The following is a 136,517-nucleotide window of genomic DNA, read 5'->3' as shown; positions in this document are numbered from 1 at the left end:
AATGCACAAAACTTCCTGATAAGTTTCCTGTCACCAATGAGATGGTTGCTATCAGCCTGGAGAGAGATTTGACTCTGGAAGAGGAAGTAGAGGTAAACTAACTGCGATCATATGCCGACTGTGCTCATGCTGATTATTTTGGCTGGATTAACACTGCGGGTCCAAGTGCCTACTTCTGATTTAGTGCCTATTTACAACATTTATTGATTAGTCTATTTACATGCACAGTAGATGCTTGCTTTTTGTGAGCGTTACGTTACAGCACCACCGGCGAGTAACTAAAACGGCCATGAAAATGTCTATTTTTGACACACGGCTTACTCCCACCCCTCCAAAAGATCAACATTTGCATTAAAAGTGACTGTTGTAATTATTAGATTAGATTAAGTTTTAACGTGTCTTAATGTTGCTAGAAATGGAAGTGGAGCCACCAAACTAAGTTTCGTTGTATAGTGTGTGCAATGACAATAAACATCAATCCACTAGAAACATAACAATGAAAAAACATGTCTTCACCCTCAGTCCGATTAATAATACACAATAAATAAATAATGCAAAGCCCCTTCAATAATAACACGTCTCTTCCAAGCACAGATACTGTAAGTAAATAGAAGTATTTGTCACATGAGTGCAATGAAAATGCTGTTTTAGCCTGGAAAAGTAAGCAATCCCATACTCAAATCGTACAACATTTCAGACTGAGCTTAGTGCTGTCAAGACTCCAGGAGCAACATAACATTTCAAAGTAATCAAGTTAGAAAGCATAAAAGTTACCATACTCGCCTGTTGATCTGGCTGCTCAAGCATGGATTCCGATTGCAACAACACATGATCGATCGGGTAAAACGAACCTCATGACGGTCTACACCCAGATCACGTTCCCAATTAGTGGGTAAACAACCCAACGCTCGTCAACTCTGCTTGCACCCTTCTTGAAATTAATCCAAAAGATGTTCCAAATGCCGGCTAGCCAGCTAGCATACTCGCCTCTGTTGGTCTGGTAAATTCTGCACCCTTCTTGAAATTAATCCAAACACGTTCCAAAATTTCGCTGTTCAAACGCCGGCCAACCATCCGGCTAGCGAGCTAGCTAGCGCCGGCTAGCTTGATCAACCATCTATCCCTCTACTCTATTTTTCTATGTCAACACAACCAGTTGTGTTCACACCGGCTCAGCGCAGGTGTGATTTTTGTTGGGTCCTTGATTTTTGTGTTCCATAATGCTCAGGATCTTTAAAAAAATGTAGAATGACTGATTTACTGCACCCAACCTCAGCAGCAATGGCACGCTGCGAGAGGCCTTGCTTATGCAGCTCCACAATCCGACCACGTTCAAAAAGAGAAAGCTTCTTAGCTTTAGCCATCAGGAGGGCATGACAGTGTGAATGCCTGACAGAAAATGAACAGTTTGAGCAGATTTTGGCTTTTATAGCCTGTGGTCTTAAACTTTTGATCAGCTGATAAACAACCTATTTTAGTTTTTTTTGTTTTTGTTTAAAGTTCCAAATGTTTTTTGTCTCACTCACCCTTCCTGCTTTAGCATATTGTAGCTCTACTTAAAACCTCATTAACATCCAAATGTGCAAAATGCAAATTCTAGCAATTTTGCAACTGGTCTTAAGATTTTGATCAGGAGTGTATTTATAGATAAACTTTTATTTATTTATTTATTTATTTTTTTTTTACACATTTACATTGGCTGAACACGTCACTGAAAAAATGGTCAATGGTGAAACACACCCTAATCAAATATTGCATGTTATTACATCACAATACGTATTCCAGTGTCTTTTCTACACTGCCAACATTAAATCCCGTGCCCAAACCTAATGGCAGTGTTTTGGCAGCATAGATTTGAGAGGTGCGACAAAAAACAGACCATTTGGCTAATGTCTACTGGATTTTATGCGTATACGAGACAGATGCAAGAAGCCAATGCTGAGATTTGCCTCGCTCGGCTACACCAGTTCAGTCTCGTAATCGTTTCAGTGGTGCCCCCTACTGGCGGTAGCCTATACATTTAATAAGAATTAAAGCTATTGTTGTGAAAATGTGGTTCCAGGCAGGTAACATCTACATAGCGGACTATGAAGTGCTGGATGGCATCAAACCCAACTGTACAGATCCATGCACCCTGCAGTACCTGGCGGCCCCCATCTGTCTTCTTTACAAGAACACGCAGAAGAAAATCCTTCCCATCGCCATACAGGTACGTCACTCAACCACACCAGCAAGCTTTTTATGAAAATCTTACCTCCTCTCCTTCCAGTTGGGTCAGACTCCAGGTGAGGACAACCCCATCTTCCTGCCCACAGATGCTCAGCACGACTGGCTGCTGGCGAAGATCTGGGTGCGCTCGGCCGACTTCCAGCACCACCAGACGGTCACGCACCTGCTCAGGACGCATCTGATCTCAGAGATGTTTGCCATCGCCATGTTCAGGCAGCTCCCCGCCGTCCACCCGGTGTTTAAGGTAGCACTACTATTGGTTCATTCATCAGCAAACTGACTGGCACCTGACTTAAGTGGCGGTCCTTCACAGCTCCTCATTCCACACGTGCGTTTCACCATCGCTATCAACACCAAGGCCAGAGAACAGCTCATCTGTGAGTGCGGCATCTTTGACAAGGTGAGGGAAGAAGTGGAGTCTCGGAATAATCAACTTAACCAAAGTCTCCTCCATCTCATACGAGGTCCAAACATTTCCCAGCGAGGACCACAGAGTGAAAAATGAAAGGATGCGAGGGCTACTTGGATAGTTTGTAAAGCGACACATATGATATGCTAAGAATTTTATTCCCCTAATATTTTGACTTTAATCCCACAATTTTATAACATTTTCCCCCCACCCAATTATTATTTTTTTAACTTTATACTTCATTTTGTTTAGTTTCTTTCTCATAATTATACAACATAAAAAATGACATATTTTTCCTCTAATATTTCAACTCTATGCTACTAAAATGACAATTTTCCCCTCACAATATTGTGAGTTTATTCTCATAAAACTGACTATTTTTCCTGTTACACTGCAACTTTATTTTTACTTTATTCTTTTTTTCCCCTCACAATTATGACTTTCCTCCCATAGTATTTTGACTTTGTTTGTAACATTGTAATTTTTTTCGCAACCTAATTTTCCAAAAATGACTATTTTATTCATTGTTTTGTTTGCCTTTCATAATATTACGACTTTTAAAAAATAGCGTCTTCATTCAATATTTCAACTCTATGCTACTAAATGTTCTATTTCCTCTTAATACTACGATGTTATGCTAAAATACTTTTTCTCATTAGATTGCAACTTCTTTTCTCTTAATATTTTGACTGTATTCTTGTAAAATGACTGCTGATTTTTCCATTTTTGCTGTTATTTTTTTTGTTTTCTTGTTAAATGATATTTTGAGAATGTGCCACGAGCCAATAACAAACAGCCGTGGGCTGCAACTGGCCCCCGGGCCACATTTTGGGCACCACACAGACGATGCGTGTATCGAAACGAATGCTAACATACTACATACTACACTGATGTAAATGCAAACGTATACAGTTTTAAACTTATTTGTGTTGCGCACGGCATGCTGGGAAGCCCTCACACACACTCCCTAACAGGAATTTACCCAGCATGCCTTTCGGGAGATAAGTCAGTATAAAATCGTACCCTTTTGCATGTATATTAGTGTCTAGGCCAGGGGTGTCCAAACTTTTTGGCACCAGGGCCGCATACTGAAAAATCAAAGGAAGCGGGGCATTTTTACATTTTTTTAAACCAACATATGAACATATGCTGAGACGTTTTTTATATTTAAAGAAAAAAACATCCTGCATCTCAGGATCTTTGTGTTATCGGTGACAAGCATATTATTAGTACGATTGAACTTTTTCTCCTTATGTTACGCTTTCTTGCTCATTTTTCTATTATTGCTGTTTTTATTAGATTTTTTTACAAATATTTTAAACTTTTTAAAATTTTAACTTTGTTATCATAATATCATAACTTACCTAGGGATGTCCAATAATATCGGCCAACGATATCGGGCCGATAATGGCATAAAAATCTGATATCGGACAACAGTGGTATCGTTTTTTTTTCCCTACAATGAAAGCCGATACAAAGCTTTTAGCGCCAACGTTGCAAATTTGGAAGAATGCTGAACTTGCGACATCATGTAGTTCATACTGTACTGCTCACAAGTCTGTGAGGGTGAAGTAATTATTTATTTAGCAAGCAGAGTAACATTGAACTTACCAACAGCATAGAAATCGTGGGGGCGTTAGCATTCCACGTACGAGTCTTACTCGCTGTTTTTACAAACAGAGCTAAAAAAAACAAATCACGGAGCAACGTAATAGGAAGATAACAGACAAAACACTACCAAGGAATAATGCTGAATAACCAACAAGTATGTGAGCCCTAAACATGTAACTTAGTAGCCATTTACAGCTATAGCAAAGCATGCTGGGAAACAGGAAGCGCTGTTGTCAAAACCATATACATAGACGCCGCATCAGGCGCTGAGCCGTACGTGACTGTCGCTGCCATATTGGATGTGGCAAGGCTGCACTGTAATTGAATACAAATAAATGTACTTACTTCATAAAGCGCCTTTCTACAAAGAAATTTAAGTTAATGTACACACACACACACATATATATATATATATATATTTATATATATATATATATATATATATATATATATATATACAGTATATATATATATATATATATATATATTTATATATATATATATATATATATATTTATATATATATACATACATACACACACACGCACACACACACACACACACATATATCCACTATATACTGTATATATAGTAGCTTTAATGCAATAAAATAAAAATATAAAATAAGAACATGAAATTTATCATCAAAATAATAACCAGCTAAATTCATGTATTTTAAGCAATTTTAACAAAAAATAAATGAAATCTTTCCAAAAATACCATAAACCAAGGCACAAGAAAACAAATGTGTTCTTATATAAAATATGTAACACATGAATGAGCTACTCAGAGTTGGGTGGACGAGCCAACAAAACAACTGTACTCATTTAAGAGTACTGTTGCTTTACAGCAATTTTACTAAAAAAAAATGATATGTGATGTTAGACATAGCGTTACCGGTTGATATCGGAATTGGAAATTGAGAGTTGGACAATATCGGTTATCGGCAAAAAGGGACATCCTTACTTTTACCTAAACTAAATGTCCTAAAATTGCAACTTTATTCTTTGCTTTGTTTCTCAAAATATTTCAATGGTTAAAAAAAATGTAGTTTTTAGTCTTTAATATTTCAGCTTTGTTATTTTTTTCTTTTTATATTATGACTTTATTCTCCTAATATGTTGTCTTTATTCTTCTAAAATTACTGCTTTTTTCCATTTTTGCTGTTGTTTTGTAGGCCGCGTGATGCGGTTACACTGTGCGTCCTGATGTGTTACTTGTGTTATTTTTGCTTGCACCGTGCGTGAAGGAGTGGTCTGGTTTGATGAGCTCCTGTTGGTTTGTGCTAGAGTGTGTTTTCTCCCGTCGTCAAGGCAAACGCCACGGGTGGAGGAGGTCATGTTCAGCTGGTTCAGAAGGCCATGAAGTCTCTGACCTTCAGGTCTCTCTGCTTCCCTGATATGATCAAAGCTCGTGGCGTGGACAACAGGCAGGAGCTGCCCACCTACTTTTACAGGGACGATGGCTCCAAAGTGTGGGAGGCCACCAAGAGGTGAGGACAGTACTGATCCACGCTACAAGTGTACTCGACGAGTACTTGACTTGTGTCTTCCGACAGCTTTGTCTCCGACGTGGTCACCATTTACTACACCAGTGATGAGAAGGTGCAAGGAGACGAGGAAATCCAGGCTTTTGTGAAAGATGTTTTCAACTTCGGCATGCAGGGCTTTGATTCCTGTGGTAAGAATCCAAGCATGCAAGCGTCGATGTGAGGAAACAAGCTTCCTGTGTTTCATCACGCTGTCTGGAAGCGTTACACAAGCTAACACGGCGTGTTTGTCAATTCTATCTGTTGACAAACTGCACAGAGTTCCCCAAGACGCTGAAATCGCGCAACGAGCTGACAGAGTTCTTGACCGTCATCGTGTTCACGGCTTCAGCCCAACATGCCGCCGTCAACTTTGGACAAGTACGTAACAACACAAGAAAAAAAAACAACTGCAAAACATCTCCTCTTAATCACTTCATTTTCTAATCGTCATAATAAGGAAGTTAACCACATTTAAATTGCCTAATGACAGTTGTTTCTGTAAAAGGAGAAATTAAGACAGAAGTATAAATACACAGACAGCTTTGTCATTGTAGAAATTACAACAAAATAAATCCTAAATAATAATTAAAAAATAATAATAATCATTAATAATAATAATAATAATAATAACAATAATTATTATTATTGCATCATTACAAGTGGTTTATCAAATACTGGACAATTTGTTTTTAATTAATTGAAAAATATGATATCCATGAAATAATATGTAATGATAATACATTATTTAAAAAATCACTTTTCATTAAAACATCTCTAATAAATAAATAATCAAATAGGCTTTAATTATAATAATCACATGTTTATCATTATTATTATATTATTATCATTATCACTACAGTAATTCATCAAATACTGGACTATTTAAAAAAAATAAAGTTTATTATTATATTATTGAAAAGCGATGTAATGATCATACACCATTTTTTAATTGATTTTTCATTTAAAAAAAACCTAATAATAATAATAATAATAATAATAATAATAATGTTATTACAAGTGGTTTATCAAATACTGGACAATTAAAAAAAATATTTTCATTGATTATTATATTAATGAAATGATATGTAATAATAATAATAATAATACATTATTTTTTAATTCATTTTCCATTTAAAAAAATCTCAAATAATAGATAGCCATTAATAGTAATCATCATCATCATCATCATCATCACCATCATCATCACATGATTACCATTATTATTATTACAAGTAGTTTTTATTACAAAACTAGAAAATGTTTGAAAAATTCATTTTCATTGACAAATAATTGATTATTTATTATGTTAATAAAAATATGTAATCATCCATTTTTAATGTACTTTTTATTTTTTTAAAATTGTGCTACAGAAAAAAAAAATCATACTTATAAGTGGGTGATGTATTAGTAACAAAATGATGCCACATCATTTGATAGAAATGAAAATGATCACCCTATAGAGGGGGGAAATCAAAGACACCCCAAAAATGAAAGTGAAAAAATGATGCAGCACACTGGTCCATTTTGCTAAAGTGTCATTGTAGCAACTCAAAATGATTCTCTATAGTTTGTGTGGCCCCCACGTGCTTGTACGCATGCCTGACAACGTCGGGGCATGCTCCTAATGAGACCACGGATGGTGTCCTGGGGGATCTCCTCCCAGATCTGGACCAGGGCATCCATGAGCTCCTGGACAGTCTAAGGAGCAACCTGGCGGCGCCGGATGGACCTAAACATAATGTCCCAGAGGCGTTCTATTGGGTTTAGGTCAGGTGAACGTGGGGGCCAGTCAATGGTATCAATTCCTTCATCCTCCAGGAACTACCTGCATACACTAGCCACATGAGGTCGGGCATTGTCGTGGACCAGGAGGAACCCAGGTCCCACTGCACCAGCGTAGGTTCTGACAATGGGTCCAAGGATTTCATCCCGATACCTAATAGCAGTCAGGGTGCCGTTATCTAACCTGTAGAGGTCTGTGCGTCCTTCCAGGGATATGCCTCCCCAGACCATCACTGACCCACCACCAAAGCGGTCATGCTGAATGATGTTGCAGGCAGCATAACGTTCTCCACGGCATCTCCAGACCCTTTCACGTCTGTCGCATGTGCTCAGGTTGAACTTGCTCTCATCAGTGAGGAGCACAGGGCACCAGTGGTGTAGTTGCCAATTCTGGTGGTCTCTGGCAAATGCCAATCGAGCTCTACGGTGCTGGGCAGTGAGCACAGGGCCCACTACAGGACGTCGGGCCCTCAGGCCACCCTAATGGAGCCTGTTTCTGATTGTTTGGTCAGAAACATTCACACCAGTGGCCTGCTGGAGGTCATTTTGTAGGGCTCTGGCAGTGCTCATCCTGTTCCTCCTTGCACAAAGGAGCAGATACCGATCCTGCTGAGGGTTGAAGGACCTTCCAGGTCCAGGTACTGCAGTGATGCCCTGGTCCAGATCTGGGAGGAGATCCCCCAGGACACCATCCGTAGTCTCATTAGGAGCATGCCGCGACGTTGTCAGGCATGCGTACAAGCACGTGGGGGCCACACAAACTATAGAGAATCATTTTGAGTTGCTACAATGACATTTTAGCAAAATGGACCAGTCTGCTGCATCATTTTTTCACTTTCATTTTTGGGGTGTCTTTGATTTCCCCCCTCTATAGGGTGATCATTTTCATTTCTATCAAATGATGTGGCATCATTTTGTTACTAATACATCACCCACTTATTGTCAGGAAAGATATTCAAGATCATTTTTCCCCCAGTTTAGATCTGATGTGTTTTTGAAGTGTTCCTCTAATTTTTTGAGCAGTGTATATTTACTGTATTTCAAACCAAAGCTTTGTATTATTGTTAATATGAAAATCATTTTTTTTTTTTTACATTGTGTCTGTTTACTCAATTTTTCCCATTTTTGCAGTATGCTAGTGCTTAATTTTATTTTTACAAACGTGCCGCGGGCGAATAATAAACGAGTCACGGGAGGCAGTTTGGACACCCCCTGGTGTATATTGTACACAGTAGCAGTCAAAAGTTTGGACACACTGGCTCATTCAGTTGCATGAGAAAGTGTCTCCAAACTTTTCACTGCTGCTGCGTAGTAAACGTGTTGTCTTTGACATTACGTGAAAGTTATGATGAAGTGCCAGAAAGAGGACATTTTTGCTACGTTATACGAATACTCATTCATTTATCCTGCATGCTCAAGTACGACTGGTGTTCCTGGATTCCCAACGCTCCGTCCACCATGCGGAGGCCTCCCCCACACAAGAAGGGCTTGGCAAACGTGACCCTAATCATCGACAGCCTCCCTGACCGAGGACGCTCCAGCTGGCACCTGGGGGCCGTGTGGGCCCTCAGTCAGTACCAAGAGAATGAGGTGAGGTTAAAAAGTTACCTTTAAACTAGGGGTGCACGGTTAATTATCGGTCGAATAATTATCGGGCCTGTATGAGGGATATGATGTCATACCGATAAATCTGATAACATTAAAAATAGCTCAGATAACCGATAAGTAAAAAAAACAAAACACTCCAATGAGGCGAAATTACCCGAGCAAATCAAACACTCCTTTTTTCTCCTGCCTGTGATGTTAACGGCCTGTCATAACTTCCCCTTACCTCACTTGTAAATTAAACATTCACTTTCCGAGGAAGGAAGTTGTACCGAATGGCCCGCGATTAGGGGGAAAAAAAACCATTGAGCACACAAAAAACCTTATTAGCTACCTGAAACGCCAGCGCTGCAGTGTTTGAAAAGTGAAAATGTTTGCCAGAGGCCTCCATGCTGTCACACCGGCTGCTCGGAGTGTGTGCCTGAATACAGTGCACCTTGCTGGGCCACAACAGGTGGCTCCCGCCGCTCTATACTCTGGTTCTCCTGATAGTAGTGATGTGGTAGTAATGTCATGATATTTAGGACAAATCAACAGGTGCAGTCGGTTAAATCCTAATTTGTTCAAGCCCTTCTTACCATATATATATAAATAATGTATTATTACTTATATCATTTATTATAATATATTTAATCTAAAAAAGTTATCAGTTATCGGTACCATGAGAAACAGAAATTTCTCGATATCGGCTTGGAAAAAAAGATGCATCTCTACTTTAAATGTTCCTCCATACTTCAACATGTTCTCCTCCGCTGATAGTTGTACTTGGGAATGTACCCTGATGAGCACTTCATCGAGAAGCCAGTGAAGGCGGCCATGGAGAAGTTTAGGAAGACTCTGGCAGAGATCAGCAGCGCCATCAAGAGGAGGAACGAGGGAAAGAAACTGCCGTATTATAACATGTCCCCTGACAAAATCCCCAACAGTGTTGCTGTTTGAGAGACTCCATGGTCATTGGACTGTGGCTTTTTTTTCATGAATAAAGACTCCGTTTCTTGTCCTTTGGCATCTTTTTCCTAAATTTGACCCTGGAAGTTGTTCAGTTTTAGTAGTACAAAAGAAAAAGAAAAAGTCATGTTTCTTGAGGTTTGCTTTTTAATCGTCTGTGAATAAAGTTTAAATGTCAGTGCATGTAGTTGTTCTTTTACAAGAACAGACACAATCGTATTAAACTCTTCATACTTACTATGTTGGTGTGTGAAAAAAATAAAATCATTAGCCTATACTGTACAGGGTACATGTATGCTTGCATTTTATAAATGCATTTTTGTAGACTTTTTCCTTGTAAATGTATTATTTTTTTGCTCATAACTTTACTTTTTTGTCTTGTTTTTCTTGCAATATTAAAACACTCAAGTTTATTTGTATTTTTTTTCCCCCAGCTAATAATACATCTTTTATCTCATAATAATCTGACTTTGCTGATGGGAAAAAGTATTTTTTCATGTAATAGTGTGACTTTTTTTGTACTAATACAACTTTCATCTCTTATTTAAATGAATCCAGTGACAAGGAAGAAAGTACCGTCTCAATTTTATGATGTTGGTCTCCAAAAATGACACTGTATGTCTCTTTATATTACGACTTTTTGTGTACCATTAGGACTCTGAAATTTTTGTCTGAATACTTTTTTCTAAAATGCTCTGGTACTATCCATCCATCCTCTATGCCGCTTGTCCTCACTACGGTTGCGGGGGTATGCTGGAGCCTATCCTAGCTGACTTTGTGAGAGAGAGGGTACAGGCTCTGGTACTAATATTCTTTCATTTCAAATGAGTCATTTTTTGTGTTTTGTGTTTTGTGTTGCACCTCTGCAAACACGTACACTTAGCACAGTGCGTCATATATGTTCAGTCGTTGCCATTAATAAATGAGGATTTGATGAGATAACTTCATCATTCATCACACTTCCAAGCACGGCATCAATAGAAGTGGCATCACATGGATGACGTGTGTGCAAGAATTGCAAGCTGAGCCCACATGCTTGCCAGCATCATGACTCAGATTGTCATCATGAGTCATAATTTGACTTCAGTGAAGCCATGCGTCACAACACGGTCAGCCTGCAAAATGTCACTCACACAAAAGACGCAAACAGCCGTGGCGGCTCCATCATAGCAAACACTGGCACTTGTTACTCTTAAAAACGCTCAAACTACAAAGAAGCTTGTCTCTTGCTTTCTCTCCTTTCATACTTTTTCTCAAATTATACTGTACTTTTTTTCTGAATTTCTATATACAATATATTCTCTTAATTCCTTTAAAGTTTTCCATTTCTGCGACAGTTTGTTCTGCAATAGGGCCGCACTGTGGCCAAGTGGTTAGCATGTTGGCCACACAGCCAGGTGATCGGGAAGACCTCGGTTTGAATCTCCGCTTGGGCATCTCTGAGTGGAGTTTGCTTGTTCTCTGGTTCTTGTACTCTGGTTTCCTCCCACATTCCAAAAACATGCATGTTCGGTTCATTGGGGACTCCAAATTGTTCATAGGTATGAATGTGAGTGTGAAAGATTGTTTGTCTATATGTGATATTGGCTTGCAGGGTGTACCCTGCCTCTCGCCCAAAGTCAGCTGGGATAGGCTCCAGCATACCCCCGTGAGCATAATGGGGATTAAGTGATATAGAAAATGGATGAATGGATGATTGTTCTGCAATAATACACTTTTATGGCTTGGACGGGGGAAATAAAATAACATTTTTCATGTCCCAATACAACTTATTTTCAAGGGAAAATCCACTCCTTTGCGAGGTACAATTTAATAAAACTTGCATGCAAGGAGACAAATCAATTTATGAGAAAATGTCTATCTTCTACAGAAAGTGATGTTATTATATAGGATGCACATGCAGTATGAGCGTGCAGGGGTGATCTAAAATGACAGGCTTAAGCGTTCTCTCGTGCCCAAATGCCCACAGCAATTTGAATCAGGTGATAAGCATGTGGGGGACTTGCTTTGGAGACAAGAGGCCTCTATCCTCAAGCAGATAATCATAGCAAGTCAGTGTGACCTTAACGTGTATCTTAGCAGAAATACATTCAGGTATGTATGTTAGAGCATAATTAGAACTCATATTAGTCAAATCAAATGGAATAATAAACCATATTTTCCGGGCACTTATCTATGAAAGAAATAGTTCAGATTTTTTTTACATGAAGTTGCATGGCATCCCCATCAGCAGTGTAGTACATAAACAGAGACTTACAACCCCGAACAATCCCAAACAATATGTGTTCAAAAGAGTAATACGTTTGCATCACAAACATGCCCAAACTCACAAATCGCTCAGCGTTACATTTGTCTCCCGCCATGTCCCTGTGGACTGTCACCTCTCTAGTTGTGTATATGTGATGAAGATGCTCGCATCTTCCTGCGTGACAAAGGCCATCTTGTTTTAATGTGTGTTCAACAGCGGAATACACAGGCGCAGGGATACGGCGGGAGACAAATATGACGCAGAGTGATTTGTGAGGTCTGATTTTTTCCAGGAGGCACTTTTGTGATGCAAATGTATTACTCTTTTGAACACGTATTGTTTTGAGAAGCCAAACTATTTACTTAAGTGGCCCCAGCAACGAAGCGGAACTACGTTCCCTGTGACGGAAATCCGGCCAGAACTAGACTCATGGCACCAAGTGGGGGGGGACGTCACAGTTGATGTAGTACACTGCTGATGGGGATGTCATAAATCTCACATTAAAAATATACAACATAAAGTGGCGATAAATACCTCAATATTGAATGATCGCGCGATCAAAAAAATCACTATAAACTTTCTATTGCTCTCTGGTATTACCATATCTAACTTACTGTGTGGAGATATGGGGAAATAACTATAAAAGTACACTTCACTCTCTAAAGGTATTAAAAAAAAAAGATCAGTTAGGGTAATCCATAACGCTTCATATGGAAAACATACAAATCCTCTATTTCTAAAATCACAATGATTAAAATTTGATGATCTAGTTATCCATCCATCCATCCATTTTCTATGCCGCTTCTCCTCACCAGGGGCGCGGGGGTATGCTGGAGCCCATCTCCGCTGACTTGGGGCGAGAGGCGGGGTACACCCTGGGCTGGTCGCCAGCCAATCGTAAATGATCTAGTTAATTTGCTAAAATTATGCACAAAGCAAACAATAATCTACTACCCAAAAATGTCATACAATACTTCTCAACAAGAGAGAAGAAATATGACCTTAGAGAAAAATTAAACTTCAAACATTTTCACGCGAGAACAACGCTAAAAACCTTCAGCATCTCAGTATGTGGAATCAAAATATGGAACGGATCGAGCAAGGAAGTCAAACAGAGCACCAACATGAGCGATTTCAAGAAACAATACAAGCAGTTGATGTACAACAGTTGATGCCCCACATTCCAAAAACATGCATGTTAGGTTAATTGGAGACTCTAAATTGTCCATAGGTATGAATGTGAGTGTGAATGCTTGTTTGTCTATATGTGCCCTGCCATTGGAGAACAGTCCAGGGTGTACCCCGCCTGTCGCCCGAAGTCAGCTGGGATAGGCTCCAGCATACCCCCGCGACCCTAATTAGGATAAGCGGCACAGAAAATGACTTATCTTATCTTAGTTAACCATCTTTTTAGTATAGTCATTTCATCTGTGACTATTAGTTAGTATTAGCATAGCATATATGGAAAAAGAGTGTTGGAACACTGCGTACATACGTTATGTCTAATCACTACTACACTTATCACTAACTCTTCATTCTTGTCACTTATTACTCTTTATCCTTTCGTGAGTGCATTTCCACTACTCACCCATTATCCAACTATGTTCTGTTCTATTTTATTTGTCAATGCTATGTTTAAGCTTTGCTTCTTCCTACTCCTTTTGGACATGCGGATCTGTGAATTGTAATGTGTGATGTATTCCAATGTAACCTGTATGCATGTTCAAATAAATTAAAATATTACCATTACCATATATTTGGATAAAATCAAGTGTAAAATTACTACTTTTTCTGTTAGGACATTTTCTCTCTGTCTATATTACATCAAATATTATATTACATATTCTATTAATATTACAACTTTTTCTTTTTTCTTCTCTTTTGTAGTTATAACTTTATCCTCTTAATTCTTGCAAAATTTCAACTCTTTTATGACATTTTTTTTTGGTCATACCACAGCTTTCATATCGTAATAGGACTTCACTGACAGGAAAAGTAATTTTTTTCCCATATTTTTTTCCTCATTTATCGTGGTTAATTGGTTCCAGACTCAACTGTTGAAATAGGATTCGTTATTTATAAGCGGAATATTTTCATAGTTTCATAGTAGAAAAGCTGTTTACAACCTTTTAAATATGGTTTTTAACATTATTAGAGCCCTCTAGAAACAAAATAACACCCCTATAGTCACCTTTACACTCCCATTACGCAATAAAGTAGACATAATAAGACATAACAGACTCACGTCACTGGGAGAGTTGTTCTTGCAGTGGCTATTGTTTCGTCAATGTAAGATTACTGACGCCTAGTGACCAGTGTAGAATACTACATATCACACCGTTGAATGTGTCTTCTGAATGGCATATATTTGTATTTAAATTAATTTAGCCAATTTTAGCCTTGAAAATGCTTAATTTAGGCAAAGAATACGCAAAATTTGCTTAAATATGCATATTTTTTTACTAATAGGCCGTAGTCAAGCACAAAACAGCCAGAATTTCAATCATTTATTTTGAAAAACTGTGATGAAGAGATGATAGATGAGATTTGTTCTTGTATCAATGACTTTTTATAAAAATGCTCATCAAAGCGACACAAATGTCGACTTGTCATCTTTGAAAAGGCCATGTTCTGCCGACACTGACCAACAGTGATCACCCTGAAGACCATAACAACAGGAAAAAAGTTCTTACCTGCACGGAACGGTAGGGAAGAGTGGTTGGAGTCCATGTGCCTCACAGCCAGGAGGTTTGGGTTTGAATCTGCACTGGAATGCCTGCATGTTTGTGCTTGTGTGGGTTCTCTGCAGGCGACCTCCTACAGCCCAAACACATGCATGTTAGGTTCACTGAATGACGCTAAATGGTCCAAATGCTTGTTTACTGTGTGTGCCAGTCTGCCGGGGTAGGCTCCAGCTCACCCACCTGTGACCTTTAACAGGATAAGCAGTAAGAAAATGAATAAATTCTTAACTTTTAGGTCACATTGAACATTGAAGCATACAAAGAAGCCAAGTGAAGTAAAAAAACAAACAAACAAAGATGCATTCAAATTCAACTCTTTTATTTGCTAGAGTTGAAGATGGACACTTTAACTTTTTTTTATGTTCTGATGTCAGATTCATTAAAAATGAAAAAAAAAAAAAAACAGCTCACAGGTTTCATATTTGTGTTGCCAGTGTTTTAAAAACCAGTAATGCTGAATGGCTTTCTGGTTCTTTCACGTTAAATCCAATATGAAGACTATTGTATTCTTCCTTGGACGTTTAGGACAGGAGCAAAACCACAAAAAAAAAGAAAAAAGAAAAGGAGGAAGTCACAACAGTCATTGGAAATATGGCCCAGAAAGTGTGAGGACATGCATCACAATAATCCCCAAGTGCATTCTGGGAGCTTGTGGAGTGCCCAATACTGGACTGGACACATTGGGGGGAGTCCAATAAAATGGGAAAGGAAGCAACATGGCAGCCTGACATGGTTGGTTAACTCCCATACATACATCTACACTACAATGTACACCTCATTTTGTTGACTACTCTAAATCTAACAATCTATATTGCACAATGCAATCAAACATAGAAAATAAAATGCAAGAAAAACAGTACTTTCTGAGCTACATGTACAGTTTACATACAACAAATGCATTTGCAGTTGAAATAAATAGATAAATAAATAAATAATATGTACAAGGAGGAAGAAAAAAAAAAAAAAGGACATATTCCTTCAACACTTTGTGTGATATGCATACCACAGCTTTAATAGTGTGTGTGTGTGTGGGGTGTGTGTGTGTGTGTGGGGTGTGTGCGTGTGAGGTAGAACTCAACTTTGAGGAGTTAAAAATCACTAGAAAACAAGTAAGGGCACTTAAATAAAAGATCATATATACCAGACATCTATGAACGTCTGAAAGCATCAAATCCTAATAATTACACAGCAAAAGCTCAAACACCTGAAATCAAGGTCAAAAATACTTTGTTTTGACTAAAATGGTATTTTTTCCTTACAATTTGCTTATGTTACGTTAGGCTAATACTGTACATGGTGTGACTAACTACAATAGATCAGTAAATCGTGAATAATTCTTACGGCCATTAAAATGTTGCGGCTCGGCTTGCTCCCCTCCTGACCCCCGCCCCCCACAACACAATCAATGCTTAAGCCATGAATGTGCCTCACATGTTTAATAAGCACATTTAAAGTATCAAATGTACAGGAACTCACCGCTAATAAATGACGCTGTACAATGATCCATGAACTGATGGCTTTAGTCGGAGAAAGTTGTACACACAAGTTTCACTTTCGCTCCGCACCGCGCAACTATGGTGCGTTCAAAGACAGCTGAACAAAGGGCGACGTCTCAACACTTGGTGAAAGACGTATCAGTGAAGCATAAAAATGCTGTACATTTTACCGGTGTTATTATGAGGGCTGTCAAAAATAGCGTGTTAACGGCAGAAAATCATATATTTAATTATGTAAAAAAACTTGCATAATTAACACATGCGCACCATGTCAAGCCATCTCTCTCTGTTATGATGGCAGACGGAGGCACAATAATGTCCCCACATTTAAGTATGCTCTGAAATCCCAGAAAATACATCTACACACAAAACAGTAAATTCAACTTTAAAAAAAAATCGCATAGTGACAACACGGATGAAGTGTGCTCCAAAAGTTATGCTACTATTAGTGCTATCAGTACTACTATTAGTACTACTAGTGTTCGGCATATGGATTTACAGTACATTTATCCTGATTTTAATTATCAGTTCATTTGGAGCTGTTAATACATACCAATAGATACAATTGTGCCATGTCATTTATTTTTTTGTTCATAAAATACAGTAAAAAGGGCATATTTCACACAGTTGTAATTTGCGATTAATCAAGAATATTTAATTTGAAAACTGTGATAAATTTGATTAAAATGTTTCATTTGACAGCCCTGATTATTACGTATTTATAAATGCTCCTGACTTAGGGTGTTTATCTGTGGAAAAAAATGACTATTTTCAAAGAAAAAAAAATTGTAATGTATTTTTTGACCAAAAATCAGCAAATCTGCATGGTCACAAATACTGAATTGTGAATGTGTGGGGATCCGCTGTATTTGTTTGTGTAAGCCAACTCTTCTACTTGCTCGAAACACTTTCCATCCCAATCATAAGACCACTACACTGCCATGTCATTACGGTCACGTTAAGACAAACAGAAACCTGCCAGTTATATGTGTTGTAGAGTCATGTGATGTCCGACACACTGTGAAGCTGAGAACGTACCATGAGTCCTGACTGGGTGTGTGCGTGTGTGTGTGTGTGTGTGGCTGCATGCAGAGAGGACAGTTGAGTTTGCTGATGTTGTTTTGGAACAGTTGCAGCTAACAGTAGCATGTTTTTTTCCAATAAAGAGATTGGCGATCAACCACCTCCTTGTCATCCTCACATGCGTGTAGACGTTACGTCTCCTGTTTACAGACCAAAATGATGTATTTAATGAATTTGTGGGAGACCATAAGTAACCACAAAATGATGTAACATAGAACGCCGTAAACTGATATAACCGTAAACCGTAAGATAAAAAAAAATATTGTAAAAGTGTAGAAGTTAGTCAAAATGTGGTATTTCTGACCTGGATTACAGGTATTTAACCTTGCTTAGACATCATTCTTTGCAGTGTTCTTACTTTTGGAGCCAGTGTGTTGGCGTCTTTTTGACTTTTTGCTTACATTCACCCTGTTCTTTAAGTGAGAAATGACAGTTGAATACAAAGCAGTGAGTTGTACAGGATGCCGACGTAATAAAGTCCAATGCGTGAGGAAAAACAGGCTGAAGGATGCATCTCGACAGATGAAGGAAAAAAAGCAGGTATTTTGCACATAAAAATGTCCAAAGTCACCGACTGAATAGTGGATTCATTCAAACGTCCCAAATGCTGGATCAGCATTTTAAGAAAGTATTTTAAAAAACAACAGTGCGGTGCAACCAGCGTGCCACTGTGCAGCTGCAGCTTAAAAACATTGATGCACAAATTCCCTCTAATGCCTCCCCCTCATTACAAACATCAGGTTCACATCAAAACATACTCTTTGCAGCAAAAATACAATCATAATAATAATAATAATGATACCTTTTCAAAGCACAGTCATTTACAATAGTTTTGGGGGCAATAACAACAAACTGTACATTGAAAGCGCAGCTCTACAAACTAATACGAGAACTATCCCATCTCTAACACTGTATAAGGTGCACTGATGAGGATAGATTACAGTGGAGTAAATGTGTGTTAGTGCGTGTGTGTGTGTGTGTGTGTTATCTGCAACAGGCCAGAGCCCCGAGAGAAGTGTGGCTGTCCAAACTGCTGTCTGTTTCAGAGGTCACGGTGGGCTCTGTGGACATGGACGACACGTCATTGGCTGAAGAAGAAGAGGAGGAGGAGGAGGCGGCAGAAGGTTGAGGGGGGCTGTCGATCACTGCTGCACCTGTGCTGCGAAAAACACACATGAAGGCATAGGTTTCATCCAAAATACTGGCGAGATGCTGCGTCCGCTGGGTCACCGCTCCGCCACAAATGGCAAACAGTAGAAAAGTGGATGAAAAGTGAGAAGAAAGGAACAAGCCTGAGCGTCACATTTAGTGATGCACCCCCCCCCGACACCATATTTAGCATATTAGTCATATTTTTCCCTTGAAAATTCCATTTATTGACATACACCTCCTCGGGGGTTACATTTTGGGTGCAAACAGATTAGGCCAACACTTAACATTTAATGAAAAGTGTTTTCAAGGGGAAAAACTGCCTATTTCCAGAGTAAAAAAAAACAACAAACATTACAATTTTTTTCACCAAAAACCTGTAAATTTGCAGGGTCATGAATGCTCATTCGCGAATGTGTGAGGAGCCATGACAGTTAAAATTAGAGATGCATGATATCTTTTTTTCAAAATGATACAGATGCCGATAACTTTCTGCTTCTCAAGTCTGATGTGGTACTGATAACTTTTTTATATCTACTTTTTTATTTACATTTAAGTGTAGTTTGTGCACACCTGGAAGTAAGAAGGAGTTAAACAGATTTGGATTTGACCAAATGTACCTGTTGATTTGTCCTAATCAAATATCATGATGTTTGGTGGTTCTTGCTATGGTCCACTTGGGCAACTGCCCAGGGCGGCATTTTCTAGGGGGCGCCGCTATAGGGAAAGATTTAAAAAATCCTCAGAGCTCATTTACTCATCAAGTAAGGATATGCATGGCAGATCTCTACAGGCCTTCTACAGGCAGGATACTCGCACCCCCATGCTGCCATAGAGGAAAACCTTTTGCACATTTCAAACAGAGAGGCTGATAAGGTTTTTTGTGTGCTCAATGTTTGTTTTTATTTTGCCCCTCATCAAGCACTTGGTACAACTAGCACGCAAAATGTCTTCCTCGGAAAGTGAATGTTCAGCTCAGCGGAAGTTACGACAGGCCGTTAAACGTCACAGGCAGGATTTGCTCACCCACGCAGTACGGGTAATCTTGCCTCATTGGAGTGTTTTTGGTTTCATCGGTATGATGTCAGAATTCTCTCATATCAGTCTGGTAATTATCATGCACCCCTAATTTTTTTAAATCTCATTTCATGTCTCTAACTTACAGTACTTACCTGTACCTGTACCTGAGTTTCTCTCAGGATAAATAAAGTTTACACTCCAGATCAAAATTTTAAGACCAGCTGAAAAATTTTACATTTATAAAAAAAATTAAATTTTGCACTGTTGAATCTTAAGGAGGTTCGAAGTAGATCTTCAAACTGCAAAAAAATGGAAGTGTGACAAAAAAAAATTTGAGCAAGCAATTTATAACAAGCATTAAAGTGAAATAGGCTGTTCATCAGCTGATCAAACGTTTAACACCATAGCTCACAAAAAAAGAAAGAAAACTCCTCCTAAAATAGAAATAAAATTCTGAAAAAAGGAGTGATTAAAGCAGGGGTGGCCATTACGTCGATCGCGAGCTACCGGTAGATCGCCAAGGTCGTTTGGGTCCATCGCGTAAACGTCACTTTGTAGTTGTCATCTGACATCAGTCAGCTGACATTAAGCTCCCCTCCTGAGTCGCACTTGCTCCCCCGCAGCGTTTCAAGCTACACACGAAGATGCAACTTTCATCTTTATTATTGTGATTATGGATGAACTAACTCTGTGGTAAGATATCTATATCTATAACAAAAGTTATCTGTTCACTTGTAGCGGCTAGTTACGTAGAAAAAAGTGTATTGTTGACTGGCTTTGCTTGGCGTCATGAACTCTACTACAGAAATCAGTGTTTTCTACACGTTCGCTTCTTAAACTATTATTTCATGATGAAATTAAAAATGTGCCCATTGGTGAAACCTTTTCAATATGTTGCCTTGACTTGGGCTGCATTGACGTTTGCATAATCATTTCAAATTCTTGTATATGGGTAATGTTTGATAGCAAATGCTAACTGAATGTAATACATGAACTGTGTGCCCTAATGAACGTTACATAGCTAATTTGACTGACATATTACCAGTACTCAGGTTATGTACACAACTATTTAGGAGTTATGTGGAATTATCTTTATTTCCATATTGAAGTGAATTATGATAGCAACTACTTTGAGTACCTGTAAACTTTGAAAATGTGAATGTGAAATACTGATCATTCATATTTACAATAGAATTTAAGAGTTTACTGGTTACATTTTGTATATGTTACATGTTTTATAGAAAGAAGTAGATCATTTTGACTTGTACTTGCATGCTGAGAAAGTGCGTGCACTCCTGATATACATGTATAACGTACATAAATATGTACTCATATTTAAAAAAAATAAATATAGTAAATACATATACTTTCTATATTTATAGTAGTAGGTAGATCTTTGGGACTTGGTCATTTTAAAAGTAGTTTGCAGGCTAAAAAAGTGTGAGCACCCCTGGAGTAATGAGTAGCTGTGCCATTCTTGTTAATCAGCTGATGGCTTTGGGCATGCTTGATGCCAGTGTTTACAGGAGGCTAGTGGGAATGTTGCTCGAGGTGGTGAAGATGGCTTCACGGAGGGCATCCACTGTCTGGAACTGACGTCTATTTTTGTAAACTTCCCTTGCCATCCAACCCCAAATGTCTCAATTGGATTTAGATCAGGGGAACACGCAGAATGGTCCAAAAGAGTGAGCTAATTCCTCCGGAAGAAGTCCCAGGCGGGCATTGTGAAGTGCAGTTTTGTCCTGTTGAAAAAGCCATCAAAGTCATGACCATACAGACGAGGGCCTTCAGTCACAAGGGATGCTCCCTGCAAAATCTTCACATATCCAGCTGCCGTTTGACGCCCCTGCACAACCTGAAGCTCCATTGTTCCATTGAAGGATCATGATGGCGCCCTCTCTACTGTGCCGTGGGGAAAACATCTCAGGTGGGATCTCCTTGTCATGCCAGTAACGTTGGAAGCCATCACGACCGTCAAGGTTACATTTTTTCACATCAGAGAACAAAACTTTCTTCCACCTTTCAATGTCCTATGTTTGGTGCTCTCATGCAAATTCCAAACGGGCAATTGTGTGGAGACAAGGCCTTTAAAGACGTTTTTTTTTTTTTTAAAGCCTTGTCTGGCAGATGGTGTCTGATGGTTATTGGACTGCACTCGGCACCAGTTACAACCTTCTTTGGGGCCGATGATGGTCCAAGGCGAGAGGCCTTGCTTACGCAGCGCAACAATCCCACCGCGTTCAAAGAGAGAAAGCTTTTTTGCCTTTGCCATCAACAGAAAATGACAGTGTGAATACCTAACACTAAAATCAGATTCAATCCATATTTTTGCCAAGATTTTGGCTTTTAAAAAGATGATGTCTAAAACTTTTGATCAGCTCATGAACAGCCCGTTTCACTTGAAGGCTTGTTTGCAATAAATTGCTTACTCAATTTTTTTTTATCCCACTCCCATTTTTTTTGTTTGCATTTTGAAGCTCTACTTAGAACCTCCTTAAGACCCAACAGTGCAAAAGGTAAATTTTTGCAATTCTTCAACTGGTCTTAAAATTTTGAGCAGGAGTGTATATCCATTCATCTGTATATCCACAGTGTATTAGTATGCCTCACATCAAACATGCAAAAAAAATTCAATCTGAATGAAATTTTATGTTGAAAAAAATTGAATTTCGTAAAACTTTGAATTTCAAGCATTTTACCAAACATTTTCTAGAATTCCCACCCTTAGGAACCCTGCCCAAAGCACCATCTGAAAACAACACTTCATGTAAAAGTCACTGATTGACAGCAGATCACTGCTAAAGTTCCAATGACGACTCACCGAGAGGAGACGGCTGTCCTCTGATCACTCCATTTTTTGTCCATTCCTCCCAGTCGCTGACTTCCTTATAGATCAGCCCTACAACACCACAGGGAAGGAAGAAGTGATGAGTACTTGATAGCATGTAGGCCACTGCTTTCTCTTTCCAGTGTGTTTGCATTCTGTTCGCTCCAAAACAGAATCATGTTTCTAATTTGGACGCGCTGGTGCTGGAGTGACCTTTCTAAAAATGAGCGCGGGGTCATTATCACCAACTAGAGCTTAGTATGAGCTCATCTGCGCTCACACAGGAGGGAAATACACATTGAAAACCTTCAAGGGATTTCACGCCCGTTTAAAAGTGAAGACTTGCTGTCGAACCTTTCCACTCTTCCACAGTATGCTCCCTCTCATCCAGCTGCTTGTCAAGAATCTTGGGCGGAGGCTGAAGAAGACAAAATAATGAAACAATAAGACCACCAACGTAGAATACAAAAATACATTTAAAAAAAGACAAACTCTTATGCAGTCAACATACCGCCTCCACTTCCGCTGGGTCATACCAAACGTTGATATAGGGGTGCTGCAGGGCCTCGTCTACAGATATGCGCTTGGAGGCATCAATCACTAACATCTTGGATAAGAGGTCTCTTGCCTGGCTTGCTGAGAGACAAATAGCCAAGTTAGATTTTGCTTTTGAGGAATCGCTTCTGACAACAGCAGCTGAAAGAAAACACTACCTTTCAGTTTGTTGTGATCGGAATCAGCCGGGAAGAGAACATCCGGGAAGAGTTTCTCAAAGCTGTATCCCGCGTAGCGTGGCCGGTTTTCCACGTACGTTCTTACCGACTGGTTGAGTTTCATGAGAAAGTCCTGAGACGGAGTGCCGAGCTGCTCGATGACTTTGTTCCACTGGTCAATGTCTGAGAGGCGCGCAGATTAAGGAAACTCCCGCACACGGAATACATAAAAAGGGCAGCGTGACATTTCACTTGGTGTACACGGCCTCCTCCTCCTCCTATTGCAGCCTTTTGATGAGGTGATGCGTATTTAGTGGAATACTGTCCAACACCATTAAGTGCATTCATGTATTTCATTTAACCATTGCACACAGAAGGGTGAAAATTTGTGCTACACCACATGATGGCGCTGCCATGAGTCAGGGCACTTTAGTGCTACTGAAAGTCAACAATGCTAACTTCCTTAGCACATTTTCGCTGCACAGAATTACATTTATTATAATTTAAGGCTGTCAAAAATAGCGCATTCACAGCGGTAACTATATTTTTCCATTAATTAACACTTTTAGTGTAATTAAGACATGTGCATCATGTCAAGCCACATCTCTTTGTTATGACGGCAGACAAGGCACAATAGCGTCCTCACACAATCACGCACTGAGTCTGCCGCTCTTTAATAACTTTATTCTGTCCTGAACACACCAACAGCAGTGAAATTCCAACACCATACATGTATCTCCTACTCACAAACGCATCTTTAGTCTCGCTGTCCCAGAAAGACGCTTCCTCATTGTCACTAGACGACCGCGAGGTGCATTCAAGGACACTTCAAACATCACCAAAACGTCTTTATTATGAGTGTATGTGTGGCCTAAATAAACAGAAAGACCACAAAAAAAAGTAATTGGATATTCTTATCTCTCACCAACGTAATCCCTACTGCCCTTACAATTTTCTGCATTTAAGTATGCTCGGAAATCCCAGAAAATACACTTACACTTAAAAGGTGAAATTACATGGTGTCTTTGAACGCAACCCCTCATGGCTCATAATAATGTGATTAAAGTGTGAGTTAAATGTTCGGCTACTATTAAAAGAGACTAGAGACTAGCGTTAGTAATAGATTGTCAGATGCGTGGTTGATTTAAAGCTGATTTAGCTTGATTAAAACTTTCAGTTCATTTGGAGCTGTTGATACATATAAATATATACTGTTCTGTCATTGAACTTTCTGTTCATAAAATACAGCAAAAATGGGCATATTTCACACATAGTGGAAAATGGTGATGAATCATGGTTAATTACCTTGAAAACTGATTAATCACCAAGTACAATTACATTCATTTCATTTTCCTCGTTTTAAGATTGGCAAATGCAATAATACTATCTTTCTTAGCCTACCACACACCAATATACTATTGCTGAGGAGTAAAATAGCCTCATGTTAAAACTATGCTAACATGTTGACTCGGCATTTAAAATGGCTTCCACTTAGCCTGGGGAGCGAGCTTGTTTGCTTCCAACTCTGCTTCCTCTTTTAACATCCTCCAACCGGTGTGTTTTCCTTCTCCTGTGCACCACCTCCTTTCTACAGGCGGACTAACTTATCGCTGTTGTTGAACGGCCTCCATTGTGTACACTTCCTTGTTGGATGACAGCAACTCACTGCTGCCTCTATAGGAACTGCATGAAACTACACGATTAATTACCAGTAACTGTGCAAGACACGGGTCTCAAACTCATATTTTGAGGACTGCTACATGACATCAAAGTATAGTGTTTAGTGTTGTGACCCACATGTCCTGGGCTTTTCATGTTAATATTATATGTATTAAGGCTGCAACTCGTGATTGTTTTCTTAGTAGATTCATCTGAAGCTTGTTTTGAATAACTGAATAATTCCTAGACCAGGGGTGCTCACACTTTTTAAGCCTGCGAGTTACTTTTAAAATGACCCAAAGATCTACCTACGACTATAAATATAGAAAGTATATATATTTACGATATTTATTTAAAAAAAAAAAAAAAGAGTATTTATGTACGTTATACATATATACATATATATATACACATATATCAGGACTGCACGCACTTTCTCAGTATGCAAGTACAAGTCAAAATGATCTACCTCACAGGTGTCAAACACAAGGCCCGGGGGCCAGATGTGGCCCGCCACATCATTTTATGTGGTCCGCGAAACCCTGGGAATAATGCATGTCAATAATGTACTTCATCTTTGTCCTTCTGAATGTATTTTATCTGTCATTTTGACAGAAAAATTGTACTGCATGCAGTTCTTCTGAACGTCAGTATTATCTAATCATGCAGTGTATAGCAATAACCTGTCCAACGCGGCCAGCGGCCACCCATTTTGTCTCCCGTGGTCAATATCTGACCGCATATAGCGGCCAAATTACCGACTCAAGTAGAAGCTTCATGCACGAAAAAGTTTTGTTTTTCAATCAATGAAGCCATTGTGTGTAGACTTTAATTACTGAGTCCTAGCTCAGTCACAATCATTCACAAGATCCACACAAACTGTCAGTTGTTCCACATAAAAAAGCCGTCTTCTTTTGAGCTTGCTATTTCCTGGTCAAACATGTAACTTTAAGAGCATTTGCACCAAAACATTACCGCAAAGTAGGCTGGGAACAGGATGTGCTCCCAGCGACGCTACAATACAATATAATGCCTGCACGCTAAAACCATGCTAGCATATGTTTTTAAAAAGCAGCGGGAGCAAAACTGAGTTTGGTTGTACTTAATTGAAGTATTTTAGAATGTACTAACGTTATTTTTGATCAATCCTCATCCACAAATCCATCAAAGTCCTCATCTTCTGTATTCGACACAAAAAAAGCCGTCTTCTTTTCCGTTCGCTACTAGTCTGTTAACTTGTCAGTGTTATTCAGCTCCGAAGCAAAGAAGAAAACTTCTCCTGTTGCTTCTGTCAACTTTATTTATTGAACGCGGCCACCAGACAGCAGTTCAGAACACACACACATCTCTCAGCATCATCTCTCCTTCCTGCTTGCCCACAAGGCAAAGGTTAAACAAGCCCCACTACATAGCTGTCCAGCCAATGCCTGTAACAAGTGACACCGTTTATTTCCTGTGTGAGACAATGTGCACTGGTCAATACTGTAATGCCGCTTGTTGTGGGGAAGGAGAGACTCACGTCGCCGATGCATTTTAATGGCTTTATTAACAGTGGAGTTTACATCCACGCCAACATAAACACACTTCCCAACTCTCTCGAAACTCACAGCTAGCACTGAGCCTAGCTCTCCTGCTCGGGACGCCCACGTCACTTCCCGTCACTTCCTGATGAACTAAAGCTGTAATGACACTCTGCCGTATAAAAAGTAAAATATTAAAAACAAGCGTAAGACATTACTAGCACAGCTTTGTTCTGTGGGTCGTGGATAATAACAAGCCTAGTAGTGCTGTACAACTTTTATCCGCAGTCCCACAGTGCTCTCTACTGGTCAACATAATTTTTTTTCCCTTTTTTTTTCCTCTACTGGTCAACATTCAAACTGGATGCCAACCTGTCTAGAGAGGCCACCTGTCTATAGCGGCCACTTTTGAAGTCTCCCTCTAGTGGCCGCTATAGACAAGTTTGACAGTACTTCAATGTCTGCTTGTCACCATGACATTCTCACTTCACTTCTCATTTCAAAGCAAGTTATCCATCAATTTGTTAGTAAAATTATAATAACCAAATGCACAAGCAATTGTGTAATAATATCATGAGGTTATATTCATATTTCTATTCATATATACTGACAGTTACAAGTGGCCCTCCGTGGGCAGCCGTAACTGCGATGTGAAAATGAGTTTGACATCCCTGATCTACTTCTTTCTATAAAACATGTAACATATACAAAAAGTAACCAGTAAACTCTGAAATTCTATTGTAAATATGAATGATTAGTATTTCACATTCACATTTCCAAAGTTTACAGGTAATCAAAGTAGTTGCTATCATAATTCACTTCAATATGGAAATAAAGATAATTCCACATAACTCCTAAATAGTTGTGTACATAACCTGAGTACTGGTAATATGTCAGTCAAATTAGCTACAGTATGTAACGTTCATTAGGGCACACAGTTCATGTATTACACCCAGTTAGCATTTGCTATCAAACATTACCCATATACAAGAACTTAAAATGATTATGCAAACGTCAATGCAGCCCAAGTCAAGGCAACATATTGAAAAGGTTTCACCAATGGGCACATTTTTAATTTCATCATGAAATAATAATTTAAGAAGTGAACGTGTAGAAAACACTGATTTCTGTAGTAGAGTTCATGACGCCAACAATACATTTTTTTGTACGTAACTAGCCGCTACAAGTGAACAGATAACTTTTGTTATAGATATAGATATCTTACCGCAGAGTTAGTTCATCCATAATCACAATAATAAAGATGAAAGTTGCATCTTCGTGTGTAGCTTGAAACGCTGCGGGGGAGCAAGTGCGACTCAGGAGGGGAGCTTAATGTCAGCTGACTGATGTCAGATGACAACTACAAAGTGACGTTTACGCGATCGACCCAAACTACCTTGGCGATCTAACGGTAGCTCGCGATCGACGTAATGGCCACCCCCGGCCTAGGTGGAGTAAATCAATATGAAGAAAACACAAACAGTTAGTAGTTTGGTCTGCCTTATATCACAAAAGACAGAAAAATGTCCATAAGTATTTTCAAAGCTGATGTGTGTGAAAATCTTGTTTTGCCTAAAACACAAAAGATAATAGATCTGCTTTCATGGACAACTAAGGAAAGAAAAAATATTTACATTTGAAAGGCTGAAATCAGAGGATATTTACATTTTTAAAATCAAAACACATTGATTAATTGGAGAATCGACTAACGACCACATACACATGCAGTATGTTTGTGCAATCAATATTGTGGAGATGAAAGCGAATAATGGTGCATGTTGAAATGATTTGCCCCAATTGCGTGAGTGTACATGGTGTGATGCATAAAACATAAAAGAGTCACACACAAGAATGGACAGGCGACAGTGCACAGGGACATGGCGGCAGACAAATATAACGCCAAGCAATTTGAGAGGTCTGATTTTTTTGAGGAGGCATTTTTTGATGCAAATGTATTACTCTTTTGAATGCATATACTGCAGTTTTGAACTCTTTACTTAAATGGCCTCAGCAACTAAGCCGAACTACGTTCCTTGTCACGGATCTCCGACCAGAACTGAGCTCACGGGACCAAACTGCAGATGGGGATGTCATACAACTTCATGTCAAAAAATCAGAACTATCCCTTTAATAAAGCTTGAGAAGACTGGATCGGTTATGTTTTTTGCAGAATACTTGCCCAGCCTCACACAAACTCTTCAGCGGCCCCCCAGGTTGAGTTTGAGACCCGCGGTCAAAGACATTTGCCAACAAAAACCCAACTTCACAAACAAAAACGGTCGTAAAAATCAAAATGGAATGACATGGAGGGAAGGGTGTATGACGTCTTCACGCCGAATGATGCGATGACACGTTGGAGAACACAAATGATGGGAAGGATACGATCAGTGCCGGGGAACAGCACACTTCCCCTGATCATCTCGGCCACTATGCAGCCCACTGACCACACATCCACTGGGCATGGACGTTTAGATGATGCGGACGTGCACATGCAAACAAAGGAGTGATAGTCAAACAAAAAATGATGGCAACATGATGGCATGAGTTTGGAAATGAAAAGCATGCAGTTGCTGCATGATATATTAGTATTGAGTCAAATGCTTGACAAAGATGGTTAAGAATAATATCGCAAGCCACAAGGATACAATCCCGTCCTGGGAAAAGGATTTTATGGCGAACCATTTCAGCCAGTATGCAGCCCACAGACCAAATGTCCACTAGTGGTTAGCATCACCAGTAAGAAGTGAGAGGAACACACGTTAGACCAATGCTGGTTACTGAACTCACAGCAGATGGAGTAGCGATAACTGGTGTGTGCAATTCACTTTCAATCCCAAGAAACCCGTTTCAACATAAACACTGACCATTAGCTTGGTAGCCCATGCCCAAGATGACCTCTGGTGCTCTGTAGTAGCGCGTCACCACGTACGGAGTCATCAGGAGGCCTGTGGCAGCCGTTCGAGCCAAGCCAAAGTCCAAAATCTTCAGCGTGCAATCTGACTTGACGACAATGTTGCTAGGTTTGAGGTCCTGAAGAGAGGGAGAGGCGTCATTTTGTTACCAATAACATGGTACCGGCTGAGTATCGGTAATGTGTCAGTCAAAATAGCTACGTAGTGTTCATTAGACACACAGTTCATGTATTACGTCTAGTTAGCATTTGCTATCAAACATTACATACAGTAAACATACAAGAAATGATAATGATAATGCAAACGACAATGCAGCCGAAGTCAAGGCAACATATTAAAAAGGTTTCAGCAATGGGCACATTTTCCAATTAATCATGAAATAATAGTTTAACAGACGGATGTGTAGAAAACACGCATTTCTACGGTGGAGTTCAGGGCGTGAAGCAAAGCCATCAAACAACTCACTTTTTTTCTACATAAACAGCCGCTCCAAACGGATAACTTTTGTTATAGATATAGGCATCTTACCGCTGACTTAGTTTTTCTGTAATCAGAATAATAAAGTTGCACCTCCGTGTGTACAGTAGCTTGAGACGTCTGTTCACCACTTAATCTTAATCTTAGCAACAGCAAATTAGGAGGGGAGCTTCATGTATACTGACTCATATGACATCTCCAAACTGATGTTTATGCGATCAACCCACACTACAGTAGCTTGTGATCGACGTAATGGGCACCTCTAGTTTACAAATGGTACTTTACAAATGGTAAACATACAATTTTTTTCCAAAAACAATACCTTTTAAATTTTACAGAAGTTTGTCACATGCAAGTTGAACAGAATAGTCATTGAAATATGAAATGACATTGATATCATTACTATTTATCTACTTTCTCATCTACAGTATATACTATATCATTAGTAGAAGTATTAGTATCAGTATTATTATTATCATCATCATCATCAACTAATTACTTTCCATCAATCCATTTATATCACTGAACAAATTATCCACAAGCTCAACAACTGGATTATTTTAATTTAATACAATATTAATTACCTTTTTGTCATAAAAAAAAAAAAATACCAGATACTGATTACTATTTTGGCCATTTTTTTCTGTATAGCTACTAATTAACGTTTTTTTGGCATTTTTTCCCCCAATACTTATTCGGATTCTTTTTCCTTTTCTGATATCAAACATCAGAATCAGCTTTATTGACCATGTGTGCTACCACACGAGGAATTTGACCTTCAGTGGTCTCGTGACATTAACGGATCAGTTCAATTCGACACAATCAAGGGAGTGTCGAAGTACAAAAGCCTGTATGTAGTAATTCAAGTAAAATGGATGGCACTGCAATGCTGCCTCTGTCCAGCAGAGGGAGCCATAGGAGCCCAGCACCCAGAGGGAGGCTGACGTCATTGCAGCACCCCAAAGAATGTGTTGCTCAGATGCAATGCATTATGGGAAAACTTTAAGAGTTGTTTACTTCATTTGCACATATTTGTATATTTAGCAGGTATTAAGTCAGAGTGTTAAGTTACTGTGTGATGAGTTTAGTGTTGTTATGAAGATGACACAGTGAGTCAGACAGTTTTATTGTTTATATTGTTACACTGTTCTATTAATGACTTCCTGCAATTTCCAGTGGGTTGACAAGCTTGTTGTGAGTGTGCTGATAGCTCGTGATTGGCTCCTGCCAAGGAAAGAGCTACAGCTTCCTCACTGACTCGTGAGCGACACAGTATTGAAACAATTAGTGGTAGTTCTGAAGTAAAGGAGATGTCATGATATTAGAATTTAGCCACAGATTAGCCGCACAGCTGTATAAGCTGCAGGGTTCAAAGTTTAAGAAAAAGGTAGCGGCTTATACACAGGAATTTACGGTATGTTGAAGTCACACATGCTCTTTTTTCATGTATTCATATCCATACTTGAGAGTCATCGATACCCACTGGATACTCTATCGCATTGAATATATGGCACATCCAGGTGGGACGCCTGTCCGTGTACTCGTGCATGAGCCCAAGCAACTCTTCCAACCAATAGCAAGCGTGTCAAAGAGCAGTAAGTTCTGATTAGCAAACATTTACCCTGTGAATAATGCCGGCGGCATGGAGGTGTTTGATACCGCACAACATCTGATAGAGCAGATAAGATAGCCTCTCGTGGTCGAGCTCCATCTGAATGACCTGACAAAGGTTGGCATCCATCAGCTCCATCACCAAGTATCTGAAAACAAGAGGGAAAATACTGCAATAGCTTCCATGACGTAAACATTAGGGGAAAAAAATGAGCCACTTACACATCCTGGAACTCTTCGAGGGATTTTTGGGGTGTGAAAACATTTAAGAGGCCGATGATCTGTGTGGTGGAAAGGCATGAATGAGACGGATGGGAGTCATTAAGATGAGACTGCATACGTACATTTTTGTGATTGACACATTTCATGAGGACCAGCTCTCTGTACGCCCTCTTGGCATGGGTCTGGTTCTGAAATGGCCGGCTCAGCTTCTTGATGGCGACGTTTTTCTCAAGGACTTGGTCATAGGCAGAGCTGAATGACAAAAAGGACACACACAAAAAAAATACAAATAGTTACGATTCAGAACCAGTCGCTTGGGGAAATATGAATGAGGTTGAAACACTCACCAGACGATTCCCTGCGCTCCCGATCCGATGGGTCTTAAGTTCTGGTATCGTTTTAATACTGTAAACGTCGAGTCTCCCACATCGAGGCTGTAGAACTCTCTCTCTTTCTTGTTTTTGTTCATGGCGAAATCTTCGATCGCTGCTCTTTGTGCATCCAAAAAGGTCCTCTGTGTGCACAAAGGGAGAGCCAGACTTAGATGATTGGCAGTACGAGAAAGAAAAGAAAGGTCTGTGCTGCAAAGCAAGCAGAACGACTGGAGCAGAGCACAGCATTTATGTCTCGGCAGGTCAGCAAGCAAACACCAAAATGGAAGTTTTGATATCATCAGCAGTGACGGCCCAAGGACAAAGGGCAAAGTGCCGTGAAGGTGGACTCCATCATGCCATCTAACAATGTGACCCAGTTTCCCAAGGCAGGAGATCATGCTCTGCTTCACTATATCACAGTACATGTACAGCACATACTCTATTTCCTCAAAGGCCGCAGCTCCCCAGTGCTGGCAGCACTCATGCAGCCCCAGAGCAGACAATGCCGGCTATTTAGACAATAAGGGCTGTTTGTCGACTCACTTTCTGTGGATAGTAAATCTATAATGCTATATAAGCTGTACACTGTCTACGCTAGTAGTATTCCACCTGATGCGTTCACGGCCACTCAAAACAGTCGGACATCTTCACAACACAAAACTTCCAGCTCGCTACAATATCATACTTGCCTGTATAGAAAAGTTTATTACAGCCTCATAGCAATATCAACAAAAATGACAATGTAACAACAGGGAAGTTATGTGCGACGACGAAGGACCTGAGAACGTGTCAGGCGTGAGCGCTTGTGTGTGTGTGCGACACTGCATGTGTGGAGACAGTTACGTTTGCTGATATTCTTCGAGCTGACATTCTTTCGGTGTAGTATGGCATATTAAAGCAAACAGAGCTCTGGTATCGGAATTGTATTGGTATCGGGATCGGATAGTGGCTAAAAAATTTTGATTTTCTAAATATTAATTTCATCATATTTCCTACGTCATGAGAAGGTGTGCATAAACTTTTGACTGGTAATGCATATAAATAAATAAAAAATAATACGTTTACTAATAATTAAAAATATCAATTTAATATATGATTTTAATGTAATACAAATAACAAAAATATTAAATATAATAATATATTAATATGAAATCAATACTATATATATATATATATATATATATATATTTCTTATGAATTTCTAAAATATTTTTTTACATAAATAGAAATGATTAATATGTATTTCTTATAAAATAAATAGTAATATAGAAATATATATTTGTTATGAATATTTTTATTATATTTAAATAATGAAAAATAAATCTTAATTTAATTAATACAAATACACTAGGTCCCCAACTTACGAACATCCGACTTGCAAACATTCGCGGAGACGAACACAAACAGACTGGTCTATATTTTATTTTATTTTGCCTTGTAGTCGTTCCATCAGTATTTATACTGCTACATGCTTGACCAGTAGAGGGCACTGTGACACTGTTAATGGGACCAACAGACGCTGGGGAGCGAAAGCTAAATGGAAAGTTACATTGTAGCTGTATGATACAACCCGGACAGAGCGTGTGATTAAAGTTTATGAAGAGTTAATAGGCCTGCTTAATTCTACACCACCCACAGAACACTACCTCTTTTAGAAGAGTCTAACGACGACGACCATTTGTCCTTTTTCAATAACTCCTCCTTCTCCACCACAACGATGTATGCTCGACCACTCCTCTTCAGAGGTAAATAACATTTATCATTACGTATTATTATATCACTTTTATTATTGTTTTTTTCATTAATTATCCTTGTTTAATATTACTACTGCATCCAAACTCATATTTACATACATACACATATACTGTGTATGTATACACGTACATGTAGTATCTATATCATTGGTAATATTACCTTTTCCCCGACTTAATAACAATCCGACTTAAGAACGGTCATCTGGAACTAATTGTGTTCGTAAGTTGGGGTCCTAGTGTATACATGTAATCTAATACAAATAGTGATTTACCATATTAAACATAATTAACATTTTCATCAATAATAAATAAAAATATATATTTATTTCTTATGAACATTTTTAATATATATTTTTAGGGATGCTCCGATCAGGGTTTTTATGCTGCCGATTTGTACATAGATTAATTATATATTTTTCAATGTATTTATAATGAGTGCTATTGGCCAGGGGTGCCGTATAAAGGGGAAAAGACAGGACAATTGCAAGGCCCCTTGACTGCCAGGGGGCCCAAAAAAATTGGTAATTTTTAATAAAATTAGTAATTAACTCCCAGCCATTTTCAAAATTCAACGCCTTCAGTACTGGCCATTTTTGACAATTTTGACTGATTTTCCAATGCACACAGAATATTGTCTTCTACGGCTATATTAACATGGAACTTACCAAAGGAAAGATTAGACTCTCGTCTTTCATCATAAAAAAAAGTTTGTTTCTGCCTTTTTCCGTTCTTTTGTCATCAGCAGTACATCATAGCTAAGTTTCAGGAAAATATCAGCTCCCAACAATAAAAGGGAGAAAAGCTTTTTGTGAAGAGATACATTTCATGCCTAACCTTCACTTTGACACCATTTTTTTCCTTTTGTGACAGCTCAAATATCTAAACAACTATACCAACATGAACAACATCATTGTTTGTTGTTTTTTTTACATCAAAATAGGGCTGGGCGATATGACCTCAAATCAATATTGCAATAAATTGGGCAGTTTCATCTTGATAGCGATAAATGCAAGATAAATCCCCGACCACTATATATATCTTTGCCATTTGAAAATAATTGCAGGAAATGGAAATTAACTGCTTTTCGTTAATTTATTGACCAACCGGCACACATTACTTTTAATGAAATATAATGCACATAATGGGACGCACCTATTCCGCCTATAAAGCCTTCTGAAAAAACCTCCAAAAAGTGCCAACAACGCTCCATTTACATAATGTGCTTTGGGTGGTTATGACTGACTTTGCATTTCATGTTCTTTTGCTAAACATCATCTTTGTGGAACCCAAAATAAATCTCCCTGGGACTGCGGTCCACCAATATGAATGTATGGTACATACCCAAGAAGAACGGCGTTCATATCAACTCAACCTACCACAACCATGCCAGGTAATATTTTCCAATAATAATAATACCATTTATAAAGATAGTGACTTTCTCATTTTTCTAACAATTCTATTCAGTTCCAGACATTCCATTGTCATGTTATTTGCCTGTATGTGTGTGCCATGTTGGCTTTAGAAACTGGATAGATAAATATCTACTGTATCCACCTATCAAACCATCTAGCCATCTGCTATGGCTATATGATATGGAAAAAAGGAACCATAAAATCACCTTAATTTAGACAAAAACATATTTTACTTACTAGACAACTCCTGAAACCAGAGGATGAGACGCCTTCTTTAAGAAGACTTTGGCGAACTTCCACTGCTGAGAAAGGCTGCTTTCGTCCGTTCAATTATTTTTCGGGTTATTAGCTTAATCGTCTCACTGTCACACACAAACGGGTGAGTGGCTGCGTTACCTGTCACTTGACATGAGCTGCCGTGAGCCTCCAAAACTCACCATACTCCATCAAGTGTTGTTCTTTAAATGCCGTGTTAAAGCTCATTACCCTCGCAAGACAGTGTTCGTGGCAGTTAGGTTCCACACGGCAGACCTCAATGCTTTTGTTTTGAGGGAAAGTGGGAGGACGACACTGCCCAAGATATTAGTTAGGGCAAGACACGAAAGGATTGCTGCGGACTGCAAAGTGCAAGCCACAGGTGATCGGCTATTGTTAAAGGCATTTATCGGTGTATGCCGACCATGCAATTTTTTACGGAAATCGTCCGATACAGATTGGTGGGCAAACTCTAATTTGTTTACTAAATTGAAATATATTTCTTTCTTATTAATTCTTCTCATTCTACAGCATGGGTAAATGTCTCCAAACTTTTGACCGCAAATGTACATTTCTATGTTTTTTTCTTTCTATTTTTATTGACCATAACGCTTGTCCTCATTAGGACCACGGGTAAGTTGAAGCATATGGCAGCTGACTTCAGGAAAGAGGTGGGGTACACCCTAGACTGGTCACCAGCCAATCATTGGGCACATACAGTACATACAAACAAGCATTCACAGCAATGTGGGAGGAAGCGGGAGAAAACCAGTGAGAAGATAGAGTCATAAAAATGGTACTCACTTTTGTGAGATACTGTACTTACAATCTCAAGCATTTTTCCCAAAATGTCAGCACTTTTCAGATAAGGCTCCATTAGAATTCAAGCAATTTTAAGACTTTAAAGCCCTCGTGGGAACCTCCCCACCCACCCCGTCCCCGGTTCCTCCTTTCCTCCACTGAACCGACACTCAGTCCATATTAGCGATATAATTGCCAGAGGAAAAAAAATATGACTCAGCTCTCCGTCTGTTTGCCCGACGTCACGAAGACGTCTGCAGCATCCGCCTCGCTCATCACATGAAAATAGACATGCTTGTGTAACACAGACACACACACACACGCAGGAAGACACTTGGCTCGGAGCAGCGCTGCAGCGTCTACTATTGAGTAGTCATCATCTTCAGCAATAACGCAATCTATCACAATGATTAAAAGGTCAGGTGTGCGCGGGGAGACGACCCTTCTGTTGATATGAATGCCTCCGCAGTCCAGCAACTTCTAACTGCATGTCGCATCGTCTGATTTCCTGTCAAATCAATTAAGATTATGTGTCAGCAATGCAGCAGCCAATGGTCCGGGCACGGACATATCATAAATCCACGTGCTTGGGCTACTTCCTGCGCACTGCCAAGCACATACATCTTCCTATAATCGTCAAATTCATGACCTCCAGCTTATGAATAGGACAAACTGTACTGTTTGTCTATCTTCAGTGGAACTTCAGGTTTCAAACACCCCAGATTCGGTTTTCGAGGGAAAATTTTTGTACACTGTCCAGATTATCATGCAATATTGCACTTAACTAGTCCATCTTTCCTGTACTGTATCATTCCACGGAATGTGGTGCCCAAACAAAGCACCCTGCATGTTGCTGACTCACAGTCCGTGCATTTTTTATTGAGTACGACTGCTAAATAACCCACCATGGGGGGAAAGAAAGTTGCGAGTGCCAGAACTTTGATAAAGAATGTGAGAAACGCTATTGAATTTGTTAGATATGATTATTTGATTCAGTCTACTAGTTTAGTGCATTGTCAATCTCATTTCTTATTAAAGAGGCCTTCACAATACACACACACAGCACAATCATAATTGCACAACACTTACATATGACTGATTGGAATAATACTGGGAGACACACAACAGATGCATTGTTCTCACTCACTCACACAAGCTTCACATTCACTTTCTAGGAGGGGCGCTGCGACTGCTATATAAACTCTGTGTACTTTCATTCTGGGCTCTTCATTATTCTTCCTCGTCAATATATTGCTCCTATTTTTAATACACTTTGAAAGCCTTTCAAATTGTGTGATCCACTGACTACTCCGATATCAAGGCAGTACTAACAATCAGGACAAAAAGCTAAAGACAAGGAATAGCCTTTACAAATTAGAGAGAAAAAATCATCTAAAAGTTTGAGAAGGTGGCGTCCCCTTCCCCTTCTCCCTCTACACGCATCACCGTCTTTGCCAACAAGAGTTAAAATTATGTTTATATTATTAATGTTGATATAATTAATCTTTTATAATTATTTTGCATTGTTTTCGACATTTAAAACTGTAATTATTCACTATAAAATTTAATTTTGGTTCATATTTTTGAGTGTCTGGAATGTATTAACTGAATTTACATTATTTCCTCCAGGAAAAATTGCTTTGAGTTTCATACATTTCTGTTGGTGTGTTTTGAAAGAAATTATTTACAAAAAACAAGGTACCACTGTAACAAAATAACAAAAAGCATATTTGACATAGAAATCCAACAAAATTGCCATAAACGTACACCATTAATTTGTCTGTGCCTTTTATAGACAACCCGGCAAGCAGGATAATGCTGCAACTGTGTGTGCTTTGGCACAGCAGCAAGGCATCCCACAATCAAATCATTTACATGATTGGATATAAAATAGTTGTTATATTTCGTACTAATTGCTTTGAACACACAGAGTGCAGCAAAAACGAGTGTCAGGTGTTAAACATCATACCCTTGTCCTTTCACACAGGCAGCATCCTGCTTCTGTTACAGCTCAGATACTCTATGTCGTTAGTTCTCTGAAGGTGGAGAACTGTCCCCATGCCCTCATTCTGCATTGGTTCAACAGGCACAAGGAAAAAATGGGCTTGTAGATGACCACAGCCCTCCAGACAGCCATGATATAAGAAAATGCAGCTTAAAATAAAAAAAGAGCGTACCATTTTGGTACCATTTTAGGATAAAAGGCACTGTTATAAAACAGAAAAGTGTTAAATAAAAGCTATTTTAGGATTTACACAGTCAGAAATGTGTTCCAAGTGTAAATGATCATTAAAATCAATGCAGACAACCACCAAATCGACCTAAACTTCTTTTATAATCATTAGACAAATGGTCAAGAACTTACAGCCAAATAGTTGCTAAGTTTGGATGTTTTGATGGATGGTGGCCGTGTTATTCAACCAATCTTCCTCAAATTTTACACACGTGCTTGGCAGTCCCCTAAGGGTGCGTACCAAATTTTGGAGTCATTTGGCAAAACACCCTAAAGTTACAGTGGGTGATTTGTTGAGATCAGGAAGATGTGTGAGGGATTTCAAGTCTTACGGGGTCAAATTTGGTGTGTAACGTGGTGTATTTGTCAGAAAAATAATAGCACAGGCAATACAGTAGGGGTGCATGTTTTGACAAGTTTTCACCCTTTTGTGTGCAGCGCTTCAGGAGTAGAAGCGTTACATAGCTTACACAAATAAATATACATATGACGCAGTGCCAACTAATAACAATTGTTTTGTTATACAAATTATTAAGGATGCATGATAATTATCCCGATATGAGGGAATTCTGACATCATACTGATCAATCCGATAACATTAAAAATGCTCCAATGAGGCGAAATTACCCGTGTGCAAGTGAGCAAATCTGTGCTCCTTTTTTCTCCTGCCTGTGATGGTAACGGCCTGTCATAACTTCTCCTGAGCTCGCTTGTAAACAATCACTTTCCGAGGAAGACATTTCGTGTGCTCGTTGTACCAAATGCCCCGCGATGAGGGGAAAAAAAAAAAAAAATCCATCGAGCACACAAAAAACTTTATCAGCCACCTGAAATGCCAGCGTTTGAAAAGTGCAAAAGGTTTTCCAGAGACCTCTGTGGCGTCACACCGGCTGCTCGAAGCGTGTGCCTGAATACAGTGCACCTTGCTGGGCCACAGCAGGTGGCTCCCTCTGCTCTATACTCTGCTTCTCCTGATAGTAGTGATGTGGTCGTAGTAATCACGACAAACCAACAGGTACAGTTGGTCAAATCCAAATTTGTTCGAGTCCTTCTTACCTCCAGGTGTGCACAAACTAGAGTTAAATCAAAATTTTAAGAGTAGATATTCTCGGTACTATATCTATATCGGTCTTGAGAAGCAGAAAGTTATCGGTATCGGTTTAAAAAAAGCAAAACATAGTTCATCTCTACTAATTATAACCCTAAAACAAAAGAACAGCATTTTTTTCTACACTACACAACAGCAAACTATAACCAAAATAATACACATAGTGTTAATATAATAACTTGCTGACAATATTCAAAACTGACTATTATTATCCATGTAAAAGGGAGATTTCTTGCATTGGATGACATTAGATTGTGTAGGTTTGCCAAATATTGAGGCTAATGTATGCAACACTAAACGCTACGCAATGCAACGCTATATACAAGTGAATTTCCCTGCTGTGGGATTAATAAAGTACTATACATACATACATACATATAAATAAGTTAATGAGCTATAATGTCAGGAGCGAAATGCACCAGCCACAATCCTGTCACTCCACTGCCATGTCCTGTCACACAGCTACAGTATGAAGATGATGAGAGGCAATCATCTCATTTTGACATCACCAGACACAGCAATAGAGACATATCGACCGGATCTTTTCTACAGTATTTCCATTGAATGCCAGTGAGTTCACCTTGGCCACATGACCCCTGGCAGCCACACACACAGGAAGCTGCGGACAACCCACAGCACGGAACCATGCGTGATAATAACATCAGACATACACAGGAAAAACATTACCCCCCCCCCATAATGACCCCCATGTCACCATATGACGGGGACTGCTTGTTTAACAGCGCGTCTGACTGCATATGGGCCAATGCTGCCTTCACGGGTTCACGTAAAAAGGAGACAATAAAAGAGGATATGTCGCTTAAACAACAGCATGCACGTTAAATGACACACGTACGACCCTCCCCCCACGGCTAAACAATGAGCACGTCCGAGGAACAGGAGCGTACGGATCCTCATCTTACCTCCGGCATGAAATGTGGATCCCCCCCCTCCCAACGTTCGATGAAACGCTGCTCCGCGTCTATGCCGCCGGTGCACAGTGCTTTTATTCCGTTGTGCGCCTTAAAAATACATGACCTCACCCCGATCCTCTTGCCTACGTTTCCATCTGCCTGCTCTTGACAGGCCGGGACCAGCGGGGGAGCGCACTGCGCATGCGTGGACCAGTAAGACGTCACTCCTCCACAGAGACACACCCACCACCATTCGCCCTTCCTTCCGCCTCATCCAGCTATCCTAATATAAAAATATACTTTCTAATCTATTGCATAAAATATAATATAACACAAACAGGCAGTTTTATCGTGCAAATTCTATTCAATTCTAATAAAGATATACTCAACATTAGCTTCAAACACTGTCATTATGACTATTATTGTTGCGGTTTGCAGAGGTCAAAGACACGTTCTCATTTTTGCGATTGCTAAACCCAAAAATCTTTTGGGAATGGATGATGATGATTTTTCTCCCCTACAAACTGTCCATGTTACAAAAACAGAGTAAAGTGGAAGGACTGCTGTCACAGCACAGCATTGTTTCACGCAAAGTCAAAGATACATACAGTGTGTTGAAATATCAATATTTATTTAAATGTTTATATGTTTTCATATTTTCACACAAATTAAAAAAACACAAATTTCCAAATTTAAAAAATATATATATATTTTTTATTACATAAAATAAAAAGATATATTTTTTTATTTGATAAAAATATATATTTTTTATTTGCATTTTTCCCCTCAGAAAACACATCTCATTCACCCTGCGTGAGTAATAATTTATAAATTGGTGATAATACAGGTAAAATGTACAGCATACTGTATACTGTATGTACCACTGTCAAAAAAACAAAGTTATGCTGTGTATGTATGCTATGAGAATGAGACGAGATTTTAACATTACTCTTTAGAAACGTACAATGAAAAAATATAAAATAGCTATTAATTTTATGCGCTGCTTATCCTAATTAGGGTTGCAGGGGTATGCTTGAGCCTATCCCAGCTGACTTCGGGCGAGACCCCTGGGCACGCATAGACAAACAATCATTCACACTCACATTCATACCTATGGACAATTTAGAGTCTCCAATTAACCTAACATGCATGTTTTTGGAATGTGGGAGGAAACCAAAGTACCTGGAGAAAACCCACGCATGCACGGGGAGAACATGCAAACTCCACATAGAGATGCCTAACAGAGATTCGAAACCTGGTCTTCCTGATTTCCTGACTGTGTGGCCAATATGCTAACCACTCAGCCACCGTGCGGCCCAATATAAAATATCAATATATTGCAATCTACTAGTTTAATTTCTACTATGTTACACTCTTCTGCACTCGGTGTGTATGCTAGTGGCCCCGCCTCCACCCACCGAGACAAAGATACTGTATGACTGACAAAAGGGCTCACTCCGTTCATGGTGTTGTTCTATGGAACAAACGCACCAAGGTGCTGAAACCAATGCACAGAGTGAACTCTCTTCCTGCCTGTTTGGCGGCGAGAGATGCGGAAAACAGACATGCACGCACATGGCAACATATTGAGGCAGGCAAAATTATTGAGTTCATTTTCATTTATTGTGTGATTAATTTATTTATTTATTAGGGTCCCAGGCCTAGTGCCCACGAGACAGTATTTTTCTGAAGGAGAAATCTTGTCACGTTTTAATCTCGTGCCATCTTGTGACACAAGTGTTGAAATGTTGCACTTTGTTCGGTGGTACTTGAACTCACATAGTTGTGTGCTGTGACTGCGATTCCATCTGTTCATTTATCATCTTCCATAACCATTCATTAGTGGTGAGCAGCTATACATTTTATACGTGTTTAATAAGTGTGTGAGGCATATGTAGAGCTCAATCCGGGTTTGTGCATTTAGCATGTAGCTTGTTAGCGTTTGTCGCTTGTCCATCAAAATGCATAATCTTTCATAAGTGTTTCGATTGCTGCCCCTACCTTCTAATGCAATGGACTATTCCATGTTCCTGTGCTTGTCCGGAAGACGGGAGTGAAACAAGCAAACTTGTTGGCACGGAGTTACCCCAGTAGAGCGGAGAAGAGTTGGTGGCGCGTGGAAAACTTAAAAAAAAAATTGAAACTACCAAAGGTGTCAACCTTTTTCACAGTCACAACAAATGTAGACACGAGTACAACAGCACCGCTACTGTCAGTGTCAACCGAGGATGCAAAGAGATGACGCTGATAGTGGTGCTTTTCATCACACAGATGTGAGTATTAAAGTGCTAAATTATGTTAAATGTTGCTTAATGTTATTAGCAATTACAGTAAAAGCGTTGAGACGATTGACTTGTTAGGTAATAATAATGCCTCAGGAGGATTTTAAGGACTTTATCTAGTTCAGAAAATAGGAGAATTTTGTCATTATCAGACTTGTTAGAAGATGAACATTAATATTTCAAATCGTTTTGGGGGGTGGTATATAAACATGACTATGTAACTAGCAACTTAAGCTGACAGACAACTGTAACAGATTTCAAAAGCAGGAAAAAAAAGTGGTCTAAATTACAGTCACATTTTGTAAAAATAAAAAAATAAAAAAAAAAGATGTGGACTGACCAGGTTTGCCTTGGGCCTCCAAATGACTACATATGGCCCTGATTTTCACCAATGGAATTTGTCCTTGAGCAGCAATCAAACACGCACGTCAACTGTCTAATCAATCATGACGTTAGCATTCTCCTCCAATTTTGGGTCAACATTTGCAATCAGAGCGATTCTTGTAATTATTTAAAATTAAATTCAGCTCCAGAACCCTCCCCTTCTCTCTTCAATTGCCATTGATGTATATTATATTAAAATAAATATATGTATTTATTTATTGACCAAATTTATTTGTTGACCAAAAATCTGCCAATGTGCAGGGGGCCACTGCATAAAAAAGCACAAAAATATGAAAACATATATCCACCCATCCATCCATCTTCTACCGCTTATCCGAGATCAGGTCGTGGGGGCAGCTGCCTGAGAACAAAAAAGTGTTTGACCCCTTCCTGATTTCTTCTTTTTTTAATATTTGTCACATTTAAATGTTTCAGATCATCAAACAAATGCATATATTAGTCATTGACAACACAACTGAACACCAAAGGCAGTTTTTAAGTGAAACCTTTTATTATTAAGAGAGGAAAAAAATCCAAACCTACATGGCCCTGTGTGAAAAAGGGATCCCCCCACCCACAGTTAAAATATAACTTAACTGAGATTAATTGAAATCTATCAGTCTGGAAAAATGTATAAAGCCATTTCTAAAGCTTTGCGACTCCAGCAAACCACAGTGAGAGCCATTATCCACAAATGGTGAAAACATAGAAAGTGGTGAACAGTGGTTGGTCGGCCAACCAAATACAACCCCAAGAGCGCAGCAACAACTCATCCAAAAGGTCACAAAAGGCCCCACAACAACATCCTAAGAACTGCAGGCCTCACTTGCCTCAGTTAAGGTGAGTGTTCATGACTCCACCATAGGAAAGACAAAAACGGCCTGTATGGCACAGTTCCAAGACCAAAACCACTGCTGAACAGTTTTGCCATATTTTGCCAATTTTGCCAGAAAACATCTTGATGTTCCCCAAGACCTTTGGGAAAATACTCTGGTCTGACAAGACAAAAGTTGAACTTTTTGGAAGGTGTGTGTCCCATTACATCTGGTGTAAAAGTAATGCCGCATTTCAGAAAAAGAATATCATACCAATAGTGAAATATGGTGGTGGTAGTGTGGTGGTCTAGGGCTGTTTTGCTGCTTCAGGACCTGGAAGACTTGCTGTAACAAATGGAACCATGAATTCTGCTGTATATAAAAAAAAACTGAATGAGAATGTCCGGCCATCTGTTGGCGACCTCAAGCTGAAACCAACTTGGGTTTTGCAGCAGGACAATGATCCAAAACACAACAGCAAGTCCACCTCTGGATGGCTGAAGAAAAACAAAATGAAGACTTTGGAGTGGCCTCGTCAAAGTCCTGACCTGAATCCTATTGATATGCTGTGGCATGACCTTTGGCATGACCTTAAAAAGGCGCTTCATGCTGGAAAACCCTCCAATGTGGCTGGATAACAACAATTCTGCAAAGATGAGTGGGCCAAAATTCCTCCACAGCGCTGTAAGACACTCATTGCAAGTTATCAAAAACGCTTGATTGCAGTTGTTGGTGCTAAGGGTGGCCCAACCAGTTATTAGGTTCAGGCAGCAATCGCTTTTTCACACAGGGCCTTGTAGGTTTGCATTTTTTTCTCCCTTAATAATAAAATGTTTCATTTAAAAATTGCATTTTGTGTTCAGTTGTGTTGTGATTGACTAACATTTACATTTGTTTGACGATCTGAAACATTTAAGTGTGACAAGCATGCAAAAAAATTAGAAATCGGGAACGGGTGAACACTTTTTCCTCTTCCTGATTTCTTATATACAGTATATACACACACATATGTATATACTGTATATATGAATAAATGGATATATTAACATAATAAAACCTTCATGTTTTTGTCAGTTTTTTAAACTTTTATTTTAATAAAAAAGTTTTTAAAATATTCGTTATTTTTTTATTTGTACAAAATATTTTTTAATAAAAAATTAATTCTTTTTTTTAACACAAATCCGCGAATGTGGGGTGATCCATGTATGACATTCTGCAGAACTCCAGCGGAGTTCATAAATCAGTTCCCATACTGCAGCACTGTGCTACTAGCATAAGCATACCGTATATTTTAGTAGGACACTACAGCACAGTACAGTAAAGTAGAGTAAATGATCCTGAGTGAAGCCATCTGGATCTCCGGTGCCCCATGCGCAGATGCCCCTGCAGGGCCTGCAGAGGAGCGCAAAGGAGCGCCACCTGGACGTCCCGGTGCAGACTCCTGCAGTAAGGAGCATGCTAGCACGCTAACTTACCCCTTGTTCCATCAGAGCCCGCAGTGTTATGATCATTGTGCTGGCTGGAGCACCCCAACCGCAACCGGGTTGCCTGCCCGAGCTGCTTGCTCCTTTCCGGGCGTGAGTGGAGCACACCTCCGGAGCGGTCGGACGGATTAGTTGAATCGGCGTGGCTGATCTCTCGCCTCCCGCTATTGGGTGCTTCTGACTTGTCGCTGTCAAGCCGCGAGGATGATCCAATTATGTGTTTAGCGGCGAGGTGCTAAGAATAGAGCAAATTACAACAAGGGGCGGTGAAAAAAAGTTCGTCAAATGAACGATGCCAACCTGCAGATCCACGCCGAAGACGAGCTGCTCTTCCCGGGGAGTCGTCGAAGCCGCGATGCGATGATCAAGATGATTCTTTTCAATCCTTGTGGGGAGCATTGAAAACAACACAAAAGGACAGGACTCGGTACATATGTGACCAGGTAAGACATCATAGCTCCATCTTTATTAATACACACATTCTCAGGATGATGAGACTATCGGGCCCCTGTCATACTGTAATGCTATAGTACCTGTCATACTGTTGTACTACCTGTCCTACTTGGGTGCAATGTTCGTTGAGGAGACCTACATACCGATTGTCCCAATTTCCTTCATCCCTGCTGTGTCGAGGCTCTGCTATATGCTTGTAAGGTAGATTAAGGATGCCATTAACAGGGTGCAGTCCCAAATCAATCCATCAGCGTGGAAGCATCTTCAATAAGAGGATAAAGCCCCTAAAAAGTGCAGGAAAAGGCTACAAATAATGTCATACAAGACAGTGAACACACACAACTACTGCAAGAGCTCTTTGTGACTCCAAATGATAAAACATGACTTTTTAATGACTTTAGTGATGTTAGGAAGCATAATGTGAGGCTATCATATAGCAAAAAACCACACACAATCATAAAATATTGGTAATGGAAATGATTGAACCTATATAATAATATTTAGGTAAGCTAGGTGACCAGGTTGTTGCGTTTGTTTACAGATAACACCTTGTGTCATGAGCTGTGGATAAGTTCAGTTCAAGTGAGCGTTTAATCAGGTCTAAAGTAATCGGGTTGCTGTGATATTGATTACAGTGGAACTTCGGTTTTCGTCATTAATTCGTTAGACAAAAACTGAAACGTACGAAAACCAAGGCAATTTTTCACCGATGTCTCTTCCAGACATCCAAAAATATGAACAAAAAAATAATGGTATTGGTAATAAGTATAGTTTTTCATGCAGAAAACAATGCAAAAATAATTATAAAATAAAAAATTGCCGCCACTTGCAACTTTCTTTGGCCTCAAGCTGAGCTATTTCGTAGTCACACTCAATAAAAAGTGAGTCAGCAACGTGTAACGGTGCTTTGTGTGGGCACTTGATTTTGCGGAACGATACAGCACAGGGCGAATGGACTTGTTTGTCAAGTGCAATGTTGTACAAAAACAGAGACAAAAATTGGGTGAAAAGTTTTGAGCCCTCTAGAGATGAAATAACACCCCCATAGTCACCTTTACACTCTTATTACCTAATTTAGTAAACATAACAACAAAACAATAAAACATTTTAGACATAAATAAGACTTGTGCTCATTTGTGTTGCTGTAAATTTGTTCTGGTGCTTGGGGAACTGAGAGGGGGGCGGACAGGAAGTGATGTTGGGCGTTCAGAGTTCAATGCCTTCTATTTTTTATTTTTATGCTTGAAAATGCTTAATTTAGGCAAACACATGTAAAATGTGCTTACTGTAAATACGTTAATTTCTTTTTTTTACTAATAATAGGTTGTTCAACCACAAAACAACATAATTTATTCATAAACATATTTTTGAAAAACCGTGATAGAGCTGCGAAATTCAAAGTGCCAAGTGGGGAGGGATTACCGTATAGTTTTACTGTCGCTGAAAACACACACAGCCAATATTGTCCAAATTATTGTCCAAATGTAAAAGGTAAAAATGTAATAAATGTTTAAAAAGTGAAAAAATAGGCAATATATTGTTCATAATAATTAGAGATAAATAAGTTAGAATAAGTGGTTACATTAAATAAGACAAGTAAATAAAACAGAGGATAAATACTGTATCAAAAAGAGTGAAAATTTGGAGTGAATCGCACAATTTATAAGTAATTATGGTATATAAATATAACAAAAACTCGGTAGGGGATTTCACGAGACGCTCAGGTCATGAGTCGAGATGATACACGAGATTGGGTCTACGAGAATGAGATGTGATGGGAAGAGATTTTAACATTACTTTTAAGAAAAGTACAATGAAAAATGTTAAAAATATATTAAATATGTTAAAAATATATCTACTAATTTCATTTCTACTACGTTACACCCTTCTGCACCCTGTGTGTATGCTAGCGGCCCCGCCTCCACCCACCGAGACAAAGAGACTGTATGACTGACAAAAGGGCTCACTCTGTTCATGCTGTTGTTCTGTGGAACAAACACGCCAAGGTGTTGAAACCAGTGCGTAGAGTGAACTCTCTTCCTGCCTGTTTAGAGGCGAGAGACGAGGAAAACAGACACGCATGCACATGGCAATATATGGAAGCCGGTAAAATTATACAGTTCATTTTCATTTCCTGATTTGAGAGATAGTAATCCGATACCGATACTTTGTGCAAATTCACCTCATGTTATTATAATGTTAATAAATTTCAAAACATAGTGTATTTTATTATTTTAAATAAATAATTACTTTAAATGATGTAATAAGTAATTTATTTATTTATTTTAAACCCTGAAATATATTGCGGTGGCGGTGTGATTTACAATATAGCCCAGCTAATTAACAACAACAGAAAAAACAGAGGACAAAATCATAGAAAATATGTGAAAATGGTATTTGAAACACTAAAAAAAGAAAACTAGTATAATAATTAAACCATTAAAATAAATGATAAACTAGAGAAGTGATCTGACCATTTTTTGTGGAGTTATATGCACAAATGCCGAAAATTGTCCTATCTTGCAACGTTATGGAATCCTTGAAAAAATTCCTGGATCCAGACGATGATCCGGATCACCCCCAAAATTTAATCAGTTCTTCCATAGCCCATTTCCGACAATTTCTGAAAATGTCATCCAAATCCATTCAGAACTTTCAAAGTTATTTTGAACACAAACAAACAAACAGACCAGAAAAGCACTCAGAGAGCACAGACCTCCACCAAGCACCATAGTTCCCTCCATATTGTGAATTACACCATAAATATTAGTACTCCATTTATTTTATTTACATATTCAGATTGCTAATGTTAGCATGCTAGCAGGGCTAACATGCTAACTTTACCATGCTAACAACTAGCATGATAATGCCAAGTCTTTATTAAGTGTCTACCTATGAAAATGGCTAAAAATGCTACTATGTTAATGTTAACATGCTAGCAATGCTAACATGTTAACGTTAGCATGCTAACACCTAGCATGATAGCACTAAGTGTTTATATATGTCTACCCATGAAAATAGCTAAAAATGCTGGTATGCTAACATTAGCATGCTAGCAATGCGAATATTGCGCAATGTAATGAATGAGTTGAAAATTTTGACTTTGTAACGGTCTGAATCGGTTGAGAAATGTGGAAGTAGCTAGAACTCTTTAGATCAAAGGCATTTTGCGGTCCGGAAGAAAAAATGTGGGAATTTTTGTGCTGTGTAGCACAAATGCACAATAGCATGAATGTCCTGACTTTGTTGAATGAGTTGATGTTGGAATGAGGTGAATCGGTTGAGAAATGTGGAAGTAGTAGGTAGGTAATAGCAGTTTTAAAGAAAACTGTGAATTTTTGGAAAATGTAGATTTTTGTCAGCATAAGCAGGTAGCCTGAATGTCCTGAACATGTTGAACAGTTTGATGTTGGAATGGCTTGAATCGGTTGAGAAATGTGGCAGTTGTAGCAGGTAATAATTAGTTGTAGGAAATGGGATGAATTTTGGGAAAATTTAGAATCTTGGATCACCCCCAAAATTTAATCAGTTCTTCCGTATCCCATTTCCGACAATTCCTGAAAATTTCATCCAAATCCATTCTAAACTTTTCAAGTTGAAGACAAACAGACAAACAAACAGATCAACACTGGCAAAAACGTAACCTCTGCGCTGCGTTTGGCGGAGGACATTATTAAGAACTACTATAAGAATGAAAGCTTTATCCCCAATTCACGTTGCAGACAAACATTACCTCAAATGACAAAAGTATTGATATTTTGATTTGAGAATCGATTTGAGAGCATGAAGAGCTGGTATCGGAAGTGTCAATATTTCCGTATCGATCTGCACATCACTATTACAGTATTATGTCATGATGCAAAGCAGAAAGCGCTGAGTATTTCTTCTTAAACGATAATTCTGCACAGTTTGAGCTCGCTGTACAAGGCATGAGACAGCAAGCTAACATGAGATCTTGTCACAGCGACAGCTACACCTCAGAAGCAGCCAGAGGTCAAAAGAAAGCCTATTAGGACTCGGGACAAGCAGTGAAACTAATGGATTAAGACAATCCAGATTCCAGACACAGCAGTGCAAAGAATCACCTATCATTTACCTTTGTTGTATCTGAAGACAAGATATTGTCTAGACTGTAATAGTCATTGTGTATCAGTGCTGTGTGTGTGTGTGTGTATTTCCAGGTGCATGCTTGGAATGTGTGCAGGATGAGCAGCACATTCGTCACGTTAGCAGAAGTGCTGGAGGCCCGAGGGGGGCCTCTGCTGGAAGAGGAGGTCTGGTCCCTGCTGATGGCTGCTGCAGAGTGTTTAGTGGATGCGTCCGATAAAGGTAACTTAGCATCGAAATTGATATTAATTATTCATGATGGCGCACATGCACCCGTATCTCCTTGTGAATAAGCAGTCGTTGTCTTTCAACATTGCTTTCCAGGTCAGAAGAATATGTGCAATATCATAAGCCCCGCCTCCTTGCTGCTATCAGCTCCGGGTACCTTAGCGTTTAAGAACTGTGGCCTATTGGAGGAGGCTTCGACCTTCACCGCTCCAGAGATGCTGCAGGGCCGCGCCAGCTCCACCAAACCTGCCGTAGAGAGGGTGAGTGCGTATGATGACGCATCACGTGACCGTTGGCATGCATGTTACTTCTTGAGGATGGGAACCTTTGTCAGGCCACACAAGTTGCTGCAGTCAAGGAGTGGACGGATGTGTTAGCACGCCATCTAGTGGATGACATGGATGTGGCCGCAAGAAATGTGTTTTCCGCTTAAAATCACACAGGAAAGTTCACAAAATGAATTGCTATGTTCATTGCTTTCTTTGAAAATATTATTATCACTGATCTTAACAGACCGTGTTGAATTCAACTATAAAAATAGATTGTGGAATATGACAGTATTGAGAAAGAATTGGAATCATTTTAGCACAAAACATTTAGAGTAAATACAATTTAATTAATCATTATATTTAACATTATATTTATTAAACACTAAATTAGTCTTTTTACACTTTCCAGCTAAAAGATAACCATTCACCCAATAAAAACCCACTTCTCATAAAAATGTATGAATAAAAGCACACTGTAAGGTCAGTGAAGAAAAGTAACAAAAATAGAAAAATAAAGTAGGTAAAACACATCTCATTCACCATACATGGGTAGTAATTTATAAACAGGTGATAATACAGCTCAAATGTATGGCATACATTTACCACTGTTAAAACCTCCCCCAGGGTTTTTACATCTTTATGTTTTTATGCTTCACTCATATATAAATTTTTTCAATCGTGAGATTTCGCAATTTGTTCGGCTGTCTTTGAATGCACCATCGTTGCTGTGAGACGCCAAAGTGCAAATTATAAATACTATAACTCTGTAGGTATTTAATATAACTCCAATTATGATGTGAAATTACATTGTTCAAAAAACATTTTATCTTTATGTTCTCCAAAAATAGGCCATACTTCACTGATATTTTTTGATTTTGAAACGTGAGATTTTGCACTTTGTTCAGCGGTCCTTGAACACCGTGGTTGCTATGAGGCTCAAAAGTGGAACTTTTATAGAAAATAGAAAATTGTTGTTATAGAAAGCTGTTGGATCTTAAGCAGGTTGTAAGTAGAGTTTCAAAATCTAAAAAGAAGAAATGGGAGTGAGACAAAAAACATTTTGAGCAAGCAATTTATTGCAAACAAGCATTAAAGTGAAATAGGCTGTTCATCATCTGAAAAATCTCAAAAGTTTTAGATTATAGCTAAAAAAAAAAAACCCAGAACCCAGAAGAAAATAAAAATAAAATGTTCGAAAACCGACTCAGTATTGACTATCTGCGTCATTCTCGTTAATCAGCTGAAAAATGGCTTTGGGCATGCTTGATGCCAGTGTTTCCAGGAGGCTAGTGGGAATGTTGCTCCAGGTGGTGAAGATGGCTTCATGGAGGGCATCCACTGTCTGGAACTGATGTCTATTTTTGTAAACTTCCCTTGCCATCCATCCTCAAATGTTCTAAATTGGATTTAGATCAGTGGAACACGCAGGATGGTCCAAAAGAGTGAGCTAATTCCTCCGGAAGAAGTCCTTTGTCAGGCGGGCATTGTGAAGTGCAGCGTTGTCCTGTTGAAAAAGCCAGTCATTACCACACAGACGAAGGTCTTCGGTCATGAGGGATGCCCCCTGCAACATCTCCACATAGCCAGCTGCCGTTTGACGCCCCTGCGCAACCTGAAGCTCCAATAAAACTTTCTTCCACCTTTCAATGTCCCGTGTTTGATGCTCTCATGCAAATTCCGAACTGGCAATTTTGTGGCGTTGAAGGAGACAAGGCCTTTAAAGACCTTTTTCTTTTTAAAAGACTTTTCTGGCAGATGGTGTCTGATGGTTATTGGACTGCACTCGGCACCAGTAACAACCTTCATTTGGGTCGAGGATGGTCCCGTGTCTTGACGGCCAATGGGATCCTCCGGCTCAGGTGCCAGTGATATTTTTTAGTGTCTACCACTTGACTTTTGTGTTCCATAACCCTCAGGATGTTTGAAGAAGTTTCAAATGAATGTCTTACTGCGTCCAACCTCAGCAGCAATGGCGCGCTGCGAGAGGCCTTGCTTATGCAGCTCAACAATCCCACCGTGTTCAAAGACAGAAAGCTTTTTTGCCTTTGCTATCAAGAGATTGAATACCTGACACTAAATCACATTCAATCCATATTTCTGCCAAGATTTTGGCTTTAAAGGCTGTGGTCTTAAAGTTTTGATCAGTTGATGAACAGCCTATTTCACTTTAATGCTTGTTTGCAATAAATTGCTTTCTCAAAAAATGTCTCACTCCCATTTCTTCTTTTTGCATTTTGAAGCTCTACTTTGAACCTCCTTAAGATCCAACAGTGCAAAATGTAAAGTCTCTCCATTTTCCAACTGGTCTTAAAATTTGGATCAGCAGTGTATGTAACTTAATAGAGTAAAGTGATGTTGACTGTTGTTGCTGCACAGATGCTGGTGTATTCACTGGGTATGACTCTCTACTGGTCAGTTGATTTTCACCTACCTCAAAATCAGGTGCGCTCTTCTCTTCATTCCAAGCAAATATTCTCACACTAACATTTCATATTTAACGTTGCCTGCTGTGGTCTCTCACTCAGCCGGTCCAGTTGAGCGACCATCTAAACGGCCTCCTGCTCAGCATGTGCGAGGACGTGCCCCACCGCAGGCTGAGTCTCGCCTCCATCCTGGAAGCCTGCGAGTCTCGGCAGAAAGCCTCCAACCCCCCGCCCTCCTCCGACGTCATCAGACAGCTGGTGGAGGAGGTCTTCAGTGGATCGGTCAGTCCATAGAGCCGTCTGTCCCGGCCTTCTGAAGGGTCACTGAAGGTTGTCTTGTCTCCTCAGATGGACCCCGACGGCGGCGTGCCTCTGAGTGGGCGGAGCCAGATGATCAGAGAAAGGCTTCATGGTGAGAGTGCAGACATATTGGATACATTTTGTAGAGATGCACAATGCACACCTGGAGGTAAGAAGGACTTGAACAAATTAGGATTTGACCGACTGTACCTGTTGATTTGTCCTAAATATCATGACATTACTACCACATCACTACTATCAGGAGAACCACAGTATAGAGCGGAGGGAGCCACCTGGCATGGTCCAGCAAGGTGCACTGTATTCAGGCACACGCTCTGAGCAGCTGGTTTGACACCACGGAGGTCTCTGGCAAACCTTTAGCACTGTTCAAACGCTGCGGCGCTGACGTTTCAGGTGGCTGATAAGATTTTTTTGTGTGCTCGAATGGGTTTTTTCTCCTCATCGCTGAGCATTTGGCACAATGAGCATGCAAAATGTCTTCCTTGGAAAGTGAATGTTGGTTTCCAAGTGAGCTCAGGGGAAGATACGGCAGGCAGGAGAAAAAAGGAGCGCTCCAATCTCACCTCATTGGAGCATTTTTTATCTAAGATATTTTTAATGTTATCAGATTTATTGATATGATGTCATAATTCCCCGATAATTATCGCACACCCCTAATATTTTGTCTACAGTGAAGGTGTCCAGAGCAACAAGATAATCATCTTAACTTAAAGCAAGTCTGGGATTAGATTCTTCCTAAGCGGATGCTGAGCACTGGATGCTAAACAACGTATTTCATTTATCATCATCATCACAATCACAGTTTCCAACCTGCTTGACAGGAAGACGAGGGCCGTTTGCAGACTTCACTGAAGCTTGTTCGGAAAGGAGAAGATACTCCACGGACTCTGACTCCAAGTCAGGTACCTTCCTTTAGGCTTTTACTGGAAGTGAATTGAATCTGTTCCAGGCTTAAACTATCACCATCGTAATGGTAAAAGCAATGTTGTTTCATCCAAGTGTAAAAAAGAAGGGAACCACTCTGTCATCGTATGGCACTGTATGCCTGTGAGGTGACTCGCTTCGCATAAAGACTCAAGACAGCTGACTTCGTGATGCACATTCCTTTTTTTTTATTATGAATGTTGACTTTTTCTCGCTTCAGCCACTGAGCAGCCAGGACACTACCGATGTCTGACTTCTATGGGATTCAAGACATTTTTACTTCCATAAAAACTGCACAACACTCATGTCTTGACATATTTTGAAGTAGCTCCTGTTATATAGAGGATCTTTGATTGGGGTTATTTTAGTTATTCCTTAAAAAGAGCGGAACAATCTTTGACTACGGTCCTTAAAAACAACAGAGTGCTCCTATCATACTGTCAACACAAATATAAACGCAACACTTTTGTTTTTGCTCCCATTTTTTATGAGATGAACTCAAACATCTAAAACTTTTTCCACATACACGATATCACCATTTCTCTCAAATATTGTTCACAAATCTGTCTAAATGTGTGATAGTGAGCACTTCTCCTTTGCTGAGATAATCCATCCCACCTCACAGGTGTGCCATATCAAGATGCTGATTAGACACCATGATAGGTGCAAAGGTGTGCCTTAGACTGCCCACAATAAAAGGCCACTCTGAAATGTGCAGTTTTATCACACAGCACAATGCAATTGGCATGCTGACAGCAGGCCAGAGCTGTTTCTCGTGTATTGAATGTTCATTTCTCTACCATAAGCCGTCTACAAAGGCGTTTCAGAGAATTTGGCAGTACATCCCACCAGTTTTTGCAATAGGTCTTTACAAACAGCAGATTGCTCCTGTCATATACTAGAGCATCTTTGACGAGTGTCACTTATTCCTTAAAAGAGCTGAGCGCTCCGGTTTAATAGAGAATCTTTGACTAGTATATTTGCAGTAGGTCCTTAAAAACCGCAGCGTGGTCCTGACTTAACATATAGAGAATCTTTGATTAGCATCTTCACAGTAGGTCTTTAAAAACCGCAGAGTGCGCCTGTCTTGACTTATAGAGGATCATCAAAGAATGGGGACACATTTTACACCCTCACTGAAAAGCTCAAGTATTTTCAAGTCATCAGACAAAAGTCTGAGTCAGGTCCGAAGTCATTGATGTCAAAGTTAAATCCAGTTGCAAGTCTTTGACGATAATGTCAAGTCGAATCCAAAATCATCAAAATTGTGGCCACACCTCTGAGAACAGCAGAGCGCTCCTGTCATATCTTTGACTAGCGTTGACGCAGTAGAGCTATAAAAAACACAAATTGCTCCTGTCTTGAACTATAGAGGATCTTTGACTCATGTTTTTGCAGTAGATGCTGAAAAAGAGCTGTCATGTAGAATATGGTTGTTGTAACAGACTGCTCATTGCATATAGAGGAACTTTGACTGGGGTTATTGCAGTTATTACTTCAAAAGAGCTGAGCACTCCTGTCATGTTGAGGATCTCTGACTTGTGTAACTGCAGTAGATGTTTAAAAGCAGCAAACCACTTCTGTCCTACAGATGATCTTTGACTCAAGTTTTTGCAGTAAGTCCTTAAAAACAGCAAAGCACTTCTACCATATAGACGGTCTTTGACTAGCACTGATGCAGTTGATCCTTAAAAAACTCAAAGCTCTCCTTTCATGACATATAGAGGATCTCTGACTAGTGTTTTTGCCGTAAGTATTGAAAAATAGCCGTCATTTAGTGTAGGGCGTATACAGTGCCTCTTTAAAAACAGCTGAGTGCTCCTATTACATAGAGGATCTTTGATAGGGCTATTGCAGTTATTCCTTAAACAAAGCTAAGCACTCTTGCTGTGTAGAAAATTTTTGACTTACAGTAGATGCTTAAAAACAGCTCCTGTCTAGAAATGTAGAGGATCTTTGCCTTGAGTGTTTGCAGGCACTCCTGTCATATAGAGGATCTTTGACTTACATTTATGCAGTAGGTCCTTAAAAAGACCAGAGTGCTCCAATTATAGACGATCTTTGACTGGTAACACCCTGCTTTATATGATATTATATAAAAACATAAGAATAATAGTGAAGGGAGAGATGAGGCTGCCTGAAGATATTCTTCTTCTTCCTGTGGGTTTGTCTTCCAGGGAGTTTACCTCAGAGATCTTGGAGACACAGACCAAGAAGCTCACCGACACCTTTGTACCAGTCCTCTTTAGAAAGGTATGTACTACAGCATAAGTACTCATAAAGGCAGTACACACAGTATAGCATTGTACCCTGCCTCCTCCCGTTTTTGCTGACCTTGCATCAGTTTTTCAAACTTGTTTTCCACGCACCCACCTCATCCCTTCTCCAACATCAGGCTCCCTCGAGGGGCTCGTCACAGGGACAGCACCTGCAGCTGGCTGGGTCGAAGCCCCCACCACGACGTGTCTCCAAAGGCGTCGGGCAGGTCTCACAGTCCTTCCATCACCTTCAGCGAGTCCTCCATCAGCCTGAGCCAGAGGAAAGCTAAGGTAAGAAGAGATTAGCTGGGAAAAGACATTCATTGGCTGACATGCAAGGATACATGGATAGAGGACGTTGCACATCTGGCCATGTGACGAGTGCGCTTATGTGTGATGCATTTATTAATATTCTTCTTTGCTCACCAGGCTTTGGGTCCAGAGTTTATCCGGATGGCTGACGAACAGCAAATTGTTCTGGAGCTTCCAGGATCTATTGTGGTACAGTAAATCCCGTTCCTGTCTTTTCTTGCATGCTGAACTATATTTGTTATATATTTTTTCTTGCATGACAGACAGCCAAGCCCCAAATTAACCAAATCTACTGGCTACATTTAGAATTATGGTGGATTTCTGTTTGTGGAATCTGGCTGGAAATGACGAGAAGAAACAAAACACAGCAAGAGTTTGTGTTTTAGAGATAAAATCTTATCATTTTCATTGCTGTTTACATTTTCTAAAGCAGGGGAAACAAGTGTTCAAAATGTGGCCTGGGGGCCATTAGCGGCCTTCGGCACATTTTAAAAATACAATTAAACAAGGAAATAATAAATAAAATCCTAAAAATAACTAAAAATGGAAAAAGCAAGTCATTTTATGAGACTAAACTGTAGAAATATTGGAATAAAGTCATAATATTGAACTAAAAAATGATAACATTACGACAAAAGCATGTTATGAGCATAACATTGTAATACTATGAGAATTTTTAAAAATAATAATTTCCGCAATAATTTTGGCAATATTAGTAAAAAAAACAAAGAATAAAGTTGCAATTTTTGCAAAAAGTTGTGGCAATTACGAGAATAAAGTCAAAATATTATGGGAATAAAGTCACAAGTGTAATGAAAAAAATACGTACAAGAAGATGAAGTATGAAATATTTGTAAAATTGAAAAACAAAAGCAAAAAAACCAAACCAACAGCAAAAATGGAAAAACGAACAGTGGAGAAAAAGTAATAATACACTTCGTCACCTTTAACACAAAGCTGAAACATTTTATTCTTTGTAAAATATCAACGTGACCCCCGTATCCTTTGAATTTACCGTATGCGGCCCTCGCTGGGAAAAGTTTAGACACCCGTGTTCTAATTTCTCTCATTTTTGACTGAACGCAATCTTTTGCAACATTTTGAACGGTGTGGGTAACTTCTAGCATCATCTGTCGCAAGAAGCACACGAAAGTTCAAAATGATAATATTCAAAATATTCATGAAATGAATTGCCATTCTCATTATTATTTACATTTTGAAAGTTGTTAATCAGTGTTGTTGGATGCTGTCAAGTTGAAGAAGGCGTCCTATCGGGCCTTTTTGGCCAATGGGACTCCTCAGGCAGCTGATAGGTACCGGCGGGCCAAGTGGTTTGTAGCTCTGGCAGTTGTCGAGGCAAAAACTTGGACATGGGAGTGGTTCAGGGAAGCCATGGAGAACGGCTTTCGGGCGGCTTCAAAGGGATTCTGGACCACCAAACCCCGTCTCAGGACGGGGAAGAAGTACACTGTCGAACACTGTGTATGGTGGGGATGGTGTGCTGCTGACCTTGACTCGAGATGTTGTGGACCGGTGGAAGGAAGGAAGACCCCCTCAGTCTCACCGACACGTCTTCCAGTGAGGAAGCAGTGCCTGGAGACTCTAAATATGACAGAAATGTGAACTGTAAACAAAAAAAGAAAATCCATCCATCCATCTTCTATACCGCTTCTCCTCATTAGGGTTACGGGTGCATGCTGGAGGCTATCCCAGCTGACTTTGGGCGACAGGCGGGGTACACCGCTGGTGTAGAGAGTACAAGGTCACTTCCTGAATCAACATAAAGCTCACTGGGATACAGTGTTGATTTTGGTCTTCCAGCCAGAGCACAGGCAACCTCTCCATCTCACTAAAAGAGCACTACGTTGCATAGTTATCACTGTCGCTTTCATAGGAGCAGGTCCTTTTACATGGTCCATCTTAATACTTTATCCAGACGTGACAGTTGAATCCTAGGACCAAAAGTGCGGCCAATATTGCAGAGCTTCTGATGATGTCCATTCTCACTTCCATGGGGATGGCTTTTTTTTCCCATGAGACCACTGTACCTTAGAAAGTGAATTTTGTGTGTCTGCAGTCCCGAAAAGGGCGCTTGTGCTCGTCTCAGAGAGAAGTGACGGTGGTGCTACCGAGTGGGCAGTATGTGGTGGTCCGCTGTGACGTGAAGTCTCAAGCTAGAGACGTGTTTGACATGGTGGTGGCTCACGCTAATCTTGTGGAGCACTTCTACTTCGGTCTTGCCTTCCTGGACGGTGAGAACACAAAGTCAGCAAGCTTTCACAAAAATTGCAGAATGTGCTGTGGTGTGGACATTTTCCACAATATTCGGTTAGTTTTTTCAAGTTTTGTAGTACATGTAGTACATCTTTATCTTTGCCATTCTGCAGATGATGAATATTTTTTTCTGGATCACGAAACCAAAATCTCCAAAGTTGCGCCCGACAGTTGGAAGAAAGGGCAGATACTTTCCTTTTTGGTGTTCCTTCGAGTCAAATTTTTCGTTGACGATATCGCCTTCATTTTGTAAGTAGCGGGTGTATTGCAGCGTATCGTTTTCTGCCTCGTGCATGCAGCAGTTTCATCAGTTATGTCCCTCTCCAGGCACAGACTGACTCGCCACCAGTACTACTTGCAGATGCGCAAGGATATCCTGGAGGACCGTACTTACTGCAACGAGGAAACGGGCTTGTTCCTGGCTGCTCTTGCTCTGCAGGCTGAATTTGGGGATTACATGCCAGAGGTACCACAAGAAAACCTTGCTGGTGTTCTCCTGCAGAGTTTGTGGAATTATTGCGTATGTTTGTTTTAGTTGTATGGGAAGAGCTACTACCAACCAGAGCATTACGTCTCCAAGAGGATGCTCGAGAAGCTGGCTTTGCCCAATGTGAAGGAAGAGCTGCCGAGGCTACATGCCAGTCACGCTCCCATGGTGCCCGAAGAGGCCGAAACAGAGTATCTGAAGGTGCATTTCAGTTATTTTTCATTCAATCATTTATAGGAGTTGAGCTGAAATCACTGTTGGTTTAATCTGATGATGCTCCTGTCACACTTCAGCCTTGAGGCCCCTTCAAAATGAAGTTACCCTTAGGTCCCTGTCAGGAAAATATGATTTGTTATTGCACTTGAAAAATGCAATCCATTATTCCATTTTTTTTGTACACATTAATGTCCTCTACATGCCTATCACCTGATTCGAATAGCCTTGGGTTTTTAGGAGTCTGCCCTTCATCGTCTCTGTCCCTCACAGGAGGAGAAGATCACCCCTTCCGTCGCATATGCAGTTTCCTATATTAACTAACATTTTAGCATGAACAGTCAGACATTTTCTGAATACCTTTCTGGATACCTCTCCCAGGCATGATGTATTCGCTTGCATTCAGTTTCATACAATTAGTCTTAAAACTGACTGATCAAATAAGCAAAATGTTGACGTTTGGTCCCCTAAGGTAACTTGAGGATACCTGTATATGTAGGACTCGTAACTGAATCCAATCAATGTTTCTTGTCAGATTGCCCAGCAACTACCAGAGTACGGAGTTATGTTCCACCGTGTTGGCAGAGAAAAAAGGCCTGTGATTGGAGAATTGGTTTTGGGAATCTGTGCCAAAGGAATCATCGTGTACGAGATGAAGAACCAGGTCCGGACTGTCACCAGACGCTTCCTCTGGAGGGAAACAGACTCAATTTCCACTGGGGTAAAGACAAGGCATCAAACGACTTCTCCCCAAACTTAAAGTCGCTTCCTGCGCTTGCTGATTCATCCAGGTCATTGTATTCACTTCAATTGGACTTTCTAAGACAACCTTAACAGTTCAGTTGCGATCGACCGAATGCCCTGAGAAGACAAATATAATGTATAAACTACTCAGTGCGCTTGACTGTCTCATCAGCGAAGGGCACAGTGCTTATTAGGAAGAAGAAAGGAGACAAAAATGGAGTTGTTCAAGGTTTTGTGTGCATTATATGAACAAATAAACCACCCAACACATACACACACACACACACACACACACACATAATAAAGATGATTGAAGGATTCCCTGTAGCGTAGAATCTGTAGCGTCACAACTCTAAAAGAACCACTGTGCACTCTTCACAGAGACGATATAGTAAATCACCATTTTATTGCTTAGAATTGATTCAAAAATTGAGTCAAAAACATGACACATAATAAATACATATGTAAAGGATGCCAGCCTGTGAGGCTGTGCGAGTGTACGTTGGTAAACCTCACTCCCTCTCCCTCAAGAGCTGCGCTGAACACAAGGCCGACAGTTCGGGCTTTGTGTGAAACAGGGAGGGTTACACATATACAGTTGTCCGTCGTTTATCGCGCTGAATTGGCTCCAGACCCTCCATCCATCCATCCATTTTCTTCTGCTTAGCCGGGTCCGGGTCGCGGGGGCAGCAGTCTCGGTTGGGAAGTCCCTTTACACTCCTATTTTTCATTGTTTACAACACATTCTGCAACTCTTACGTTGCAGGGACTCGAGACGCTTGAATTTATTTCTTCTAAACTTGAGAAGCCAAAAACTTACCACTTCCACACGGAATGGGAGGACAACTTTTTTTCACGCTATCATATCGGACATGCTGACTTCATGCAGTGTTAAAGTAATGTAATGTAAGGTAATGTCAATATCAATTGTATTTCGATATGTTTTGACTAGGGATGCTCCAATCAGGGTTTTATGCTGCCGATTCCAATACCGATCATCCAGAACGGAAACCGGCCGATACTGACCACATAGCTTAATTATACATTTTTCAGTTCATTTATAATGAGTGCTATTGGCCAGGGGTGCCGTATAAAGGGGAAAAGTCAGGACAATTCCAAGGTCCCTTGACTGCCAGGGGACCCAAAAAAATAGGTAATTACTAATAAAATTAGTAATTCATTAATTGGGAGGGGCAACGTGATTTTTTTCATGGGACCCAGAATTCCTGGCTGCACCCCTGCTACTGGCTATATGATATGAAAAAAGGAACCATAAAATCACCTTAATTTAGACAAAACCATATTTGACTTACTTTTTCAAGAGAACATATATCACTGGTGAAACATCCAGAGGAAGACACGCCGTCTTTAAGGAGACTTTGGATGTGAGACTACATTGGTGGAACGTCCAGATATGTGAGAGAGCACTCGGCGAACTCTGTGTCTTCCACTGCTCTGAAAGGCTGCTCATCTCGTCCAATCCAAATTATTGTTTGGATTATTAGCTTAGCCTTCTAGCTGTCACACACATACCTGAGAGTGTTAGCCACATGGCTGTGTTACCTGCCGTTTGACTGACAATCACACCGTGAGCTTCAAAAACTCACCATACTCTGTCAATTGTTTGTTCTTCAAATGCCGTATTAAAGCTTTTTAACATGCTACGCACGCAAGATACAGTAGTTTTCGTGGCATGTGCTGGCAATTAAGTTCCACACGGCAGACATGATTGTTATTGTTTTGAAGGAAAGTGAGAGGCCGATGCTGCCAATCAGGGCAAGACACCGCACCGCACGAATGGATCACTGCGGACTGCGGAGTGTTGAAAGGCATTTATCGGCATATGCCGATCACATAATTTTAGAGCGGCCGATACTGATCGGTGGCTGATCGATCAGAGCACCCCTAGTTTTGACTAATAATAGACTATAGTCTACCATAATAGACCATAATCTACCACAAAACAGCCATCTATCCATCCATTTTCTATACCGCTTATCCTCATTAGGGTCTCGGGGGTATGCTGGAGCCTATCCCAGCTGACTTCGGGCGAGAGGTGGGGTACCCCCTGCACTGGTCGCCAGCCAATGGCAGGGCACATATAGACAAACAACCATTCACACTCACATTCATACCTATGGACAATTTAGAGTCTCCAATTAACCTAACATGCATGAAACCGGATTACCCGGAGAAAACCCACACACGCACGGGGAGAACATGCAAACTCCACACAGAGATGCCCAAGCGGAGATTTGAACCCAGATCTTCCCTATCTCCAGACTGTGACTGTGTTGGCCAACATGCTAACCACTAGACCACCGTGCAGCAAAACAGCCATGATTGATTAATTCATTTCTGGAAAAAATATATGTAGTGAGGGAGCGATATTCAAACCGCGATATTGCGAGTGACGACTGACTGTATTGCCAATCATTTTCATCCAAATTTTTATCGAAAAACCGAAACTTATAAAAAACGAGTACGTGTACAATAAAACTGAGGTTCCACTATGTCTCAAATTTAGCAGGTTAGCAAAGAACAGAGGCGTTGTTATGCTAATTTTAAGATAATGATGCTCAATAACTGTGCAGCAGCTGCGCATTCTTGTTTATTGCAGTCCACCAGCTCATACTTCTCTTCAATGAAAAATTGCCTGATTGTGTCCTTAAAAATGTTTTCTAAAAACTGGTCTTGAAAAAGAGGTTTAGTCTTATATTTGGGAGAATATAGTGCACTTAGTTTTGTTGTTTCATTATTAAAATGCAGCATAGCATTATTAAGAATGCTTATTGGCTACTTTGTGATTGTGAAGTGATGCTTACTGTGTGATGTCCCTTTCCCCAGAGACGAAAGCTCATCATCGAATGTGGTGGACCGAGCGGTAAAAAGCACAGTTTTATAACGGAGAGCTCCAAAATAGCACAATACCTCCTCAACCTCTGCTCCGCACAGCACAAGTTCCACAGTGAGATGACGTCACGACAACTGAATCACAGCATGATGCCAGGTGATGCAAGAGAGACACTCGGACCAGCAGACACAGCTGGTCTCTCAAATTGACACCGCCATGTTCTTTATCTGCCAGATGAAAACATGTCCGTCTATCCTGGCTGTAACCTGAACCTGAAGCGGATCTCGTGCTCTGAAGGCATGTTGAACCATGTCGGTTTAGCACCAGGTCAAGCCGACTCATTGTCTAAATCCTGCGAGGATCTGACTGCCAAGCTGGAGGCTCGACTCCGGCAGCAGAGACAGATGAGGCGGGAAATGAGGGAGATGAACAAAGAGGGGACGGGAGAACTAAGAGATTTGAAGGAGCGTCCCTACTGGAGGTAATACTAATAACATGATAATATTAGAGATGCATGATACCTTTTTTCAAATGGATACCAATAACTTTCTGCTTTTCAAGCCCGATATGATACCAATAACTGATAATAAGATCTACTTTTTAAAATTTTGATTTAACTGTAGATTGTGCACACCTGGAGGTAGAACAATTTTGGATTTGACCAACTGTACCTGTTGATTTGTCCTAATCGAATACCATGGCATTACCACCCGCTTTGGCCCAGCAAAGCACATCATATTCGGACTCATGCTCTGAGCAGCCGGTGTGCTGCTATGGAGGTCAGGAGAGCGGGAGGAAAAAACCTGGTGTGGACCGGCAAGGTGCACTGTATTTGGTCACACACTCTGAGCAGCCGGTGTGGTGGTCTCTGGCAAACCTTTTGCACATTTCAAATGCCGCAGTGCTGGCGTTTCAGGTGGCTGATAGGGGTTTTTTGTGTGCTCGATGTTTTTTTTTTCCCTCCTCACGGTGGAGCATTTGGTATAATGTTCTTTGTCTTCAAGTGAATGTTTGTTTACAAGTGAACTCAGGGGAAGTTACGATAGGCCATTAACGTCACAGGCAGGAGAAAAAAGGAGCGCTTGATTTGCTCACCTGCACAATATGGGTAATCTCGCCTCATTGAAGTTTTTTTAAATAATCAGTTATCTGAGCAATTTTTTAATGTTATTGGATTTATCGTTATAACGTCATAATTCCCTCATATCGGCCTGATAATTATCGGTTTGATAATTATTGTGCACCCCTAGATAATATCATTCAAAGTCTCATTGCATAATGACAGCTTATTATCATTATGTTTATGTAAAAGCACGCCTGAGTCCATCCCGAGAATGATGTCCAGTGTCTCGCTGCAGAAACAAGACTTGGATGCGTTTTCTTCCATACGAGGTAAAGATATTTTATTTACAAAAATGGTGTCTTGCTCTTGGGCTGAGGGTACAATTTGTCAACCATTGATCACTGTTTTATTTCTAACATTGAATGAAACGTTCACACTGTCTATACCGTATTATCATCTAAATGCGCCATTTAACGCCTCTATTCAATGAATAGACAAGTCTCCTATGGTCACCAGCTAAGTCGGGTAAAAAAGCAAATAAAGTTTGGGGTCTGTAGGCAACCTCCTGATGTAGTTTGTTATCAACTCTATGAGATGGCAGTAGCTGCATTTGAAGTGTTATTAGTGGTCAGCAGTTTTATTGAGCTCTGCATGCACTTTAAAATGTTGGTTGGTTGCACAAGTCGTACTGTCGTTTACAATCAACTCATCAGATTAATGCTGGCTCAGCTGTTTTCTGTGTTATGCAATGAACTTGTTTTTCGCAGCCTCTCGCAAATTCATCTTCCAATTTTAATTAAATAAATACGTTATATATAAATAATACGTTATTTAATACGAATACATGAATATGTTAAATAAATAAATACAAAAATAAATAAAATATATACAGAAAAAATATTGTTGATATTGTTGATATCACATTTATGATGTCACATTTATGTACAATATTTACAGTCGACACACCGACGAGGTCTCCCCCAGAGAGAGAAATCATCTGTGTCACCCTCAAGAAAGATCCCAAACTAGGCTTTGGTGCGTTTTCCGTGGTGCACATTGTCGTGAGCCTTGATGAAAAATTCATGAGAACAATTGCCACTTAGCTAATTCTTTAACGGTGGACTTTTGTCTGTGCCTCCACGCTGGTCCTGTTTCAGGCTTTGTGATCGTAGGCGAGGACAATACGGCTAAACTCGACCTTGGGATCTTCATTGCTTCCATTGTGCCTGATGGACCTGCGGACAAAGATGGACGCATCAAACCGGGTACGACTTCAAAGTCCCTGCAACAGAAACCTGACGAGGCTCTGCAATCATTTGTGTTCTTGTTCCAGGCGGACGTCTCATCTCCCTGAATAAGACCAGCTTGGAAGGCGTTACCTTCAGCGACGCTGCTGCCATCTTACAGAGCAGTCCTGAGGAAGTGGAGCTGATTGTGTCCCAGCCAAAACGTAAGTTATACAGTCAAACCTAAGTACAGTATACGTACTCTCCACTTTGTGTATGATTTCTGGCTGACCTTTTGGAACGAATATATGACAAAACCCGAGGTTGCACTGTACATCGTCGTATCAGGTGTCAACTTGTTTGTTTTCCTGATCAGAGAGTCTAAAAGACAGTAAGAACTCCTTGTGCCAAAGCACGCTGGGGTTGGCTTTGGAGAGGAGCTTTGGCTCTCAGACTACCCTGAGTGGCACGGAGTATCGACACGCCATGGATGAACTGGAGGAGGCCATCAACATGTCCAGCATGGCGACCCCTAAGCAGAACCGGAAACTTCACATCCCGGTGGTGCGGATACACGATGCCCAGGTTAGTAAAGTCAAGTTGATCAAGGTATACTGTCCTTTTGCAAATGACTCGTCTATCCTTGTTTCTGTTATTTTAGGACATGTGCTCCAGATCTCCATCAACCTTAAGTCTGAAAGCGGGAGAGAAGTTTATAGTGGAGCTAAAGAAGAGCGGTGGGAGTCTTGGCATCAGTGTTGCTGTGAGTGAAATTCAACGCTTTGTTATGTATTAAAGTGTGTATTTGTACATCAAAGGAAAACTGCACTTTTTTTGGAATTTTGCCCATCATCCACAATTTTTATGAGAGACATGAACACATATGTATTTGTCTTTTCTGTGGGCGTTCTAAAGATATACAAACACATAAAAAGACGGAGCTTAGATTGCATGTAACGTGAAACCCTTATTCCGCCTATAAAGCCTTCTGAAAAAGCCTCCAAAAAGCTCCAACAACGCTCCAGTTCAATATAATGTGAAGTGCATGTTAACCAAGCTACAGCGACATTATTATTATTACTATTAACATTGTTATGCCGATCGAACTACATTACTGGCATATTGACACCACACCAGCTACCTGCAGAGCGTCACAACACACTCACAACGCCTCGGGCGAATACCGATGGGTAAAGATATTGGAGCTGCTGCTGTGTTTTTATTTTTGAGTTTGGAAAAGTTAACGCTAGGTGTAGCGTTTGTTATATGTGAAATCAATGCGCCCAGGAAGGAAGTTCCAAATGACCAAATTACGACAAAATACTGTAAGTATTGCATGTTACCATGAATGTGCCTGTTACTACATGCTCACAGCATGGATAGAAAACCATAAAACCTTGTTGGAGGTTTTTGGAGGTGTTTTAATAGCGGGCTTTGTAGGCGCCATAGGTGTATCCCATTACTTGCAGTAATGAGCTGTTTTTATATCTTTAGAACGCACAGAAAAGAGAAAGACGTGTATTCATGTCTCACATAAGGATTGTGGATGATGGGCAAAATTCCCCCAAAAATTGCAGTTTTCCTTTATAGGGAAGGAGCCCAAGGGTGTGAGTGCTGATACATTATGTATTTTATTCACTTGTATGCGGGCAGTTGTCTTGTTCCAACTCAGTGTGTGCTCAATGCAAAGATACAAGTGAAATATCTAATTGAATATGCCTATTAATTAATTTTAGAATTTTACATTATTCATTTAAAAATATGTTTACATTAAAAATATGATAAAATAATATTAAATAATAAATATTATGAAAATATGAATTGTATTTTGTTATTTTCAAATATAATAAGAATAATAATATGAATATAAGTGAAATTCTGTTCTTGCAATCTGCAGCATATGCTGGAACAAAAACAAGGCAGAGGATGCTGTATTCAAAATGCTATCTTTTATTGTGTGTTAAGTAGGGATGCTCTGATCAGGGTTTTATGCTGCTGATTCTGATACCGATCATCCATGAGTGAGATCAGATACCAATCATATGGATGAACTGTACATTTTCCAATGTATTTATGATGTGTGCTATTGGCCAGGGCCGCCATTGGACAATTCCAAGGGCCCTGGCAAATAGGTAATTATAAAAAAAAATAACCTTTTGGGCAGATCGTTTTTTGGGGGTTTTCTTTTGCCTTTTTTATTTTTTACCTATTTGACTCAAACCTGAATTTAATTTCATGCATGTTTTGGAGTAATAAAAATGCAAGGGAAGTAAGTATTCAGTAATTTCTTTCTTAGTTCAAGATAACAAAATGAACAGAATAAAACAATACAAATAAATATCTTTATTGAATATAAATATAAATATGTCCTTCTTAACTTCCATCCATCCACTTATCCTCATTAGGGTTGCGGGGGTATGCTGGAGCCTATCCCCGCTGACTTTGGGCGACAGGCGGGGTACAGCCTGGACTGGTCGCCAGCCAATGGCAGGGCACATATAGACAAACAACCATTCACACTCACATTCATACCTATGGACAATTTAGAGTCTCCAATTAACCTAACATGCATGTTTTTGAAATGTGGGAGGAAACCGCAGTACCCGGAGAAAACCCACACACGCACGGGGAGAACATGCAAACTCCACACAGAAATGCCCAATGGAGATTCGAACCCATGTCTTTTACGAAATCAGCAAATTTTAATATTTGTAATTTTAGAAATACAGGATTTACACTGTATACGTTCTCTATACGTGACGTTATGGATTATCCTAACTGACTTTTTTTGCAGTACCTTTAGCAGGTGAAGTGTACTTTTAGAGTTATTTCCCCATATCTCCACACAATAAGTTAGATATGGTAATACCAGAGAACAGTAAAGAGTGTGGACTGATTTTTGGTCAAGGACAAATTTTGCTTTATTTAGTATTGAGGTATTTCTCACCAATTTATGTTGTATATTTTAATGTGATTTTTCCAGCTCATTTTTTAATCTATTATGATTTCCAGAAATGTATTTCCGCTCACCCTTTCAATATCCACACCGTCAATTTGTTTTTGCACGTGCGTATTCTTTCTGCTATTTCCAAATAGCATTCTTTCAGTTTTACTTAGTTTCAAGGATAATCTATTTTATCAAACCAACTTTTTAGTAGAGTCATTTCATTGCATGCAGTATTTGCCTAATTTTGCACACAGTGTTTATTTGTGAAATGCATCCAGTGGAAGATGCATTGTGTTCGTAGCTTGAGGGAAAAGCTGCTGACGATAACGGTATCGGTTGATGTCAGTAGGGGTATGAAAGGACTATATCAGATAATATGGGATATACTGTAACTGAGTTTGTGTGTGACATTGACTAATAACTTTGATGTCGTCTACTATAAAGGGAGGAATAAACACAAACGTGAGATATGGAGGCATCTATATCAAAAGTCTGGTGGCTGGAGGTGCTGCAGACCAGGATGGACGCATTCAAATTGGTAATTTTCGCTTACATCAGGGGTGTCCAAACTGCGGCCAGGGGGCCATTTGCAGCCTGCTGCTGTTTTTTAATAGGCCCACAGCACATTGTAAGAATGTAATTTTTCAAAAAAAAACCCAACAGCAACAAAAATTGACAAATCACCACTAATTTACATTCCATTACAAGAATAAAGTGAAAATATTAGAAAAAAGTTGTATTCTAACCAGAAAAAAGTCATAATTTGACGAGAATAAAGTAATATTACGAAGAAAACGAATGTCATTTTCGGAGCACGAAGTTGAAATATTATGGAAAAGTATTTTTTTTTCAGTCGTGATATTATGAGAAACAAAAGAAAGAATGAAGTTGTAATTTCTTTTTTAATTAGTAAAAGTTACAATAATGCGAATACAATCAACATTTTACGGGAATAAATTGCTAATTACAAGAGGAAAGTTAAAATGTTGAAATGTAAAGAACAGCTGTAATTTTGTCAGAATAAAGTCAAAATATTAAGATAAAAAAGTGGTAATCGGATGATAAAAAGGTTGCAATTTTACGAGAATAAGCTTGTAATATTATGTGGAAAAATAATGTAATTTTAGTAGCATTTCACCTACATCACAAAGCTGAAATGCAGATTTTTTTTGAACTACCGTATATATGACTTCTTAGAATGTCTACATGGGTTGGTTTACAAAATATTAAAGTGGCCCTTGCATCCTTTCCTTTTTCAGTATGTGGCCCTTGCTGGAAAAAGTTTGGACACCCCTGACTTATATTATAACAGTCATGATATTGTATTGTAACGCTTAAAGGTAAACTGCACTTTTTTGGGAATTTTGCCCATCATCCACAATCCTTATGCGAGACATGAACACACGCCTTTCTTTTTTCTGTGCGTTCGAAAGATATAAAAATATATAAAAAGATGGAGCTAAGGATGCACGTAATGGGAAACGGTAAAAATACAGTATAGTAGTCTGTCTGTGCAGCGTGGGAGAAGGTTAGCACAAGCACAATGATGCATTCCTGGACCGTGGAACAAAGTGGGACTGGTCACTGCTAGCAATAAACAACATAAACATGCAAACACTTTAGGATAACGGTCCATGGGTCCACTTATTCTGCCAATAAAGCCTTCTGAAAAAGACTCCAAAAAGTGCCAACAACGCTACATTTACATATAAAGTGACGTGCATATTAACCAAGCTACAGCGACATTGTTATTATTATTACTTCCGCCAAGGAGGTTATGTTTTTTCTGACATTTATTTGTTTGTTTGTGTTCAAAATAACTTGAAAAGTTCTGAATGGATTTGGATAAAATAGTCACAAATTGTCGGAAATGTTGTATCGAACAACTGATTACATTTTGGGGGTGATCCGGGTCGCTGTCTAGATCCAGGAATTTTTTGAAGGATTCTTTAACATTGCGTGATAGGACCATTTTCGGCATTTGTGCAAATAAATCCACAACAAAATGGTCAGAGCACTTGGAAAAATAATACAGGACAATTTTCCAACAGGTTCTGCAAAATATCAAAGACTGATCCAGATAATGGAATAATTCCGAATACTATGATCCAGAATATGAAAAAAAATTGGGGACCTGTGGAAATAGGGGAAAAGTTCAGAAAATGCTTAAAATGACCAAAAGATTGTAAGTATTACACGTTATCATGAATGTACCTGCCATATGGTCACAGCGTGGATATAAAACCATAAAACCTTGCTGAGGATTTCTGGAGGAGTTTTAATAGCGGTCCTTGTAGGCAGCATAGGTGTGTCTCATTACGTGCAGTACTGAACTGCCTCTTTTTTTGCTGTTTTTATATCTTTAGAATGCACAGAAAAGAGAAAGACATGTGTGTTCATGTCACATATAAGGATTGTGGATGAAGTGCAAAATTCCAAAAAAAAGTGCAGTTTTCCTTTAAACCCTGAGCAAAAGTTGTGGCTTGTTTGCAATTTATTGCTAATGCGTTGTTTTCTTAACATGAAATTCCTTTTTTTGTCTTTGTCTCTTATTTGAATGTAGGGGACCTCGCACATTCACATATTTTTTTAATACAATACAAAATATTTTTAGTTGTTTTTTTTGTCATTGTAAAAAATATTTTAAAACTAATTTGTAAATATGTGATAATACATGTAAAATCTACAGCATAGCTGTACGACTGTTAAAAAAAGCCCATCATTTTTACATGCTTATGTCATTATGCTTCACTGATAATGTTTTTTCACCAAGCGTTGAGATTTCACACTTTTTTTTAGCTGTCCTTGAACACACTTGAACAGATCTGTGAGGATAATTCATAATGCCAAGTATAGAGAACATACAAACCCTTTATTTTTAAAATCACAGATATTAAAATTCGCAGATTTAGTACACTTTCAAACCGCTAGAATAATGTATAAAGTTAATAATAACTCGTTACCCAAAAATCTAATCAAGTATTTCTCAATTAGAGAGGAGAAATATGATCTTAGAGGAAAATTAAACCTAAAACATTTATATGCGAGAACAACGCTGAAAACCCACAGCATTTCCGTGTGTGGAATTAAATTATGGAACGGATTGAGTAAAGAACTCAAACAATGTACAGAGATGAGCAAATTCAAAAAACAATACAAGCAGTTGATGTTTGCTAAATACAAGGCAGAAGAGTCCTGATTGTTCTGTCAGGTTTGTTATTTTATTTTATTTTATTTTATTTTATTTTTTTTCTATTTTATTTTATTTTATTTTATTTTATTTTTTATTTATTTAATTAAATTTTATTTTTTATTTATTTATTTTTATTTATTTATTTATTTATTTATTTATTTTTATAATTTTCTTTGTTGTGCTTAAAAAAAAAAAAAAAAAAAAAAAGGTCATTATTATTATTATTATTATTAATGTTCTTTCTTTTTTTGGGGGGAGGGCTATCTCACCGTTATCTATTATGTGTTATCCTGACTATCACTGAAAACATGACATGGAATCCAGGAAGTGAACTACATGTACTGTACTAGATGTAGAATGGATGGGGGGTAGGATTAAATAAGCTTTGCTTCTTCCTACTCCTTTTGGACATGTGGAACTGTCAAAGAATGATTCACGAGATGTATTCCATTGTAACCTTCATGTTCAAATAAACTAAACCAAACCAAACCAAACCAAACACTACAGTAGCTGTGAGACGCAAAAGTGACATTTTCTATATCGTGATTCCATCTGTTCATGGATCATCTTACACATACATATCGTTCATTAGTGGTGAGTAGCGATACATGTTATGCTTTAAATGTGTGTGAGGCATATTTAGGGCTTAAACCTGGATTGTGTCATGAGTGAACAATGGCAAGTGAAGAGAGAAGGCCAGGGTTTGGCACCTGAATCTAATATAATAATTACAACAGTCACTTTTATTGCAAATTTTGATCCGAAATCGGAGAACGTCCATGTCAAGCTAGCAGGAGAGTTTGGAGGGGGAGGAGCGAGCCGTGTCATTTTTATTTTTATGGGTGTCTCAAGATTTTTGCCATTCGCTGGTGGTTCCGGAACGCAACCTCTGCGAAAAGCGGGGATCCTGTATATGTTTACGCTTCGCAACATTGTTTTTGCTTGTTCATGCTTCACTGAAGAGGATTGACTCTGATTTGATGGCATGTCTGTCAAACACAACACACACACGATGATGTATTAATGCTGCTAATGATGACAATGATGAGATTGGTGTGTTTGCATATGACAGGTGACAGACTGCTGGAGGTTGACGGCTCCAACCTGAGGGCCGTGACTCACCAACAAGCTGTCGAATGCCTGAAGCGGACTGAGGAGGTCAGTGCACGCACGCGGACACACACACACACACACACACACACACACACACTGTAATAGCATGCACACGGAGAGGCACACGTACAGCACATGCACCCAAATACAAACACACTTTAGGGAATCTTTCTGACCCCTTTGTCGCTAACTACATGTTGTTTTTGAACAGCTTTATGGTCCACCATGGAAAATGTTGTAAGCTATCAGATTTATGTCCCCCCAAAGGATGTGGCACACTCACATACTTGTACTTACCTTTTCAGAAGTCTTTTACCCCTCTGAAAATTCTGGGTGACGTAAATGACTGTTTTTTTGACGCCTTATGAGTCACAATCTTTTTGGCCCCCCATGAAAATGATGGTTTTCCTACACATGTATCACTGACAACAAAAGGTTACAGTAGAAAAAGTGTTAAATATTGAACCGTTGTTGCTGATAGGTGGTGAACCTGCTGCTGGAAAGAGAACCAACAGTCATCTTGGAGCCCAGGACTGACTACCCCCTCCCTGCCTCCATCCACAGTACATCACACACTCAGCCCCCCAGGACTGAGGTCTCCTTGGAAACAACCTTGAGTGGCCGAGCCAAGGACTACAGCTTTGTGACTAATGGTGAGTGTGGAGTGGAGGGGGTCGGGGGATAGAAGGAAGTAGCACATGTGTCCATTAAAGACATACCAAGAAGAGAGTTTTACACACACACACACACACGCACACACACGCACACACATGCACACACACACAGCCTTGAGGTGTGCGAGTCATCTGACAGTTACATTGTGGTGGCTGTCAGAGTCATCAAGCACTGACACTGCCTTGTTACCCCCGAGACACTTCACAGGCCAAGTGTAAAGGGACAGTTTGCCGCCCATATATAACTACTCTAACGAAAAATATGAGAGGGAAAAAAATGTCACAAATACTGTAGATTTGTTGTTGAGGGTTCTAAAGAAATTGCATGTGAATACTGAAAAGCTGACGCTGAGCTGAAATGGAAGTTATAAAGGGTTTGTGTGAAATGCTAGTAACAGTTTTCCATTTCGATGGATATTTTTGTCACAGAACATGTCACTCCCTCACTCATGCCCGTTAAGCCGTCTGGCATGTAGGGCGGCAACCAAGGTATTCCACTCCCGCCTGTTTTAGGACAGATTTTGAATGGTCTTCCAGGTATGTTGGAGGATTTTGAGATCGCTTTCTACTGTTCGACGCCAGGTGTTCCTGGGTCGCCCACACTTCCCAGGGAAGGGTTATGTGGGAAATGTTGCCTGGTTATCTTCTCAACACGTGTCCAATCCATGTCCACCATCTTTGCATAATGTCTTGTTCACACCAGGCTAGAAGATGGTGATTAGAGGGCCAGAATATTCACAGAAAGTGTGGAAGGTGGACAGTTTGTTAAGGTCTCTTTCAGTCATCCTCCAGTATTCCAAACGATTCAGCGGGTGGACACGCGCCTCTACGCTGTATAGCCACCGGGTGGTGACTAGGGGGAGCCTTCCTTTAGGGGTTTGGACCTCAATAATAAACTCCCATCTCAAACCAACTGGCCCTCTAGGTTGGGGGTTGCGCATAGGGCTAACAACCCTATTCTGGAAAAACACCATATTACGGAAACAAAGAAATTAACACTAATAGGCGCGAAGGGCACGGAACATGTGAAATTATGGAAAAAGTGGTGCATTATGGAATGTGTTAAATAGATGCGGATGTCCTGAATCAGATGAATAGTTTGATGTTTGTGACGTGACGACTACATATAATAATCATTTTTATCGCTGTTTTTGAAAGAGAACCAGAAAATACAAAAAAATAACTTTCTATCATTTTAAAATGTTTCTCATTTTAAATTTTATTTCATAACATTACATTTTGATGTCAGTCATCGTTTGTTGTATTGTTATTAAAACAGTGCCCCGTATTTGGTGTGAATTCTTACTTATTTGACAGCAGGAACCAACTTTTGGACCAACACTTATATCTTTCCGATTATTTACTGTTTTACGATATCAAAAGACTTTTATGACATTATTATTAAGGCAACCTTGGGGTGTGCCATGGCTCAGCTGATAGAGTGGTCGTCTCCCAACCTGAAGGTTGCTAGTTCGATCTTCCATCATCCTGTGACTATGTTGACGTATCCATGGGCAAGATACTGAAACTGCAGTTGCTCCTGATGCTGCGTCATCAGTAGGCAAATGTGCCAGTACTGTACTGAATGTAATGAATTATCTCAAATTCTACTCTTATGCTAGAAAACACACATGAGGTGATACTGAAGAAGAGTTTGTCGGGGTTGGGCTTCAGTTTCAACATATCCCAGCTGCAGTCAGGGCCTGATCGAGGCAGCGTGGTCCGCATCAAGCGGCTGTTCCAGGGTCAGCCAGCCATGGAGAGTGGTCTCTTACGAGAAGGGGACGTTATCCTGTCTGTCAACAAAGAGCCTCTCAAGGACCTTTCCTACCAGGTATGTTCAACTTATTCCCAATGTTATTTCGCACAAAATGATGTTGTCAAGTTGCTCATTTAAAAAAAGAAGTGAATGGGTAACACCATGGAGTGCAGGTCAGCCACATTAGTGGTTCACTAATCCTTTAATCTAGTGCGACCCAAAATAGCAAGCTGCTTGTCTCACAGCGTTTTGGTGTGTTCTGCCGAGGAGTTACCGTCACAGAAATGCAGGCAACCCTGGGGTACATTTTGGGTCATGACAACTGTCCTGGATCAACACACACTTTGTTTATGCTACCTTAGAGGGTTTTGTTCCTGCTTCGTGGCGCCCCTTCTGAGGTTCATCTCTTGATCTGTCGACCCGGTCCAGGACTGTTGTACGACGCGGATGACAACACACTGGTGAGTAAACACATCACTTAAATAAATTAGGTTACCTAAACCACAGCTGTACTATTCTACCCTTTCTGGCTATGTCAGAGTCCTGCACCCGCCAGGCAGGCTCGATCCCGCTCTCTGGACATCCGACTAGGAGACGACTACAGCCAGTTTCTCAAGTTTCAATTTGATGTCAACATAGCTGCTCAGAGGCCGGCATCCACACTCAAGGAAGAGCTTATCGAGACCCCCGAGAAAAGTCAAGAGCCTCCTGCAGCTCCACAATTCTTTGAACGCCAAGAGAGGGAAGTCCAAGGTGAACAGAGTCCTCCATCTTCATCTCGGGAAGGGTCACCTCCCGTACCCACCTCTCCAACAACACCAATCTCGCCAGTCTCACCTGCATCACCTACTTCACCCACCTTGCCTCAAGTCTGCTTTCGAACAGCTCAACAAGAGTTGGCACAGACTGCCCAGAACCCAGAGGAACAACAGGAGGTGGAGACAAAGAAGCCAAGCGAGGATGGGGAGGTGGCTGTTGCAGCAAGTTCATCTGCCATATTTAATGACATCTGTCCTAAGACTGTTTCAAACTCCATGTATGCCAGGTAAGAAAATGATATAAGACCACTGGATTTCTTTTCAACTCCTTCCCTTATATGTGGGACACCCAACATATTTTTCCTAAAAGGTCTGACTGATTGGTTGTCTATGATTCACTGGTGATCAGTCCAGAGCTTCAGTCAGCTGGAAATTGGCTCCAACTTTCCTGTGACTCTGAAGAGGATAGGTAGCCTAGAAAGCAGATGGCTCGCATGATTAAAACAATGTATTTGGCCACTTGTAGAGATGGTGAAATGTCATATTCAGTCTGATACTATCCATCTCATTTTCAAAGGGTTATGTGTTAGAAAAGGGACAGGAACGGGAGTCTGCTTGGGTATAGTAGAACACTGAAGGATAGAATTTTGAGATAGAAGTTATGATTGCTTCTGTTTCTTTTCAGTGGTGTTCGAGAAGAGGCAGACGGAAGTGTGACATATTGCTTGGTGGGAAATGGACTGACCATAATGACAGATGAGGAGTATTTGACCATCAGTTCCACCCTGGAACCTCAACAGAGTTTTCAGTCCAATCAAGCCACACAAACGCCACTATCTAACCTCACAGGCCTCAACTCTCAGACCCCGGCCACTTCCTCTAGTTTCTCTCAGACCTCCAACATACCATCTAGTTTTTCACAGACCCCTAACACAGTATCTGATCTCGCTCAGACCTCTAATACGTCTTCAAGTTTTTCTCAGACCTCCAACACCACTTCCTCTCAGACCTCCAATATACTGTCAAGTTTCTCTCAAACCTCAAATACTTTGTCTAGTCTCAGCTCTCAGAAGCCAGTGACTACCATGTCACTGCTGAACCTCTCCTCTGACTCCCTGACCACTTGTGCCTTAGCACACCCGTCTCAGCCGCTCACGACCCAGCCGTCCAAGGCCAAGCACCACCACCTGCTCCTTCCACAGCAATGCAAATCCCTTCCCACAAACAGCCAGCCGACTACGCCACTCTCTCAAAATCTCATTCCGCCAGGGAACCCCATCACAACCCAGATCGTTTCTTCAACGGCTCCTTGCATCAGCACACCTGCTTCCACCGTAGCACCACCTGTCCAGAGCCACGCACAGTGGAGAGAAGAGCTGGAGAAGAACGAAAGGGAATGTAAGGATGATGAGGAGGAGGATGAGGATGAAGAAGAGAGTAGAAGAAGGGTAAGGATCTTCTTTTGCCTTTTCTAAAACCCTTTCATGTGTTTGTTGAATCCATGACAGAACTCAATGTGCAATACACAAGGGGTATTGTTTGGTGCTTTGCAGGGATCCGTGAAAGAATTCGAGTTGACGGTACTTCTGACCAAGTCCAGGAGTGGAAGCTTTGGGTTCACCATCACCCGAAGCAAACTGGACAACTGCTACTACATACAGGAAATACTGGACAACCCCGCAAAGTCAGACGGACGCCTCCGAGCAGGAGATAGGCTTATTACGGTAGACCCTTGTGTTTTTTATGCCGTGCTTGTTGTTATTGTTGACGGCAAAATATTTTCAAATGCAGGTAAACGGGCATGATGTTACCAGTGTGGCAGATGAAGTTGCCATGACGATTCTCAGGTCCTCTTCCAGGAGACTCAGTATGACGCTGGGGAGGGCTGTTACCAACTTGGTGGCACCCCCTTCCTGTGACAGCCTGCCTGATATTGTCCTCTATAAGACACCTTCGGGACAGCTAGGTAGGGCTTTCCTGGTACTTGTTACTTGTAGTATAAACACATTATACACAGCAAGACGTTTCCAGGGTCAAAACTGCTTGCAAGGGCTTTCTCCAGGTATTCCAGAACACATGCTAAGATTAGCTTAGCGCTGGATGCTGTCGTATTATACTCCACAGTCTCCACTTTGATGCAGCGGTCAAGAGCCAGACACCCAGAAGTTAATACAGGAGTTCCATGTTGTCCTGCATTGTTGTTTAATACAGTGTCTTGTTCTAACTGATGTGTTCAATGAAGCAAGACCTTTACATATTTCCTCCATCCATTTTCTTCCACCTGTCCGGTTCAAAGGGACAGTTTCCAGGCCAACTGTACAACATAGTCCTTAGCGTCTCCAAAGTCTATCAGCCACTCTATGAGAAAAGCTCATTTCAGCTGCTTGTATCCGCAATCTTGGCCTTTCAATCACTACCCAAAGCTTGTGACCATAGGTGAGTCTAGAAACAACTGGTAAATTGACCACCCCATTCTGATACAGCGACAAGCATTACGGCCGACGCTGTGCTGATCTGTCTGTGGATATAATGATCCGTCTTTTCCTCACCCTGGAACAAGATCCTGAGAGACTCCTTCACCTGAGGCAAGACTTCACTCCCACCCAAGTGGTCACAATCCATTCTTTTCCGAATGAGGACCATAGCCACAGATTTGGACCTGTCGCTCTGTATTATATGCCACGAGGATGGATAAGCGATATAAAAAATGGACTGCTTACATTGTCTACACTTCCTCCAGGTATAAAACTGACTGGCGGCATTGGCAGCAAATGGCAGGGCATTTACTGTTTGGAAGTCGTGCCGGGCTCCCCGGCCAGCGAGGAGGGCAGTGTTCAACCCAATGACAAGATCCTCTACATCTGCGGAAGATGCACTCTGGGGATGACCCTGGAGGACGCCGTCAAAGCTTGTGAGATTGCCTCGCGTAAAGTCAAGCTCAAAATTATGAGGTATGTGCCAAAAGAGCGGCCATATCACCAAGAAGATGAAAGTCTCTGTCACTCATAGACTGTTTTTGTCTCTCCAATGTTCCAGAGATGACCAACCAGTGACTCCCAAGGCCAAGTGGAACGGTGAGGACACTTGTGAAAGATTTATGAGATGTTTTCATCTCCTTCAGAGGACAAACACGAGAGTGTGTATGGTCGTTAGCTATGCCGATGCTTAGAAACCACATGCGTTAATCATTTAAGTTCATTCACTACCTTTAATGGTAATTCATTATCCGTCTGCCCTGTACTCTTTAATAAAGCCTTCTTTTATAGGTCTGTTTGACTGGAAAAAGGATAAGAAGTTTTTTGCTCGTTTTGAAGAGCCTGTCTCTTCAGACAAAGAATCACCTCCTGAAGATGGTGAGATACTCTTGCATCATCTATCTCCATCAACACATGCTTGTTGCCCATTTGCTAGGTGTGTGTGAGATGCCTATGACTATGCAGTCCAATACCCCAGTGGAGGCCACAGGCTTGCTAATTATTAATCCTGCAGCGAGAGCCCAAGTTTCCTGCAGCGAGAGCCCAAGTTTTGTCTGTCAGCATTCAGAACACACACACGCACACACACACACACACACACACACACACACACACACACACACAGCCCTGGTCTATGGTGGTCTACAGCATAGGTAGTTCAGTTGCTTGGTGACGGAGGCAGCAGCTGGTAAGGGGACAGTGGACAAAGCCTCTTGTCTTGTTCATCTGTCATGGAAGAGACACATAACAATCAACACGCTGTGGCTGAGGGAGGTTGGTACTGTGCGTCTTGTTTTGGTTGTTTGTGGCTTTGAAAATGTAATTGGTAAGAAGTTAATAAATGGATACCAACAGAATTTGCTTGGAAGCCTCAGGGGTCGAACTCAGGATGTTAATTAGCTTTCGTATCAAACCAACGGAATCGACATTTGTGTGCAATTACTTTTCTCGATTCTTGTTGGTGATTCATACCCAATCTATACTGTATGTCCTTTTTCTCCCAGTTGAAATTGTTTGTAGAACTGCTGGCAACTTCAGCCGCCTGTCTGTGGCTGAACACCAAGATGTAAGTGTTCATCCTGTTCTAATCCATAAGTTCTTGCCCGACATTCTTGTGTTACTGTAACATGAGACAACCATGTGTCTGCTGGAGGTCAATACTTGCATAGAACATGTAGCACTGTACTGTCAATATGTTCAAATTTGATGCTTACCTCTCTCCCCTGACAACCAGAGTTGCATCATGCAAGTGGAGTTTACCAAACCAGAAGGAGGAGGTCTTGGATTTGCTTTGATTGGGGGGACCAATGGCAGCATGCTCAGGGTAAAAGAAATTTGCTCTGGTGGCGTAGCTGAGCAAGACGGCCGTCTAAGAGTGGGAGATATTCTTTTAGAGGTAAAAATGTACACTTTGTAGATAGAAACATGCCGAGCCAGCAATTGGATCTTATAAAAAGGCAATAGTGTCAGATTTTGTCTGATTCGGTTTTCAACTGAAATTTTCACCGAGATTTAGGCTCGGTTTTCAACGTAACATAATATTGATGCATAATAAATGCCATATATCAGTGGTTCTCAACTGCTTTGGCTAACCCAAATTGCAGCAATTTTTCATCTCAAAATTCTCACATATCTTATATTTAAAGGGACTGTTTGCAACAAAATGTGAGCTGCAGTGGTGAGATGCCTCCTCTCTCTTTAGGACACGCTCTTGTCCAGCAGATATCTGCAGTTGTGTGTCAGACAGAAGGCACGTTAAAGGAAAACTGCACTTTTTTGGTATTTTGCTCATCATCCACAATTCTTATATGAGACATGGACACATGTCTCTCTTTTCTGTACGTTCTTAAGATATAAAAACAGCTAAAAAGAGGCAGCTAAGAATGCATGTCAAGGAACGCACAAATTCCGCCGATAAAGCCTTCTGAAAAAAACTCCACAAAGCATCAAAATGCTCCATTTACATAACGTGACCTGCATATTAACCAAGCTCCAGCGACATTGTTCTTATTATTGTTATTAACATTGTTACGCCCAAGAACTACATTACTGGTGTAGTGACACCTCGCCACACCACGCCGGCTAGCGACTCGCTTTCACCACACACTCGCTCACAATGCCTCAGGCCACTGCAAAGGTAACGTTACATATTGGAGCTGCCGCCACTGCTGCTGTGTGTTTTGTTTTTGAGTTTGGAAAAGTCAATGCCTCGTGTAGCTGTCACGATGGTGCATGGTCATGACCCCAGGTTGCAGAGACAGAGTCTAAGGGCAGGTAAAAGTCTTTAGCTACGAGCAGGTGCAGGTACTCACAGTTTTGTAGCCAGAATGGAAACACAAGACAACAGAGGAAAAAGGCTCTGTGAGAAATGAAACAGGTAAATACTAGGGGGATTAGAAAACTATGACTGAGGAGCAGGAAATAATGACATAATGCAATACATGCAGCATTGACAATAAACTTAAGCCCAGCAAAGTGTCAGGACTTAAGTGTAACACTGATTGATGATTGCAGCCAGCTCTACCACACTGCCAAACAACCCGCAGGAAGTGCACACCAAAATAACAGCACAAAACAGGAACTAATTAAATAACAAAGGAAAACACAGACAACAGAGTCATGGCGAGCGTGACAGTAGAATTCCTTTCTATTGTGCTAAATGACCAAAATATGGCAAAATACTGTAAGTATGACATGTTATGTTGAATGTACCTGCTACTACATGGACACAGCATGGATATAAAACCATAAAATCTTGTTGGAGGTTTTGGGTGGTGTCTTAAGAGCATGCTTTCTAGGCGGAATAGGTGTGTCCCATTATGTACATGGGACATTATGCCTCATTTTAGCTGTTTTTATATCTTTAGAACACAGAAAAGAGAAAGACGTGCGTTCATGTCTCAAGTGTCCACTCAGTGTCCTTCCCCTCCTGCTCAAGCCTGACAAAGTCGCCTATAAACATGGCACGCACCTCGTAGCAGCATAGCAAGCGAATAGCACAGACAAGAATGCAACGTTTTTGCCCAGGCAAAGACCTGCAACGGTTCCGCAACCCACCAGTTGAGAATCACTGCCATATATCACAATGCACCGTGTGCACAATTAGGCAAGTTGCGTTATTGATGATTAGTTTTATTATTTAACAACAACAATGCTCTTGGTCAATCGAAAATGTTAATAAACCACAAACTTGAATATTTAAGGAAGTGAAAGTGAAGTTTTGGCTTTTCTTAGGCAACTGAAAGAAAATATTGAGTACAAAAAAATATTCCCATCTCACTACTTTATTTTCATTTTTTATAAAGTCAGAATGATAAACAAACAACACAAAGTTTACAAATAAATATTTCTGACATTTCCAAAAATAAATCAGGGACGAATATAACCACCCTTCGTTTGGAAAAGCCATCCATCCATGGAGTCTGTCAGTTTCTTGATCATTTGACCAGCAACATTTTGTGCAGCAGCAACCAAAGCCTCCCAGACACTCAGAGAGGTGTACCTTTTTTCTTCTCTGTAAAACTTACGTTTAAGGGCCTACAAGTACTCAATAGGGCAAGGAGGTCATGTCATTATTTTTTAAGACCAGATGGCCACGCAGTGGAGTTCTTAGATGTATGAGATGTAGCATTCTCCTGCATAAAAATCATGGTCTTCTTGAAAGATGCACACTTTTTCCTGTACCACTGTGTGAAAACAGTGGCAATAGGTTTGGGAGTTGAGTTTGAGTCCATCTTCAACCTGAAAAGGCCCAACAAGTGTCACGTTCTGGTTTGAGCTGTCGAAAGCTTGACCCCCGGTGTGCAGAGAAGAGGCGATGGCTTGCAAAAAATAAAAGTTATTTAATGGTGCACAAAAGGAGTGACAAAAAGCGACAGAGGGAGAAGCTCTGTGGTAGAAAAACATGAACTAAGAAGTACAGGTAAGTCCAGTTTTTAGGTAACAGCTCCCGTGTGGAGACGAGGAGCAATGGCATGAAGTGTAACGACAAAATCAATAATGAATGCCTTTTATCCGCCATAAATGTTAATTGGCCGCAGGTGCGCGGCCACCAGGCGAGAAGCCGCTGCCTCTTCCTCCCCGGAGAAGGCACAGATCGCCAAAATAAGAGCGCAGGACAGGGAACACTTGTTCCCGTCCTACAGAACGTCACAACAAGCTCATCTTTTAATAATTCCAGACCTTACCAGTAACCCACCTCCACCTCCACCAAAAATGTTTTACAAAGCTGCCCTTCATCAAGTTGTGGGCATGTATATTATGTATATTATGTCATGTGAGGAAGGACTAATGATGGTATTTCCTTCATGATGTCATGAAAACCCAGAACTTCAAAAGCAACCGTTCTTCTCTAAAAAGTGATGGAGATGATAGATTTTCTCAAATTTGGTGACATAAAAATTAGTGTTGTAGCCTCATGAAAGTCTATTTTGCCTAATTAATCTTGTTTTGTGTGCTGGACTGTGCTATCATATAATCATATCAACATTGATCCTGCATGTTTTCACGAGGTGAATGGTGTCATTGTGTCTGGACTGAGCCACACTAAAGTGGTGGATATTCTACGTAAAGCGGAGGGCACGGTGCAGCTCACCATCTGCAGAGACATCCTGCCGCTGACCTATTCCGAATCCCCGACACCACCCAACATGGCTGCGGAGGCCGACGCTATCATGGCAGAACAGCCGGCTCCGGTTACCACCTCTGACGCCTCTACCTCACCTGACGCTACGCTGAATAAGCCAGTGGAGCGCCCCCCTGGTATGATGTGTGTGTTCTTAACTGCATGAATGGAAGACACGATTACTCATATCTGTTTTATTTATTTACTTATGTATTTATTTTATTATTGTCTTTATATTTTTATTTTTATTATTGTATTTTTTTATTTTTAATTTTTATTTCAATTTATTCATTTATTCAGTCATTGATTTTTTATGCTGCTTGTCCTCACTATGGTCCCAGGGGTATGCTGGAGCCTATCCCAGCTGACTTTGGGCGAGAAGCAGGGTACACCCTGGACTGGTCGCCACAAAATTGTAATTTATTTATTTTTTATTACTTTTGACTGGTAAGGTAGATAAAATGAGTTTTCACATTTCAGTAATAACAGCCCCTCTCCATTTATCACCTGCTGCTTGCAATTAACATATGAGTCATAAAAACAAATGACAGTTGGCTGCTGACCAGTCCGGGGTGTACCCTTCCTCTCGCCCAAAGTTTAGAGACATTTTCTCATACAACAACATAATAAAATGTCTCTAAACTTTTGACTGGATGTGCATATGTAACAACTTAATTTTTTGAACTCTAAGGATTGGAGTGCATGAGAAAGTGTACAGGAAAATGTAGCTGTCTTTGACCACATGGTCATTTACAAACAAGTATATTGCACAAAACAGCAGCAACAGAACCCAATGTTGTAATAGCAGTAAATATCCAACTGCCACACAGCCGGCATTAATATTTCTGATTGTAAACACGCACCAACAGCTGATTAGCGCAACCAATATTTTGATACTTTAAATGCAGCTGTCATTACAGAAACAAACATTCCTCTGGAGGTTGCCTACAGCCACAGCTTTTATGACAATGTTTTTTGCAAATTAGAGACCTCAGCGGTGATTTGCTTTAGCCGACCACGCACCCTGCTACTATCGGAGACTTGGTGGTTAATTGAAGAGAATTAATTGGAGCATTTGTGGTCATTTATGCACTGTGGTCGTTTCAGAGGCGACTGCGGAGTGTGTGTTTCACGAATCTGGAATTTTAGTCACCACGCCGCCTCCTCCTCCACGACAACTGACTGTGGTGACGGATGAAAGTGCACTTCATCAGGTGTGAACACACACAGAATACATGTGCTGCCTATACTTTGTGACTAATTGTTGCATCCTGGTTGTTAGGAGAGCTGCGACAGCACTCCTTCTCATCAAGCTTGCTGCCCTTCGCTGAACGTCACTGAAATGTTGCATGGAGCTTCTGACAGGTAGTAGCTTCCAAAAACTTATTTAACAGTTAATCCTGTAAATACAAGAGCTGATGGGAATTGGTAAGGACAAGCAGTTTTGCCACCTCTCCTATAGTGTCGCGCTGTATTGTAGTTCCCCATTTTAACACTGGGAGGCAACAGAGAGCAATGAATAAAAGAGCAACCTTGCGAGGGGGAAATTGATGCTTGAATTGTTGGATGATTGTTGGATGATGATGATCGCCTATTGGATAAAAGTACAGAACTTGTGAAACGTGATGTGAAAAACTCTAATGTAGCTGCTTGACCCATAAAAAAAAATGTTTTCACCAGTGTCATAGAATTATAACATATTTTAACACTCCCTGGCCACAACATTAGGTAACCCTGTCATCTGGGGGTGGTGCAAACCACCAGGCCCTTTAAACGCAAATAAGCTCATCCTTCCTCCTATCCTGGCCCCTCTGGCGTGATGGGATGCTCCGATCAGGGTTTTTATGCTGCGGATTCCGATACAACTCATCCATGAGTGAGATTGGCTGATACAGATGCCGATCACGTGGCTTAACTGTACATTTTTCAATTTATTTATGATGAGGGCTATTAGACAAATCCAAGGGCCCCTGGGTGGATCGTTTTTTTGGGGGGGGTTTTTGCCTTTATTTTTCCATCCAGCCATCCTTTTTATATGCTGCTTATCCTAATTAGGGTCATGGGGGTATGCTGGAGCCTATCCCAGCTGACTTTGGGCGACAGGTGGGGTACACCCTGGACTGGTCGCCAGCCAATGGCAGGGCACATATAGACCAACAATCATTCACACTCACATTCATACCTATGGACAATTTAGAGTCTCCAATTACCTTAACATGCATGTTTTTGGAATGTGGGAGGAAACTGAAGTACCCGGAGAAAACCCACGCACGCACGGGGAGAACATGCAAACTCCACACAGAGATGCCCATATAAGAGATTCGAACCCACGTTTTCCCGATCTCCTGACTGTGTGGCCAACAGGTTAACCACTTGGCCACCGTTTATTTTTTTACTATTTGACACAAACCTGAATTTAATTTAATTTAATTTAATTTAATTTAATTTAATTTAATTTAATTTAATTTAATTTAATTTAACACAGCACAAATGTAGGGTTTGCCACGGTCTGTATTTGTGAATGGCTTAGAAAGGCATTTATCGGCATATGCCGATCACATGTTTTTTGCTGAAAATCGGCTCATAGTAATGGATGGGCGATCAATCAGAGCATCCCTAGTTGTCACAGTACAGTATAATGCAGCGAACCACAGTAATAAACAAATAGTTTCCATCAGTTTCCATCAAAACGAAACACTACTGTCTTTGTAAAGGCAGATTTTTCTCATTAGATTACGCAGCCGTTACCTAATAAAGTGGCCTGAGAGTATATTTATTGTGTCGATTGAAAGAAATGAGTTTAAAATTGACTTTGTAGTCCAAATAGTCACAAAGAATGAAGGCTTGCATAGATATCTTAGCATTATTTTGTATACTGCATTTTAGGTGGAAAAGTCGCAGGGAAAGGAAGCTCAGCCTTGCATGATTTCACCTCCTCCTACCAGAAGAGTAAAAAAATGGTCTGGTCTCACCCCTGCCCCCTGACTCCCCCAGGAAACAAATTGTGACCAAACTGTTGGACCGGTCCTGCAAAGGCACCCGGAAACCCCAATCAGACGGCTGGAGCAGCGAAGAGGAAGAAGAAGATGATGTGTTTGACACTGCTGGTCACCAAACGACCTCATCCCAGACAGGCATGAGAATGACTTTACCGACATCTCTTTGGTCTATATTTCATCTTATTCCCCTTCCTCCCAGGACCTCCGATCGTATCAGAGGAGGAGCTGGCCAGTTTGGCCCTCATGAGCCCGTCTAGAAGTAGCCAGTATTCGGGCTCCAGGGTCAAAGCCCTCATCCAGATTCTGCAGCATCAACTAGACCAGCAGGAACTGATCAAAGAATTCATGGTGGGTTTTAAAGTGAGTGTTTCCCAGCATGAATGGTACAGTAAATGAGATCCACACTAACCTCGTTTCAGGCTCTGGAGCACCTGAAGCCTTCTGATGACTGCCTGGTTGGAAAAGCCCCTGAGAACAGAGACAAGAACCGCTACAGAGACATCCTACCCTGTGAGTCACCCACTGTTTAATCCAATTGCCTGAAACCCTCATATTTCACAGTCAAATTCAATTAATTATCCTCTCGAGGTCATCCAAGTACAAGAGCAAAGAAATTAATTATTATAAGGGATATAGGTCAATGTCTTATAAATGGAGCAGCCTCAAGGACAGACAGGATCGCGTGCTGTCATTTCATTATGTGCGGCTATTTGGCAGGGTATATTATGCCTTTTAAAAACACCTTGTTAGCTATACCTTTGCAGGACTTAGTGGTCATAAAACCAGGGATTTCCATTGGCATAAAAATGAGATATCGGTTCATGTAATGGTATCGGTGTTTCTGCCGATTATGATCGCACAGCAACAAGCTTCCTAGCCTCAGTATGTCCACCGTCTGGAATTATTTCCAGGTTTTGCCTTCGGATTGTAAATAACCTCAGAACTTTAGTTAGTGTCAACACCGGTTACTGTGTTGTTTGGTTAAAGTCGAAAATTCACAGCAAAATTTTGCTTTAGCTTGCGTACATTTGCGGATGTTCATAAAGTGTGCCTGTCACGGTAATCAATGAATCGATTAACCACACAATAAACAAAAACAAACTCGATCATTTTGCCGGCCTCGATATATTGACACGTTCATGCGCGTTTGTTTTCCTCCTCTCTCTACCAAACTTTTACAACTTTCTTTTGGCTCCATTTTGACTTATTTTGCAGCCGAGATCAAAAGAAAACAGAAACTTGAATTCAAGAAATAATAATAGCAAAACACCAAAGCGGTGTCCATGTTGATCTCGCTGTATATACAGCATTACATGAGATGTGACCCGACATTAGTTTTAGGGAAGAGCTGCTGCCTATGTCAGTATTTGTTGATACTGATGCTGGACAAGTACAGTTTTCTCTCGTTTATTGTGGTTAATTGGTTACAGACCCGGCCGTGATAAGGGAATTTTTGCAAAGTAGGATTCAATATTAATAAATTGCAAATTTTTGTAGTTCGAGCATAGAAAACCTGTTTATGAGTTTCTAAATGCAGGTTTGAACATCATTAGGGCCCTGTAGACATGAAGTAACACCCCAATAGTCACTTTTGCATTCCTATTATTTGTTTATTGCGCATTGCTCAGGTTACGGGATCCCTGCACTGAGCTACCGAGCTAACTAGTTAGCCTCTCCAATTTAATTATTCTAAACTTAAGAAAGGACAAAGAAGCCAAAATTGTACCACTTCCACACGGAATGAGAGGAGAACCTTTGTTTCACTCGATCTTAGCCATGGCACGCCGTCTCAGCCATGGCATGTTGGCTCGGATCTGTCTCCATGCAGTGTGAAAGGTAATGTAATATAATGTCACGTTGATGCCTAGTCACCACAATACAACATATAACTTGTCTTTCAATATTTTTTTTTACTAATAGGCCATAGTGAAACACGAAACAGACATTATTATTATTAATGAATTGTTTTTTGAAAAAATGTGTAAGAAAGCCAATATTGAGGATCTCTACATAAAACACGATAATAATAACAAAAAAGACATGTTCCCAGAACCCAAACAATATCTCCGAATACAAAACATGACATTATCCAGTGAATCCCATGACACTGTCACAACACTGACGTATGTGTAAGTGTGTTTTTGCACAACAATGAAAGTCAGGGGCACAGAAAAATAAACAAGTCAATGTCTTAACACTGCAAATCAGACTTGTCCATCCATTCAAACACAGAGCACATTCATTTTGCTGCCTCCAGAGGTCTGTTTTTTGGGTGGGTGAAGGGGTCAGAGATGAATGAGCATGCTGACAAAGATAGTGAGCCTCAGTGGAATACTGCTGCCCCCACCCCCACCGTACACCCTCTCATATGCTGCCTATTTTACAGAGAGTGATTTTTCCAGTTTATTTCGAGTAGTTGGGGGACTTTCTTGGTCAACACTCTCGACCCATTAGACCTTTCATCACTATGTTTGCAGAACTCAGGCCTGTTTGCTCAGTTTTATTTAGTTTACAGCATAGGTTTGGGCAAAACAAGATCAAAAATCTGAGGAAAGTATCAAGGTGATTTTTTTTTTCAATTAAAGCCAAGGTCACAACTGGATGTACGATTTTTTGGACAATTTTGGTTTTTTTTGCTTGTGGAGAACGTAGTTGTGGTGACCATGAAGGAGTAAAATCACCGCGTACCCAACGTACAACCTGTAAGTCGAACATGCGTACTATGTACAAAATCTGAGGCTGCTCGGACGGCTGTCGCTTCATTCGTACAGCCAACACATGTAAGTTGTAAAAAGTAATGACCTTGCGTTTCATGCGGGCTTTGTGTGAAGGTTGCATGAAGTACGCACAGTCTGTACGTTGTGCGTAGCAATGACGTAAGATCCGTACCACAAACACGATCAGTTCTGCACATGTGATCGCTTCCTCCACTCACATTTTTTTACGACAGAGCTTCCGCGACGTCACGTGCCGTTATATATTTATATTTTTCAATTTATGACATAAATAGTCAATAACCATACTTACCATACTGTGCAAATTTATTTACCTTAATGATGCTTATTAAAAGACTTCGCCAGCATGTAGATCGTTTTTATTCACCAAACGTGACCTCATGCAGGACATGCGCAGATGCACCACAGCCACATACTGTAGGTCATATCTGGTCACATAAGTAACAATAAGCATTGCATAAGGATTCAAATTTAAATATATATTTACATATAGACTGTATTACAATAGAGACATACACTATAGACAATTATTAGTGTAAACATATGCACATTTACGCAAATTTTACATATGTTTTCCCTAAATAAAGCATTTTCAACCATAAAAATGACAACAATCCCTAACACGGGCTACTGTTGCATCGCTTCCTGTCCTCCCCCAGTCAGCTCCCTTAGCACCGCAACAAATTTACAGCAACACACACAAGCATCTTTTTTATGTCTTAATTGGCTTATTTTCTGTTATTATGTCTACTATATTGGGTAATGAAAGTGTAAAGGTGATTATAGGGATGTTATTTCATGTCTAGAGGGCTCTGATAATGTTAAAAACCGAATTTAGAACGTCATAAACAAGTTTTCAATGCTCTAACTATGAAAATGCGTGATTTATAAATAAGGACTCCTACTTCACTTATCACGTTAGGGCCTGGAACCAATTAACTCAATTAACCAATAAACGAGAGATTACTGCCTAGGTTCCCAAAGTGGGGTACAGCAATTGTAATGGGGGTTTGTAAATAAAAAATAAACACAATTAGCACCTACAAAAAAGTGTGTGCTTGAACGCCTCACAACACAAGGAGAACAGAGCAGAAAGGAGACAGAGCGTGAAGTTCATTGCTCTGTGTGCATCATATGAACAAATAAGTAAGGCTGATGACTATTTTGTGCATTATGAGTGTTTAATCTTGAAGATTTCGTTTATGTTGGTGTTCCAATCCTCGCATGCTGCAGCTGTGAAAACCTGTGAGTGGGGATTCCCCCTAAAACGAGGCTTTATCGCTGGTTGTATCTTTTTTTTCATTTTTATTTTTTTACTTTGGTTACTGCTTTATCGGGATTGTTAAACGTCCCCCATCAAATTGGTATTAACTTAATATGCAGGCGTAAACCATAGCCATCGTGAGTGGACAAAAAAAGTGATGCACAAGTTCAACCCATTCAAACGGAAGGATGCCAACATCAGACTGGAATAAAAGAGATGTAGGATGATTACTTATCTATTTATCACTGCGAAATGTGAAACTTTATCAAAATGTGACCGTGCGAAATACATGTTATTGACCTGGAATTACTATGAAATGAATTACCAATTCATTATGTTCAATATTTCAAGTGAATTAAGATGAAAAGGTGTTTCAGGAGTACATGGCTTCAGGTCAAATGTCTGAAGGGGTATGCAACTTTAAGAGTTTGGGAACCACTGGATGACTGTATTGTCCCATGAGAGGATATCATAAAATGCTTGCTGAAATGTGAGAGGTGTTAGTGTTTGTGGCCCCATGTCGGTCTTGAATATTACTCGGTTTGATTTTATAAGTTGCTAATGAAATTGAACCCTACAAGGCTCCAAATGTCACTAGTTATTGAAAATATAAACAATGTGCATCTAAATGGACGTGACCATGGTCAGAGCCTTTCTGATCATGTGACCCCGAGTGGGGCATAGTGTTTATACCAGGACCCTGGGGGTGTACTTACTTTTATGAGATAGAATCGTTTTGAGGTTGTTTGTCTTCTCTTCCATTTCCCATCCATAGATGACAAAACTCGTGTCGGCCTCGGAGAGAGCGGCGACTACATCAACGCCAGCTATATCCGTATGCAAGTAGGAAGCGAAGAGGTCTCCTACATCTCCTGCCAAGGTCCGCTGCCCTCCACGGTGTCAACATTCTGGCAGATGATCTGGGAAAACAAATCAGACGTGATTGCCATGATGACGCAGGAAGTAGAAAGGGGAAGGGTCAAATGTCACAAGTACTGGCCAGAGAAGATGAAGGAACCCCTGGACACGGGCAAGTATCATGTCCACCTGGAGAACCAACAGTACTTGGAGTATTTCCACATCAAGGTCATCCGAATGGTGGAAAAAGAGGTGAGCGACATTCCAGCGTCTAAAGACGTTTTATTCCGACTTTCTCCTTGACTGGATCCTTTCTTGGATGACTCCAGACAGCCAAGACCCATGTTGTCCATCACCTGAAGTTCACACACTGGCCCGATCACGGTGTTCCGCACGACTCCGAGCAACTGGTGCGCTTCATCTGCTACCTGCGCTCCGTGCACTGCCAGGGACCCGTCACAGTCCACTGCAGTGCTGGCATCGGACGCTCGGGAGTCCTCATCTGCACTGACATTATCCTCAGCCTCATTGAGAGGGATTTGCCTGTGAGTGACCACCACTTCATTCACTGTGGTTTTATTGTCATCATTAATCCCAAGCCTCTTTCACAATCTTTTACACAGAACCCTGCAAAACGGAATCACTGCCATATCTCTGTGTTTTCACACAGCATCCATGCATCCATCATGTATTGTAGATAATAGGATGTATGGCAACATCTGAATATCCAAAATATACATTTACAAACTGTAGACAGCAGGGGTGTAACGGTACAGGTATCCCACGGTATGGCCCGTACCTCGGCCCGGTTTAGGTACATTTTTGGGAGTAAAGAGAACAAATTTTCTCCCAAAATTCTTCCTTATTATTTATTATTATTATTAAATGATTTTCAAAATGAAGCTTGGAAATGAAATTGCAATCAACCGGCAGGTAATTCTTCAGCTATCCATCCATCTTCTATGGCCGCTTATCCTCATCAGGGTCGCGGGGGTATGCTGGAGCCTATCCCAGCTGACTTTGGGCGAGAGGCGGTACACCCTGGACTGGTCGCCAGCCAATGGCAGGGCACATATAGACAAACAACCATTCACACTCACATTCATACCTATGGACAATGTAGAATCAGAATGAGTTTATTCCACTGATCTGTATTATATATCTGGATAGCTCATTGGCGATGACTTGTGAAGCCACACGGCCGCCATATTGCCACTCGCAAGAAACACTTCTCGGACAAGCTTTTGCATTCGTGGTGAATTTTTTTTATTAATTCGGATTGGACACAAATTTTGCCTTAAGATGCCTGCATGTGCAGCTATTAACTGCACAAATCGCCAGTTCAAAGGCTGTGGACGAACATTTCACCTGTAAGTATGATTGAAATGTAGATTTATGATTGATAGTTTAAGGGTTTTGCACTGTCCATCTCTCAGATATTTTCGATCGTGTAAAATTCCTCTGACTAAATGTATGTCCAGAATTGATACGTTTATATAGCTCTATAATAGCTAAGAGGAAATTTACGTACTTTTTTGTTACATCATGATATATGTATTTCTTCAAGGGACGAAGGTTGCGTTACTGGAAGGAATGGGAGAATCTCAGTGCTTCCATGATGCTAACCAGGCATTGTATTCAGTGCAGTTAGCAAGCCAGTTTGCATACAATGACCCTTCATTTGGATAAACAACCATTTTTTTTTTTTTTTGCTGCTGAATGACTGACGTAAAAGGATTCATTCATGTGATCTGTTCTGGAAAATAATAATACTGAACATGCATACCGGTATGTTTGAGATTGCAAACAACGTATTGTCTTACCCAAAGCATTTGGTTTTGGTTCAGTGTTGTTGTTTTTTTCTGTGTGTGTGTGTGTGTGTGTGTGTGTGTGTGTTTATGGTTATTACACATTATGGTTATCACATATTATTGCTGTGGTTTTTGTTCAAATATATTTCTACATCAGAAAAGAGGTTATTTCTATTTCATAACACAAACAAAAAAAATCAGCAAAATGTTAAATGATTTAAAAACTTGTCCAAAGTCACTCTCTTTTATGATTCATATTTTGTACAGATGAGAGCATAGTGAATTGTATGAAAGTAAGAATAAAAGTAAAGGATCATGACCATGGATTTTAGTGTAAAAAAGGGATGGGATATGCAGTTCAAATTAAAATCTCTTTCTAGAGGAGTAAAAGTATGCATTGCTATAGGGGAGTGCTGAGCCAGGGGGCAGAGTAGAATTTTGTCCCAGGGGCAATGAAAATTGGAAGGGGGAAAAGTACATTTAATATAGCCAAAAGATAGAGAACAGCGTATGAAATCGTTTTTAAGGGACGATGGTTGCGTTACTTGAAGGAATGGGAGAATCTCCCCGCTTTTTAATGTAAAATATACAGTAGATGTTTGCTTTGTACGCTATGTACACTGTGCCAATGTAGTCGAGATGTGAGTGGTAAGATGGCGTCTCTTTGGCTTCAGCGGCTTGCACGGCGGCGTGCGACGTATGAGCTATCCAGATATATAATACAGATCAGTGGTTTATTCTCATTCTGAGTCTGATTCTTCTTTGTGAAGGAAGAAGTCCGGTACTATAGTGTTGAAGGCAGAACTAAAGTCCACAAAGGGGATCCTGGCATATGTCCCTGCAGAGTCAAGGTGTTTCAGGATGTAGTGCAGCCCCATGTTCACTGCATCCTCGACACACCTGTTTGGCCGGTAAGCAAACTGCAGGGGATCCAGCATTGGGCCTGTAATGCCTTTCAGGTGGACCAACACCAGTCGCCTAACATGCATGTTTTTGGAATGTGGGCGGAAACCGGAGTACCCGGAGAAAACCCACACACGCACGGGGAGAACATGCAAACTCCACACTGAGATGCTCAAATGGAGATTGAACCCAACTCTTCCCGATCTCCTGATTGTGTGGCCAACATGCTAACCACTCGGGCACCGTGCGGCCAACAGCAGAACATTTACGAGAATTAATATAAATAAATATATTAAAAGAAAAAAGTTGTATTCTTTAAAAAAAAAAGTCACAATTTTCTAAGAATAAATTTGTAAAATTATGAGCAAAAATTATGTAATTTTAGTAGTCGTAATATGAGGAACAACAAAACAAAGAATAAGAATAAAGTTGTAATTTTTGGAAAATTTTATCTGCTAGTTCTCTGTGAAGAAGTTAGAATCTTACAAGAATAATCACAAAAATATTATGGAATTAAGTCATAACATTATGAGAACAAAATGTACAGTTACAGTTGAAATAGTTGGAATTTTTTATTTTTTTTTAAACAACAACAGAAAGAACAGCCTTAATTTTCAGAGAATAAAGCCAAAATATTAAGATAAAAATTTGTAACTGAATGAGAAAAAAGGCTGCAACATTATGACAAGAAACTTGTGATATTTTGGGGAAAAATCATGTCCTTTTAGTGGCGTTTCACCCAGCAATCACAAAGCCGAAATGCAGATTTTTCTTGAAATATTCTGATACTGTCTACATGGGTTGGTTTACAAAATGACAAAGCGGCACTTGCATCGTTTCATTTCTCACCTCGCTGGAAAAGGTTTGGACACCCCTGGCCTCACTGATTACACGATTAATCGAAACAACAAGCGTCGACTAATAGACTGAGAAAATAATTATTTGCAGCCCTCCAACAAAGTTACCTGTAAATCGGTGGAGTCTTTTTTTACCAACAGACAAACCGACCAAGCAAGATGCAGCAACCGAAACAACACAGATGCCAATGAATGCTATGTTAACTCCCTTGGTGGAGGTAATAAACCATAGGCGTGATGATGAGCTAACTGAACAGCCGTCTGTCTCCTCGTCTCTGTCCTCAGATTAACGTCAGCGACATCGTAAAGGAGATGAGACTTCAGCGGCACGGGATGATTCAGACCAAGGTCAGTGCCGACAGGGGAGGGGTCGAAGTTGTCAAAGTTGAAGCTTTAAATCAAGCCAGCTTCCAGACCTTTGTCTCTGTCTTGCTTCCAGGAACAGTACCTCTTCTGCTACAAAGTCTGGTTGGAGGTTTTACAGGGCATTTTACAACTCCACGGCACCCAGTGGCAACCGGAAAGTCCCCAAGACCACAAAGTAGTTTGAATGTTTGGGTTTGTGCGACGGCGAGCAAGCACACGACGGCGACACTTTCCTGCTGGACGCTTGACTTTTTACAGCATGTGGAGAATTCCATACACATCCTTCTTGTGTGTACCCTCAATCTCGGAGGGATTTCTTGCATTTTTCAGGCTTAGTGATCTGCCTTATATACAGTAGTTCATTGGAGTCATGTCATTCACTGGCATTTCATTTGCAAACTGCCATCATTTGTCATTAATAGTCCAACAGTGACGCTAGGAACGCCATTCATCTCACAAGTGCACAAGGATAGGATGATTTTACCAAAGTTTATTATCTGATAACGCGATGAATGTGAGTTGTATTTTGATTTCTTAAGTGCATTTGTAGCCTGGACGGAAAAAAATGAACATTATTCATTGTGTAAATCATGGAAAGGAATGAAAAGAATCAAGTGCCTTGGAATGACTCATGCGCCGCTTCCACCCTGAGCTGCTCGTCACAAGCGGATAGAATGAATAAGCAGCTCACGCTTATATGACTGAATGCGCAGTTTTAGGTTTTGCTGCTCCAAAGCATAGGCAAGTTAATGCTCACAGTATTTTTTGTTTGTTTGTTTGTTTGGGGAGCCCATTTTGTATGAAAAACTACTCTAAACAGCTCACAGGTGAGTCAACGTAACACATTTCTACATTTTCAATTCCTTGTTTTGCTGAAAAGCTTAAGCACTCATTGTTGCAAAGGCAATATTTGGGCTTTTTGCTTGAATTTGTTATAACTATCAGTACTCACTGGCTATTTTAATACACGCAAAAGTAACAAATGAGGTTTACACAATGTACAGAGACTGACTGATTTGTACCTCTACTTGTACGCTTGTAGCTGCTATCACGTACTCATGAGCCCCTTTTACACAGCAGGTGTTTTGCTGCCTTTGCTACTCTCCTGGCAATTTTTCCGGCTTTGGAGGTAGCATCAGAGCTGACAGACGACTGTGTGGTAGGAGACTCGTCCCTCTCTGTTGTGTTGAAAGCAATTCATGCTGTATGACAAGTAGTTCATATGTCGCGCATGTATGATACGTTCTCTGAACTTGCAGAGATTTTACAAGGATCGTCTTTTGTTTGTGTGGTTAGTGGTAGGTGAAATGGAAATTCCATGGTTGTTATTCTTACATTATTGAGATACAGTGATGATAAAAATGAATCTCGGACAAGGTTTGGTCTTTTCTTAATTGATTTTTTAAAAAAGTACACAAAAACCTGACAGGAATATCATGGCTTGATGAAGTGACTCTGATATGAAGCATAATTGCATCCTGTAAAACCATTTGCAGTGCAACTCAGTCTTGATTTGCAAAATAGCATGCAACACAGATAACATTGACCAAGCACAGGAACTCAGGAAATCCAATAACAATTGGTGGGTGTCCGACATCACACTAATAATTAGCATGGGAAGCATCTTGAACACCTGTTTTGCTTCTGTATGTGAATAAAATGTTTAATAATTATGGAGAGGTGTCACGAAACGCGCACTTCACGAGACAACATTTAAATATTACTTTTAAGAAAAGTACAATGAAAAAATATGACAATATACTGCAATCTGCTGATTTAATTTCTACTACGTTACACACTGTTCTGTTCTGCACTGTGTGTATGCCCGCGGCCTTCCCTCCACCCACCGAGACAAAGAAACTTTACGACAGACAAAAGGGCTCACTCTGGTCATGCCGTTGTTCTACAATATATATTGAGGCCCGCAAAATTATCCAGTTCATTTTCATTTATTGTGTGATTAATTTATTATCATCCCAGGCCTACTGCCCACAAGACATTTGAGAAATCTTGTCACGTTTCAATTTTGTAACAGCCTTATAATTATGTAATGACATCTAAAAATCATGTGGTGTCCAATCATCACGACTGTTATCACTGTCTTTTGTGAGCGCATCTTTTTACTTCTTTTTTGTGTGATGTGAACACCTACAGTAGTTGTGAGTGCACCTCAACTTTGAAGTTTGACTGCCTTGTGAGGTTTTTAGTCAGCAGGTTCGGAGAACGTGTCATGTACGCTTATATATACGCTGGCCGTGATGTTGCACAGCACATTTTGCAATTGTGTCTGAAAGCACACTTCAAGCAAAATCCTGTGTAAAAGGCACAGGTGGATAAATGCCAGATCTACTGCAGGATCCGTGTGTGAAAGGGGCTATGCACATACACCAGCCCCTGTACTGCATGCACACTCTTGAAGGACTTGACATGAACATGAATGTAACAAAGTAAAGCAATAGTGGGTTGGGGGGGGTGGGTGCGGGGCTTCTTAAGAATGTCTTTCTCTTGTTCCAGAGTGAGAGACATCACTCTGTGTCATGTGACTGCTTTTCTCTCAACACGTGGTCTCCCTTGTTAGGACGTGAGAAAGCACAAAGTGGTTTGATGTGCGACTGTGGAGAAGGTGCTTGAGCCACAGCATCGTGAAATGTAATAATGCTTAATTGCACTGCTGCATATCTACGCTAGAAATGCATATCTTGTCACCGCACCAGCTGCTATGTAACCCCCTAGTGGAACCGCCTCTCTTATTAAAAACTATTCTGAGACTTGCTGGTGTGTTTTTTAGCAGACCCCGACGCGCCGTAACTCAACTTGAACGGCACAGGCGCTGGGTTTTGGGAGGAGGAGGCAGCCTTAAATCTAATTCCACTGAGCACCTCTCCACTTTTATTGCCGGCTGTACTCCCTCTCGGGTTTTACTGCAGGGTAAATAAGCCGCGCTCACAGAGGGCTTTGTGACAGCATGGAAACACGCTCTGCACACACATGAACCTGACTTTGAGGGAAGGGGGGCGTCTCAAAGGAGCAAGATGGACTCCCCCGCTTCCTGTCTGTGCTTGCAACCGATGTGCTATCATTCACATTGACGTCAATAAACATGCTATGATTATAAATCTTTAATAAACAGTCATAAATTGCATAAATGCAGGCTCAATGCTTATCATGTTTAAAGACGTGGAAGTCAAACATTATAAATGATTACAAATACGGAAATTCAGTAAACTAAACGTGGACTTATTGTTTGCCGAGCAATTACTCTATTGCAGGGGTGTCCAAACTTTTTCCACCGAGGGCCGCATACAAAATGCAAAAATACGGGGGGGGGCAAGTGTGATATTTTTACATTTTGTAAAAAAGCTAATAAATGTTTTATATTAGGGCTGTTATGAGACATGTTATGAGTTCATGAGAAGAGACGATACATGAGATTGGGTCTAGATGAGATGTTAACATTACTTTTAACCAAAACTACAATGAAAAAATATAAAATACATGACAATAAACAATATTGCAATCTAATTTCATTTCTACGTTACACTCTTCTACACTGTGTATGTGTATGCTAGCAGCCGCGCCTCCACCCACCGAGACAAGACATGTGTCTCATTTTGCGGTCTGCATCCTTCAAAGGACCCAGCCTATGCGGTCGACGAAGGCCGGATCCTTTTGAGTCCTCCAGCCACAGATAGAGCGATGTGAAATGGGACGGTCAAGCATTTCGGAACACTTTCTGGTTGTGTCACGTGTTCACAACCACTCGCTTCTGGCGATGCGCCATCAAGTCCGCAGAGTACAGAAAAAGCATAGACACACCTAACAAAAAAAGAAATAAAGGAGCCAAAGTTGTTTTTAGATTTATTTTAGGATTACGTGTCGCTGAGCAAATGATTCTTTTGTTAATAGTTCTGCATTAGTTTACAGAGGACTTCGTCTGTACTTAGAAGTTTGTGAATGACTGCTTTGCTAGTTTGTGTTTCCATAAAAGGCTTAGGAGCAGATTGACAGTTAATCAGCTTTGCAAACTTACTTGATGGAGGATGTGCTGGACATAAACGCTCACAAACACGCTGGTTACACTCAAGATGATGTCCCAGAAAGACAGAAGTCATCCTGGTCATTGCTGTTGGAGTCCATACAGCAAATATTTATGCATATATTGCATTTTTTATTATTGTTTTTGCATGACCAGACTTGTCCCTACAATATAGCACTTGATATAGTTTTCTAAACCCGGTATATACGACTCCCAAAAAGCTAGGGATATGGATATAAGTCTTACGTTAGAGAACAGCAAGTTGTGTGTTAAGCATTGAACATGTTGGACATGTGCGTTCAAAATTAGAGAAACTCAAATGAAGTTCACCTGTAAAGGTTATATGGTAGTACATTTTCGGTTCATCCTGAAATATCCCCAACTTCCTGTGAGTAGTACAATGGTCGTACTTTAAAATGTACATGAAATATACAGGAAATTCATGTCATCAACAGTATTTATTTTCAGTACATTATTAACAAGCATGGATTAAAAAAAATAATCAACAACTCTGCTTACAAATGATCCTCAAAGCTGTAGAGTATATACTGTATGTTTTAATCAGGACTGTCAAAAATAGCGCGTTAACAGTGGTGACTAATATATTTCATTAATTACATTACATTACATTTTTTAGCGTAATTAACACATACATGGCAAGCCACGGCTCCCTGTTATGATGACAGACGGCACAGTGTAGCCCCCCCCAGAGTCACATACAGTGTCTGGCGCTGTTTTATAAATGTATTCTTACCTGAACACACCAACAACAGTGCAATTCCAACACCGTGGATGTGTCTCCTACTCCAAACAAACACGTCTCTCGTCCATTCATTGCAACAACACTTCCTCATTGTCGAGACAGAGCGCGAGATGTATTCACGGACACTCTGAACATCACAACAATGTCTTTATTATGCTCGTATGGGTGCTCTAAAAAAACAAATGCAATGAAAATCAGTAAGTGGATATTCTTGTCACTCACTTTGTAACTCTTAATGCAGAAGTGTAATTTGGTGAATGCTCGGAAATCCCAGAAAATCCACTCAAAATGTGAATTCATCTTATGTGACGTGGTGTCTTTGAAAGCAACTCCTCATTGCTCATAACAAACAGTTAAAGTTTGATTCAAATATTTTGCTATTAAAGAAACCCGGGTTAGGTAAATAGATGTTCAGATGTGTGCCATCTCTTAACTTGATTTAAATTTTAAGTTCATTTGGCGCTTAATACATACAAATATAATCCTGCCCTGTCATTGATCTTTCTTTGAATAAAATACAGTACAAACGAGCATATTTCAGACATGATAAAAGTAATAGTTTAATTTATTTTGAACATGCTTACAAGTTACATTGGAATACATCACATAGTACAATTTACTGTTCTACATGTCCAAAAAGGAGTAGGAAGAAGCAAAGCTTATTTAATCCTACCCCCCCCCCCCCCCCCCCCCCCCCCCCCATCCATTTCACATTAACTGCAATGCATTTGCTCACTTCCTGTATTCCAAATGTACTCTTTGCTAGTTTATGCATGCATGGAAAAATGATAAGGTAATATCAGAAATGATAAGGTAATATACGGTAACATAGTGTGACATGGTGATTAATCATGATTAATTCATTTGAAAACTGTGATTAATCTGATTACATTTTTTTATTTTTTATTATACATTTCTTTGTGGTCTGTCATCCTTCAGTTAGTCTGGTGAGTCAATTTACTCCTCAAGTGTTCTGAACAGAAAACACAAGACTACAGGAGCAACAGTGACGTAAACATTCACAAAAGTTATTAACATTTGTCAATAAAATAAATTGTACATGATACAATGATACATGAACAATACCACGTAACTCAATCCTGTCCATTTACATACGTAATAATGTATAGTGCATAAGTAGTTTAGAAATGATAAACTATTCCAGTTACAAATCTCAGTTCGACATAAATCTAATTCACAAAGTCTAACGACTGAAGTAAAAGAGTTAGGATTTTACTTCCAAACAAAGTCTGCACACACTAAGCTTTGCATAAACGGCGTTACATGTTCTAATGAGAAGATAAAGCTATCCTATACTTACGTTACAAGTCGTTCTTTTTTCCTCCATGTAGCGCTGCCATGTTGAAAAAATGTTTCAGAGCTGTGGGTGCAAGGGATCTTGGCATATGGAAGACTCTTAAGGATGGTCGCGATTGTCTGGCTGTGGAATTGGACAGTCTTTGCGCACCGCGATGATATCGCGCACCCTGCAAACGCACACTTGAAGGATGCAGACCCCGAAATGAGACAGTCAAAGACACTGTATGACTGACATGTCTCACTCCATTCATGCCGTTGTTCTATGGAACAAACGCCCAAAGGTGCTTATATATATATATATATATATATATATATATATATATATATATATATATATATATAATGTATATATACCTACACACATATGTAACACGCTGGAGGGATTACGTCTCACAGCTGGCCTGGAAGCACCTTGAGGTCATCCCAGAGGAACTGGAAGAGGTGGCCGGGGACCGGGAATTCTGGACTTCCCTACTGCCCCCCCGACCCAGACGCGGATCAGCGGAAGAAAATGGAATGGAACGGCATGGGCAATGCTTTCTGTTATTGTTAGTTATTAGTATCAACATTTCACTTCTTTTCTTTACATTTTGCCCTTTTGCCCTATTTTTCAAATTTTTGCTGTATTTTTTGTTTTTTTTGTATTTTTTGAAAAAGGTTTCGCTTGTAATAGCCCTGTCCAACCGAAATGTACTCTAATTAGGGATGCTCCGATCGGGGTTTTATGCTGCTAATTCTGATACAGAACATCCAGGAGTGAAATCGTCCGATACCAATCAGTTGGATTAATTATACATTTTTAAATGTATTTATAATGAGTGCTATTGACCAGAGGTGCTGTATAAAGGGGACAAGTCAGGACAATTCCAAGGTCCTTTGACTGCCACAGGGCCCAAATATAGGTAACTACTAATAAAATTAGTAATTAATTAATGGGGGGGGGACAACACCTGCTACTGGCTATATTATTTGAAAAAAGAACCATAAGATCACCTTAATTTAGACAAAAACATATTTGACTTACTTTCTGAAGACAACATATATAACACTGCAAAGGCTGCTCATCTCGTCCAATGAATTCAATTATTTTTCGGGTTATTAGCTTAGCTGTCTGACTGTCACACATACACGGGCAAGCGTTAGTCACATCGTTCACTGCTGTGACCGTGAGCCTCCAAAACTCACCAAGTGTTGTTCTTCAATTGCCGTGTTAGAGCTTTTTAGCCTGCTTCCCTCGATAGTTTTCGTGGCATGTCTAAGCAGTTAGGATGATTGCTTTAGTTTTGAAGGAAGTGGGAGGACGACACTGCCAAAGACGTTAGTTAGTTAGGTCAAGACACTACACGAAAGGATCGCTGCAATAGCGCTAGCCACATGTGATCGGCTTTTGTGATCAGCCTTGCCGGCGTCACATCGGCATATGCCGATCACGCGATTTTTCACGGAAATTGGCCGACCCTGATCTGTGGCTGATCGATCAAAGCATCCCTAATCTAACCAAATCAATTTTTTCCAATCCTATTAATCTGTTCTAGAAAGCCAAAAATGTTAACACAAAACACGTTTATAGTTACTGTTGTACAATTACAGTTTTACATCAAGAAAACAATCCAAAATGCAAATAAATGATTCTTATTAATTATGAATGAAAACGATAAAGGAACATTTAAGTTTACTTTTACTTTGATTGAAAACATGATTGCTGCCAAAGACACTGCGAGAACAGTGTGGACACCGCCTTCCTGTTTTGCCATGAGTTATGTCTTGAATGTCAGTAGTGTTTTTCACCGCAAGTCTCAGCTTTTATTTTGATCACGGCTGCAAAATAACCCAAAATGGAGCCAAAAAAACTTGCAAGTGCCAGGATTGATTAAGAAGGTGAGAAACACTATTGAATTCAAGAAATAACTCATAGTATAACACAAAGGTGGTATCCGTATTGATCTCGCTGCCACACTGTGTCTTTGTCAACAATCACATCTTCAGTCAAGGTAAACGTAACCTTAAATGTTCATTTATCCTTTTCATTCCTGATTTATGTGAATTTAATTGTTTTATGCATGCAAAACTATAATTGTAAAGCTATACAAACATGTTCTGTGTTAACTGTGTTAGTTAGCAAAGAATTACAGAGTCAACCCCGATGACATCATAGACGAGCGACTGATGAAGCAGAAGAGCTGTCTTCTGCTTCCTGTTTCCATGTCTTAGCAAGCTAATAGGCTGCTAACAGGGACGTTTTGTGATAAGATTACGAGTACGGTTGGACTCATGCAGTGTATTAATAACACAACAAGACACACGCACATTGTACGCAAACCGGAAGATGTACGCAAACTGACGTTTTGGTGTAAATTTTCAACGTTAACCGAAAACATTTAACAGATGAACACAACCATAACTGGGATGTGACAACCTTGCTTTGCATGTGAGCTTTTTCTGACTTTAGAGGCATATTTTTACATTTTTTACTTTGGGGGTTGAGGAAAACTGCCCTTTTTTGGAATTTTGCCAATCATCCACAATCCTTACGTGAGACCCGAACACACATCTGTCTCTTTTCTGTGCGTTCTAAAGATATAAAAACAGCAAAAAAAGAGGCAACTCATTAATGCATGTATTGGGACACACCTATTTTAAGACTTCTTTTTTTAAGACTTCTGAAAACCTCTAAAAAGCGCCAGTGTAACGGATGCCAGCCTGTGAGGCTGCGCAAGTGTACGTGGGTAAAGCTCACACGCTTTTGGCCGTGTGGTCAGCGCTCTCGTCTCCCATTGCGAAGATCCTGTGTTGGAGCCCCGGTGCGGGCAAGGTGAAGCAGGGCGGGTTACCTTGGTGCCGTGACCCGGATGGGAGTGAGGTTTGAGGGGGTGAGTGGAACGGATGCCAGCCTGTGAGGCTGCGCAAGTGTACGTTGGTAAACCTCACTCCTTCTGCCTTGAGAGCTGCGCTGAACACGTCAGTCCGGGCTTTTGGCCGTGTGGTCAGCGCTCTCGTCTCCCATTGCGAAGATCCTGGTTGGAGCCCCGGTGCGGGCAAGGTGAAGCAGGGCGGGTTACACCAACAACGCTACATTTACATAATGTGAACTGCATATGAATGTCGCTGTGGTTTGCCACAGCGACATCGTTATTAATATTGTTATGCCCAATAACTACTTTACTAGCGTAGTGACACGTCGCCACGCCACACTGGCTAGCTATTAGCCTGCTAGCGACAAGCTTCACCACACACTCGCTTGCAATGCCTCGGGCCTTTCCCGAAAGGTAACGCTACATGTTGGAGCTGCCGCCACCGCTGCTGGTTTTTTTGGAGTTTGGAAAAGTTAACGCTAGGTGTAGCCTTCCTTTCTATGTTGCTATGTGAAATCAATGCGCCCAGGAAGGAAGTTCCACTAATGCTTAAAATGACCAAAATACGGTAAAATACTGTAAGTATGACATGTTATCATGAATGTGCCTGTTATGGATATTAAACTATAAAACCTTGTTGGAGGTTTTTGGAGGTATTTTAATAGCAGGCTTTCTAGGCAGAATAGGTATGTCTCATTACATGCATTAATGAGATGCCTCTTTTTAGCTGATTTTATATCTTTAGAACGTGCATAAAAGAGAAAGACGTGGGTTCATGTCTCACATAAGGATTGTGGATGATGGGCAAAATTCCAAGAAAAGTGCAGTTTTCAGGCTGTTAAGGGTTTCATCCATACTGCAAGCAGGATGCTGGATGTGGCCTGTTTAGTATTAAAAACGGCATTTCTCATCCAGCTTGAATCAATTGAAAGAGATAAAAGAACTTCTGACATGTTTGCTATCTGCGTTTTAGACGTTAGCAATAATAAAATCTAAAGTCGTGTGGTTGAGATCAAAAGGGCGACCATACATAGGCTGTCACCAAATCCATGTTTTCTTTTCATTCCGCCTGCCATCGCAGAAACATCAGCAGACTTTGTGGGTTCAGATAAGATTTTGGAGATGCAGCCCCCCCTCCCACTCCCGTTGGCCCTCGCTCCCCTTCCGACTGATCCACCGAGGAGGCCTGACAGTCATTACCATGCAGGATGCTGGTGACCCCCACAGGCTGGTCTGTGATGACATCCCACTGACAGACACAGAGAAAGCATTCATCGCCCCCTCCATGAACAAACCACACACTTGTCAAAGGAAGCTCATGGTGATTTTTGGACTCGTCTGGCATGTTCACTTCTTCGTCAGTTGCTTTGGATCAGGTTTTTCTTTTTTTGGTGTGTGGCTTAAATTACACTATGACTCCATACTAAAGACTTAATGCATCACTTCATGCAAGAGTTCGGCTCGTCATGTTTAAATTGGAAAAATATGAAAGTTATTGCTAACTCTTCTGAACCGCTGCACACAAAAGGGTGAAAATTTGTCAAAACATGTACCTCCACTATATTCCCTGTGCTATGATTTCTCTGCTGAATACACCCCATGGTGGCACTGTTATTAAACCTTGTCAGTTGGATTTCTCACATGGCTTAATGCTTGCTGCAAAGCACAGACTGTAACATTCGGGTGTTAGTCGAACCGCCAATAAATTCGGTACCTACATTTAGAGGATTGCCAAGCACACGTGTGTAAAATTGGAGCAACATTGGTTCAGAAATAAGGATGCCAATCAAGCAAAACGTCTTTGCAGGGTCATGGTGGGACTTAACCAATTGGCCATTGAGCTGCAACAGAAAACTATCTGCAAGACAAAACGTTTAGAATGTTTGAATACAGTCAGACTTCGGATTTTGTGCGCCCCAGTTTTTGAATGATTTGGTTTTTGTTGAAAATTTCTGCCAAACCTTTGCCTTGGTTTTTGTACAGTATGCACTTCACAAACTAGTCCCTTACTGTACATGTACATGCATGCACACGATGCAGTTTACAGGGAGCAACAACAAGCACAATTTATATTAAAATCAAATGTAAAACACAGTTGATTTGGAATTATTCAATAAACACCATAAATATACCACCAAGATTGCAAAGCCTGTTGTGATGAATGAAAACAAAGAGGAAGCCAGGACATACTGGAATTCGTGCAGCCATCGCGTTGTTGTGACATACCTGGATCCGATGGGGGATCCACACACTAGGATGACTCAAAGGTGCCGTTGTACCGGAATTTTCAAGAAGTCCTGAGCTATAACTCCAGCAGCCTGGAAATAGTGTGTAAAATTCCCAAAGTGACCCTACGTCACTTCCACAATGTAGCGCCACAGGTGTACACGTCATATCCGCTCACATATACTATACATCAATAAATAGAAATACAGCTACAATAAAGCATATAAAACAAAACATAAAATGCTGTGTTATTCTCTTGGAGACAAATGCAGTATCTATGTATCCATCTAACACTGACTACCAAAAATAAGCTTAATACAACTTAACACTCAAACGGTATACTTAATGAATATACAAACCTGTCCCAATATGAGTTTAAAAAAGAAAAACATTTTAAAGTTTTCCCATAATGCATTTCATCTGAACAAAGCATATCACTGGAGGACAATCAGCATAGAAAATGGATGGATGGCGCTGTAATGCTGCCTCTGTCCACCAGATGGCAGCCAGAGGAGCCCAGAGGGAGGCTGACGTCATTGCAGCACCCCCAGTCACCAATGAATGCTTTGCTCAGACGCAATGCATTATGGGAAAACTGCATTATGGGAAAGTTTTTTCCATTTTAAATTTGAATTCGTACATGTTTGCATATTTCTTACCTACCATTTGTGTGTTAAGTTGTTGTGTGATGATTTTAGCGTTCTTTCTTAGTTGACACCGTGAGACAGACTTTTATATTGAGTAATGACCTCCTCCGATTTCCGATGTTTTTTGGCTTTTGGCTTGTGATTGACTCCTGCCAAAGAAAGAGCTACTCTTTCCTCATCACGAGTGGCACAGGGTTTAAACAAGTAGTAGTTTGAAGTCAAAGAGCTATCACAAGATTAGGCCATAAATATAAGCCGCAGAGTTCAAAGTTTAAGAAAAAAGTAGCGGCTTATACACAGAATTTACGGTATTGAACAATTTATTTCCCATGTATTTGTATTACTCTTTCCTGTAGGAAAAATTGCTTCGGTTTACGTCAAACGTTTTGAAAGGAATGAATAACAAAAGCGTACCAGCGTACTTGTACATGTCCACATCTAAGCCCGAGACTTCAATTGCATGAGAGAGACAGGATGAGGCTATTATTCCAAAGCATAATGGTAGCTAATGTCAACTGCCAAGATAACTTGATAGATACAGACTGACAGATCGTGAACAATGTTTTAGTTGAGGTGCAAGATAAGTATAGTATAATGTTCTCCAGGCCAGTTCAGCCAATGAAGAAAGTTCCGGAAAAGTCAATTTATTCCATGACCATAATGTACCATAATTATGATGTGACCTCTTCTAGCAGCCAGAGTAAATGAGCACCTGTCAGTGGGAATCAACTTTGCTTATACTGATGCTTACACTTTAAAAGGAGGCGAGCAACACTGTGTGAATCACACAAGAAAGACCACTTTGTTATCCATCACTGTTATGTAAATGCATAATGCGCTACTTTAAAGCCAATTTTGCTTCATGCAACAATTTGTTAAATGTGGTGTGTGTTCAGTACACAGCTTTGTATGTACTGTTGCCATAATAACCCCACTTTCGGATATGAGGACCATATTGTGTTAGTGCTAGCATCAGTGCTAATGCAATTGTTCAGCTTTCACAAGTACAAAACAAAAGTTTATTTCAAGATTGAACACAGTAATCCTACGTCTATCGCACTTAATTAGTTCCGTGATTCGTGAATTTCTGTGCAGTAGGATGAATATTTTTGTGGTTTAAGCCTAGAAAACCTGTTTATGACCTTCTAAATATGATTTTAACATTATTAGAGCCCTCTAGAAATGAAATAACACCCCGATAGTCACTTTTACACTCCTATTACCAAATACGGTAGACATAATAAGAAAAAAATAACACATATAAGACATAAATAAGACTCCTGCTCAAGTGTGTTGCTGTAAATGTGTTACAGTGATGGGGAAGCTGAGTTGGGGGGGCAGACAGGAAGTGAAGTTGGGGGTTCATAGTTGAGTTTTAGCTTGGCGTAGGTCAGTGCCGCAACAGTAGCTCGTTTTAGGGATTAGTGTACCTGTTGTGAGATCATTCAAATAAAAGCAATAAAAGCTGTTGTTCCATCTGTCTGGTGCTTGTGTGTCTCACCCAACATTACAGTAGCATTAGTGTAGAATACTACATATCATCACAATTTCTTTTAATGAGTCTTCTGGATTCCTTAGATTTGTATTTTAGTTCATTTAGCCATTTTTATGCTTGAAAATGATTCATTTAGGCAAAAAAAATACAGAAGAGGTTGCCTAAATATGCATTTTTTTAAAACTAAAAATAGACCACATTGAACCAAAAAACAACGTTGATTTATTAATATATTTTTTTAAAACGTGAAGGGGTAAAATTTGAAGCATTTCGAATTTAATTATTTTGCATTGTGTTCTGCATGTAAAACAAATAACTCTCTATTAAATGTACTTTGTTAAGATTTTCGGGCACCTCTAACAACAGACAACTTGGATTTCCTATAGCAAAAATTGCAACTTTCAACTTGCAACAAATTAATAACGAAAACTGAGGTACCATTGTTTGTGGGTCCTGCGTTTGCACACATGTTGGTGTGTTTCGTCCAACCTCAGAAGTTCCACTTTGTCCAGCGTTTGAGGGAAGGTGGAAGTGGATGGGGTATATGAGCAAATGGTGCAGAATGGATACAAAAGGTTCTTTGTTACGTGTCGGGTGGAATGTTGCGTGTCACTGAGTGGCAAGGACGATCTTCTCTTTGTCAAAATCCCTCTTGAGTGTCGCATCACATCCCAGTCAGGTGATTAACACCTGCTTTCAATTACGTGACTTTCTCATCAACTTCTTGTTAGAACACGAAGGAGGGGGGGAAAAAGCAGGCTGACGCCACATCACGTCAAAGATGTTCCTAAATTAGAAAGCTATTAAAGGAGCGGAGTAGACTCTCGGCGTGGTGAGGAACGTCGTTTGTCTTCATTTGAGCAGAGGGGGCTTCCGTGATCATCTCCACGGGGGTGGGTAATTGAAAAGGGGCGTCGGATAGACGAATGTTAGCCGCGATAATGATCTATCACTCTCAGCTCGTGGAGTCCTGGGAGTCATTTGTATTCATTAGTGTACATTCAAATTATGCTTGTGATTAAAATGTGACTTTGGCAGGCAGAGGGACCTCAGACAGGGACACCCTCTGATGGGACCTTTGCTCCGGGTCACCGCCTCCAACATTCGCCTACTTGCAAGGCATCAGGAGTCTTTGCGTCATCGACATCAATCTGTGTCAGCTTTGAGTTGAGACGTTAGCTTTGATGACCACACACATAATCAGCAAATAAACTCTCAGACAAAGACAAAGCCAAAGACAAAGACTGTCCTTTCATCCTTCCGAAAATATTTAAGCCCAAAACATACAAACGCCTGCGATTGACTGGCGACCAGTCCAGAGTGTACACCGCCTCTCGCACAAAGTCAGCTGGGATAGGCTCCAGCATACCCGCGACCCGAGTGAGGAGAAGCGGCATAGAAAACAGAAGACACGTGGTTTCAGGTGCGTTCACAAATGGTATGCTAACGAGGGTGATTCCACCTAAACGACTGTCGTTGGCTGGCAGAAGCCTCAGTCCAAACTACTGTATGATTGTCGTTTTGCGTCACAAAATACGTCCTATAAAACTCTGCTTAAGGCCTCAGTCTTTGACAGAGAAAAACTTGTGGTCTTGACTCTTTTGTAGTTCTTACAGCAGTTGCCTTTTCATGATGTCATTTTGTAGTTGTCTCTGCAAACAAACATGTTACATGTTTAAAAGCAGATTAATCACAGTTTTCAAACTAATTAATCCTGATTAATCACCATGTCACACTATGTCTGAAATATGCCCATTTTACTGTATTTTAATGAAAGAAAGATACATGACAAGGCAGGATTATATATAAATATTTGTATGTATTAACAGCGCCTGTATGTAATAACAGTGCCAAATTATTGAAAATTTTAATGAAGTTCAAAGATGGCACACGTCTGAATCTATTTACCTAACACTCGTTTCTTTATAGCACAATATTTGATTCTGACTTTAACTGTGTTATCATGAGCAATGACGAGTTGCATTCACCATGTCATTTAAGTTTAATTCACATGTTTTGAGTGAATTTTCTGGGATTTCTGAGCACACTTAAATGCAGCAAATTGTACTTACGCATTAAGAGTTACAAAGCGAGTGATTAGAATATCCACATATTGTTTTTCTTTGCATTTGTGTTTATTTAGACCACACATAAGCGCATAATAAAGACGTTGTGATGTTCAGAGTGTCCTTGAATGCATCTCACGGTCTGTCTATTGACAATGAGGAAGTGTCGTTGCAATGACGAATGGACTAGAGACGTGTTTGTTGGGATTTGGAGATACAGTCATGGAAAAAATGATTAGACCACCCTTGTTTCTTCAGTTTATTGATTCATTTTAATGCCTGGTACAACTAAAGGTACCTTTTGTTTGGACAAATATAATGATGACAACAAAAATAGCTCATAAGAGTTTAATTTAAGAGCTGATATCTAGCAACTTCCATGGTTTTCTTGATAATAACCAAAATCACTTAAGTTCTTACATGAATAGCTATAGCATTGTACTGCCAAAAAATGTAACCCTTATGAGCTATTTTTGTTGTCACTGTAATATTTGTTTAAACAAAAGGTACCTTTAGTTGTATCAGGCATTAAAATGAACAAGAAATTGAAGAAACAAGGGTGGTCTAATCATTTTTTCCATGATGGTACATACATGGTGTTGGAATTGCACTGCTGTTAATGTGAGTGAGTCAGTGAAACTCCAGTCTTTGTCAAGCACCAGTGAATCAGTGACACTTGAGTTTTTGTAGACCACCGGTGAGTCAGTGAAACTCTAGTCTTTGTCGACGACCCATGAGTCAGTGAAACTCCAGTCTTTGTCGAGCACCCGTGAGTCAGTAAAATTCCAGTCTTTGTTGTGCACCTGTAAGTCAGTGAAAACTCCAGTCTTTGTGAAGCACCAGTGAATCAGTGAATCTCCAGTCTTTGTCGAGCACCTGTTAGTGAAACTCATTCTTTGCGAGTAGCTGTGAATCAGTAAAACTGCAGTCTTTGTCAAGCACCAGTGAATCAGTGAAACTCGAGTTTCCGTAGAGCACTCGCGAGTAAGTGAAACCAATCTTCGTTGATTACCCGTGAGTCAGCAAAACTCCAGTCTTTGTCAAACACCAGTGAATCAGTGAAACTCGAGTTTCCATTGAGCACTCGCCAGTCAGTGAAACCAATCTTCGTTGATTACCCGTGAGTCAGTGAAACTCCAGTCTTTGTCGAGCAACCATGAGTAAGTGAAAATCTATTATTTGAGAGTACCAGTGAATCAGTAAAATTCTAGTTTTTGTAGAACACCAGTGTGTCAGTGAAACTCTAGTCTTTGTCAAGCACCAGTGAATCAGTGAAACTCGAGTTTTCGTAGAACACCAGTGTGTCAGTGAAACTCCAGTCTTCGTCAATGACCTGTGAGTCAGTGAAACTGTAGTCGTTGTCGAGTATGCGTGAGTCAGTGAAACTTGAGTTACTGTAGAGCACCTGAGGCGTGATCCCTACACCTCACACTCCAGGCATGACGAATCAACTTACGCTCAATCAAATTGTAGCACCATGGCTCACTTTAAAAATATACTTTCACTATTCACTATTACCCTGGAATGCTATTATTTTGGACATTTCTCAGATAGAATCGTTAAACGGCACAGTGGAACAGGGCCTTTAGAGAATAACGACTTGGATCCTACACCACCCAATCAGATTCCAGCTGTCGCATTTAGTTGTGAGCATGAACTGGTGTTTGATGAGAGGCGAAACGTTTTCCAAGACAACCTGAACAGTCCAGCTGCGATCGATTCAATGCCCTGAGAGTACAACGACCTGGATGAATGAGGATGAATGAGAATTTTCCCAAACTAAACTGGTGAAAGGACGTTAACACAACACACTGAAGTATCACAAAGCCTAACGAGTATTGACCAAGCTTTTTTGTCCTCTCCAAATGTCAACCAGTGATTTGTTTGACATTAAAGATGGCACTTAAGTAGGTCATTGTCACTGTGATGAACATCGAACATGGCGGCTCACCAGCTCGGCTGCTCCTCCACTTGCCTACCTGTCAGAAACGAGCTGAGTGCTCCTTTATTGGAGCCCCGTAAATTACGCCCGTGCAGGCTGTCTGTCAGCGCAAAGTGAAGAACTTTATCAGACGCACACAGCCAAAGTCGTATTTTGTTGACCTGACAAGTCCCTGGCAGGGCCCACTTGGAAAGATTGATGAGGCTGTGCTTGATGCTTCAAGGATGTGTGTGCTTGTTTTTGGTGGAATTGAATTTGGAAATAGTGCAATTGAATTTTGTATTTTTATCTTTTGACAAAGTCAGGCCTCAGTCTGTTTCTACTAGATGTAGAAGACATCTCGTTCAAAAGCCTTTTTTTTCTTTTTAATTTTTTTGTTAACTACATGAGAATAGCCATCAATCCTATTTTGTATGATTGTATGAGTGGATTATCTATTTGTACTGTTACTTATACAGTAACTACTGTTTTGTTGTCATATGCATTGTATTTATGTAAAATTACAAAAAATATAGGCATACGATATGGTAAAAAAAAAAAATCTATTTTTTTTAATTTAATTATTTTCAATTAAATAAATATAAATATTATATAAATATAAAAATAAAGTTAATAAATAGGTTTTCAAATCTAAAAAAACACGAAAATTTAACTTTTGTGTATGTTATAACAATCTTTAAATATTACAAACAATATATGCATGTTCTGAATGGATGATATTTAAAATAAAATAAATATAAATAATATGAAAAATATTCAAATAGAATTTTTTTTTTAAATTTTTTATTTGTCCTTTAAATCTCTTTTTTCAAGAGTGTCCTGGCCAAGAGGCAGCACAATTTACAAGTTACATCAGACATTCTTACACACATAATACAAAATAAAACAATAAAAATACAAGGTAATAAAAGTAATCCGGCAAAGCATTTACAGCATGATGATTTTTCAACCCAAACATTTAAAAGCCCCTCAAAAGAGTAAATTGAGACCAACTGATCCAGCTTCAAGTCCGATTGGAGCTTATTCCAGGAAAATGGTGCAGAATAACTGAATGCCTTTTTACCTTGTTCTGAGTTTACTCTTGGAACAGTCAACATGATAAAGTCTTCAGATCTCAAGTTATAGCGATCAGTTTCTCTGGGCTAAATATAATCACATATATAGCTTTATATACAAAGAGGTACCAATGTTTGAGCCTGCGTAAAGACAAGGAAGACCAGCCGAAGATGATCATAAAGAACACAATGACGTGTGAAGGATTTTAGGTTTGTAATGAACCTCAAAGCACGGTGGTAAACACTATCAAGGGCATGTAAGGCCTTCGCTGGCGCATGCAGGTATAAAATGTCACCATAATCCAACATTGGTAAGAATGCTGCAGACACCAACCTCTTTTTGGCAGCAAAAGAAAGGCATGATTTTATCCTGAAAAGGAAACCCAATTTTACTTTTAATTTTTTTGCCAGCTGCTGAATATGAGGGGCAAAAGAAAGTGCTTCATCAAGTAAAAATCCAAGGTACTTATAGGTTGACACACGTTCAATAGGAGAACCTTGCAGTGTTATAATATTAGGCAGATTTTTGAAATTAGATTTCCAAGCATTTGTAAACAACATTACTTTAGTTTTCTCTGCATTTAAGACACGTTTTAGGTCAACAAGGCATTTCTGAAGCTAAATAAAAGCTCTCTGCAAGTTAAAAATAGCCTGAGTAGGTGCAGTTCCTGCGCAGTATAAGACCGTGTCATCAGCATAGAAATGAAACTTTGCATCTAACACAGTTTTATCAACATCATTAATGTATAAAATAAACAAAAGTGGTCCCAAAACAGAACCTTGCGGTACACCTTTAGACACTTTCAGTAGACCTGATGTATACCCCCAGCCTGTACACACTGATATCGATCAGAAAGATAATTGCCAAACCATTTGACACTTTTTTCTGACAGGCCAACACTAATCAATCGTTGTTTTAAAATAAGATGATCCACAGTAACAAATGCTTTTGAAAGGTCAACAAAGAGACCTGCATAGTGTTGTTTTTGGTCTTTATATTCAATAAAGTCGTTAATAACTTTAAGAGCAGCAGAGGTTGTACTGTGGCGCCTTCAAAAACCAGACTGAACATCACAAAGAATACTATGATTGGCCAAGTAATCATTCGAAATAGGCCTTTAGTTATTTAATGTATTTGCATCACCTCCCTTAAGTAGCGGGTGTACATAAGCAGTTTTCCAAATCCTCGGGATTTCACAAGTGAACAAGCAAAGATTAACAATATATGTCAATGGCTTGGCAAGAATGTTTGCAGCACGTTTCAAATAGTAAGGCTTAATTTTGTCAGGATCTGCTGGATTTGTTATATCTATAGTATAGTAGTACTTTATTAATCCCACAGCAGGGAAATTCATCTGTTACAGCAGCAAGCAAGATACACAAGTAAAGAATGCATAGTGACATAGTGAATACAAAATGGTTCAGGTGTTGTAGAGCCTGATAGCAGATCTAAAAGCTTCAGTGCCTTCAGCACCTCACCTTCCGTGATGGGGATAAAATTGAAAGACCGCCCTTGACAATATACATTATTGTCTAAAGAGCAACTGGTATTTCGGTTGGATGTTTCAAACAAAAAACAGAGGAGACAAAATGCTGGTTGAAACAATCAAGCATTTCAACTTTGTCCATAATGAAATGTGCATCTTTTAAAATGCATTGAGGAAGCTCAACACCACGATGACTTCCAGACAATGAATTTATAGACTTGCAGAACTTTTGTGGGTCACTCAGATTCATAATTCATAAATACATTTTCAAATCTGGATGAAAAAAAATAATAAAATGTTACTTTTTGTGTTTGTTCTGACTTTAAAATGGGCATATAACATGTTAAAAAAAATTACATTTTTTAAAATGAAATAAATATAAATACAATATAAATTCCACAAATATTAAAATATAAATTGAATAAATACATTTTAATATAAGGATACAAAATTAAAATGTTACTTTTCGTGTGTGTTATGACTTACTCTTGGAAATGACAAGAATTACAAAAATAGTATATGCAGTATATGCATATAACATGAGAAAATAATTACTTTTTAAAATCAAATAAATATAAATAATAACAAATATTAAAATTGAAATTTTATAAATAAATTTTAAAATCTGGATTAAAAAAAGGTGGTTAGCATGTTGGCCAACACAGTAACAGTCTGAAGATCGGAAAGACCGCGTTCGATTCTCCCTTGGGCATTTCTGTGTGGAGTTTGCACGTTCTCGCATGTTCGTGTTCCCGTGCGTGTGTGGGTTTTCTCCGGGTACTCCGGTTTCCTCCCACATTCCAAAAACATGCATGTTAGGTTAATTGGAGACTCTAAATTGTCCATAGGTATGAATGTGAGTGTGAATGGTTGTTTGTCTATATGTGCCCTGCCATTGGCTGGCTACCAGTCCAGGGTGTACCCCGCCTGTCGCCCAAAGTCAGCTGGGATAGGCTCCAGCATACCCCCACAACCCTAATGAGGAGAAGCGGCATAGAAAATGGATGGATGGATTAAAAAAATTGAAATGTTACTTTTTGTTTGTGCTCTGACTTATTTTTCCACTCAATGACGTCTGACTTAAAATCTAATAAATATAATATCAAAATAATGTAATCATTTTTAAAATACAAATAAAAAAATAAAATGTTACTTTGTTTGCACGTTTAATATTATTATTATACACAACCTACCCACAAGTACAGCACTGAGAAGTTCCCCTGGTGGGATTAATAAAGTGTAATACAGTATATATTAAAAAGCGGTCATTATTATTTAGTTAATACAGCTTGAGCTCCAGTTTGGGTGGAAATGTCCTCATGCATCCTTCCAAAAACATATTTTTGGAAGCTGAAATGATCTTATAAATGATTCCTAATTATCACCTGCCAAGCTGCGTGCTGCAAGGTCGACAGACGAGCCTCAAAGCACTGAGTCACAAACTCAAAAAGCATCCTTCTTCTTCCTCTGGGTGCACACGCAGCTCCGTCCTCAGAGTTTAACCACAAGAAAACAGATTTCCCCTCTCAGTTATGCACGAGTCACACCCTTAAAATGTTTCTATGCAAACATGGGAGACACGCTCGGGTGTTTGCACATGGAAAAATCACCTGGAGCTTTCCTCCGACCTTGTGTCTGCACTTCAGAGGAGCAACGGCTAAGATCAATGGAGCTTTTCTTTTCTCTGAGGTGGAGGAAAGCCTGCTCTCACACACACGGACACACCGAGCATGGGCACCCACAGACAGACAGGGCAACCCCCGCACACACTCCCACGCCCTAGGCCTCGGTAAATGTCAGACCGTGGGAGAGAGGGTTTACCTTGGAGGAGTGTGGTATTTTTACACCTTGCTTACACACACACACATACACATGCACGCACGCACACGCACACACTGCCCACCCAGTGAAGGGCAAACCTTGGCCTTGATGCTTTCACTCAACATACAAAACAGAACACTTGGACATTTATCTTCTATGCGACCAAAATGTCACGATCAGTTCTGGTGTCGATATGACTAAATGAGCTTGGTGATGTTATCGTGTAGTTCTTTCTTTTTTTGAAATGATTATTTTCTCTGTTATCTGTGTTTGTAGAGCGTTTATCTGCTGGTGCCATTAGCACACTCCACTGGGGACTTCCTCTGTGTTATATAAATAACATATGAATTGAGGCTGTTCCGTGGCTCAAAAGTAATATTTTCTTTGTCTGGGCCTGTCTAGACTGGGAAGCATTGTGAAGCGAGATTACCAATCATATATGACACGTTCTCCAAACCTGCGGACTAAAAACATAACAAAGGAGTCCAAATTAAAGTTGAGGTGCACTCGAAACTTGCTTGTTTTGCATGAGCATCATAAAAACAGATGTAAAAAGATAAGAGTACAATGTGGTGTTCATGAAAAACAGTGGCAAATAAAACCATGGCCTCACAAAACATTCATGTTGTTAGTGATAACAATGGTGATGACTGGACACCACATGACATGTTAGTTGCTCCATAACCAGGTGCGTTTTTAGCCATTTGGGGGCCCAAGGCAAACAGGGCCCCTCCATTTTAATTTCTAATTTTTTAATTTTTTTTTTAACGAAAGGTGAGTATGTAATTTAGGCCACTTTATACCTGCTTTTTAAATCTGTTACAGTTACCTATCAGCTTAAGTTGTTAGTTATAGCTTCATATTTATTTACCCACCCCCCAAAAATCATTTAGTGTGCATATGGGAAATGTTTCCTATTTCCTGGGTGATTATTACCTAACGAGTGAAACATCTCAACGCTTTTACTGTAATTGATAAGAACATTAAGCGACATTTAACATAGTTTTGTTCTCACATCTCACATCTTTGTGATGAAAAGCGTCACTCTCAGCTTCATCCTTAAAACTGCTGGATGAAGTATGCATACTGCATGCTGCTGTCAAGAGGGTCTGGCTGTCTAACTCTGGTAGTTTTGATAAAAGCTGTTTGTTTTCCTCTCCACTCCACTGGGGTAACGCCAACAAGTATGCTTTGCTCCCGTTTTCCGTAATCAATCTGCACATGTGCACATGGAATAGTCCACTGCATGAGAAGGGAGGGAGACCAATTCTATTTTAGAGAGAGATTTATACAGTCATGGCCAAAAGTTTTGAGAATGACACAAGTACTGGTTTTCACAAAGTTTTCTGCTTCAGTAATGTCAAATGTTACTCTGGTGTACTGAAGTACACTTCTGATCAAAATCTTAAGACCAGTTGAGAAATTGCTAGAATTTGTGTTTTGCACATTTGGACCTTAATGATGTTTTAAGTAGAGCTACGATATGCAAAAACAAGAAGGGGGAGTGAGACGAAAAAATTTGGAGCTTTTAATTTGAAACAAAAAAAACCTAAACTGAAATAAACTTTTGATATCTGATCAAAAGTTTAAGACCACAGGCTTTAAAAGCCTAAATCTGCTCAAAATGTTCATTTTCTGTCAGGCATTCACACTGTCATGCCCTCCTGATGGCTAAAGCTAAGAAGCTTTCTCTTTTTGAACGTGGTCGGATTGTGGAGCTGCATAAGCAAGGCCTCTCGCAGCGTGCCATTGCTGCTGAGGTTGGGTGCAGTAAATCAGTCATTCTACATTTTTTGAAAGATCCTGAGCATTATGGAACAAAAACGTCAAGTGGAAGACCCAAAAAAACCACACCTGCGCTGACACAGGGCACAGGGCGGCCTTCCACCCACATTAAGGCCCTTACTGGTGCCGACTGCAGCGCAATAACCATCAGACGGCATCTGTGGGAAAAGGGTTTAAAAAACAAAAAAGGAATTCAAAGACCTCGTCTCCTTCAACGCCACAAAACTGCCCGTTTAGACTTTTCCAGGCAGTATCAAACATGGGACATTGAAAGGTGGAAAAAGGTTTTATTCTCTGATGAGAAAAAATGGAACCTTGACGTCCAGATGGCTTCCAACATTACTGGCATGACAAGGAGATCCCACCTGAGATGTTTTCTACCCGGCACAGTGGAGGGGGGGTCCATCATGATCTGGGGTGCTTTTTCATTCAGTGGAACACTGGAGCTTCAGGTGGTGCAGGGGCGTCAAACGGCATCTGCTTACGTGCAGATGTTGCAGCGGGCATCCCACATGACTGACGGCCCTCGTCTGTGTGGTAACAGCTGGGTTTTTCAACAGGACAACGCTGCAGTTCACAATGCTGGCTTGACCAAAGACTTCTTCAGGGAGAATAACATCACTCTTTTGGACCATCCTGCATGTTCCCCTCGTTGGTGAAGCCATCTTCACCACGTGGAGCAATGTTCCCACTAGCCTCCTGGAAACACTCACATCAAGCATGCCCAAACCCATTTTTGAAGTGATTAACAAGAACGGTGGAGCTACTCATTACTGAGTCCTACTGAGAACATTTTTTGTTCTGGTTTGGAGAGTTTTTTGTTGTTTTTTGAGCAATGGTCTTAAACCTTTGATCAACTGATAAACAGCCTATATCAGTTTTTTTTTTTTTTTTTGAAATTACAAGCTCCAAATGTTTTTTGTCTCACTCCCCCTTCATGCTTTTGCATATTGTAGCTCTACTTAAACCTCATTAAGATCCAAATGTGCAAAATGCAAATTCTAGCAATTTCTCAACTGGTCTTAAGATTTTGATCAGGAGTGCCTGATCCTTGGAACCACTTCCGCGATGAGCCACATTCCACAAATGGCCGTGCATGTTTTGCCAAGAAGGTGTGGTGCAGGAAGGCGGCGGAGGATTGCATCCAAACTCGACTTTCTTGGCTGTGTTGTTCAGGGGCTGGGTTGCATTGTGGAGGTTTTTTTTTTTTTTTTTTTTTTTTTTTTTACAGCTTTCACGGGTCACGGAGGTGGAGCTCACTCCCGCTCAACGGATTCTTCACCTTTGTTGATGGCTTGTATTTAATTACAGAATAAATGCATGACACAAAAAACACTTACATGCGCACCCTCACTGGCTAAATCAATGTTGCTAAATGGTCAACACGGCTCTCTTCTATGTATGAACGATGGTATGATCAGAACAGCTCAGTGACAAAGGGTGCAGACAAGTCCGAACATCTACGTGGGTTGATCCGACAAATGTTTAAGTAAAATTGATCAAATGTAGATTTACTACAGCTTCTACTTGGACATCAACAAGTAGCAAGCAGCTCTTTAACTCTGCTAAAAAAAAATAAAAAATACACACGGCACTTGCTGACGCTGATTCTGTGAACACCAAGGTAGGTTGGACTGCAAGGTGTGCTTCAAGAACTTTAAGGAAAACTGCACTTTTTGGGAATTTTGCCCATCATCCACAATCCTTACATGAGACTTGGACACGTATGTCTTCTTCTTTTCTGTACATTGTAACGATATAAAAACAGATAAAAAAGAGACAGCTTATTACTGCTCCAATGGGAAGCACTCATTCCGTCTATAAAGTCGTCTGAAAAAGTCTCCAAAAAGAGCCAACTTCGCTCCATTTACGTATGTGGCGTGCATATTAACCAAGCTACATTGTTATTATTATTAACATTGTTACGCTAATCAAACTACGTTACTGGCGCACTGACACTTAGCCACACCACACCGGGTAGCTACTAGCTGGCTAGAGACGAGCGTCACCACGGACTCGCCCACAGCCAGTGGTGGAACTACGGGGTGGCCAGGGATGGCTGTGGTCATGAATGTATCTGTTCTGTTCTACATGGTCACAGCATGTATATAAAACCATAAAACGTTCTTGGAGGTTTTTGGAGGTGTTTTAATAGCAGTCTTTGTAGGCGGCTTAGGCGGATTCCATTACATGCAGCTTGAGTTGTCTGTTTTTATCTGTTTTTATATCGTTAGAACACACAGAAAAGAGAAAGACATACCTGTTTGTGTTCATGTCTCACATAAGGATTGTGGATGATCGGCAGAATTCCTAAAAAGGTGCAGTTTTCCTTTAATGTGCACTTTTAATAATGCTGTGCACGCTGCCACTTCCATATTTTACTGTATTGTCATACATAGTAGCCATGCCATAGTTCACAGTCTGAGTGGCTGCCCTGTTCTCACGATGCTAGAAAGCAAGAACTCTAGTTATGTTTTAATCTCGTAATTACACCTACTGTCATTATTAGTATCAACATTTCAGCTTCCTCTCTTTACATTTTGTTTTTTTGTTCAATTTTCACCATTATTGCTGTTTTTTTTGATTGAATTTCTACAATGTGCTGCAGAAAATGAATTCCAACATGTACTCTGACATGATAAGGAGTCCAACTACACCTCCAAGATGACAAGTGTCTTGTAGGGCCCCATGAAATATGTGCTGTTGTTTTTTTTGGTTTTTTTTACAAATTATGTTTTTTCCGTTTAAATTTTTTAGAAATCCGTAGTTTTTTGTTTTTTTTTACATTTTCCACTTATTTTACCGGCATAGTGTGTGTGCTTTTTGGGTTAGTGAATGAAATGTCCATGAATTAAATGCAAAAAATCCTTACATTTATTGATGCAATATATCATTAGCCAATTTTGCCTAATAATTGAGAAATGGATGTAAGCCTGGCTAACTTTTCTGCACCTACTGCTACTAAATCTTCAACAAACGGTAACGCACCAATGCAATTCCAATCGCATTATTAATGTAGGATATTTTTTATGACACCCTTATTTTATTTACACAATTAGACGCGATGTGGCAAACAGCGCTCTTATTTTAAAGGTCAGAAGTGTGTCCTGTGTGTCTTTTTCCCTACTTGCACGCTGTCAGCGAGCATTGTAAAAAGCTCTTTGCATTAAAGCGGCAAGACACAACACGGTGAAAATATACTCATCCATCCTGAGTCGCACACACACACACACACACACACAGCCGCACTAGTGTGCTCTGCTAAACTAAGCTAACACCGCTAGCTTCCATTCTGCCAACTTATGTTCGGGAGGGGGCGGTTTAGTGTTTGTGATGAGATTCCGCCACGATTGTATGGTCCGCCGGGGAAATACTTCAACTCAGGATGACAGCATTTAATTCCCATTATGTCAATTTCCACGATATTCAACATTTCAGAGTAAATTCCGTTTATATTGGCCAATTCTGCGATTCCGTTAACGCATAAATCATAGAGCCCTACTCTTGTTGAGGAAGCTGAAGGTGATGGAGTGGACAAGCTTCCATCACACCTGAACTCAAGTGAGCTCCTGTGGGGCTTCCTCAAGCTGAAGGAAGGAAGGAAGGTGAAGGAGCGCATCCACTAGCATCACTAGTGCCATCATGGAGGAGTGGAAGAGGATGCCAGGAGCAACCTGTGCAACCTGATTCTAAGCTACATAAAGTATAAGTAGCACGTTTCATTTCTATAGTATTGTCCCTGCAGAAGATATGATAAACTGCTAACTGAAATGTGAGGGGTGTGCTCACTTTTGTGGGGTACTGTTGAGATACCGACAATACAACATAGAACATTTGATATCAAGAAAAAGGTTCCTAATATTGCGGTGTCGTTTTGCAACGTAACGGTCTCTACGAGACATGCATTCAAACTGAAGGTAGACATTATTAAAAGTAGTCCAACGTTCTCCAACGTCGCTGCAGAGGCTGGATGGGATGGGGGCGCAATCAGGAGCACGACAATGCTTGTCTCCCTCCCTGCTGTTCCATCCAAGAACCTCAACTACTAATGGCTCCCTAATGTATAAATAGCATTCTGGAGACATTAGTCACGCTTTCTCTCGTTCCCTGACTCCAACACACACTCACATGCCAAGAGGCTGGACTATAAGGCATTAGTCACAGTGGCAGTCTTGCCTACGGTTGCTTTGCAGACGAGGGCCAAGGCCAGGGGCTGAGGGTCTAAATTCTCTTCCACAAACAATGTGTGTCAAAGAGGCCCATCAGAGGTTTTCTTTTAGGATGTTGCTTGGAGAACAAAGATGGGTGCAACGTGACCATGCCGCACACTGGTGAAGATAGAGTCGTGAATAGCACAGGTTGCTGTTGGAGTGTGTGGGCGTGTGTGTGTGTGTGTTTCTGTGTCAGACGGTGAATTGTGACAGCGTTTCATGTCGCGGCCTTTAAAAATGTGCTCACACTGAGGCTGAATTTGTGCACAACTGTTGTCGTCTTCATTAGCTAGCGTCCGCGGATGTGTGCACACATTAAGTACACATGTAACACCAGCACAATTGCAGACCTGACAACCTTGAAGAAAAGAAAAATAACAGCAAAAATGGGAAAAAAAGAGAACAAAAGGCATAATGTAATGAGAAAAGGTTTAAATGGTAGTGAAGATTTTTTGTACTATTGTGTGATGTTTCTTTTTTTGTAGAAAATTACTGTTCTTGTTATTGCTATTGTTGTTGTTGCTGATATAATCGTTATTATTTTTATGGTGGTTTTCTGTCTTTCTGGGTGTTGTGGAGATGGAATTGGGTTGGTGTTAGGGTTGTTTTCTTTCCTTGTGTTAATTTTTTTTAAAAGCTGAAAAAGTTGATATATATGAATAATAATAGCACAAAGCGTCGTCTTTAAATATGTATTATGGTTTTTTTTAGAATTTTTACACAATAAAAAAAATCACTGTTTATATTTTTATTAGGTCTGTCAAATGATTAAAAATGTTACTCAAATAAATCAGTTTTCAAATTAATTAATCATGATTAATCACAATCTACCGCTATGTGCAAAATATGCTGTATTGTATTAAAATAAAGTCATGGGCCCTAAACCAAGTGTAAGGGAGAAGAAAAAAGGGAAAAGTTGTCGATCGAAAGGAAGCAGGAAGTTATCCACAAATTCTGACGCTTCATGCTGTCATTGGCTGATTATCGGAGACCGCCTACGCTCTCATCTCATTGGCTGACGTAACCAGCGCTTCCGAGTTTGTGTGTGATAGACAGGCTGCTCCCTTCAAGCTCCCTTTGTCTTCGTAGTCGTCCTTAAACTAACTTCAACAATTAAGTTAAGTTACAAATTAAAATTTTGCACACAGCATTATCGTGTAGTGTGTGTGTGTTTGTCTGTGAGACCAGCTGACACTTAGACTCTTTGAGTCGTGTTTAGACTCACGCTAGTCCTCCTCCTCCTTCCTCCACTTGCATGGTCCTGATCAAGACATCTCGTGAACGGTAAAATTGTTTTTGTTTTTATTCATTTACAGTAATCTTATTTATTACCTTGTTTTATATTGGAATGTTACTCTACTATATTTATGCTAACGTTTTCTTATATTTTCCCAGCATATTTGCTGGACTTTGAATATTTTGAAGGACCAAAATGGGTGAGTTTGGGAAGATCTTGGAACGGATTAGGCTATTTACATGTATTTTACGCTTCGTATAACATAAAATCCCTATAACATGAAGGTTCTCGGAACGGATTATTTACGTTGTAGGGGCGTCTACTGTACTTGTATTCGTCATAGAGTATGACAATTCTTAAACTGATTATGATGCTAAAAATGCACGTTTTTCAAATCTCTGATACAAATATGATGCAAAATTGACCTGTTTGATAGCTACATGCCATGCATTCTACAGTATGATGCTAGGTGGTTGTACAAAATAAATAATTCGTCAACTTAGAGGACAACGAAAGGCCCTACTCTTTGTAACGGCTACTCAAAGTTTGTAGCGACTATTGTTTTTCCTTGTTTTTCCTTTGATTCAAAGGTTATCAGCATAACCTGACAAAATCTACTGGAATTGAGTTGATAAAGCGTCTTCGATGATCTTCTTAAACTTCTCAAGTGAGAGATTTCCAGGGGCCCCCAAACGTCTCATAAAAACTGATCATTGATTTTTTTTTCTTTGAGTGTTGATTTTTTTTTTAGATTTTCTTCTATTTAAAGTACATTACTGTTTTAGTCTTAATTTACATGCTTAAAACTACATCCAAATGTGTAATCTATCATGATGGTTTCGACTGCTCCTCACTCCGTTCTCATGCAATGTTACTGCATGTGCAGATTGGTTCCGGAAGACGTCGGCAAAAACCAAGAAGGCGAGAGGAAAGTACAGTTTTTTTTAAAACTATTCACTACTTGTTACTACTACTACTAACACGCGTGAATATGAACACATTCTTAAATATTCATGTTTATCATCTAACTTAGTAGAGGATAAACATTCATGTTTAAAATGTTTTTGGAAAGTATAAAAACATGGCTTATGTAACAAGCTGCTGCCCACATTGAAGACCGAGTGTTGAGGTGAGAATAAAACTTTTGTCAGTGCAGTACCAGGATGTGGAGGGCCCCAATGACTGGGTTTGCTTCAGGCCCCCAAATGACTAAATACTCCCCTGCATCAGTATTGTGTTAAAATATATGAATACTCATCCACTTTATTGAAAAGGCTGTGTGTTTAATTAGCATATGTATTGATATTTATGTTGTGGGTGTGCGAACCCCACCAAAACTCTCTGACATTTTCCCACACGTGTCCAGTAAAGCAAATGAGGTGACACATTCATCATCTTCATCATTCTGCCCACACGTGTGATCAATCACATTTCTTTTGTCGTCATTTGAGACTCCAGGGGTGTCCAAACTTTTTCCCCTGAGGGCCACATAGTGAAAAATGAAAGGATCCAATTCCCCATTTTTGCTTTTTTAAACATTTTTCAAATATTTAAAATTTCTTCTTAAATGAACTTTGTATAATTTTCTTCACGTAATATTATGACTTTATTTCGTTAATGTTATATCTTTTCCCAACCAAATGTTAATATTATATTTTACTATTATGACTTATTAATAATTAACATATTTTCTTTCATATTTCAACTCTGCTACTAAAATGACATTATTTTTCCTCATAACATTACAAGTTTTCTCATTAAAATACAAAATTTTTGTCTTAATATTTTGATTATATTTCTGTAAAATTACAGCAGGTTTTTTTTTCGCATTTCTGCTGTTTTTTTTTTTTTTTTTTTAAATTTCCCAACTATTTCAACTTTCTTCTTGTAAATTTTCTTCATGTAATTATGACTTTGACTTGTTTGACTTAGGACAAACTGTATCAATGGAGGGATCATGTGAGAAAGAAATGAAATGTAGAACAGCTGTAGCCAAAAGGGCTTTCAGTAATATGCTCAGTGCTAACATCAAGGAAAATAGCCTTAGACTGAAGGTTTAGAATACCTAAATGCTATATAACATCTACTTTATTATCCAGATCTGAAACTTAGACAGTAACTAAATCAACTGCTAAAAGATTGGAAGCTTTTGAGATGTGGTGTGTATGTAAAATAGTTAAGGTAAAGACAAACCAACAAAGTATGAACAATGGCAAATCAACAGAGAAAGCTTTTGATGGATATTATGGAGAGGAAAAACATGTTATTTGGTCACACAATCAGCAATCAGACACAGCCTACTTCAAACTCAACTCTGAGAAGGAAAAATAGTGTGAAAGGTAGCCCAAGAACTGCAAATTAGCAGGTAAAAAATGGTGCTACTGGCGAACGATGACCTCCAACCTTCAGCGAGGAGATGGAACTAAATGATGATGAATTAGGACTTTATAATATTTTCACCTCATTCCCATAATGTTATAACTTTTTCTCCAACCTAATTTTTAATTTTGTTTTGTTTGTTTCTCATAATGGTAATACTTTGTTTTTAAAAAAATTCCTTGGGGTTATAATAGATGAAAAAATGAGTTGGAAATCTCATATTAAATATATACAGCAAAAGGTGGCGAGAAATATCTCTATATTGAATAAAGCAAAATATGTTCTTGATCAAAAATCACTCCACACTCTGTACTGTTCCTTAGTATTAGCATATCTAACGTATTGTGTGGAGATATGGGGAAATAATTACAAAAGCAATCTTCACTCACTCACTGTACTGCAAAAAAGATGGGTGAGGATCATTCATAATGCCAAGTATAGAGAACATACAAACCCTTTATTTTTAAAATCACAGATATTAAAATTTGCAGATTTAGTACACTTTCAAACCGCTAGAATAATGTATAAAGTTAATAATAACTCGTTACCCAAAAATCTAATTAAGTATTTCTCAATCAGAGAGGAGAAATATGATCTTAGAGGAAAATTAAACCTAAAACATTTATATGCGAGAACTACGCTGAAAACCCACAGCATTTCTGTGTGTGGAATTAAATTATGGAACGGATTGAGTAAAGAACTCAAACAAAGTACCGAGATGAGCAAATTCAAAAAACAATACAAGCAGTTGATGTTTGCTAAATACAAGGCAGAAGAGTCCTGATTGTTCTGTCAGGTTTGTTATTTTATTTTATTTTATTTTATTTTATTTTATTTTATTTTATTTTATTTATTTATTTATTTACTTCTTTATTTATTTATTTATTTTTTATTTAATTAAATTTTATTTTTTATTTATTTATTTTTATTTATTTTTTTATAATTTTCTTTGTTGTGTTTAAAAAAAAAAAAAAAGGAAAGGAAAAAAAAAATCTTTGTTCTTATTTATTTATTTAGTATTGTCATCATTATTATGAATGTTTTCTCTTTTTTGGGGGGAGGGCTATCTCACCGTTATCTATTATGTGTTATCCTGACTATCACTGAAAACATGACATGGAATGCAGGAAGTGAACAACATGTACTGTACTAGATGTAGAATGGATGGGGGGTAGGATTAAATAAGCTTTGCTTCTTCCTACTCCTTTTGGACATGTGGAACTGTCAAAGAATGATTCACGAGATGTATTCCATTGGAACCTTCATGTTCAGATAAACTAAACCAAACCAAACCAAACCAAACCAAAACTAAATGTCTTTTTTCTTTAATATTTCTATTTCATGCTACTAAAATGATGTTTTTTTCACTCATAATATTATGCCGTCTTTTACACACAAGTTATGAACACAAGTTATGAATTTTTTTCTCTTCGCATTTGACTTTATTCTCGTAAAATTAATGATGATTTTTCAATTTTTGCTGTTATTTTTTTTTGTTTTCTTGTTAAGTCATATTTGTAGAATGTACCGTGGGTCAATAATAAAGCAGCCACAGGTCGCAAATGTCCCCCAGGCCACACTTTGGACACCCCTACTCTACTCGACATATGAAACATAAGGGCCGTTTGAACAAAAAAAAAATCACCTTGATATTAATAATCCCAGATTTTCTGGTGTAATAAAAATATGAAATCTGTGCCACGCGCTTTGTAAGGTACAAATATGCACGACACAAGGACATTATGAATAGACAGCATCTCTCTGACAAAACTATTACTTCACTACTTTGAGTGTCTCACCTTACAACACACAAGGAACTTTTCATCTTTCCACTTCCCACCAACAAAGCTTGTGAAATGTCACACGGCGGAGAACATTCATGTTCTTTCTTGCATAAAAGCTTCTTGTATAGTTTGGCATCTTAAGTGACTGAGCAGGAACGTGCGTCTGGCTGGAAACTATAACAAGCTGGTAGCATGTGGGGTGGGGGTGGGGTGGGGGGGGGGGGGGGGGGGGGATTCCGTGAGAAAAACGCTTCACCTGGGCTTTCCTCAATATCTTCCGTCCAACACATGCACTCGCTGCGGTCTAACGCTAATGGACAGTGACATGCTCGCATGCAGAGAGCCAGGAAGTTGGCAGGAAAGGCATGGTGAGGACATCAAATAGCAGCAGGGCAATGAGAGGTGAGCTGGAGGAGTGACCATGTTTTGGTCTTATAAAAAGAGGAAAGGACGGCGAGTTAAAAAGATGATGTATGATAGACAACATGTACAGTATGCACAAGGACAACTGATTAACAAGACACATCGCTGTGGAATAATACATGCTGGTTGAGGTAATGAGATCCTGGAGGATCATGCAATCTCAGCTCATACCAATGAAACAAAACATCTGCACGCAGATTGGGTGATGGAAACAACCGATTAGTGGTGTTTACTTTAATGTTTGACATGTAGACTGGCCAATGACTGCATGAACAGTGACTAAAATGCCAGCCAGTCATGACATAACCCTAGGCTCCCTAACCCCTAAACCCAACCCTAAGTTTGCCCCTGGGCTACACTTTTGAGACCCCTGCTTATATACACTACTGATCAAAATGTTAAGACCAGTAAGACTAGTGGGAGTGGGACAAAAACAGCAATGTATTACAAACAAGCATTAAATACAAGCATCAAAAAGTATTACAAACAAGCATCAGCGCATCAAATGTTTAAGACCACAGCCTTTAAAAGACAAAATCTTGGAAAAAATGTTGACTGAATATGATTTAGTGTCAGGTATTCATACTGTCATGAGCTATTGATGGCAAAGGCAAAAAAGCTTCCTCTCTTTGAACGCGGTGGGATCGTTGAGCTGCATAAGCAAGGCTTCTCGCAGCGCGCCATTGCTGCTGAGGTTGGATGCAGTAAGACAGTCATTTGAAACTGCTTCAAACATACTGAGGGTTATGGAACAAAAAAGTCAAGAGGTAGACCCAAAACATGTTACCGGCCCTGAGCCGGAGGATCCCATTGGCTGTCCATCAAGACACGGGACCATTCTCGGCCCAAATGAAGGTTGCTGCTGTTGCCGAATGCAGTCCGATAACCATCAGACAGCATCTGCCAAAGAAGGCTTTTGAGACAAAAAAACGTCTTTAAAGGCGTTGTCTCCTTCAATGCCACACAATTGGCCGTTTGGAATTTGCAGGAGAGCACCAACCATGGGACATTGAAAGGTGGAAGAAAACTTAATTCCATGCTGAGAAGAAATGTAACCTTGACAGTTCTCAAGTTCTCTTCCAATGTTACTGGCATGACAAGGAGATCCCACCTGAGATGTTTTTCACACGGCATAGCGGAGGAGGCACCATCATGATCCATCAGTGGAACAATGGAGCTGTGCAGGGGGGCGTCAAATGGCAGATGGCTATGTGGGGATGTTGCAGAGCGCATCCCTCATGACTGAAGGCCCTTCCTTGTCTGTGTGGCCCTGCATTCATGAAACTGTACAAAAAAATGCAAACATGCTGGCAGGTCTGCAGTCACTGCATAACACTTCTGCATGCAGATTGAGTGATGGAACTGACCAAATAGTGCTGTTTACTGTAATGTTTCACATGTAGACCGGCCAGTGACTGAATAATGAATAAGCGAGCTTCAACATGCACTGAAAAGAAAAGAAAAGAAACATGAATCACAGCACCACAGAAGAATAGATGCCGACTGAGGTAATGTAATGCTGGATGTCCATAAAAAGTGGACATAATAGAAGACATCTCGTCACCCTTTTTACTCGTCGCCCTGAGTCATTGTCTGCACAAGCAAACCTCCAAGGCTTTGGAAGGAACCCTTGTCGACCTCCTATTTGTTTAGAAACAATGTTTCTTAATGTAAATAGAAGTGTATAAAAAGGATAAACACTGTTAATAACAAAAGATTAAACCAATAAAATGGTCATTCATGTTCAGAGCTTCAGCTGTATATTACCTGACAGCACATCAGACTTTCTGTCCCCTCTTCATAATCACTCTTTCCTCCCATTTCTTTTATATTTTCATCCTCATGTCGTTACTGTCGTGGTTTCAGTCTCGGGTTAATAATGACGGTATTGTTTAAGACCTTAACAGAAATGTTGGGCGAATGCGGAAAAGGCGAGTGGACGCTTGACGCCATGAGACACATTTTTCCACTGATTTAGACCTTTCTGTTGTTTACTAGCTGAAAACCTGAGAGAGCACGCAGGGCTGGAAACTTAAATGAGGAAGCCTTTTAACGAGAGAGGCTTGAAGAAAATACGCCTCTATGCTATTTGATTTCTAAACGTGGTTGTAAGAAGTTTATGGAAACCATCAGGGGGAAGTGGAACAAACTACTTGGGCGCTGGTGAGGTGGGAGACAATTGTGGAGGGGAGTGTATGGGTGTTTTAACGAATCCTATAAGAGCTATAATGATGGATTCTAAACAAAAATGTACTGAAGCTAAAGTGCAACTCAGCTACACTAATAGTTTCCACAATGTCACTCAAGCGGACTCTGATCTTGACTGGCAGGACAAAGTGTGTCATGGAATATCATGGATCATTCAAGCAGTTGATGTCATAGGTAATTAGGCAAAGAGCAACATTTTTCTCTGCGATGACGGATGATTGTGGCACTTGAAACAATTTGACTGATATTTTGGGCAGCGCCTGGCAAAAATTATGGGCTGATATTTGATATGGAGCCCACAGTTCTGCCACATTTATCTTTTTAAACAATATGAAGGCTCAACATAAAGAACATTTAGAGGAGAAGATGCCGTGTGAATGAAAGCAAAGCAGTGAGGACCACAAGAACATACCTCCGCCAAGACTTACTTGCAAAAGAAATGACTGAACATCTGCAGCAAATGTGAGCCTAGTTCAAAGTCAAACTTACCGTTCCACTCCAGAACTCTAGGAGGCAGTAACGCATATTACTGTTACAGTAACTACTAGGGCTGTAACGATTCAAGGACAATATTGATTCATTTAGAACGATACAATCCGAAACGATTCAGTAACTTTTTAGACACAAAAATCAACCAGTCTGACTGTGAAATAAATATCTGGACTTTGGACAGCGCCGGGGAAGTTTCCTAGATTCCTGTTGTTTTTTATAAGGGAATGAGGTTTAAATTAATTATGGATATAAACAAACAAGTAAACAACAATTAATGATAAATGCATTCACATTTTAGTTGAATAAAGTGCAACCAACACTTCAAGTTGAATTAACAATGAATGAACTCACAGGATGAATTAAATCAAATCAGTGACAAGTCTGTGATTAATTCCATCTGATAAATCTGATACGTGACGTGAACTTTAATTTGAGACCTCATTCACTTCTCTACCCCAAGTATTAAAGAAGCAAATTTCATAGCGGGAAATAGTGCATTTGGTTCCCATTAGTCAAGACAAAAGAGTGGATCGACCCACGCAACTTGGCAAGTACAACCGTACTACAAAATATATCATAACTTAGCTGTGACATTTGTTTTAAAAGGCAACACAGTAGCCATTTAATTGGTTTTGATAATCAAAAAGTCCAGGGAAGAAAATCAAGTGCCATTTCAAGTTTCAAGAGTTTTATTGTCATATGCACAGTAAAACAGGTAGTTCTGCTATGCAATGAAATTCTTGTATTCATTTTTGTTCTTTTAATGTAGGCCTCACTACAGAGGCCACACTAGAAATTCCATGTACACAGTAATTCCGGGGCAAAATTAACATATTTCGCACCATCAGATTTTAATGAAATTTCATCTGCAGATAGATATTAAAGTGAATTTATGTCCGGTTTGAATTTATCCATCCGGTTTGAAAGGCTTAATGTTGGACTTAACTTTCGATGTGATTCGACTCCAAGACTATATAATATAAAGTACTGGTACCTAAGTATAAATCCATTATAACGTGTGGCGGGGGTATGCTGGAGCCTATCCCCGCTTACCTCGGGCGACAGGCAGAGTACACCCTGGACTGGTCGCCAGTCAATCACAGCCAATTACAATTAATAAAATACTAATGAAATGATATACAGCCTTATATTTTTCTGTTAATTAAAGTCCTTTTCAGATGCTGTTTAAAGAAAGATAAAGATGATGTTGATTGAAGTTCAGGACATAAATTATTCCAAAGATAAGGTCCATGATATTTTAGAAAATACTGACTGACAGACGTTTGACAATAAGGGAGATAAAATCGACTTGAATATTGTGGAGAATAATTGTAATGACTTAAATGAACATATTTGTACATGAAGACACAGGTGTGGTAAATAAAACAGAGAAGTTTTCATTTTTTGAAAAGTGCAGTAGATGAGTCCAGTTTCTTAGAAAAACTGATCATTCTTAAACATTTATTTTGAATGAGAAAAATCTTGTTGAGATAAGTTGGACAGGTTGCTGCCCAAACAGTATTGCAACAAGTACTGTACGGATAAATGAAGAAATAATAAATAAAAATAATCAAGAAACAGGAGTGATTTATCAATGATCGGACTCTACTCAACATGCCAGTTGACTTCATGTTTTTTTTGCAGACCAGATCAATGTGGAATTTCCAACTTAATTTTTCATCTCCAATGACACCTAAGAATTTAATATGAGAAACCCGAGTTATTTCAAAGCTATCTATATATATTTTGTTGGAATTATTAGAATATTTCTTATTTTTGTTAGAAAATAAAATGAAATTTGATTTTTGAGTATTGAGAGAAAGTTTATTCATCTGAAACCATCTAGAAACAGACGATAGTTCTTAATTTGCTTCACTAATCAGTGTATTAAAATGTTCATGTGGTATAACCAAACATGTGTCATCAGCAAATGAGAAGCAGTACTTCTTTACAGATCATAGGAAGATCATTCAATGTAAATTTAAAAAAGGAGGGGTCCAAGAATTGAACCCTGTGGAACCCCACACATTATCCTAGCTCTGTTAGAATTATGCTTATTGAATGATACGTATTGTTGTCTATCATTGAGATAATCATGTAACCAAATCAAGACAACATAATGAAATCCATATCTATGTAGTTTTGCATTGGGAATATGATGATCAACTGTATCAAATGCTTTGGATAAATCTAAAAAATATACCAAGAGATATTTTTTTATTATCTAGGTCTGTAGAGATTTTATGAACAAACTGTGAAAGAGCCATTTCTGTTGACATGTTTTTTTCTAAATCCATACTGATGGTTATATAATATATTGCTTCCATCCAAATGATTTATTATTCTTGCATATGCTAACTTCTCCATTACTTTAGATATAGTGCGATAGTTTGTCTATATACTGGAATGACCAGATTTGGACAGCGGTATTACTTTGGCTACTTTGAGGTCTCTTGGTACAACACCTGATTTGAAAGATAAAGATATAATATTAGTCAAAGGTTTGATAATAGAGGAAACCACATTTTTAATCAAGCCTGCTCTTATTTCATCATGTCCTGCAGAGAAGTCTCTCATTCCAAGTATGATGTCACATACTTCATTTAGGGTAAGGGGGTCTAACATACTTATGTTAGGATAGTTCTCATTCATATTTACTAAGCAATTATCTGAATGATCTCTATTTTGACCCAAAGAAGGGCCAATGTTAACAACAAATTCATTGAATTTGTCACTTCAGAGGGATTAGTCAAATTCCTCACACCATCAGATAGCTGAGATGGAATAACAGGAGCTGTCGTTTCCTTACTCAACAGATCGTGTATGAGTCTCCATGTGGCTTTTGTATCATTGCAGGATTCTGAGACTTTTTCTGTAAAGTACTTTTTCTTAGCAATTTTTAGTAATTTTGTAAACTGATTTCTGTATTTTTTTTTTTATAACAATCAATATTAAAAGGTGCCCTGCGATTGGCTGGCGACCAGTCCGGGGTGTGTCCCGCCTCTCGCCCGAGGTCAGCTGGGATAGTCTCCAGCATACCCCCGCGACCCTAATGAGGATAAGCGGCATAGAAAATAGATGGATGGATGGATTTTAAAAGACGTAGGACTAACAACACTTTTCTTATATAATTTCTTTTTTTTTTAGCTGAGGCCCTGCGTAAGCAAGGCTTAGCATGTTTATGCTTATTTTTACTTTCTAACTGAATAAGTGGAAAATAATTTTCTAACAGATGTAAATATGTTCATAAATGTTTGGTAAGCACAATCAACTTCTTCATGTTTAAACACCTCCTCCCATGAAACCTTCTCCATTAAGGTTTTAAAAAGCTCCTCCTTTTTCTTTGAGAACTTACGGCAGTTCATTTTCACTTCAGGGTTTTTTAAAGACTGGTTTTCAAGAGCTGTTTATCCTCGTAGGTTTGTAAATGAGAGGGTACAGATAAGATTCATGAAGTGCATTCAGAAATTCAAATGATAATTTTTTTTTAAGGAGATCAATGCTAAAGTCTCCAAGAAGAATATGTGTTTTACCTTTACTGCTTAACAGCTCAAGAGTTGAGGATAAAGCATCTATGAAGATATCACCATTTCTATCAGGAGGATGAAAAATACACCCAACAACAACATTTTGCCCTCCAAAAGTACTACAAGTTGGTATCTCAATGAACAGAGATTCAGTCTCAGTATTATCAAAACTAATGTTGAACTTCTTTTTCCACTGAAAACTGTAAACTGAAAATTTCTGTAGCACGGTGGTCTAGTGGTTAACATGATGGCCAACACAGTAACAGCCTGGAGATCCCCGTGCGTGTGTGGGTTTTCTCCGGGTACTCCGGTTTCCTCCCACATTCCAAAAACATGCATGTTAGGTTAATTGGAGACTCTAAATTGTCCATAGGTATGAATGTGAGTGTGAATGGTTGTTTGTCTATATGTGCCCTGCCACTGGCTGGCAACCAGTCCAGGGTGTACCCTGCCTGTCACCCGAAGTCAGCTGGGATAGGCTCCAGCGACCCTAAAGAGGAGAAGCGGTATAGAAAATGGATGGATGGATCAGATTATCCTAATTCTTAGGTAAACTATATGTTAAATTGAAAACATCCTTACATCCTAGTTCTGATACATTTTCAGAAAATGTATTGAACTCCTCTTCATTATAATATTTACAGTTACCTTGGACCATTCTAGAAATGGGAACATTAATATCCGGATCAACGCAATTTTGGATCCTCATGGATTTATTATCGTTAATATCATTTGCGTTAAAAACTAAGTCTGACATTGAATACTCTTTAAAAGTAGACATAATCAACAAAAAGACATCAACAAAACATTTTCACTGAAGTCCTCATTGATGAAGATGCTAGTACCTTTGAGGGATTTTGCTCTCTTTAAAATTTCTTGCTTATCTTTTTAACAAAGCAGATTTATCATAATAGATCTAGGATGACCAGTATGGGCATAACGACCTACACGATGAGTTCTCTCAATTTCAAAAAGCTTAGGGTGTATTTTAACATGGTCACAGAGCACTTTCTTAGCATTGATGTCTGTCTCATTCCATGATTTAGATTTAGTGTCAGGTACACTCTCAATCAATCAGTGTTTCTTGACTGATTATCCAAATAATCAATCTTTGCAGACAGTTTACTTATGGAAATTTGATAGTCCGTAAGATTAGC

General features: G+C 39.8%; 3 protein-coding genes across 7 annotated transcripts in view; 2 read left to right on the top strand and 1 right to left on the bottom strand.

The window, feature by feature from the left end:
* The window catches only part of alox5a (arachidonate 5-lipoxygenase a), a 17,022-nt gene extending 6,591 nt beyond the window's left edge, over positions 1 to 10,431 (top strand). Inside the window, exons 6-14 of the mRNA XM_054799503.1 lie at positions 1 to 92; positions 2,063 to 2,209; positions 2,270 to 2,473; positions 2,543 to 2,629; positions 5,563 to 5,741; positions 5,808 to 5,929; positions 6,058 to 6,158; positions 8,982 to 9,152; positions 9,927 to 10,431. The exon at positions 1 to 92 is cut by the window's left edge and continues 81 nt beyond it. Coding sequence (XP_054655478.1) covers positions 1 to 92; positions 2,063 to 2,209; positions 2,270 to 2,473; positions 2,543 to 2,629; positions 5,563 to 5,741; positions 5,808 to 5,929; positions 6,058 to 6,158; positions 8,982 to 9,152; positions 9,927 to 10,106 — 1,283 coding nt within the window. The 3' untranslated portion in view covers positions 10,107 to 10,431. The remainder of the gene's footprint in view (positions 93 to 2,062; positions 2,210 to 2,269; positions 2,474 to 2,542; positions 2,630 to 5,562; positions 5,742 to 5,807; positions 5,930 to 6,057; positions 6,159 to 8,981; positions 9,153 to 9,926) is intronic.
* Positions 10,432 to 14,928: 4,497 nt separating this feature from the next.
* Positions 14,929 to 45,779, bottom strand: LOC129194340 (mitogen-activated protein kinase 8-like). Of its 3 annotated transcripts, none has more exons than XM_054799506.1 (12): positions 45,604 to 45,779; positions 32,144 to 32,310; positions 31,919 to 32,048; positions 31,797 to 31,855; positions 31,585 to 31,723; positions 29,439 to 29,604; positions 28,957 to 29,028; positions 23,396 to 23,578; positions 23,194 to 23,318; positions 23,037 to 23,100; positions 22,677 to 22,754; positions 14,929 to 18,840 (listed from the first exon to the last, which is right to left on the bottom strand). In XM_054799506.1, exons 1-12 carry the CDS (start codon positions 45,637 to 45,639, stop codon positions 18,671 to 18,673), a joined length of 1,389 nt encoding a protein of 462 aa, XP_054655481.1. In that variant the 5' UTR covers positions 45,640 to 45,779; the 3' UTR covers positions 14,929 to 18,670. The 3 variants fall into 3 exon arrangements, with proteins under 3 accessions (XP_054655481.1, XP_054655479.1, XP_054655482.1); XM_054799504.1 differs by lacking the exon at positions 28,957 to 29,028 and adding an exon at positions 29,220 to 29,291 and having other exon boundaries at positions 14,930 to 18,840; positions 45,604 to 45,774; XM_054799507.1 differs by having other exon boundaries at positions 18,689 to 18,845.
* ptpn20 (protein tyrosine phosphatase non-receptor type 20) lies at positions 45,491 to 98,600 on the top strand. Of its 3 annotated transcripts, XM_054799500.1 has the most exons (47): positions 45,491 to 46,055; positions 50,247 to 50,394; positions 50,497 to 50,660; positions 53,046 to 53,111; positions 53,195 to 53,374; positions 53,441 to 53,504; positions 54,235 to 54,315; positions 56,515 to 56,590; positions 56,733 to 56,886; positions 57,025 to 57,096; positions 58,985 to 59,159; positions 59,295 to 59,430; positions 59,509 to 59,647; positions 59,717 to 59,869; positions 60,417 to 60,602; positions 63,473 to 63,635; positions 63,714 to 63,960; positions 64,792 to 64,871; positions 65,500 to 65,577; positions 65,700 to 65,807; positions 65,876 to 65,992; positions 66,145 to 66,353; positions 66,430 to 66,531; positions 69,160 to 69,253; positions 72,981 to 73,066; positions 73,503 to 73,674; positions 75,318 to 75,529; positions 75,817 to 75,915; positions 75,994 to 76,499; positions 76,898 to 77,660; positions 77,766 to 77,936; positions 78,004 to 78,178; positions 78,953 to 79,163; positions 79,249 to 79,286; positions 79,479 to 79,565; positions 80,192 to 80,253; positions 80,422 to 80,583; positions 83,699 to 83,948; positions 84,919 to 85,025; positions 85,094 to 85,176; positions 86,806 to 86,945; positions 87,010 to 87,158; positions 87,230 to 87,320; positions 91,585 to 91,919; positions 91,997 to 92,212; positions 95,524 to 95,586; positions 95,678 to 98,600. In XM_054799500.1, exons 2-47 carry the CDS (start codon positions 50,271 to 50,273, stop codon positions 95,786 to 95,788), a joined length of 7,257 nt encoding a protein of 2,418 aa, XP_054655475.1. In that variant the 5' UTR covers positions 45,491 to 46,055; positions 50,247 to 50,270; the 3' UTR covers positions 95,789 to 98,600. The 3 variants fall into 3 exon arrangements, with proteins under 3 accessions (XP_054655475.1, XP_054655476.1, XP_054655477.1); XM_054799501.1 differs by lacking the exons at positions 45,491 to 46,055; positions 50,247 to 50,394; positions 50,497 to 50,660; ... (9 more) ...; positions 59,509 to 59,647; positions 59,717 to 59,869 and having other exon boundaries at positions 60,509 to 60,602; positions 63,473 to 63,509; positions 63,581 to 63,635; positions 95,678 to 98,594; XM_054799502.1 differs by lacking the exons at positions 45,491 to 46,055; positions 50,247 to 50,394; positions 50,497 to 50,660; ... (33 more) ...; positions 80,422 to 80,583; positions 83,699 to 83,948 and having other exon boundaries at positions 84,964 to 85,025; positions 86,698 to 87,158; positions 95,678 to 98,586.
* Positions 98,601 to 136,517: the final 37,917 nt, after the last annotated feature.

The sequence above is a fragment of the Dunckerocampus dactyliophorus genome, chromosome 14 (assembly GCF_027744805.1).
Source record: "Dunckerocampus dactyliophorus isolate RoL2022-P2 chromosome 14, RoL_Ddac_1.1, whole genome shotgun sequence".
Lineage (NCBI taxonomy): Eukaryota > Metazoa > Chordata > Actinopteri > Syngnathiformes > Syngnathidae > Dunckerocampus > Dunckerocampus dactyliophorus.
This window is presented reverse-complemented; position numbering and strand designations above follow the sequence as displayed.

Excerpts from the sequence above, each read along its gene's own strand:
- LOC129194340 (XM_054799506.1), bottom strand. The coding sequence starts at position 45,639 with ATGATCATAACACTGCGGGCTCTGATGGAACAAGGG. Across the intron at positions 22,755-23,036 it reads TACTGTGGAAGAGTGGAAAG|GGCTGATCTATAAGGAAGTC; the intron begins GTTCGACAGCAA and ends GTGGTGTTGTAG. Across the intron at positions 18,841-22,676 it reads AGGACAGCCGTCTCCTCTCG|GTGCAGCAGTGATCGACAGC; the intron begins GTGAGTCGTCAT and ends TTCGCAGCACAG.
- ptpn20 (XM_054799500.1), top strand. The coding sequence starts at position 50,271 with ATGAGCAGCACATTCGTCACGTTAGCAGAAGTGCTGGAGGCCCGAGGG. Across the intron at positions 59,431-59,508 it reads GACGATATCGCCTTCATTTT|GCACAGACTGACTCGCCACC; the intron begins GTAAGTAGCGGG and ends GTCCCTCTCCAG. Across the intron at positions 87,159-87,229 it reads AACTGATCAAAGAATTCATG|GCTCTGGAGCACCTGAAGCC; the intron begins GTGGGTTTTAAA and ends ACCTCGTTTCAG.